The sequence below is a fragment of the Paroedura picta genome, chromosome 3, assembly GCF_049243985.1.
Source record: "Paroedura picta isolate Pp20150507F chromosome 3, Ppicta_v3.0, whole genome shotgun sequence".
NCBI lineage: Eukaryota > Metazoa > Chordata > Lepidosauria > Squamata > Gekkonidae > Paroedura > Paroedura picta.
This window is the reverse complement of record NC_135371.1, coordinates 54,965,495-55,089,787: the sequence shown is the minus strand read 5'-3', so window position 1 is coordinate 55,089,787 and position 124,293 is coordinate 54,965,495. Positions and strand designations below refer to the sequence as shown.

The 124,293-nt window shown below is 42.8% G+C and overlaps 1 protein-coding gene and 1 long non-coding RNA gene across 9 annotated transcripts; one reads left to right on the top strand and one right to left on the bottom strand.

Moving 5' to 3' along the window:
- Window positions 1-9,929: 9,929 nt before the first annotated feature.
- PFKFB4 (6-phosphofructo-2-kinase/fructose-2,6-biphosphatase 4) lies at window positions 9,930-100,268 on the bottom strand. 5 transcript variants are annotated; one of them, XR_013229060.1, is made up of 15 exons: window positions 70,450-70,724; window positions 52,654-52,770; window positions 48,231-48,327; window positions 47,727-47,793; window positions 44,850-44,924; window positions 43,615-43,671; window positions 42,061-42,182; window positions 36,744-36,951; window positions 36,243-36,389; window positions 35,571-35,675; window positions 32,963-33,092; window positions 31,016-31,078; window positions 28,085-28,149; window positions 20,851-20,961; window positions 9,930-13,032 (listed from the first exon to the last, which is right to left on the bottom strand). XR_013229060.1 is itself a non-coding variant. In XM_077325751.1 (15 exons), the coding sequence occupies exons 1-14, from the start codon at window positions 100,020-100,022 to the stop codon at window positions 20,902-20,904; spliced, it is 1,383 nt and encodes a 460-aa protein (XP_077181866.1). In that variant the 5' UTR covers window positions 100,023-100,268; the 3' UTR covers window positions 9,930-13,032; window positions 20,870-20,901. The 5 variants fall into 5 exon arrangements, 4 of the variants coding, with proteins under 4 accessions (XP_077181866.1, XP_077181867.1, XP_077181865.1 ...); XM_077325751.1 differs by lacking the exon at window positions 70,450-70,724 and adding an exon at window positions 99,953-100,268 and having other exon boundaries at window positions 20,870-20,961; XM_077325752.1 differs by having other exon boundaries at window positions 20,870-20,961; window positions 70,450-71,009.
- Window positions 100,269-100,379: 111 nt separating this feature from the next.
- On the top strand, window positions 100,380-120,171 carry LOC143832024 (uncharacterized). Of its 4 annotated transcripts, none has more exons than XR_013229064.1 (4): window positions 100,380-100,807; window positions 101,352-101,403; window positions 114,738-114,872; window positions 119,296-120,171. It is a non-coding gene; the product is annotated as an uncharacterized LOC143832024 (long non-coding RNA). The 4 variants fall into 4 exon arrangements; XR_013229062.1 differs by having other exon boundaries at window positions 112,711-114,872; XR_013229063.1 differs by having other exon boundaries at window positions 100,380-101,403.
- The last annotated feature ends 4,122 nt before the right edge of the window (window positions 120,172-124,293 follow it).

Sequence of the window (124,293 nt, the reverse complement as noted above, 5' to 3'; positions counted from 1 at the left end):
GCTGGCCATGCCTTCAATTCACTGCAAGACATCTTCATGTGCCAAGTATCATGGGTTACTCAAAATATTTATTCTCTACAGTTTGGCTGGGAACTCTAGAGACAACTCTACACTTAGAGGTGTTACGTTTTGAGGCTGCAGCACACTTGCCATTGTTACTATATATGTTCACAAATTGCCTTTATTTATTTATTTATCATACTTCTATACCGCCCTCCCCGGAGGCTCAGGGCGGTTTACATTATAACAGAGAACCTTACATAAAACAGTCTGTAGAACATGTACATTGATAACCAACAATTGCAACCAACACAACACAGTATAACAGTAAACAGTTGTGATACAAACAGGTCCAGTGTTTGTTGATGGGATTCTGAGGGGAGTGGCTTATTGATTGAATTCTGAGGGGGGGGTGGGGGGGGAGCAGGGGCCCTTGGTCGCTGCAGATTACGTCTGGTCTCGGCCAAATGCCTGGTGGAGGAGCTCCTTTTTGCAGGCCCTGCGGAACTGTTAGCTCCGTCAGGGCCCTGATCTCCTCTGGGAGCTTGTTCCTTTTTATTGTTAGAAAATAGTGAAGCCACTGCCAGTTCTGCCCCACCGCTTCCCAGGAATGCATGGAGGTAGGAATCCCCCAGCGCACGTGGACTGCCCCGATATTGTGCGTGCACACACACACCAGGGTTGGAAGGGTCTGCAGTCCAGCGGTAGCAGGGGGCATGGGAGCCCCACCACACGCTGGCAGGATAGTGGCATGCTGCCATTCTTTCATCATGGGGGTTTACACCCTGTTATTTCTGCATTCATCTAATACTCTGCTAGAAAGAACCCTTCTATGTGGATCAGCTAGATGTTTTCAGGGGATCCACTAAGTGGTGGCTGTTGTTACCAGATTCATTCCAGGGGAGTTTCCCAGCTAGGAAAGGCACCCTTTACCCTCTTCAATCACATTCCCCAAATGCCCAATATTTATTTGTTTATTTGTTTATTTAGACTAGCCAACACTGCCTTCCCAAAATGCTTAGTCACTGGTTTGGTGAAAACCTACAGTAGTAGTCTTTAAAAGTGAGATTTCAAACTTCTATGTTAAATTATTCTTTGTAATTATGAGTATGTGCATATTCATTAAAATCAAGTCATCTCCAATTTAAAAATATCTTCCTGGGATAAAAATTATGCCCGATTTCCCTTGAATGCAGAGAAATGTGCTGTAGCAAATCTTTCAAAGTTAACATATTGCAAAATATTTCCTGAACTCATAAGACTTTACTTTAAAGGAGTTTTTGCATCTCATTTTAATCCTGCACAAGAGCACTGATGATGAGAGAAAGAACAATTGTTACCAACAGGCAGTTTATGCAATTCAATGATTTTCCTTTTTTGATTCCATTTGCATTGAAAGCAGAGTTCCCTTTGATCTACATTTTAGCAGGAGGGGTTGCTTGTCTTTATAATCTACCAGGTATAATCCAGTAAGGATAAGTGCAGAGTTCCACTTCTAGGTCACAAAAATGAGAAACATGCATACTGGATGAGCGATACATTGCTGGGCAACAGTGTGTGCTAACGAGATCTTGGGGCACTTGTGGACTGAAGGCTAAATATGAGCAGACAGTGTGATGCGGCGGTAAAGAAAGCAAATGCAGTCTTGGGCTGTATCAACAGAGGCATCACATCGAAATCACAAAATGGCATAATCCTGCTGTATACCACATTGGTAAGACCCCACCTGGAGTACTGTGTCCAGTTCTGGAGGCATCAAAAAAGATGTGGACAAAATTGAGAAGGTGCAGAGGAGAGTGGCGAGGATGATCCAGAGCCTGGGGACCAGCCCTGAAACCATTTCTGCATTAGAGACATAACCTTGGTTTAGCCTTGCTTTGGATTTCCACTTGATGCTGTAAGTTGATGCTAGGCTTTTCACATTTGGGCGCCCCCCCCCCTTGTTGCCCAGGCTCAAATCCACCATATTTTCCGCATCTGGTTCAAAAGGAGGCAGTTTTCCATTATGCTTTACTCCCTTCCTCTTTTCCAATAAGTTGTTTTAGTTTCTCTGCCTGCTTGCGCTATTCATTGTGCTCTCCCCTGCCATTTTGTGCTCTCCCATAGACGTGATTTCATTCTTGACCACCACCTCCCCTCTTTCCCCCTCTTTCTTTTTCTCTTTACTGAATGTGAATATTTCTTTGAAAATCTAGTTTATTATGTTACAATGTTACGTTACAATCAAGACTGATTTGCTGCCATTAATTCCCCACTCAGGGCTAACATGGTAGTATGGTACTATTTACTTCATTCCTTCCCCTCCCCCCCAAAAAAAACACAGCATGCAGAAGATATGAATGATTGCTGAGCAGATTGTATGGATAATCTTATGTGCAGTAACTGCATGAACAAACACAACATTAGATATATTTTGTGATGTTACGGTGGCTGCCTACAAAAGAAAAAGGTGACAGGGATGTTAAAAAATGTACCATCACAGTGACAAGTTTCCCATTTTTCCTGAACTAATGAAACAGGCAAAATTGTTTAGGAAGAACTTAGAACATCATCAGCATGCATCCCCTTTGAAAGTGAAACAGGAGCTCTTTTTAATGCTTAGAGACATTGTTATAATGCTGTCACCACATTTTTAAAAAATTGGATGTCTCCAGAGGGAGGGAGGATGGAGGGTGACAGACAAAACGGCAGCTGGGGGGGATACCCAAATACAAGGAATTCCCCATTAGACTGCCCCAAATTAGAACCCAACTTAAAAATGAAATCACTGTAACTGGAGAGTCATTAACTGCAGGGTAAGTCATTGTGTAATGCAGGACTGCAGCTGGAAAAGCAAAATTAGGTATGGAAAGGAACAGAAAGTTCACATTAAAATGTCAAAAGCAAAGGATATCACTAGTTTGAAAATGGTCTAAGGAAAGGCTGAAGGACTTGGGAATATTCAGCGTGGAGAAGAAGAGGTTCAAAGGGGGCATAATTACTAAGTATTTGGAAGGGTGTCACTTGGTTCCTGTTGACAGCAGAGGATAGAACTGGCAATAATTGGTTTAAACTTTGTGTAGAATGGTACCGGATAGATATCAGGAAAAGAAATCAGAGTCGTTCAGCACTGGAATCGCATGCCTAAGGACGTAATGGCTGTCTAAGTAGTGACTGGGCTAATATTTATGAATAGAATAGATTGATCCTGCATTGAGCAGGAGGTTGGACTAGATGGCCTCTATGGCCCCTTCCAACTCTATGATTCTATGATTCTATTCTGTTCTAGGTTTTTGCATTTGAAAAAGGGTATGGCAGACAGAGGCATGAACTTTATCACAGTTTTTCACATCTTGTTTAGTTGGAATGTGCATGTATTTCTCTATTCCCTGACAGTCTTGCCTGCCAGTTTATACACGAACACAGCATTATTCTCAGTCACCTGCAAGCAAGCATGGCTAGAAGATGTAAGGGAGGGGAGATCCACCTCCTTGTACCTCTCTTCTCCCCATTCCCACTGCCAATATTGGTGTTCCTGTGTCTGCCAGCATTTCCTGCTAAACTGTGATAGTGTATGATAAATATTATGTCACTTATGGTGACCCTGTAGGATTTTCAAGGAATGACACATTCAGAAGTGGTTTGCTATTGCTTGCCTCTGTGCTATGCCCCTTGGAGGCCTCTTATCCAAACATTACCTGGGGTCAACAATGCTTCTCTTCTGAGATCTGACAAGATTGGGCTAGTCTGTACTATCTAGATCAGGGCTAAGCTCCAGACTGCAATATGGCAAGGCTCACTTTGTGCAGAAGTTAAGGAGTGGCAGCCACAGCTTACGATTTATGTATAAGTGAAAATTAGTGACACTTCTCTTACAATAAAGATTAATTTTTTAAATCTTGAAAATCTTTATAGCTTTTTTTGTTTCTCTATATTTTAGGTACTTGCAATCTGACTTCTGTAGCATTCTCCCTATGAGGCTTAAAGTATTTTTCTTTTATCAGCATTGCACACTGTGTGATCAGTTTGTTATCTAAACAGAAGAGCTATTTTGCAAATACAGTATGCTAAAGGCCAAGAGAAATCCCTTGACATGTTGGAAAAATGAAACAATCCTGCGTTGTGATGTGTCTTGACAAAAGACTGCTACAGTAGTCTGCTCAAAGTAAAGAAATTCAATCCATACATTGATTTCCACAAGGCATTCTGTTTATAACTCCTTCCAAGTTAAAACAAAAACAGCTTGTGAATATACCCTGAAAATTATAGGAACTACTGTGCTGTATACAGCAAAGGAACAATTATTACCTTCCTGGAACATCTTGTGTTTAAAACCAAACATTGGCCAGGTATGGACATAACTCAGTTACAAGGTCAGTAAAAATCCTTGAAGATGGCAATCACTTATGACTTGTTTTCCACTAAGCTGACTGCATGCTGCTGCTGAGGAACATATTTGGCCATCACCAGGTGTATTTGACAGTGAACCGATTTTGGACTAGAAACTTGCTTCCCACCCACTTGCCTTTTATTAATAAAGATTAATAAAGAGTTTTCAGCAGCACTGAGCTTGGAGGATAAGTACAGATGTGCATGATTGTCCCCTTCTTTAGGGGCCAAAAACTTATTTTTTAAAAACACCATATGCATTGCATAACTATTTGTAAAACAGAAAAAATTTTAGAACGCAAAATTTTGGGAAGGATATGATGAAAAGCTAAGATAAAGATAAGATAGTAATTGAATTTTATATACCAAGCTGGAGGGAATCCACAATGCTTTTCAGAATTTAGGGTCTCATCATCATTTATTTTCCTGCATGTACCCAGTCATTCTGTGAAAGCTCATTTGCATAAACCTGACCTATGTGATCATATTTTTGCACTTTTCTGTCAACCATTACTAGGATCTTAAGATTTCTAGACACAAGACAGAGCTCTACTGCCAGGCTTTTGGTTGAGGCCAAAGCTATCTACCTACTTATTTATGGCCCCACCCGCTCATCTGTCCACCTATGCATAGCTCTACCCCAAATCATCCTGAATTTTGGGGAGAATTCCACACCTTATAGACATTCTACAATATTGTTGCTGTTTTAATCTGTCCGTTTTTAAATTAATTTTAAGTGTAATTTTTATCTATTGTAATCTATATTTTATATTTTGTTGTATGCCACCCCTCACTGGGAGGATGGTCTAAAAAGGTAAAGGTATTCCCTGTGCAAGCACCGGGTCATGTCTGACCCTTGGGGTGACGCCCTTTAGCGTTTTCATGGCAGACTCTACGGGGTGGTTTGCCAGTGCCTTCCCCAGTCATTACCGTTTACCCCCCAGCAAGCTGGGTGCTCATTTTACTGACCTCGGAAGGATGGAAGGCTGAGTCAACCTTGAGCCGGCTGCTGGGATCGAACTTCCAGCCTCATGGGCAGAGCTTTCAGACTGCATTTCTGCTGCCTTACCACTCTGCGTCACAAAACCTAATAAAACTAAACTGAAACGAAGCTGGGAATGAACTGAGCAAACTTGTGTGAGCAAACTTGTTTAGCATTGCTACCTAAGTATACTATCAATACAGTGAGCTCATTCCCAAATTGTGTAAGACAAATTCTGGCTAACTGAAAAGATTGGAAGATACAAGGTCAACAAAAATGTAAGGGTGGTATCATTTTGCTTCTCTTTTTTCTCCTACTTTTGCAAAATAGTTCATTCTACACATAAAATGCACCATTTCAGAATAGGAAAGCCTCATTTTCTTACAGCAACTGAATACTTCATGTGTTATAACTGATGTAAAGTAAACCCTGCAAATATTCCTGAAGAGACTGCTTACAGGCTAGGGAGATTTGTATGATTATGTCTTTTGGTATACTTACTTTGCGATCTGGTATGCAATCTCGATTCCTAGACTAGGACCAGTGGTGCAAACAATTGATGCAGCCTCCACCCCCACACCAAGTGCAAAGAATGTCAGTTCAGTTCTGCTTTTACACTGGGTTCTGTTCTAGTGCCACCTAGTGGAATTTACAACAAACTACAGTGCTTAATGAACTGGGGTAGCTAAAGTTGAAATGATTGCCCATTCCAGTTCCTATTATGAGGGAAAATTTGCACTATATCAATCCAAGGAAACTACCTTAAAGAACAGAAATTACACCTCCATACACACCCTCATTAAACATTAATCATTAAACCCCCACATTAAACATGTTGCCACCTTTACAGAAGATGATATTCAATCCACATTTTTATCATTCAAAAGTATGAATGCCCTAAAAATATGCCAGATATTAAATGCTTAATATTACATATAAAATGTATTAAAGCTGTGTAAAATCCTGTAAAACAAATGCCTACTGTGGCTTGTATATTTTATTCAAATCTGAGAAAGTGTGGGGGTAAGAGATGGGGGGGTTATCTGAGAAGGGCAGGGGGACATTCAAGAGGAGGGATTGAAGGCGGGTGAGGGCAGAAAGAGAGAAGGGGAATACTGATAAAGAAGAAGGGGTGAGTGGGAGGGAAGCAAAAGTAGGGTGATGGTCCCTCCACACAAATTTCTTATGAGTCCCCGATGGATGGCACATTCCAATAGCCAAATCAGCCAAGTCCAGTAACTTGAGCTGCAACAGACAAAGCAGATCTTTCTACAAGGCTGAAAAAATGCCCCAGGTTTGCAGAAAATCCTGAAATCTAACAAACACAACATGGAGGATAAAAAACCCAAAATGATAAAACGAATGCTTGTAGCTTTAAAAAGTGGACAACAGCTGCTCGTCAACTGCAGCATTCTAGGCTTGATTGCTGTCAGTAAAAGGCAGGGGGCTGGTCCTTTGCAGCCTTTGAGGGAGGACATTTCAGGGCTAGGCCTGGCAGCAACCACTGGGTGAGTTGATACCCCCTAACTACATGACTCACCTGGCCCTGGTTGTTTGCTACTTATTTAACAGCAGCCACTGTTAAAGCCAGCCCAATTTAGTAGTCAGAACTTCACAACAGTCTGGAAACCTGTGTCACTAGTCTGCTATGGAAGCTCACAAGGGGATATTGTGTTACATGCTTTCAGCCTAACCTTTGGATCCTACTGTTGATAAAAGTAGGATACAAATGAAATTAACAGATAATATAGCTCAACATGGGAGGCAAAGACAGACTAGTGAATCAATGAGAAGAGAATGAAGCAAGGGAAGGGAAGAAGATATGGAGGTTGCCAGGAGGAGGGAAAGGGGAAATGTTGCAAGGAGCATACTGGGCAAAGCTGTGTGCTCCCCACAAGACTGCAAGTGGGTCTGGTATAGTGGCTGGCACCAAAAATGGGGCTATAGTTGCTCTAAGCAGAGGCTGATGGAGATGGAAGCTGACGACGGAATGACAGATAATGGTGGGTGGGCTGTTTGGTGGGAATGAAAAAAGGAAGCAGAAAAAGGGAAGACGCTATGGGTGCTTTTGACAAAGGGGAAAAAAGAAAATGGGAGAAGAGGAAATGAAATACCTCATGCAAGTTCCTGTTTGCACTTTTATAATCCTGCATCATCTCTTTGCTAAACTGCGGAGTTCCAGATTTTCTCACATGAGAGGCTCCAATCCCTTAGTCATCATTGTAAGCTTTTTTTCCCACCTCCGCAATGTTCTTATTGAGATGCGGTGACCAGACTGCACATAGTATTCCAAATGAAGCCACCCCAAAGCTCTGTACAGTGGATTATTCAAACAATTCCCAACACAAAGTTTGCTTCCCCCCCCCCCACTGCAGCACACATTGTTAGCAAGCTATTCACCAGATTCTCTAAGGACACTGGAAGGTTTGCAGTTCTCTTTGCAGAAGCTGCTCTCTAGTCCTCTGGTACAGTGGCTGATTTGAATAACAAGATACATATAAGTGTTAGTAGATCAACAATTTCACGTTGGAATTCTTTATAAATCCTCTGCTGTATGCCATGAAGACATGGAGACTTATGGTTCTTAAATAGATTAAGCCAGCTTCTTCATCCTGCGAAGCTTTGGAGACTTTAGGCTACATCCTACACCTTGCCTCAGGTACCCTGTGCTACCGAGGTCGAAACACTCTGGGCTGAATAAGGGTGAAGGGCCTCCAGATAGTCCCTAGAGGGATAGGGAGGTCTTGCTTTTAGGGCCCTGAGCCTTTCCATCATAGGAATTCAAGGATGAAGTCCTCCCAGTTGCCCTCGTCTTCCCAGGGGCCTGGGAGTTGGCGGGGTGTTGCCCCAGGTGGCTGGAGGGTCTGTAAGGGGGCTGTGCTGGTTGCCAGGCACCCCATTACCCTGGGTCTCAACTCCTGGTCTCCCAGCCTGGAGCCGGAAAAAGTTGGGTGCCATGTTTTTATGCCACATGGGTGGTGCCATCCCGGCCCTGCCAGCTGAGCCAGGTCCAGCCCAGTGGTATTCCCTGCAGCCCCAGAGTCCTGAGGGTGGGCAGTGGAGGGAAGCGAAGGGCCACTGTCAGCACTGTGCAAAGGGGGCTCACCAGTGGGGTGCGCCAGCCCCTTGAGACTCCCGCAGCAAGGCAAAAAACTCAGTGCCCGGCAAAATAGCAAGGAAGACGAAGAAAGGCAACTGCATTGCAGTGGGAATGAATCCCTAAAAGCTTCCGTCTTCCTCCCTGTAGGCACAAAAATGATATAAAAATCCCTTTTTCTTTTTTCTTTTTGCCAAGTCTTCAGTGTTGCCAAAGAGAAGGCATCCTACCTGAGCAGTTGGGCAAACAACACTGGAGAGGTCACTCAATGGTCACTCAAGGAGGCTTAGCAATCAATTTGCATTTCAATTTTCCCTTCTTGAGCAAACAGAGGAAGACCAGCTGGATGACTTCGGCCCCACTGAAGGAGAATAGTATGGCAGAGGAAGAAGAGCTATTTTTTCCCCACCTCCTTTGGCTGCAGATCAGTGAGGACTGGGGAAAGGCATCACAGAGCAGTGGAGCTGAGCACCAACTGGCTTTGCTTTTTCAAAAAACAATCATGAGGGGCATTGTTAGAGCAAAAGGAAAAGGGGGCACCACTGTCATCACACTTCTGAACAACCACAGAGGTGGGAAATCAGTGTCGGACTATATAGGGAAGGCAACCTCCCTTTGTAAAGTGAAGAAAGGTCATGGGAAGACAAAGAGCAACCCCTGGAAGTTTTGGAAATAGCAGCTCTGTCAGGTCTTCCCCTCAGTGCTGCCACATCTGTGGAAAATGCAGGAGGGATGAGAACTAGGAATGGGGAGTCATCTGGGAGAGCCAGGTTCAGACCCCCCTCCCTCCTGAGCCAGGATCCTGTCATCTGGATTATCCAGGCCTGGTCACTCAAGCCTAGACCACCTCAGAGGTTTGTTGTTGGTGGAGGGAGATGGAATTGTGGAATGGATCCAGTGATCCTCCTTGAGCTCCTCAGGGGTAAAACAGGAGAAAACAAGAAACAAGAGAGTGAAAGACAGATTGTAGCCATGCTCTGCTGCTGACTCTGGGAGTATGGAGTGCAGTGCTGAAAAACTACCTTACTTACTTGCATGGAAGATTACTCATATTCTAAAAGTGCTATATACACACATTTGTATGGAAATATGAGAGTCACCTCCTTTTGTGGTATCTCTTCAGAAAAATTATACATTTTTATCTCAATGTGGGTTCCCCAGATTTTGTGGGTTCCCCAGTAAATCAATTGCTTCCACTGATTGGAATCAGTTGCTTTTGATTATATATTGAGTAAACATTAATATTGTTAATTAGGTTTCCCTGTTTTCTTTATAAAGTTTATATCTCCGGTACCTGGCGTTACATTGTATGGCACTAATGCAAGAGCCTAACAAAGTGACATTTATGTAAGATCTGGCTCTCATAACACATGAGATTGACACCTCTGACCTAGAGCGCATTTGTGTTGTCGAGACTTTCAAAGGAACTACAAGTTACAAAAAAAAGAAACACAAATTGAAAGAAGTAAAATAGCACACTCCTAACATTTAAAATGGAACCTTTATTACTTTGGAATAAATGTTACATTACATTTGTACTTTTCAAATATTGTTGAATGCCAAATATTTCAAGGACTCTATTATAACTAAGTAAATCAATTAACAGTCAAATATGAATTAAAATCTTTCAAAACATTTGGGTTTCCCACACTAGTTGTGACAGGCTTTTGTTAACATTTCCCCAACTACCCACTACTTGCCAAGATCCATTTCGAACATTATAAAGAGGGAAGCCAGGCCCCATTCCCCACACACATGATAATGCACTTTCATTGTGCTTTGGCAGCTGGATTTTCCTGTGTGGAACAGGATAATCTACTTCGAAAGTGCATTGAAAGTGCATTATCTATTGTGTGCAGAATAGGCCCAGGTCTGCCCAGAATTTCCTCAACAAGAAACTGTAGCCATTCACAACTCCTTTATAAATGTGCCAGTACAATGGACACTTTTAAAAATACATATTTCCTGCAATCATCTTTCCATCTTAAAATATGTGAAACAGCCCTGAGGAGACAACAAATGTATAGTTCTCTTGATTTTTGATGGAAATGATAGCAAAGGAACCTTTAAAAAACCCTTCCTAAACTTATTTACTTGGAAGCAAGTTCAATTGATTTCAAAAGAAACTTCAAAAGAAACTTTCAAAAAAAATTTCCACATTAGCTTGCTTGAGATCACAGCTTAAATTGAATTAGAACCCACAGCGACTTAAGTTTTTCATTTTCAAGTATTAGCATAAAATTATATTTACATTGCATACAATGATTTTCCTCAATTGTACATCCATCCTGTGTTCAAGAAGCCACAGTTACTACAGTATATTTAAATGTTGCCTATAAAAATATCTACTATACATAAAATATTTAGCCACAAAATTTTACAGCACGTTGAAAAACATGAAGAACAGGAAGTAGAGAAAACAAAATACTTTTTTTGTTACAGTAATGTTTTACACACATCAATGGACTGGCTTTTGACTTAGAGATTATTTGTGTGTTTTATAAGAACCACGATTATCATACGTGGTTCAAAGGTTACTCCTACACATTTTCCTTCTAGCAGAACTTTGACTTTCTCACAACCTCCCTAACTAGCAAACTTCTTTATGCTCTGTGGTCATGACTAGTTTGTCAATAGGATTCATCAATAAATTAATTCAGAAAACAGTTACAGAGTGGGACAAACCCTCAACTTGTATCATTTAGCTGCGTTTCAACAGCAATGCCTTTTCAATGTCATCCCTTCCACAAAGTGGAAACTACCTGAATAAATACACAACCACACAAATGCATACGTTCTTATTGAATGGAATACAGATAAAGCACTTTTGACAAGTGCTTGGTCTATAGGCCATTGATAGTTTAACAACATATTCTTTATTTTTCTGAACTATATCTCACCTTATGGCTTATCTCCAGAGCACTGAATATATTGCTAGAACTAGCTTACTGAAAAAATTCACAACACAGCTGCAGATTATATTATAGCACCCAGCTCCATATAAACTAAAATGAATTTACCCCCTCCACCTTGCAAAGATACCCTAGTACACTGTACAGTACTTAACATTATTAACAACAACAAAGAACTAGAAAGATTCAGTAAAGTACCGCTACAAGGATCAAGACAGCAAACATTCTAGCTGCAGAAGACAAAAGCTTTCTTCATCTCAAGAGCTCACAGACATCTAATCTGTTTCTTGCCGAGTTCTATGATTTAAAGTAGTTTATATAGTCTAGAGAATGTCCTTGAGTAACAAATATAGTAGACTAACATGCAGAAGCTATCCTTTAGCAGGAATGTATCCTGCACAAGTTCCATTCCAGGACTGTGTAGGACAAATACATTTCACGTATTCACACACAAGACTTAGCAGGAAGGTGTTTGAAAATCCTCTGGGAGGACCCCATTTCTCCCTCATGCCTTGTTTCCCTTTAGTCTCCAAAAGTTTGTAATTCAGCAAGGCTCCGAGAAAATGTGAAGAACTACAGCATATGACATCCATGCTCTCCTTTTTTGTGAAACTGCACATTTCCCACAGGAATGTGTAAAAATCTGTCAAGAGCCATGGATAAAACTGGGATACTAAAGAATCCTTTTCATACTATACATCCAATGTACTTTAATTTTCAAACAACCTCTATGCCACACGTTAGTGCTAATCCTTAATCAAACTCAATCAGGTAATCAACTCTAGATGAAGAAAAACTCAACAGAAGGGGGGGGGGGGCGTGTGAATGAACATAAGGCCAGTAATTCACATGGACCTCTTAACAGGCTTGTCATTTGTTGTATGTCCTGCTCTACTAATCCTTTATCAATTTCTGGGAAATTGACACCAAGTACCTACTATATACTACTGCCTTATTGTGCATCCCTATGTATAACAGGAACCTGAGTTTGGGGAGAGTGGGGACTGTATAAGCCTTTACTAGTAACACAAAATAAAACAATGTTTTTGTGGCTTTCAAAAGATCAAAAAATCATGCTGACTCTAACAAACATGATTGTAAAAAATGAGTGAGGGGGGTTGGAACATTTATAAAAGGTAGGAGTGCACTGGTAAAAACCTGCCCCGGCTTTCCATGAGGCACTGTACAGCACCAAGGGGAGCTTTTAATGTATTAAAATGCATAAGTTTAAAACAGGGAAGTTTGAAGCTAGGTGGCCTCTCACATTAAGAACAGCTTCCAAAAATATCCTAGAAGAATACTGACATTTAAAAAGCTAAGACTTGAACATTAAAAGTGACAACAGAATTTTATAACCTTCTTGACATCCACGGCTAAAGAAAAACACAGTAAAAACCACATACATTAATTTAAACATAATTTCATTCCCTGTTTCCTTAATACTTGGTACATTTTAATCTCTAATACCAAGCCCACCTTCTCCCAGGACAGGGAAGCACATTCAAAGAGAGGAGTGCATGATTTTTCACGCTGCCGATCAGCTTCCTTGTAGGCTGTTTGTTTTCGTGTCCCTGAGTTGTTTCTGTTTGGGATGGTGGTGTTGGTCAAGGGAGCTACAAATGGTTAGGTACTGTCTTCAAGGCTTCCTCTCGTGAGCGGTTGATGCACACATTCTGAAAAGCAAACAAGACATTTCAGCATGCTGAGCCACAACTTCTCCATCTCAAAGAGCTATACTCAAGGGCCAACTTGATCATGACTCTTTCTGCAATCAGCATTCCTTATTAATGCTAGATCACAAAATACATAGGAAAAATTAGACTACAATCCTTTGCACACTTTCCTGGGAGTAAGTTTCTCTGACATCAGTGGTGCTGATCTAGCCAAGGAAACATGGGCAGGATTGGGCTGAATTAAAGGAGCAGCTTTGTTCTGTGCATTTGTTCCAGTGCTGATCTGTGTCGGCCTGCAACATATTCCTTTATCGTATATACACTTCTCAATTGTGCCCTGGACATCGGATAAATTATGCTGTAAACCAGTTTATCAGAGATTACAACTTGATCTCTTGGTTTTGAGCTCACAGAACTGCACTATGATAGCACAAGGACCAAGAACAATTTTTAAGGTTCATTTGGAATTACTAACATGAGCCGAGTAGTACGTACAAAGTATTCTGTTGGCTACCCAAGCCAACAATATAAATGGCAAGAGTTTCCATATCTACCAGGTAAAAAATAATACAAGCAAAGGAGTTACAAGAAAATCAGAGAGGAAGGGTAATTTCAGTAGCAGCTACACCCAACTCACTCACAGGTCTGCCCCCTTCCCTTGATCTGCCTGCCTGCTATTGTTGCTGCTCCGCTTGCCCATCTCAGCAGTGTTATGAGACAGTGGCAGGTCCCAAGCTTCCTCCTCCTTCCCACCCACCTGCAGTGTCACCTTGGCAGCAGGGGAAGGGGAGGCAATGGCAGCTCCCAAGGAAATCCAGTTCTTTCCTGTATTGCATGGTGACAGCAGCTCAGGCTCCAGCATTTCCATTCCCCTCCCCCTCAAGAGGCCTGCAAGACGTTCAAAGGGAGGAGGAATCTCACTTGGCCAGCCCTTCCCCACCACTCAGCAGGATGTGATGGGGGTGGCAGAAGCCGTAACTCTCTCCACAGCCCCCCCCCTGCCCCACCTGCAGTTTAGGTTGTAGGTTGGGAAATACCTGAAGACTTGGGGGTAAAGCCAGGAGTGGGCAGGATTTGGGGAGGGGAGGGACCTAAGTTTTATATCATGCTATGGAGTCTACCCTCTAAAGTAGCCATTTTCTCCAGGGGAACCGATCTCTTTAGTCTGGAGCTGACCTGTAATTCTGGGGGGTTTCCAGATCCCACCTGAGGACTGGCATCCATACTGCAGCCCCATCAATTTTTCTTCCTATATAATTCAGGTTGGGGTATAAGCTCTCCTCCAGACATGTTCACTGAAGCCCCCTTCATTTAAAAAGTTTTCAGATTTTTCTGCCAATCTGGGGGCTCTTAAATTTGCAGAACTATTTGTTAGTCAGACAGAGTACCTTTACTGGCATAAAGAAATATCTGTTTTCTCACTGCATAGTATCAATCCACAGAATTAAGTATCTGCAGATGGGACCATGGAAGAGTTAGACATAATCGTGTGAACCATTTAAGGAGGAGTGGGAGGGGGGAAATAGAGGCCAGGAACACTCCTGGGATAAAATCTCAAAACTTACAAGGCTGAATTTACATTTCCTACATATTTCATCTCTTTTTCTTTACTTCAAGTGCTCTTTGTCAAGCACAAAACTATGAGAAACTGCTGCTTCTCCTCACAAATAAGATACGTCATGATCCCCCTTGGGATATCGAGCTAGCTAGTCATACCATAAACACAGTTGTAAACCTCTAACAAAAGAGTTTCAGAATATTATACATTCCCTCAGAAAGACAGGATGAACTACAGGCATATGCAACACATTTCAGTTCTTAGACACGTGTATTTTCAGATTACTCTTGCCAAAAGCAAATTGCTTTCTGCTGAGTTACTGCTTTGAAATATTCTGCACATGAAAGCATACAATACTTAATTTCTGTTTATCTGTATTTACAGCCTACTACCTGTCAGCATAAGCCAGCCTTTTCCAACCTTTTGACCATGAAGGAGCCCTTGAAATGATTTTTCAGGCTTTGAGGAGCCCCGGAAGTGATATCAGCTGGCCTTGCCTCCCTGCTGTGCCCCAGAAGTGACATCACCACCCGTGCTAACAGGCAGGTTCAAGGAGGACTGGAGGGGGGTGGAGCCAGGAGCCAGTTTAAGGTGAGAGTAGGTGTACAGGCTCTGCCCCCTCCCAGGCACAGAAACCTCAAGAGACCTCACTCGTGCTTGGGAGGCAGGAAGGGGGGAGCAATGAAAGTGGCTGGTTCCTTAGCTTGTAGCCAAGTCCATTAAGGCAAGAGGGGAAAGGCCATGGACCCCCTTCTGGAGCTCCCACAGATCCTGGGCTCCACTGGATCCTGGTTGGGAATCCCTGGCATAAGCCCATTAATCAGCTTGTTTTTTTAAAGTTTCTAGGGGGGGGGGTTACAAAAAAAATTACATTTCAGTAGTGCAGCAGGGCTCCCTCCCCCCATCAAGTCTCAGACTTATGACAACCGCGTAGGGTTTTTCAAGGCAAGAGATGTTCAGAGGTAGTTTGCCACTGCCTGCCTCTGTACAGTGGCCCTGGACTTCCTTGGTGGACTCCCATCCAAATACTGGACCAGGGCTGGCTCTGCTTAGCTTCTAAGAACGGATGAGACTGGGTTAGTGCAGTCAAGGCAGTATTCCAGTACTTTTACAGAACTAAGACCATTTATTAAAATCAAACATTAACGATAGCGCCTGTTGATCAATACGAAGTCAGGATTTGCTTCTACCAGGCCAAAGGGCTCTGATCTGCAAAAGTAGAGGATGACAAGATGGATGGTAGAAGGGAAGATCTCCACTATCACTGCAGCTACCATTTTTGCCTTTATACATCATTCTGGCATCTAGATTACAAGAGGAGGAAGCAAGCAGGATTCCCTGGAGGGGGCAAGACCTGGCCCAGGAATCTTCAGGGGCTTTTCCCTATGCTAAAAGGAAGCACAAAGGTTGCTATGTGTTCTAGGACCAGTCAATGGCCCCTTAGATGGCTGCTGGTAGATGAGACTACAACCCCACAGGCTATGAGAACTACATGGTTCAAAAAGCAAGCCACACCACACAAATAATTTTCCTCTTTCACTCACACCAAAGCTATTTGAAATCAATGCCTCTGACGTACTTCCCAAACAAACAAACACAACTGAAAACTACTCTTGGAACTTCTATAAACTGTTCCAATCAGCTTTGGGGTCCACAAACATTTTCACCTTTTAAGTCAAATCCTTCAGAAATGTATCCCAAACTAACCTACCTAGTTCACCAAAGACCATCAACTAAACAAACTTAGTTATATTTCAAAAGACTGACCCACCAATCCTCTGTACCAGAAATGATAGAGGCTTTTAATACTGTATCATACAAAAAGTTTTCTGCTTATACATGGTCCTAGCAAGCCTTCCAGTTTATGAACTGTTTTTCATATGTGTGCAATAGCTAAAAGGAAAGTCATGTACTTCCCAATGCTGCTGACATGCTAAGGTAAGGTATCCCTTTCTTTACAGAGGAAATGTACAAGTCTTTCTTCTGCTCAAGTTTCAACCTGACCATAAGTCTGTATTCCACATCAGAACAGAACTACTGAAGACTTCCTCAGAATTCCAGCGTCAGTGTGATCAGTGTGGCGATCAGCTGAAGCCGATTCTATGTTGGTCTGCAGGATTAAATACAGCATTAACACAGGGCAGGGGCCTGGAAGGAATAAAAGATCTTGGAAAAGGGACCCCCCACCCCCCCGCAAAGAGAGGGAGGAACAGAGAAAGAGTCCACCTTTCTGCTTGCTTTGAGCACAGCATGAAAAGGCTGGGGGCTGTCTTCCCTGTGCTATGTGCAGCTTCAAGAGGCCAAGCATTGCCCTTCTTGCCCACTGGCCATGGCCCAGCCCAGAATAGGCCAACAGGCCCCAGGAAAAGTCTGGCCATGTTGGAACATACTGCTATACAGAAGTCTAAGGACCTAAAATTAAATACTTCAGAGCAAAACAAAAAGCAGCTGGAAGAATTTAGCAGATTTTGAGGCATACAACCCAAAAGTCTCCCTATGAAAAAGCCATATCTAACAAGCAGTCAGTGAACACGTGAAGTTGCCTGACAGTGAACTAGACCATCAGTCCAACAAGGCCCATTGCCTTTTCAGACTGGCAGCAGCTCTCCAAGGTCTCCAGTTCAGGTCACTTCACTTATAACCCAATTCTTTTTTTTTTTAAGTGGAGATTCTGGGGACTGAATATTGCACCGTCTCCATGCCAAGCAGATGCCCTAACTATGGCACTTCACCCTACCTCTGAACACTTGGCCATGGTGATTCATGCAATAGTCACCTCCAGAACTGATTTCTGTAACTCGCTCTACGTGGAAACTCTATCTGGAAATTGCAGCTGGTGCAGAATGCAGCTGCTAGAGTCCTCACAGGGACATCTTGGAGGGCCCATATCCAGCCTGAGCTGAGGCAGCTGCATTGGTTGCCAGTTGCTGCCCGGATCAAGGTACTAGTTTTGACCTTCATGGTCTGGGACCCACATATCTGAGGGTCCTTCTTTCATCCTATGCCCCCCCCCACAAAACTCTATGCTCTGTGGGTACTTATCTATTGGTTGTCCCCGGCTCCAGGAAGGCACGCCTGGCCTCAACCAGGGCCAGGGCCTTTTCGGTCCAGGCTCCCACCTGGTTGAATGAGCTCCCAGGTGAGCTGCGGGCCTGCAAGACAGAGCTTTTCTGCCAGGTCTATGGTTGAGGCCGGCATGGCAGGGAAGATCTGCTGGGCCCTCTGGTGCTAAGAGAGTGAGCAATAGCATGACCATCTATGCTCCCTCTTCCCATTCCTCTACATAGATATTTTTGAGAGATAGGGGGTTGAAGTCTGCCATGGTTTTTAGGAACCTGATTTTATTGTATGTTATGTCCAAATTATTTTATTGGGTTTTAATGGGGTTATTGGGATTTTATACAGACAAGTTGTAACCTGCCATGAGCTGGCTTGGGAGTGATGGGTAATAAGCCTAATATAGTAATAATAATGGAATAATGAAATAAGGAAGGCCGAGCGTCAAAGAATTGAGGCTTTTGAACTCTGGTGCTGGAGAAGACTCTTGCGAGTCTCTTGGACTGCAAGGCAAACAAACCAGTCAGTCTTAGAGGAGATCAGCCCTGCCTGCTCCTTAGAAGGCCAGATCCTGAAGATGAAACTCAAATACTTTGGCCACCTCATGAGAAGGAAGGGCTCCCTGGAGAAGAGCCTAATGCTGGGAGCGATTGAGGGCAAAAGAAGAAGGGAAGGACAGAGAATGAGGTGGCTGGATGGAGTCACTGAAGCAGTTGGTGCGAGCTTAAATGGACTCTGGGGAATGGTAGAGGAAAGGAAGGCCTGGAGGATCACTGTCCATGGGGTCGCGATGGGTAGGACATGAGATCGCACCTAACAACAACAACAATAATATACCAATGATACATAACAGTGGAGGAAAGTGTGATAATGTTCAATCATCACCATAAAATTATAAAAGAAGAGAGAATATGACAATTGTATTTACAGATCCATCTAAGTTCAGTGTTTTGTCTTCTCTAAGAGCCAGCCAGGTATCTCCAGGACCTCCATGAATAGGGCAATGTAGCAACACCAGTGCATGCCCACAGAACCCAGTGATCAAAGATATACATAGCAACTGCGGCTGATGGACACCAATGAAATGTTCTGACTTTTCCTGAAGTAGGATTTTACATAAAGACAAATTTGTTTCAGAGACATAGTCGGCACATGAAACTGAACAAATTGTGAATTCAGTGGTAAAACAACCTACTACACTTAAAAATAAACTCTATGTAAATAGAAAATCAGCAGACCAGGAAGCACGGCTGAACTAGAACCTCTCCCTTTGACCGTTTATGCACTGGAGGGTTCATGCTGGGCTGCAGGCTGGAGGTTTAGTCATGGCAGGTTGCCCCACCTCTTCCTGCACCCACACGGGGGAGCATTTGGCCCAGTGCACCTCATCTGCCCACCATTTGTGCTCCTGCACGAGAACCAGAGCAGTGAAATGCCCAGTGCATAAACGGTCTTTGAGATGCAAATTTGGTATCTACAACCAATTGTTTTAGATGGGGGGAGCATTAAAAATAGCCTCTTCCATATGAAATCTGAAGTGCTATAGCATACTCAATCACATCCAGTTTCTACCACTTAATTCTGCTGCCCAGAAGGACCAAACAAACATAAACCTGTCCAAGCTACCGTCATCAGCATCCCATGCAGAAAGCCATGACAGCTATGACTGTGCCATTATTGCCTTTGAAGAGTTTGAATAGTTCCACCACCACCTCCAATATCTTGGGATGCTTCACTATAATTTAGTAAATAAACAGTAGCCATGAATTATTAAAGCAACTTATTGACCCCCCTTGAAATGTGAGTCAGTTAAACCTCATATTTACAATTGTGGAATTCTGGGCCCATCTAGAAGTATAAGTAACTACCAAGTTGTACTCTATATTTTTCCTAAGTTTTCTTTTTAATATGTCATCAAGTTTTTACTATCAAAATTTAAATTGTTTCCTGTAGATGGACTCCAGTTTATGCCAGGGACAGAACACATTTGATAAGCTAAATATAATCCTACCCCCTCTCCCATTCCAGCTAATGCAGTTCAAGAAAAAAGAATTTAGAGCAGCAAACCAGCAAGAAAGGAAATAGTTCTTTAACTCTTTCACCAACTGTCATTTCTTCATATTGCTTCCAGTAGCTTTTTCTCCTGGAAGAATTCGAAATAATGTTTGTTCTTATATTAATAACTAGCTGCAAAGCCCGTTCATAAGAATGGGCTTTGAAAGGGTCCTCCCTGTCAGCGCTGAGGGCAAGGAGGTGTGGGGGAGAGGGATTGCCTCCTGGGGGCCTGGCAAGCAGAACCGGTGGCTCTTTGGGTTAACGCTCCCCCCCCCCCCCACACACACACACACACAGGCAGGCCTCTTACCTGGGGCCCTGCAAATGGAGCGGCAAAGTCACAGACTGGCTGGCTCTAACAGCCAGGCAGTCTGTGATGCAAGGGTGAGGACTTGGTGAGGGAGGGCGGGAACTGTAGGGGCAGGGCCAATCAGGGTGCAGCTGGCTGCACCCTGATTAGCCCTGGAGAGGCCGGATAGTTCGTCCCCCAAAGCTGTTTCACAATTATTAAGAGGCACCAAATGGATAAGATATGTAGTTAATATTAGTAAGCAAAATGCTGCTTTTTTGCAGCATTTTTTAAAATGGAGTTATTGGGTTTTTATACAGACAAGTTGCCAAAGCAAAAAAAAAATGGTTTCTAAGCTTTTATCTTATGAATTATGCTCCTAAAAGATTAGAAATAACGCAAAGAACAAAGTAAGCTCACAATACCCTATCAAATATCAATTAGCTAGCTTTTGTGTTTAATACTAGGTATAACCAGAAAGACCTGTAGGGGGTTAATCAAGTTTTCATAAATAAAACAGTCCAATCACTCCAAAGAGAAGAAAAAAATAACACTTTTTGGAAAATCAAAAAGGACTGCAGTTATTCTGCATGTATCTTCTAACACACTTTCAGTGTTCGGAGTACTTAAAGCAAGTCTTAGTAAACAAAACACATCAACTTTAACATTAATGTCCACCTATGGCAATCACAAAGCCTTAAATTAGATCACTCAGCCAATTAGGTTTATTTTGTGGACAGAACTTATTTGTCTCACAGGGTTTAATTATTCTTTCAAAGCCCACGTGCAGCACAAAGGCAGATTATTTGTGGCTGATTCAAAAGTGATTGGAATGATTGAAAGGAAACAAATTTAGTACAGTATGATGAAAACAGCACCACAGGTTTCATAGCTGATCAGGACACTGGATTCACTGGTGAGCAGGGACAGTTACAAGGGCTTCCTCGGGAGGTCTTGAAATGTCTACATTCTGTGTGATAATAAAAATACAGAGGAGAATATCATGTAGCATTACCATCCAAGTTTGCTGCAAAAGTACACAGTTACACCTGCAAAATTAACATATGCTAGCCACTCTTTTATAGCACACTTACTACTTTTAACAGGCTAGCGAGTATGGAGAGCTAGATCTCATTCCTTGCAGAGATAAAATCATAGTTTTGGGGACCAGAGAGAGAGAGAAACAAAACTCAAACCAGAGGAATTATGTTTGCTTTATAGAACTTGTAGTATATAACTATGTTCAATATAGTTAGTGCTTTGAAAGGAAAGGAGAAACAAGTGGTTTACCATGAATAAAATGTCATGAAAGAATTAAGAGGGTTAATGAAGGAATGTTTCTCTGAGTTGTGCACACAGCAGAAAACTTCAACTGGGGGAGAAAAAGGTTGTTATTCAGAGCTGAGTATGTGCCAGGCCTAACAGACTTTAAAAAAATGTTGCGATTACAATGGTGTATTGTTTCAGCTGCTTAAAATTTAACAAGCAATGTATCCCATGTTTTGCTGTAGATTACAGAGTTCCCCAACCCCCGGAACCCTCGGTACAGGGCCATAGCGGGGGGGGGGGGAGGCATGGGCGCCAGTGGGCGCATCTCCTTCCTCCCCCACGGTGCGGCACTCACTGCATTAGGAGCAATTGGCCACTTCTGCGGCTGATTGCTCCTGGTGCAGCGAGCACCACACTGCGGGGGCAGAGGGGGGAAGTGCGATCAAATGTTGGTTCTCCTTGTCTTTCCTATTGGTCTGAGTCGGCGTGTGCACTTGAAAGGCTACCAATCAGGGCACCACAGGAATTTGAGGTTTCGCCCCCTCTCTGCGCTGCCTTCCAATCAGACGACAGCATCCGCACCATGCAGCCAATGGAAGCAAAAGAGGTGGCACGGTGGCAGCGTGCAGGGGACGAGCCGCAGCTTCTCCCGCCTTTTTCACGCACCTACCGCAGCCAGGACCCTGAGGGAAAGGGCAGTTTAACCGGCAGCCTCGCCTCGCGCTCAACGGCTTCCGCTCCCCTGCCACCATTTTCGCTTGCCCTGACTCACGCAGCATAAAATATTTCCCTGCACAACAGGGAAAGAGGGTGTGCATGAAAACAGAGATAATCAGCGCATGGGCACAATATAAGAGGCAGGGCTGACGCGCAGGTTTTCCGGTTTGGGTTGGCCAAGGGAAAAGCAACCCGAATGGGAGCTGCTTTCTGCGCGTCAAAATGATATTTCTCCGTACACATGTGCCCACGAGAACTTGTTCTGTCCCTGAGCCTCCCTCTTCCCCCAGTCCCCGGTCCAAAAAAGGTTGGGGACCACTGCTGTAGAAGATGCAACAGATGGCTCAACAAATACAAACTGCTCCTAGGAGACTAGCTAGTAACTTGGATCTCTAATGCATATCTAGCTCTTTAAAATAAATCAATAAATCCATTGCATATGCTCTGTAATGGTCTAAGACAGCTTTCAGTTTATTTTTGTACCCAACTGTATCCAACTGTAATAAGCTGGCCATCAGTATAGTACAATGGTGAAAGTGTTGCTTATAACAGGAAGGTCCATCACAAAGTTTTCTGAGCAACCATAGACTAATCATGATGTTTTTTAGCCTGACCTATCTCGCAGCACTGTTACAAAAGTGTAGGAGACTATATCTACTGCCATGAGAACTTTGAAATAATAATGAGATGAAAGCTTTATTAAATAAAACACTACCAAACTTTGGGTAAGATGTTTACTCCGTCAGCTCATGAAGTGACCTGGAAGTTAGTGATTAATTCTTACGCTGCCCTCTATAGAGTTATTTTAATTGCTTGTTTGTTTTTATAATGACAATTTATTACTTTAATTGCAAACTACCTAGCAGGATTCTGAAGAGGAATTATAACAATGTTCTAAATAAAGAGTGAATAAGCTCAGTAAAATTTTTACTGAGCAAAAACTATGGACCTATCAGGAACTTAAACTTTGGAAATTTCCTAGGAATATAATTTATTTAGGGCCGTCATTGTTTTGAGTGTTTTTTGATACATTACACTATCTTTATGTACAACTGTCTGCCACAAAGGTATTTTTATCACATGTGCCAGTGAATTCCATGTTTGGAACTCAGTTTCCAGATGCAAGAGGTTTACATTCTAATAAATTAGAAGACTTCCTTTTTTAATGCTGAATTCTGGCAGGAAAATGTACTAGAACTGAGAAATGCCACATCAAAACACGGAATATAGGAGAATGGGGGTGGCAACACGGATCTTTCGATGAGAAATCCAGTCAGGAACATAGATTCAAATGGGTAGCTGTGTTGATCTGAAGCAACAAAACAAGTAGAGCCACTGGACTCTAAATTTGTTCTAATCATAAATAGTTCAGCACAGATATACCTGTGTTTCCTGACTAATCAGTATACACGGAGAGGCACCATAAAGGCACTCTGGGTTTCACTGAGAAGTACTACCTTCCCTCCTCTTTCAGTTTTACCGGAATCAGAATTGCCCAGTTTTCTCTGCCCTTTTTAAAATTATATTTCAAATAACTGCTGTTTTTTAAAGCCATAGTTTTAAAGAGTTTGATTTTTTTAAAATCTATGTATGCTGGTATAAAGTTTGGTGATCTGTGGATACTTACTTGCAAGGCTGGCTTACATGCCTATTGTAATAAATAATATACCTAAACTTGCTATCATGAACAGAAGCGCATCTTTATAAACTACAATATATTTATGTCTGTGATATCTAAGGCAGTCTTCATTGCATATTTTACTGTTTTTATTGCACTGTTTTATAATTTTATGCTCTAGCCTTTTCATTTTGTGCACTATAGTGTTTCATGGCACTATTCCTCATTCTTGTAATTGGGCTTTGCCTGTAGTATGTTGTAGTTTTCAGTTTATTTTGAATGATGGCTGTGAAACAAGAGGACAAATATAGAGGCCTATAAAGAGGATGCACAAAGCAAGGTACTTTTTGGTATAAATAAGGCTACAGCTTTATGAACCTTCAGCAGGACCGTTGGCACAGCATGGGAAGATCCCATCCTTGCAGTCAGCAAAGAGCAAGCAAACCAGGTTTCCAGTGGTGAACTGGAGCTACTGAGCACACGGACTCACATGGAGCATGGCTCCTCCTGCCAACTGGACTCCCCCAGGAAGGTGCATTCAGTGGGGGGAACCCCACAGACATAGGCATCTAATTGGCTCTCCCTGCCACCTGGAAATGCGAGACTACCTGGCCTCCCCAGCAGGGGTGCTGCCGCCACAACTCAACATTCACACAGCCTTTTGTGGAAGTCCCCATGATGGGAAGTCCATTGTGCAGACTTGGACTCGCCTCAAAAGTATTTACTATGCTTTTATGTTTATATTTACTATATCAGATTTACTATATTTTTATATTTACTATTTACTATATTTACTATATTTACTATATTTTTATATTTACTATTTACTATACTTGTTGTTTACAATACCATTCTTACTATAGTTTCTACTTGGACTATGCCTTGAGCCACAGCCCAAAATAAGGAAAAATAAATTCTAATGTTTTCTGTCATTTCTCTCAGACTGAGAATTTATATGAGGCAAAGTTCAGGCTTCTCAGAATCTGATTTCATTCTATCTAGCATGCAAAAATAGCCATCTACAATAGGAAAAGGGGAAAATTCTGAGCTTCCATCTTGACTTCCATGTTATTTTGTTTTGACTGCCATGGTCAAGGAAAAGGAAACAAGTTCAAGCAAAGCTCAATCCTAAATCTTTACTTGCAACCGCTAGGATGTACATTTCTGTTACACATTATCCAGAGCCCTGGAACCACCACAATTGTTCACAGAAATGGGTGCTAGGTCTGAAAACACAGTTTAATTTCTTCTTTGAGGTTTTTGCTTTGCTTTGCTATGTGAAAGTAATTATGTAGCACAAGGCTAGATCAGAACAAACTTGGATACTATTGTGACAGACCAGTAAAGAGACACACAGTTCAAACTAACACACGGACTCTTTTTGAGACCTTTAACAACAATGTTCCAAAATTCTACAAGTTTACCTAATTCTCATACTCACAGAGTTTAAGCAGGTGCCCATCTACTAAATGGCAATGCACATGCCACTTGTGAAATACTGCATGATCAAAAGGATAATGCAATGCAACTGGAAAGATTCAGTTATAAAAACATGGACTTCAAACCCAAGAGAGTAGCAAAAACATTTCATTATGTAACTGTGCTACCAGCAGCGCAACCGCCACAATGTATCAGCTTTTAGGTCTTCCATCCAACAGCTCATTCATTAACTGTTCAGCGGGAAGGAACCTACTTCGTACATAACACTGCTAAACTTCACAAGGCTGTCACTGTGAAAGCCATAATCTGAGTCATATACTGTGCTCTCAAAAAGTAGTCTCAACTATTTACCAAACACATTCAAATGGCACTCATTTTGCTAAAACTTCACCGTGAAGAGACAAAAACATCCCTCCAAGCACACAAATACCAAAGCCACAAATATGATAAACTATCGATGAATTAAGAGACCTTCCTTTGTAACACAGAGCACGGTCATCAGAGCCTTTAATATCCAATGCATCCTTCCTTTATAAGCAGCTCCTCTACCTCCCATAACTTCCAATTAAGTTAAATACTGTGTGAGTGTGTGTGTGTGTGTGTGGGTTTTTCCTTGGCCATACAAAACAATAATGCTGTAGCAGGCCACTTTTCCCATGACATTTTTTAATGATTTGTAAGATAATTTTCTATATTTCAATAGTGATAAACTTATTAATTTATACAAACCCTGGTCAGCAATATCCTTTAAAAATGGTAAGAAGCTACTATGAAATATTATTGGTTAGATAAAAATGTGGAACATAAAACACTGTATCAGGTTTCCATTTGACCATTATGACTTGGGCTGAAGTTTAGTACATAATGAAACTGATGCAAACATACATTATTGGGCACAAAATCACCCCATTGAGTACCTATTAAACTATTCTCCGGCAATATTGGTTGTTTCATCATTGTATAATCATGGAAAGGCAACGAAAGCTTGTATAAGAAAACAGACATTCCTAGAAGAGTCAGAAGAACATGGTTCAAGTTCCTGCCATGCTAGTATTTGCTAGACAAAGGTATCTTTTTAAAAACTCAAAGCTGCAGCAATATAGAGTAAGAGTTTGCTGATTTCCTTGGAATGTGATAAAGCCCACTCTAAATTTCTCAATCAAATTTGAGTGCAATGCTCTATCCCTGATGATCTTCTGGGATCCAGAAATGATCTTCATGAATTGATTTTTTTTTATGCAGACACATTAATCGACTGCAGTGCAATAACTCAATCTAAAGCAGCACCATTCTTTAAATCATTTAAAAGAGACCATCACAAATCCCCATACCTAGTGACCATAACATCCTTAACACTAAGAAAGACATTTACCCATTTGAGGCTTTATGTCATGCTGACTGCAGTTTGCGCAGTGGCCAATTCCTCCATATTCCTATGTCAGATCATCTTTGTATTTGTGGTATGAAAGTAATTGAGGACCTAATCCTTAACACGGCCGCAGCGCCGCGGACTAAATAAAGCGCTAAGCGCTCTATGGGAAGAGTTAGGGCGGGATTAGTCCGTGATGAGGAAGGGGCCTGATTGGCCCCTTCCTCTGGACAGACCATCGGCCTGCAAGCGCGGCTCGCAGTTGCTTCCTTGCCGGCATCAGGCTGCCGACCCAGGGAGCCCTCGGCAGTCGCGTGGAGCGCGGCTGCCCGGGTCTCCCTAACCTAGCGCCCGCTGTATTAGTTGCAGCGGGCTTGATTACTAGTTCATTATATTCTGGACTGTCCTCTGTATAACCACCCAAGAACCAATTACATTAAGAAATTTTGCCCACAGCTTGGAGCACAGCAAAATCTGAGTATTTAATCCTATTGTTATCAGATACCGATCCACATATCTCCAACAGAGTCGCTCTATTTGCTCTTGCTGCTAAGATGATTAGGTTTAACTATGTACACAAATTGTGTTGTCCTAATAATTTTAACTCTGACTCTGTATCTATTAGCTAATTTTAGTTTTGTGATTTTAGAATTTAACTTATATTTTATCTTAGGTTTTTTTATACTTTGTAGATCTGACAGTACTGTGATGGCCAATGGCTAATACAATAAAACTTATCTAGTGCTATGAAATACGGTCTTATTGGGGCACTCTAATCTCTATTCCACAGCGATGCAGACTACTCAATCAACAAGTTAGGCCTCTTTAGCTAATACATGGGAACATCAGCCATATTTTTAGGTGTGGGTTTTTTTGTATTTTAAAAATATATTGAATGTTAAAAGCTCATTTTAATGTTTTTGATTATTCACCACCCTGAGGACCCTAAACTGAGTAGAAATGCAGCATAAAAATGTTTTAAAGAAACAAAAGTATACTAGGGAAACATCACATGGATGTCTTTCCAAAATGAAGAGCTAGATAAGTATTTCAGAAAACAAAGAAAAAATTGACCCCTCCCCCCAGTTATCAAACTGAATTCAAAACTACTTGAATCCAGTTTGATAAGTAGATAACTTTTCTGAGACACAATATGGTTGGCAGCAGCCAGGCTACTGGCAGTAATGTCTCAAGTGGGTAAGAAACAAGATGATGTGGAAATATGGGCAAGAGAAAGTGATGAAAGCAAAAGGCGAAAGACTGGAAACTGACACAGCCAAAATAAGCAGCAAGACGCTTACATGGGAAGGTCAAAAGGTACCTTATATACAACCCAGTTTAAATTCTTAACATCTATACAGAAAATATAAAACTATTCTATTCTTTTCATTTTAAAAAACCCTTAGAGTACTTTAATGTCCCTACATTTTGTTGTTTTCTGCAACCTACTTTAAGGATCATAAAAGTTTTTTTGCATGTATGCATAAATTGGAACATCATTCCCCCCCCCCGCAAAAAACAAAACAAAACACCAAAAGAAGCTTTGGAAGAAGGTAACAGGAAATGGAGAAGCAGAGGTGATGGGGGGGACTTAGCCTTCCCCCCAATCTGTTTTTGCCTTCTAATCCTCTCCACTCCTGGTTTCTCAAATAAATGTTTGCAAGGGAAAGGCAGTCCTACCCGTGGTTTGTCTCTGTGCGTGTTTACAGCTTCAACATTCAGAAATATAGATTCCACCTTGCAACCTGTAGACAGAAATCAACATTTTAGTTATTTCATTTCAACAGACCAATGCTATTAAGACTGGAGATACTCCGGACAAGTAGTAATTAATGCACTCCAGATAAATCAGGATCTTTGCAACAACATGGTAATTTAATCATCTAAAGGCCACATGTATGTTACCTTAGCAGCATAGGTGTTATAGTAGGGCATCTTTCTCATTCTATTTCAGGATCAACAAAAGAGACAAGTAGTGTGGGACAATGGGATTTCTTCCCAAATAACCCTGAGACATGAGAAGGGATCATGCTAAAGTAGCTTCCATGCCACTGTACCAACACTCAAAAGGGTCCAATAGCTGAGCTCATAACATTGTCCTTTCACATTTGATAGGTCACAAGCAGCTCCTAAGATACTGGATGTATAGTTAATGTTCAGTTCTGATCACCATATCTCAAAAAGGACTCACAGAGCTGGAAAAAATACAGAGGAGGGCAACCAAGATGATTAAGGGCTTGGAATAGCTTCCTCCTGAGGAAAGGCTAAATAGTCTGGGACTTTTCAGTTTAGAAAAGAGCTAAAGGGGGACATGATAGAGGTTTATCAAATTATATACACGATGGAGAGAGTTAACAAAGAAAAAGATTTCTCCCTCTTCCAAATTACTAGAACTTGAGGGCATCCAATGTCGCTGCTGGGCAGTAGGTTCAGGGCAGACAAAAGGAAATACTACTTTATTCAGAGAGTGATTAAAATGTGGAATTTGCTGGTGGAGGAAGTAATGATGTCTGAATGCATGGGCATGCTGGGGACCCTATGCTAATCTATGTATATGTTGATAGTTTGTGATATGTAAATGGACAATCAACACACAGTAGAAAGTTTGGATTAAGAATAAATATTATTTTACAAGTTCAAGACTTTACCTTTAATACCTTTATGGACCTTTGATACTAATATCATCATCATCCTCATCATCCTCATCATTTATATCCCGCCTCCCCCCGGAGGCTCGAGGCAGGTTACATAAAACAATCCCATTAAAACAATATCATAAAAGCATGAACCCACAACTAATCCTTAACAACATAATTATAGCAAGCCAAGAGTGGCAGCAAGGTTCAATAACTAACCTGATCTCTACCCCCCCCCCCAAATTATATGGCTTAAAATATAAAGTATAAGGTATATAAAATATAAGAATTAGGTAGTGAGTTGAAGGCTTTGTTTGTATCCCTGAAAAAAAACAATTAAGAAATAAGTTTACTGAGGAAGTAAAATACGAAAACGAGGTTTTATACCTAGGAACTTGTTCTGAATAAAGCTTTTTGCCATGGCCAGCTTGGAAATTTCTTTCTGTTTATTAATCTTTGTTGTACAGTGTTTTTTTTTTAATGCTTAAACGCTGGTTTTATTGGAAGTACTGGTAAATATAAGTTTAATTTTATCAATAACTAGCTTCAAAGCCCGTTCACAAGAATGGGTCTTGAAAGGGCCCCCCTCCCCTGGCCAGGCAGCTTAAGGTGGCTTTGGGCAGCAGCTCGCAGCCAGATCAAGTAGGGCAGGTGGGGCTGGGCAGCTCGTTATCAGGGCTGGGACAGAGATCCTTAGCAGGCAGCAGGCAGTCAGCAGGCCGGGAGGCCCTCATCAGCAGGCCCAGCCTAGCAGGCCAAGAGGCCCTTGTTAGGAGGCCCTCCACCACGACCCTTTGCCCAGGGCCTCTCCCCTTACCTGTTGCTGGCTCCAGGCACTGAGGCGTCTGAAAGCAAAAAGGCTAGAGTCCAGGGATGGAGGGCGGAAGCTGCAGGGGCAGGTCCAATCACTGCAAAGCTGGCTGCACCCTGATTGGCCCTATTCTAACTTGGACAGCCAGACATGTCCCAATCCCCAGGCTGTTTCATAAATATATAGAGGAGCAACAATGGATAAGAATTTACATTTTTATTCTTGTAAGTGGTTGTGTAGGTAGGGCCCCAATCAGCTGCTTTGCCTGGGGGCCTATAATGCTATTAAGACACCCTGGGTTAAACAGATTCATTTTAGCCATGGTGGCTGAGGGGAATCTCTAAATTCTGAGGCATTAATCCTCTGAATCCCAGAACCAGGAGGCAACATAAAGAAAAGGTCTTCGCATGAGCTACCGTCAATAGAAGACTGGCTGAGCAAATTGGCAGATCTCGCCAAGATGGCTAAATTGACATTAATGGTTAGTGGAGAATCAGAAGAAGCTTTCCAGGAACAATGAGGTCCTTATCTGAACTATCTAAAAAAGTAAATCAGAAGGGAAAGGAGCGGGTTCTAATATGCTTAGATTCTAAACAATTGCTTCCCTAATGTTTATTATATGTATCTATGTTATTTCTATCTTTTTGGAAAAATAAAACATTATAAAAAAAGAAAAGAAAAGGTCTTGATCTCTTTGCCTCTTTTTGGCCCTTCAGAGGCCCTCCATCTAGTCCAGCATCCAAGCAAATTTCAGTCCACAGATGTGATTAAATAAATCTGTGGGCTGAATTAGACTAAATCATGCATTATGGCAATGTTTATTATGACATGGCTGATAATACCCTGAAGTAGCTAGGAAATATGAACTATATTTTTATTAATTCAAATGCTTAGCATGACCCATCCTAAATGCTATAGGAGAGCACAAATTCAATATTGTGGGTGGGAAAAACAAATACTACATATGACATGGACATAACTGATTCCACCTTAATTTTTATAAGCAATCAACACTATCACATGGTTTACAGGTAACGTTTTCCTCAATGAAGTAACATTCAAATAGAGGTGCAAATAACAGCAACAGACAGCTTGCCTATCTCACATTAGAAGTCAATGAAAGAGATCTGAGTATTGTTAGAGAGTAAATTTTGAATAGCTTACCATAAGCCACTGGGGTTAGCTTTAAGACAGTATGCAGTGGGCACTTGAGATAAGGCAGTTGTTCTAAAAGGGAAAGTGAAATTGTGAGTTAACGACACAAATGAACCTCTTCTGCCACGTAACAGTAATTAAAAAGTGTATTGTCCCCAAAGAATCAAAAGCTGTGTATATTCAAACTCTAAACCATTTTCTTATAATACAGCTCTAACCTGTATAAAAAAGCTCTTCTGATTAATTCACTTCTGCATAATTTGCACAAAGCCAAGAGAGTGGCAACCTCCCTAACTTTGTCAGACAGACCACTCCATAAGGTGGGGACCAACAAAAAGGATGTACTTGTATGGGCAATTGTTGATTTTACCCAATTGCAGGACGATACCTGCAGAAGGCCCTACAAAGTTATAATGGCATAGCATAGAGAGGGAGATAGTCCTACAGATATGAGAAACCAAGGTCAGAAAGAGCTTTGTATATGATAGCCACCACCTTGAATTAAGCCCAATAACTAATGGACAGCCAGTGTACTGTGAGAGCCAATAAGAGCCAACTTGGTGTAGTGTTTAGGAGCACAGACTTCTAATCTGGCAAGCTGGGTTTGATTCCTCATTCCGCCCCCTCATGCAGCCAGCTGGGTGACCTTGGATTCTCCACAGCACTGATAAAGCTGTTCTGACCAAGCAGTAATATCAGGGCTCTCTCAGCCTCACCCACCTCACAGGGTGTCTGTTGTGGGGAGAGGAAAGGAAAAGCGAATGTAAGCCACTTTGACCCATTATGCACGGGCCAGAACGCTTGCACTGGTGGCGGCAGGGCTTCGGGGAAAATCCCCGATAATGCTCACCGCTGCCAGCGCGGGTGTGTCCCAGCCCAGCGCTACAGAAGGCCTTCATTAAGCAAACGCAGGAACTTTCGCAGTTTCCTGGTTACGCCGGGCGGCGGCAGGGGCTGGGGCGGGCCTGCACTGTGCATAATTGACAGCGCTGGGCCTTTCAGCCTGCCCGACCCTGACCTACGGTGTCCCTGTAGGGACACCATATGCCCCTCCCCTGCCAGAGGGCAGAGGACCCAACATGCCCACCTCCCCTCCCCCCCTGTCCGCTGTTGCTTACTTGGCCGGCAGCATCCCGGGCCTCATGGCCCCGGCTCAAAACGTGCATGCATGCCCCACCCCCGTGCGTACACAGGAAATGGTGGGGTATCATGCCCCACCACAATGGCATGGCGGCAGCGCAGAGTAGCTGCCGCCATGCACAAAGGGACTTTGAGATTCCTTCAGGTAGAGAAAAGCAGCATTTAAGAGCCAACTTTTCTTCTTCTTCTGCATAATGGGAGTAATATGTGTGTTGTATCCAGCTCCTGATATGAGGTGAGGCTACGTAGAGTGCATTGCAGTAGCATAGTCTTGATGTTATCATGGCATGGATCCATGTGGCCAAACTGGCCATATCAAAGTAGGGAGGCCATCTTTGTGGCTGCTGTATTAATTTTCTTCCCCAGCAGCAATGCTGGCTCCCGTATAACCCCAAGGTTCTTAACTGAGTCAGCAAGGGTTAAGCAGAACTACATCGAAAGCAAGAAACACAATGCTTCAAAATCTCTGCCTTCCTGTCCAGAATCATTGCTAGCTTGTCTGGGTTCAGTTCAGTTTGTTTCAACCATTTAATCACAGCAGTCAGGCAGTTGCTCAAGACCTCTACTGCATCAGCAGGGATACAAAGAGAGACATTAAGAGTTGGGCATCATGTGCACATCAGTAACATCCAATTCCAAAGCTCCTAAAGGCTTTAAACAGAGGTTGAATAACATGGGGCATAAGACCGTGCCTTGTGGAACCCCAATTTGTAAATTTCAAGTGATGGCTCACTAGGTAGAATTCATCATCTGCACGGAAACTGCTGATGGGCAAAGGTGAAATATTTCCATTACAGTCTGTACAAGGGTTCCTACCTGCAGGCTTGTCCAGAAAGTAAGCGAGCAGACAGCGCATAACAGCTTGGTGACAGATTACAAGCACATTTTCCTGCCTTTCCAATTCCATAATTACTGGTTCCAATCTTTGAACAAGATCTTCATAGGACTGGAAAAATCAACACCACACACAGGAAGAAACTCGAATCAATCATCGAAATCTATTCAATTGTAACCTCTTCGAGGTAAGACAGGGCTTAATGGATAATTTTTTAAAGAAAAATCCTTCTAACATTTGCTTGTGGGCTAAGCGGGGATCGCTGATGTGTTATCTAAACATCTGTGGACAATGCACAACAGGGATTTCTTGCTTCCGCTTTCTTCTGCACCCCATTGAGATCCCTGAAATTTTGTTTGTGAGGTTAGGAGACCCTCAGGAACAGCATGGGTAACAAAAAATGTTCTGGGTCTGCAATGGGAGGGCAGAAATCACCACCTTTGCTTCCTTAACAGAAATGCTGTTCCACTGAAGGAATTGTATGGTAGGATACATGCCATTAAGGGATATAGAGCAGGATACGATCTTACATACAGGATAATAATACACATACGACAATCATCCTCCCCCTTTCTCACAAACAGAGGGCACTTTGCTTGTACACACTCAGAGAGAAACAGGATTTGTGTGCAAACTTTCTATACCACCCCAAGGCATGGGATGCAGAACATAGCTTGGCTGAGCAGAACTGCTCTGGGGAGTACTACAAACCAGGCTTTCAACAAGGGCTTTGCAATGTCCCCGGAACATTTCACCACCAGTCATAAAAGTCCTTGCTGGCCATGGTCCATTGTACGTGGTAGTGACTGGAGTCCAGAGGGGTAAGTTCCATATATACTTGTGTATAAGCCAAGTTTTTCAGCACCGTTTTTAACACTGAAAAAGGCCTCCTCTGCTTATATGCGGGTAATTGAAATAACAGCCTACCCCCAGCCAGCCAATCGTAGCATTGCCTTTTGCAAAGGCAAGCTGAGCTTGTTGCTCCCAGCCAGCCTACCGTAGCACTGTCTTCAGTCTTGAAAGCTGAGCTTGCTCTGGCAACTTGTAGGACTGAGGGATGCTGATTCCCCCCCCCCCTTCTTTTCCTAGTCACTTCTTCCAAACTATTCTTTTGGTTTCTGTGGGTGGGGTGGGTTTTGGGGGTGCTTTGGGATTTACTGATTCTTTCTCCTTGTGTTTCTTTCTTCTTTTAGCTGAGGGGCAGAATTGTTTGCCTTTTCTTCTTGGGATTGTGTTTATTTTAAAAGTTGATTTTTATAGTTCTTTCTTTTAGTGTTCAGTTTTACAGTTCTTTATTTCAGTGTTTTGTTCTGGGGGGCACTGTAGTTGTAGTTATAGTCCATTCTCCCAGTCTGGTAGCTTGTTGTAGTAGGTTGCCAATTTTGGGTACTGTTGTTCTGCTCTGGTTTGCTGGCCTGGGAGATACTTTTTGGTTCTTCTGCCAGAGCTGTTTTCACAGAGCAGTTCTGTCAGTGCTCTCAGAGGGTCTGGCATCAAGAGAGGAAGGGAAGGCGATTGTAAGCCACTTTGAGACTCCTTTGGTTAGTGAAAAGCAGAGTACAAAAACCAGCAGCTATTCATCTTCTTGACTTTTCTGTATTTGTTGGGGGGGGGGGAGGCTGAATGGGAGAGCCTGTGGTGATGGAGCATGTATTAAGTGCTTAGGTCACCCTGTAAATTTACCAATAGCTACTGCATTTCCCACCCTTGGCTTATATGTGAGTCAATAAGTTTGGCCAGATCTTGCGGTAAAATTAGGTGCCTTGGTTTATATGAGGGTCAGCTTATATGCGAATATATAGGGTATTCTAATTTTAACTGCATTTATGAGGGTGGCAGGGGAATGATGGAATAGCTGATGCCTGCCCCAGTCCTATTCCCAACCCAGCAGAGTAGGCCACTGGGTTGTTTCTGGAGTTGGGGGCAATGCAACACAATGTCACATCTGATAGGAGTAGCTGCGTGATGTCATTTCTGGTGACATGTGACTTCTGTGGGCGTGGCAAGGAGGTGTGGCCTGCTGATATCACTTCCAGGGTTTCTCAAAGCCTGAAGACTGACTCAGGTAATTCTCAATGGTAAGACAAGTTGAAAAAAGATGCTATAAACTGAGCTGTATATGTATCTTTGTTGTTCTTAGGAACATGTGAATTGTACATCAACAAAATCACCTCATCAGTTGGGAAACAAGCCGAAAGCACACATCAGAAAAGACCCACTGAAAGGTTAGCAAACATGGTTAGAATGTTTTCCACATTACCAGGCAGCTGTTAGGACAGGGCTTGCTCATGTGCACAATAATTAGCAGCCATCTGTATTCCAGCACTGTTCTCAGCATGATGTCCACGTGGCCAACTCAAGGTAGGAAGAACACTCAGCCAACAGCAAGGTGTGCACAGTATATGCATATCGTAACAGATGTTTTAATCAGTGCTTATTATTAACACTTGAATTATAATACTAGGACACAAAGGTCAGGCCATCTGCCTAATAAATGACTGCAGTAAATACTTTTTTACCTAGTATCCCATTTACTAATCAGGATTTATACGTTCTTAGCTTACATGAAGAAAAATATAACACACATACTTCTCCTTTAGGATATCTATATCTGTATTTATCCTGGTCCCTCAAAGCAAATTCTAATGGATAATTTTCTTGAATTTCTTCATATGTCATTTCTTCACAGACTCCCTAAAAAAAAAAAAAACCATAAGAGAGCTAGTGAAGCTAAGAAAACCAGGACATCCCCCCACCTTTCCAATGCAACAATACTACGTTACTTCAAGACTTGGGCTAATAAATATTTTCCCTTAAGTTTGCTTCTGGAAACTGGAATCATTCATTCATTCAATGAGGTCATGCCAGACCCAGGTCACCCTGCAGGCTTCATGCAGAAGAGTGAAGAATCATTGGCAATCCAGAGCACAGACTTTCTCTCTTAACCACTATGCTGGCTGTAGCTTTTTTGGCAATCTCTTCCTGCTTATTTGCCACAACATGCAAGTGAACACAGAATTGTTGTTTCATAGAAGTGGCCAACATCCTCAAGCAAGCACCTACCAGCTTGAACATGATACTATTATTTATTATTTTCTAGCATTTGTTGTAGCGTGAGGGCAACTATACAACTATACAAATGAAAAAGACAGAAGACAAACTTTGCAGTCTAAATAAATTCCTCTGACTGCCTTCTCCATCCACCATAAAAAACAACAGACATTTAGATGGGATTCAAGGGTGAATACTGGAACATCTTACCGCATCTATTTCATTCAAGACTTTCCATTGCTCATAAGGCACTCCCAAAGCCTCTGCAGTCTGAATGGTCCTTTTCATCTGGCTCGTCCATACTTTCAGGTCTTTGATGTTTTGTTCATTAATAAACTGTGCAAGACTCTTGGCAAACTGCAAAACACATTAAAATTTCATGAGGGAAATAACAGCTAATGAACCACACACAAGTTAGATATGCCAACAGGCCCTGATCTTCCACTGTAAGATAATGAGGCTACTCACAAAGAATGAGTGTATGATTTCAACAAAACAATTCCGGTGGCATTTGAAATGAGAATCACACATGAGAGACTTTATATTGCAACTCCAGCTTCTCACCGACAAAGAATGTGCTATCTTCATTCTCATGGGTAAGCAAAAGCAATACAAATACACATTTAAGCATTAAAAGTTTAACCTGAAGTCTAGTTGCAGCATTATTGAAGAAAGGAAAAAGGATAGCTACATTAGCTAAACACTACATACCTCTTTTCCTCTACGGGACAACCCTGTGTCTCCTCCTATCCTTCCCTTCAGATTTAGTTCACTTTCTCCATGCCGACAGAGGTAGATGGAACGAGGAGTTACGTGGATATTCATGAGGTAGTAAACAATCCGACTTTGGATGTGGTCCATTACTCGGTTCACAAGGTAACTCCTTCCAACATCCATGATTTTAATATAAGAAAGATCCCTGATGAAAAGAGAACAATTAACTTATAAAAATTATATTCAATCTTGGGTTCATTTTACAAATAGTAAGCAATACATCTCTCTACTGCTCTTGTTCTCTCTTTTTTTTCCTTCACTACCTGAAGCTTATGAGCCTCTTGTGGCGCAGAGTGGTAAGGCAGCCGCCTGAAAGCTTTGCTCATGAGGTTGGGAGTTCGATCCCAGCAGCCGGCTCAAGGTTGACTCAGCCTTCCATCCTTCCGAGGTCGGTAAAATGAGTACCCAGCTTGCTGCTGGGGGGTAAACGGTCATGACTGGGAAGGCACTGGCAAACCACCCCGTATTGAGTCTGCCATGAAAACGCTAGAGGGCGTCACCCCAAGGGTCAGACATGACTCGGTGCTTGCACAGGGGATACCTTTACCTTTACCTTTTTACCTGAAGCTTAGATTGCACAAGGGCTTTGTGTGCACTCAGGGAATAAACATAGTTGCACTTACCTGTAACTGATATTTGTCAAGTGGGATTCTATGCAGACACACATGGCGACTGTGCATGCATAGGCCAGCGTCAGAAATGATTTTCACAAGTTTTTAGAGTTGTAGATGTAGAGAATGCTCCCCCTCCCCTCCGGAGACAGCTATTCCCATTCAAAATGGCATGTGATCAGGAATGGGGAAACGGTTTCCTCTATCTTCCTATTGCCACTTTGAGTACTGAGAGCTACACTGAGCAGCCCACAGATGGGAAAAGAGAGAGGGATGTGAACCTGTACAGAAGCCTATTCGACAAACATCAGTTACAGATAAGTGCAACTATGTTTTCGTCTCTGTGGCTTCTGTGCAGTCCCACATGGGAGAGTAGAAGCTGACTTACTGAGGATGTGAGTGTGGGCTTATCAATAGAACAGTAACTGCAGCACTGCTCTTCCCACAGACATTTCCCTATTCGAGTCCACATTGATCACATGATGCTTCAAGAATGTGGAAAGGATGGACCAGGTTGCTGCCTTGTGGATGTCTGACATGGAGATATTGCCAATGAAGGTCACTGACTGAGTGCCCTGGTTGAGTGTGCCTTGAGTGGAAGAGGGCAGGATACCTGATGGCTGAAACTGCCCATCAAGCTGATGCTGCCCTTCACTTATTGTGTTCCCAAAACTAAATAAAGACCTATCTATGCAGAAATCTTTGGCGTGTTCCAAATAAAACAAAAGATACCTCCTAACAACCAGGGTGTGCAAAGCTTGTTCTGCAGGGGATGACAGGGAGAGAACATAATACAGGTAAGACAATGTGCTGGGTAACATGGAACTGAGATACAACTTTGGCCAGGAAGAAAAGACTAGGTCTAAGGACCACTTTATCATTATAAAATTTGGTAAATGGGGGATCAACCCCAAGGGCCTCCAGCTTGCTAATTCTATGAACTGACATGATCCTGACTAGAAACAGCTCTTGGTACAACACCAGCATGATGTCAGCCATCACCAAAGGTTCAAACAAATTCCCCGTTGATTAAAAAAGACAAACTCCATGATGATGATGATGATGTAATTTGTTCAGTCGTGTCTGACCCTCGGCGATTCTATAGGAAAGTCTTTGCCATGCGCCCCTGTCTCTGACTGCCTCTTTTAGTTGGTTCATGGTCATCCCTGTATCGGCTTTGATCCTTTGGCGACCACGTTTCCTTTTGCCGCTGACCATGCCAAGCGTTAATGATTTTTCTAGCGAGTTTGATCGGATGATGTGTCCAAAGTAAGTGAGCTTTAGCCATAATATTGTCCCTTCTAATGAAATAGTTGGTTTGCTCCTCTCTAAAACTGTCTTGTTGGTAACTCTGGCTGTCCATGGTATTTGTCTCCAACACCATAATTCAAAAGCATCTATTCTCCTCCTGTCTTCCTTCTTCAGGGTCCAGCTTTCGCATCTGTCTGTTGCTATAGGGAAGATAACGGTGTTGACTAGCTGGAACTTTGTATTAAGGCTGATATCCTTGCTCTTCCATATTCAATTCATGCCTAACATTGTGTTATTCGCTGTTTGATTTCATGGCTGCATCTAGCACTTTGATTGATCATAGAGCCAAACTCCATTATGGGGTAGCATTATTGGAAGGAGGGAATAGATTGAAAGACTTTTTAATGTACATCATGGATTGGGGGACAGAGGAAAAAAGCATAGCCATCCACCTTATTGTGGTAGGAAGAGATATGCCTAATAAGAAGCATATTCCAAAACCTCTGATCATGCAGACCTCAAACACTTTGGAATTATCTGACAAGAGACCACTTTATTTTGTAATCCCTCTGTACAGGTTCAAGAAAACTCATTAACATCACTTACATAAAAAATAAGGTTGTACACCTTTAGGCACTTGGAAGCAAGTTCTACTGAAAAAAGTGGGAGCTTGCTTCCAAGTAGACATCAAGGACTGGGCTGTAAGTGAGGAACATTCCACAAGCAAGGTGTTTTGTACTACATTACCTGTGGTGCCATCCTAAGCAGAGACACCTTAAACAAAATCAATACTCTCATAAACTCAATGAATACCACTGACATAAATGCAATTCTGTCAAGGATAGTACTGTTAGTAACTCTTTCTGTATGAACTGGAAAGTAAACGTCCACTCAATTTTGTCAGCAGAGAAACAGCTAAGCAATAAATTGAGAACACACTACAGAGCTCAGGTAGTTAGAGAGCACAAAGGGAATACAAGATCATCCATGTGGTGTCAATGGATTATCCTAGCAAGACACCATCTGGCACTCAATGATTGATATCGCTTATAATGCTTAACTCAAGAATCCATTTTCCTAATGACTAACCCACCCCCCCACAACAATGCGCACATAGAAAGATATATTTTAACTTTGTCTGCTCAACAAATTATCATAATTCAGCTTTAAGAGTTCATGGACAGACAAGCCTGTTTGAATTACTGTCACAATTAACTTTATCAATGAAGACAGTAATTTATGTTTTAAAACTTCACATACTCAGAATTAAACAGAATTAGTTTTGATCCACTCCTAAATATACTGTAATAAAGGCCATTTCAGAGCTGAAGTCAGCATTTAATGCCATCACTTATATTTGTTGGTGCCCAACTCAAATTTTCCAAACTTTACAGAAGCAGATATACAAACATGGTACCTGTGTGGTCCATAAAGAACTGGACAGTTGATTGTACAGTGTGACACTCAAAAACAGGAAGTGTGAGTTGGAAACTACACTGACAGTCACAACAAATAAACTGAGATATACATATTTGAGATGCACATATTGTGAGAAGTACATATTTTGCTGAGAACCACTGTTTTAGCCATAGCTCAATGCACACATCTCACTTCCTGCTTAAAGAGATAACTGTACATCCTCCTAGACACAGTTATGGAGAATTTCATTTCACAAATAATTATCTGTGCAGATAATGATAACTGAAGTTTTTTTCCGGTTTCAGCATAACACAGCATAAGAGGAATGTTATACAACATTTAGCTTTATTTCACAGGCATGAACTAATACTGAACTGTTAATTTAGCTGTTTTTTTCATATGTGTATTTGTGTGCATGTGTACAAAACCAGAGATTGCTTCTACTAAGATAGAGACATCCAACAGTAAAGCAACATGGAATAAAGACACTTTCTTGGTTGCCTCTGGTGAACAAGCAATAGCAGACTACAAGCTGAGAAGCTTTTGTAAATTGGAAGAGTGCCAGAGATTGTATTCTATTTCTCGACATCAATGTGCCACTATTCACCCAATTAGGAAAATGCCCTAGTAACTTGTATTGACCTACTTGCCTGGCTGCTGAATAGTACAGTGGCAACAGTCTAATTTTTAAGGGGGAGATCAGTGTTTGGAGCACAGACTTCCAGATCGGGGGGGAGGGGGATTTCATAGAAAACACATTCAGAAAATGCTACACACAGAAAAACAGCATATCAATGATAAAGCTAAGATAAACTTTACTTCAATATCTAGGCCACATTCAAGCATCAATCAAATCATTAATATTTCAAGAATGAGATTTGGAAATCCATGGATTTGTACTCTCCATCTTCCCATGCACAGCTCAGATATTAAAGAATTCCTCTCTCCCAACATGGGATGTATCGAACCATCCATGGACCTTGCAGCAAGCACTTTTCCACTTCCCCCAGTCTGCTGCCACAACCCACCCCCACCCCCAAAAAAACATCCCTTTTTCTCCCTGGATGGATCAATAGAATATGTACATAAACTTAGGGGGTTTAACCAAAACTGCCACACAGGCACACACAGCTTTATATTTATGGAACAGCACCGTTGGATACATGCTGTTGGGATGTGACACTTGACTTGAACAAATACAATAAATGAAACTTGTTCAAAATTCTGGATTACAAACCACAGGAGCCCACAAATCCAAGGACTTAGAAGGCTTCTTCCTGTAAAAATTAAACATAGACCCATTATGCACGGCAGCAGCCATGCCAGGGCAGTATGCCCCGGTGCTTCCCGTGTACTCATGGGGGAGGGAATCTCCCGGAGTATGTGGGCTGCCCCAGCGTAGCGCACGTGCAAAATGCCGGTGCTGGAAAGCCCAGCATGCCGCCTGGAGGCGGTAGCATCGGGGGGGAGTGGAGGGAATGGGACCCTCACCACTCTCCCACTAAGGGAGTGGGTGGGAATCTGTGGCCAGCTCTGCAGAGCTGACAGGTGCGTGCGGTGCCCCCTGCAGGGACACTGTAGGTCAGGGGAATGGCCGGGCTGATTATGCATGGCGCAAGCCCAACCCAGCCCCCGCTGGTGCCCACAGCATCCCAGGGAATGTGGAAAATACCATGTACCCTTGCTGCGGGTCTTCCAGGGCACTGCGCCGGGCCAGGGCTGGGATGGCGGTAGCGTCGTGCACAATCGGGGCTACCCTGCTGCCATCATCCCAGCTTCCTGCCCCATGTATTATGTCATTATGTATGAGTACAGGGAATTATTTTACATATAACGTCCAACTGCATGATGTCCCACCACCACCTGCAACAAATTTACCTTCCCAGTGAGAACTAAGCCAACATTTCTTACATAGCACTGAGAATTTGAGGATAAACAAAGTATGTAACATCCAGTTTTATGTGGACACTCACTTGTCTAAAGTTTCATCCAGCGTCTCATATGAATTCTTGTAACACTCAATTCTTTTCATGAAGTCTTCTGTAGCTTCATCACTACTGCAGTCAACATAATCAGGACTGCCCAGTTTCACTTGCTAAGGGAGGAAGGGGAGGAGGAGAAAACAGGAATACTTAAATATATATATCCTTTACCTGAACTATATAAACAAGAAGCCAGTTAATGCATCCTTGGATGGGCAAATGTATTCGATTTGACACCTCCAAGGAAACATGAGCTAAATACGCTTTCTGTTTAAAGACTATGAATCACGAATACCACTGAAGAGCCTATACTTTAAAACAGGCTTTTCTGAAAACTGAACAGTAGGAAGAACCTGGAAGGTAAATTATTATCCTTGTTTGCTCGTAAGTGTAACAGGAACCTCTTCTTCCGGTTTCAATATGATGGCGCCCACACCAACATTTTTGTTAATTTTATTTCAGTAACACAGAAATAGTCTTCAGATAAGTCTCTTACAATTCCTCTGACAAGGGTTTTCCTATTACAGAGTTGTATAATTTTCTCCCGAAATATTTTCCTAAATATTTCACAGTGTGCTGTATATTAAAGAATAATGAGGGTCTTGAAATAAAGTAATGAATTACCTATGTTATTCCCTAAGAGCCTCTTGTGGCGCAGAGTGGTAAGGCAGCCGCCTGAAAGCTTTGCCCATGAGGTTGGGAGTTCAATCCCAGCAGCCGGCTCAAGGTTGACTCAGCCTTCCATCCTTCTGAGGTCGGTAAAATGAGCACCCAGCTTGCTGGGGGGTAAACGGTCATGACTGGGGAAGGCACTGGCAAACCACCCCGTATTGAGTCTGCCATGAAAACGCTGGAGGGCGTCACCCCAAGGGTCAGACATGACTCGGTGCTTGCACAGGGGATACCTTTACCTTTACCTATGTTATTCCCACCTGGTGTTGAATGGCTCTTCAGAAGACCAACTACGCACAGTTAGTTTTCCAGACAACACAGTCTTAAGTGACTTAGTTCAAAATAAAAAAGACTGTTCAAGGGGAGCCAAGTGGCATCTAGACTTGAAGCTCAAGACACTGTGGGGCTGCCAGATTACAGTCTGGGTCCCGCTCAAAAAAATTTAGGTGTTAAAATTTTACCTAAGAGGTTTATTTATTTTAAATATTTACTGGCCACCTTTCGACCTTACAGGAACTCAAGGCAGATGACAGTGGCTGGGTGAATGAGTACAAAGGTGCCATGTTGTAAATCTGCCTTCAAAAGAAGAAACTGAGGCAGGGCTATGTGAGACTTTAGTGGGGCACAACTTTGTTCCTCCTGTCAATATATAAGGTCTATCGACAAAAAAAAAACAGGAAGTGGAGCATTGGATATGATGTGAACTGCACATGAAAAACAGCTAGTGTCCGCCCAAGTCAAACAAAGATAAAGAAGAGATAAAAAGGAGCCAATGCTGAGGCAGAAGGAAGAAAAGGGACTGCATGACTAGTTTGTAAGCTACATTTGCAAGACAAACTTTTTTGTTAAAAAAAAAAAGAAGTCACTACTTACCACAATATTTGCAGCGATGACTTCTGGATCAACACATACCGACTCAACAAAAAAAGTCTTTGAACGGGACAGGAATTACATTTATGGATAACAGGGTGGGGTGAGGGGTAGAGAAAAGAGACGAGAGTTTATCTGCTACTACTCCAAACACAAACCCACAATTCTGCATATATATACATGACAAAATTTGTAACCCACTAACAGCATGGACTGTCCCTTCAGGGAAGTATATATTTCCCTTCTAATTTGCAAGGGACACAATTTTAGTTAATTAAATAGTTGATAACAAAATACAACCATCTCAAGGGAGCCAGAAAGTTATAAAGACTGCATACAGTCTTGATATGGTCACTGATCAAAATGCATAGCTTCATAGCTGGCATTAGAAAGAAGTGCAAGAGATACACACAACTCCCCATCTCTTCTTCTGTGAAGTCTGCTCTGATGAAGCAGTAGCAACAATAACAAAAACTGAATTATTAGGTGCAGGAGATTTCTGATATGACAAAGAGGTGTATACAAATTGACTACTCTCATTTATAATTAAACATCAGGATTTTTGTCACCTGAGAATTGCTTTCAACTGTTTAGTGTGGTGCTTTTTGGAAGATGCATAAAATTATGCCCCAAGACTTCTTCCGCTCAACACAGCAGCCATATAAACAAAACAGTACAATGTCATAACTGCCTATACATTACCCAAATTGGGTAATTAATGAAAATATAAATTCTGCAAGAGAGCAGTTAAGACAACAGAGCATTTCCTTGGTCAGAGACTGCAAGAGTTATGGCTAACTGTTATTACGAGAAACATTAGCAAATGGAGCTAGCTACTAATTAACTTCACAATATTAAATTAATAGCTAACAAAACTCTGGCAAAGCTCACATCAAAGGTACATGGAAGACCGGATGAAGGATTCCGAGAGCAGTGGTGCTACTACTTGGACTAACTTTCAAAGTAAGACCAGAAAAATGAAGAAAAGACTCGAGGGAGGGAGAAGGGAAGGAAATATTGTAGGAGAAATGTTCTGTTTCTCTTTTCTTACACTCTTCAGACCTATCTAAAATTAAAAGATTTATTTTTTAAAATAGCTAACAAAATTCCATGGAGGGGACACTTTTCCAAGATGGCTATGGGCACAGACAGTGCTAACATGGGACCCAAGTACTGCAAATAAAAGCACTGGCATATCCCACCTCCATGTAATTCTATTATTTTTGCTCTTAACTCACCTTGTACCCATTTTCTTCCCCAAATTTATAGATGGTTTCTCTGCGTTCTCTTGTAGTATTTGTGGCATCAAAAACCTGGAAGATAAAAAAGGGAGCAGGGCTGCATTAAAGAAAAAAGCACAGCTGCAGCATGGAAGTGTGCCACAGGATATAATAGAAAAGCTTTGTTGCATTTTACATTTTGACAGTTATGTGGCAAATATTTGCAAACTGTAGATGTATGTTCTTGGATCTGTACAGCAAGCAGAAACATTTATGTTTTTCATACACATAAAAAGTGGTCCACACAAGAAGATGCACATTTATTTGAATATGACGACAGGGCTTTGTCCAAAGCGTTGGGAGAACTGCAGCAAATTTTTCATTGATGAAACAACATACAGTTGGTATAAATATACGAGACTGTGCTAGGCCTACATCAGTTGTTCTCAACCTTCCTAATGCCGCAATCCTTTAATACAGTTCATCATGTTGTGGTGACCCCCAACCATAAAATTATGCAAGTATTAGCTTCAAAGCCCGTTCCTAAGAACGGGCCTTGAAAGGGCCCCCTCCCCTGGCCCCTAGCCAGGAAGCTTAAGATGGCTTTGGGCTGCAGCTCGCAGCCAGATCAAGTGGGGCGGGAGGGGGTTGGGCAGCTCGTTAGGAGGCCTGGGACAGAGCTCCTTAGCAGGCAGTCAGCAGGCCCAGCCTAGCAGGCCGGGAGGCCCTCTTTGGCATGCCCTCCACCATAACTTTGCCCAGGGCCTCTCCCCTTACCTGCTGCTGGCTCCATACACTGAGGCATCTGAGAGCAAAGAGGCTAGAGTCCAGGGATGGAGGGCGGGAGCTGCAGGGGCAGGGCCAATCAGGGCAAAGCTGGCTGTACCCTGATTGGCCCTATTCTAACTTGGACAGCCGGACACGTCCCACCCCCTAGGCTGTTTCATAAATATATGGAGGAACAACAATGGATAAAGATTCTTTCACAGAAATTAAACCAAAACTGACCAATGGTGTGAAGATCCATTGTTCAAGATTGTATATAAATTGTATATAAATTGGCGGGCACCTTCAGAAGAAGTGGCAACAGTGGCAGCGCCTCCCCCCGCCAAGCTGTTCACCGTGCCGCGACCCCTGTGAAAGGGTCATTTGACCCCCAAAGAGGTCCCAGCCCCCAGGTTGAGAACCACTGGCCTAGATAAAGAAATCACAGAACAATTGATATAGCTATGGTTCTAAGTGTCTCAAAAAAAAAGATGATCTCTGTAAACTACTGCTATTGGCTTTTTCATAATTTAAAATTAGATCCTTAGCTCTGCAGGCAACTGTGCTGTGGGATATACTTCTCTAAAATAAAATAATTTTCTGGTTACATAAAAATAAAGCAACGATTAGCCCAAATACCTTGCGTTAGAAAAGTTTAGGAAGTTTGTAATCCTGTACAGTTACTCCAATCTAAACTCATGTATTTCAAGAGCCCAGGCTATATTTGCATAGGTTACACTGCAAGAGACTCAAACTGAATAAGAAGGAACTTATTGTTACTACAGCACATAGCGGAAAATTATTGTTACATATCTCGCTCCAGTACTGAACAAAGCCCAATGCTTCACAAACCTATTGTCACAGCTGGAGGCATTCCCATGCCTATTTTCTAACATCTGCTCAAGCCATATGTCAAGGGAATCTGGTTTATAAACTCACTGAACTTGTTTGACACAGCCATGAGGACTGCATTTAACTTGCGGGGGGATGCTACAATAAAGGTGGACTGGAATTTGTCATGTCTGAGCAACAAACAGTAAGTATGCAATCTGTAAAAATCCTGTCCTGCTTGCTTGCTATGCCAGACCCTTTCTCACACATTCAATAGATTCATTCCCTCTTAACCTTTTGTGAAAATGTAGAAAAGGAGAAGTAATAGAGCACTTTCCTGAAAGCATTCTCAACAAAAGGAAAAGTTTGTAAGCTAGAAAACAGACAATTTCAAAAGTAAAAACATGAAACAGCAACATATAGAGTAGCCATCAATGGAAGAGTAAAACTGAATTAATTTCTTAGTTAACACTGTTTTCTGTTCCTAAAGACATCACTCAAAGCTGCAGGCATGCCTCACTGGAAATCAAGGAGCTTAAGAAGAGGAAAAATTTACAGCACTGGCTGTTGAATACAGTGTTCCAAAACAGATCTTAGTTCCAAAGTAGAATTGACTTCCCCAACAGCTTTTTCCCTATTTCTCTCAGACAGAATTCTTAAACATGTTGTCAAACTATAAAATCTGGACTGATGCAAATGGTGGCATACTTAATGTAGAAGAATTCACTGTAGGTAGTTAATCACCACAAGGAAAGTTCCCCTACGCTTAAAACTCCCTGAAAACAGAAACAAACAGAACAAGCAAAGAGAGTTTAAATATTTTTCTCCCTCCTGAGCTAGATCTCTATTGAATCACAAGATCATTCAAAGCTGCAAGGCACTACCTATGGTCTGAACTAATGCAGACAATTCTAACTTCATCTCAGGGCCATGTCACCTTATTCTCCTGCACGCATGAATCAAGCTTAAGAATACAGTCCACATCAGCTGTTAGTTAACAGTGGCACAAGGTTCATTTGTTTGAATACAATTTCCCCATAACTCTTTGCAAGACTTTTCAGAATTAAAAGGAACATTTCTTGTAAGCTTAAGAAATAACAACAGACAGGATCTGGATATTGCAGAATTATCTCAGCTGAAGATATTCCTACAATCACTGGTGTTGCAACATTATTTTGCAATAACACCACTAATTCGAACCTGGCATGCCAGATTAGAAGTCCGCACTCCTAACCACTACACCAAACTGGCTCTTTCAGACTTTTTCAGAAAAGAAAGGGGAGAGGGGAAGAAACTTACTGCCACATGCCCTTTTTCTTCACTGAGATACCGACGAACATCATTCAGTGCTGCTAAGGCACATGTTCTTAAAGAAAAAAATACAGCAGTTATATTATTGAATACAATATGTTGTTAATATATAGCAGTTATTTTGTTCCTAAGATGCTTAAAGTACAACATAACCCTCAGGAATCCAGATATCTTACAAAGATGTGTAAGAATCCAACTCCATAAATGCAGAAATAGTTTAAGAGTGTTCCATAATATACAGCTGGAATGACAGTATCGAGATTTTAATCACTGTATTATCTCTTGTGAAAGAGCTTATATATTAGGAAAGAATGTTGTTTTCAGAAGTGATGAATTATTTCACTGGAAAAGTTGCCTTACTTCGTCTTCCACTGCAAACAAGAACTAGCTAAGAACAAGAACTAACAGCTACTCCTAATGGTTAGAAAAATCAGAGCATTTTTAGGTTGTAAGCAACAATGTCAAGCAAAAGGGAAAAACAAATAAACTTACTTTCGGATTTTCAGGCCTTCTTCATTATCTGGCAGGAAAAACTCAAAGGACTTGTACGTTTTTACCAAGTCTCGGCGATACTGGCCAACATTAAATTCTGTTTAAGAAATCAACAAAGAATATCAAATTATGTTGGCCCACAGTGCTGGTTAATAGCTGTGATCATCCATACTCCTAAAGCTGCCATGTGTAGACAATCCCAGAATTGTGGCATAAACCCATTTTCATAGTTTAGGACAAGTCCGCACACGTGGATCTCCTGCGCATACGCAGACTCGCCGCGCATGCACGTTTGCGCTCTTGGTGGGGCCGCAAACACCTGCGCATGGCAGGTCCGTGAATGTGCGAAACTGCCGCGCACGTGTGTTTGCGGACCCACTGGGCACAAAAGTGCATGCTCGGACCTGCCGAGCATGCGCATTTGCATGGCAGGCATGCCGGAGGCCACGCTTCCCCCCCCCCCCCCGCAGAAAGAAGCTTGCCAGGCTGCAAGCTAATCAGCTGCTTTGGCAGCCGATTTGCTTGCAGCCTGGGAAGTTTCTCGCTGCGGGGGGGGGGGGGGTCAGGAAGAGGGAGCCGCAGCCTGCTGCCAAGGCCTTCGTGGCCCGGCACCGGGCCGCAGCCTGGTAGTTGGGGACCACTGGTTTAGGATACTCAGATTGTCCAGTTCACAGCTTCCAATATCTACTCCTAATGGAAACACTACACATGCAGATTCTGGTACGTAAATATTATTGGGTCGATTCTACACCAGCGGCACCACTCCAGGCTGCTGCCAGTGCATTGCTGCTAAGCTGCATTTCAGTGCTGGATCATGTGCCCTTGTGTTCTGCTGAAATGTATTCCCCCTGGATACACAGTGGTGGCAGAAAGATTCCACCACACAGGGGAGGGGGCGTTATTTTGTAGAAATTGTGTGGAACGCAATCCTACCTTCCTACAAAAAAAAAAAAAAAATTAAGCCCTGGTCTGCCCCACAGTGCCATGAAGAACCACAAAGCTGTCCAGGGCATTTTCTTGCCTCCTGCCTCCCTCCAAAGGATTGGGAGGAGCTGAACCTGGAAGGTGGGCCTGCCATGGTGAAGAGCTTCTGGAGCCTGATTTGTGCCAGGTCCAGGAAGTCAGCATCATGCCAGCAGTGTCATATGGACTTGGGGATTAGCCCTGGGTCCATATTAATGACACCCCGGCCTTTTTTGCCTGTGGGCCACAGTGGCTCAATCAGTCTCTGTGGAAGTTCTTAAATCAGTGTTTAAATGCTGGTTTGGAATACGTGTGCCTTATTTCATGTTACAAAATTGCTTTAACTTTTATTATAAATACAACAAAGTTTCACAACACAGACCTATTCAAAAATACAAATATAGTTCAAATTTTCCATTTATATACCCATACACAGCAGAAGAACTCACATCCATCCTAAATGTTCCATAAGGTTCAAAACATTTTGGAGCCATTCCAGTAATGCTGGAACAATATCTGAATAAACCAACACCAGTAGCAATGAGAAGATTTTTTATGCCAATAAAAGGTTACTGACTGAGCAATTAGAAGATTTAATATCAGCATATTTATGGAAGGCTATGATAACTACACAAATTACTGAAATCAGTTTGCTATCAAAACTGTTATATGTTATAGTAACTCCACCAGAGATATAAAACAAAATATTCAGGGGGAAAACACTTCAACATTTAAAACCACTTGTATTATACATTCTATTCAGTCTTGCTGGAGTGAAGTACCAACATAAAAGGACTCCCTTCCCTGTACAAATAAGAGAAGAAAGCTTGATATTACATACTTTCTTCCACACATTATCCAAAATAGGGAGACAAAGATGAATTTCCTATTAAAATTTTATCTATTATCATAATCCACCTGTATTATGAGGGGTCTTCAAAATGTTTCTGCACTTTTATATTTTCGTTGGAAACAGTGAGGGCGGGAGTGGAGTCATGTCTGAGAGTGTCATGTGACTAGTCTGTCTGGCAAGCCAGCTGACCTTACAGTTTAGTATTCGAGTTGTCACGCTGCGCTGAAGTTTCCTCTCAGAGTTGTCTATGAGTAGATGGAAATGTTCAAAAATGGCCCTACTTGTGTGAATGGATGCAGAGTACTCCAGACATCCAGCTACAGCCACAACCTCGAACGTCCCTGAAGATGGTCAACATCAACTTTCCTGCTGATGGTTGCGCCTTTAATTTCTCTACTACAGCTCAGCACATATGAGTATAAAGATACCATCCTTCTCCCAATCCAGTTTAAGCTTAGGATTTTAAATACTAGCTCTAAAGCAGTGGTCCCCAACCTTTATTAGGCTGGGGACCGGCAGGGCATTGGGTCGCGCCCGCAGGGACCGCGCCCGCGCGGGCCACGCCCATGCTTCGGGCCGCGCCCGCGAGCCGCACCCACGGGTCGGGCCGCGCCCACGAGCCGCGCCCGGCCGCGCCCGTGGGCCGCACCCGCGAGCCGCGCCCGGCCGCGCCCGCGGATCGGGCCGAGCGGGCGCGGCCTGCACGGGCGCGGCCCGGCCCTGATTCCCTCCCCGCCCTCCCGCAGTAAGTAGCTTCCCGGGCCGCAAGCTTGCGGCCTGGGAAGTTTTTTACTGCGGGGGGGGGGGGCGGGGAGAGGAAGCCGCGGCCCGGCGCCATGGCCTTCGCGGCCCGGCCCCGGGCCGCGGCCCGCAGGTTGGGGACCACTGCTCTAAAGGGAATATAGTGAAGGGCAACCAAAATTCTGTCCCATGCTCTAAGCAGGTTGCACAATGGTTTTATCCCTAAGTAGCAGATTGTGTAATGTCTGCTCACCAATAGCAAGCCAACAACTCCTTAACTTCAGCCATTTTCTTTGATTCCTATAAAGATGCTGTGCTTACTGACCTGAACTTAGCTGCAGGTCATGTAAATCTAAGATCAAACCAAAGTTTGAGTACAATGGCACCTTTATGAGCAATGAAGTTTTATTCAAGTATAAGCAAGGTATTTATTCATATGCAAGCACACTACTTCAGCTGTTTTGGATCCAATTTAAATGTGCTTGCACATGAAAGCTTATACCTTGAATAAAACCTCATTCGTCTTAAAGGTGCTGCTCATACTTTGTTCTGTTGCTTCAGACCAACGCTGCCACTCACCTGAATAAGATCAAACCAGTCGCAATTAAGCTTCACAATAAATAAAACAATGGGCCAATATGAAATGTTACGTCAGACAATGAAGTCATATTGAACTAAGTTTACTTCCAAACAAGTATGCATAGGATTGGGCTAAACAAAAAGCTTAAAACATAATAGGGGCGGGAAGCATGAAGGTGTTTAAAGGAGTTTTCTTTTGTTTGTGCTTGACTAGTTTCCTCCCTAGTTTTGCATGTTATAGACTGCTTCTTTACATGTATGTTTGTGCACATACACACAAATGTATACTTTAAAAAACCTGTTATATGTATACTAGCTTCAAAGCCTGTTCCTAAGGATGGGCCTTAAAATTGTCCCCTCCCCTGGCCAGGAAGCTTAAGGTGGCTTTGGGCTTTGCCCAGGGCCCTCCTCCCTTACCTGCTGCTGGCTCCAGGCAGTGAGGCACGTCTGAGAACAAAGAGGCTAGAGTCCAGGGACAGAGGGCGGAAGCTGCAGGGGCAGGGCCAATCAGGGTGCAGCCAGCTTTGCTTTCATACTTTACACGTGAAGTATGCAGTGTGTTGGAGCTTTGCTGGCTGCACCATGATAGGCCCTATTCCAGCTTGGACAGCCGGACACATTCCATACCCCAGACTGTTTCACAAATATATAGAGGAACCATGGATAAGGATATAATTATGTGAAAAACAACAATTATTTCACCTTTTTTCCATTATTGTAATATTAACCATGTTACTACTACTAGTACTAAAAGCCACTCCAAACTATTGTAACAAGACTAGAGCCCTCCTCTCCAGCTTATCCTGCCCAGAGCTATTCCTGATAGCATCTCCACAGTAACAGAGCTTTCTTATCCTGTACATTTGGAATGTCATCTGGCTGCATTCTGCTATGTTTAAGAGGATGTGCTCACACACAATCTAATATCAGATAAGGAGGAGGGAAAACTGGATTTAAAACAGGCAGAAATCTGTGGAGTTCTGGTGAGCTGGTACAATGTATTGCTTAGAATGCTGGATTATGACAAGGAGACACAGGTTCAAATCCCCATCCCCGCTCATTAATAAAGCTCACTGGATGATTTTGAGATAGTAGCTATCATTCTCAGTCACAACTCAAAAAGTTTTTGTAAGGGAAAAACATGTCATTTTCTGGAAGAACAGCACAATGCAAACAGAACAGAGATATATCTCTTCTAACCATATTGCATTGTTATCTCTGTTACATGGAAGCAAAATTAACACATGTACTCTTCCACGTGGGTTTACAATAAGAAAAATCAGTCACCTTTTGTAGGCACCCCGATCCAATTTAAGTAGCGTGTCAACTTTTTCGAGATGTACGTTTTCCCTCTTGCTGGGAGGCCAACCATAACAATTAGCGTGGGACAATTGGTCATGCATACTACAAAAAAGAGAAAGGAAAAAACTTGTAGTTAGCATCTATGCCAACCAAAACCTAACATGAACTACCATTGAGATTTGCAACAACTCTGATTTTCCAAGCTGGAGATATACACATACTGTTTTTCCATTTCAATATTATACTTTCATTGCATTTATCTTTTCCCAACACGAATCCTGACCAACTGGAAGAAGTGGTTTAAACAACATTTTGAGTTACAACATCAATATTTAAAGCACTACACATTTACTTTTTTCACTCTCTTCAGAAATGTTCTCATTTCAGCATCTTTATAATAAAGGGAATGTTCCTTCTTAAATTATCTTTTAATTTTTTTCAAACAACCATAACTTTGGAGCTGGATAGCTTTCAGAAGGTTATCTAATCCCAATACCTGCCCTAGGTCAGGATACACCTGATTCCTGAAAAGGCAACTCCGACAGCTGCTTGTCTACCTTTCCTTTAAAATGTAAGTGCTCCCGGATATTATTCTGTTAATCTTAACAAAATACATCTCTTTTTGCTTCCACTTGGAAAATGTATTTCCCTTTGTGCAGCCATACAGAAAGCAAGATAATACACCAGTTAGTAAGAAGGGCTTGCAAAATTCATTTCAAGTTTCCAAAGTTATTTCACAGTAAGCTTTGCTAAGGCCCCATAAGACAGGTCAGCGTTACCCATACAAGTGGCCTGTGACAAACAAAGGCAGGATAAAAATACAAGGGGACAAAATAAGTAAACATTGCTGATGTGACGGAAGAGAAGAGGCGGCAGCTTGCCAAAGGTCACCTCTTATTCTTCAAAATATTTATATCCCAGTGGAGAAGAAAACTTAGAGCCAGGACTGTTAAAAACAAGACCATATAAAATTGCTAGATTTTTGTTAAAGAATCTCAATTGAGGAATCTCAATTCATCCAATTCTAGTACAAACACCAGAAAAAGCACCTTCAGTTATCAGAAACTAAAAAGATTAAACTTGAGAGTTTCAAAGTCTGAGGATAGTAAAAAAAAAATTAATAATAAACCTGGGTTGAATCCTAAGTAGGCCCCGGCTGGCATGCAGGCGGTGCAAACGTGTATGCGCAGACCTGCCACGCGTGCACGTTTGTGCCTGGCGGGGGCGCAAGCATGCACGTGCGGCAGTTTCATGCACGAACGCATGCACAGAACCTCTGTGCATGCGCGTTTGCACCCTCACCAGGCCCAAACGCGCATGAGCTTTTGCACAGGGCTGTTGCGCATGTTCGGGGGCCCGGGTTGCCATCCCCCCCACACCCCTTGGCAATGGGCCACAACCTCAAAAAGGTTGCGCACCACTGCTCTAAAGCCTACAGTTCTTAGCCTCTATTCTGTAGTATTTTCATTGTCTGTTTGACTGTACAAACAACCACAATGGTTGTTTGGGACCTGGTATTTTTAGGAATTGGCAGTAAAGCAATATAAAACCCTATAACAACATTCCAAGATTCATTAGCAAACACCAGACTCTGGTGTTTGAAAAATTCATAACTGACAAATCTGTCGAATAGCTTCCAAATAGCCCCATGAGATTCTATGTTTAACTTAATTATATTACATCTTGACATTATTCCAGTAAATTTCCCCTACTTACTGATAAACCAATACTGATTCAAGTATATTTGACGTATCAAAATGAAGTACCTATGCTAAACACGAGATTTTAAAAAGCAGCATTGTGTTTAATTCGCACATGGAAGCAAACAGCTTTCTGATTAATTTGGAGATTATTTGCACAATGAACAGTTCTCAAATAGCTCATTAATACATTCTATTTTCAACTGTTGTGTCATCCAAACAATCAATGGTGTAAACTGTGTAAAAAAAAAACCCAAACACACTTGCATGTGCATTGTTCCTTCATCAGAAACACAGAGCATGCCGAAAGTCCGACCAGGCCTTCATATTCTCTCTGTCGCTTAATATAACAGATGCCCATCTATTACTGGCATATTTGGGAAAGTGCTGGTTCTTGAATCTCACTGGAATACTCTGAAGACTTGCGGGACTCCAAGAGGCAGCAGATGAAAATCAATGGAAGGGACAATGTTTAAGCACCTGCTCTAGTCTCAACCACCTCTCAGTAACTGAAAAGAACTATTGCCTAGAACAGCAACACCTAGCATTGTGTTTATGAGCACTATAGTGCCTGAAAATGTGTTTCATCCCCAAAGCAGGGCACTAGCACTATCATTCTTCCACCCAAAGGGGCAGGCACTGCCCCACAAGAACCCAGGAAGTAGCACTTTTGTGTCTTCAGGGAGCACCAGTTCAGACATAGCTTCTTCCATGTAAGGAAGATGCTCAGCTTGCAGCCTTCCAATGTCATATGAATGGCCCCAGCAGCAAGTTTGCGGTGGTGTTCACTAACTGTTCTCAACATTTCAAAAGCTCTCACAGGCTCACATTAGGGACCCTTGTCCTAAAAGAAGCAGCCATTATGATTTTGTCGCATCATTATATATGTACTAGAATTAGAGCCCGTAGCAGTGTTAAATGCAACAGGTTCTAGCATGGGGGGAGGGAGGTGTGCTGGGGGAAGCTCCCAGGGTCCCCCCTCCCAGGCAGCTCTCCTCAGCGGTGTTTTTGGGATGGTGAGGAGGGATGGAGTCCCCTCCAGCACTCCGCCTGGCCCCAAAAATGCCGACCGAGGCTGGAGGCAGGCCTTTTCAGGGCCAGGCGGAGCACTGGAGGGAACACCATTCCCCCCTTCCCGGCAGGCCTCCCACCAGCACTCCCCCCTCCTCCAAAAAGGCCCTTTGTAGCCTATCCAAGCCTCATCGGGTCTTTTTGGGCCAAGGGGGAGCATTGGCGGGGAATTCCTCACCTCCAGTAATGGTAACCTCCTGTTCCAGTGGTGGTCAGGGGCAGACTGGTTGCAATAGCGCCAGAGTTCCCCTGGCCAGGTTTACGGGGATAGGTGCACGTGGTACATGGGCCAATCAGGACATGCACATCCTGACTGACCCATGAACCGGAAGCAGAGGCTGGACACTCTCCACCCAGGAAGCCTCTGTTCAAATATTAAAGGTAGTTAAGTATTACAGATAAGTGCTGAATCTGAATTCGTCAAGAGGTTTAACTATCCCTTACTCCACCTCAAATAAGAATCTGGGATTCTTCACTCACTATGGGTTCTGATTTCTCAGCAGGGTTCCTCCCTTTACAAATGTTAATTCATCCAAACCTTTATACACTCACCATACTACCCTATCAAATCTTATTTATTGCTTAGCATTTCTCACACTATATTCTGCATAATAAGATTTTTTTTGTTAATCTTATTTTGTCCTAACCGATATTGAAAGGTAATGATTACCTACTCTGAATGGTGTGTTTTAACAGGTCCTTGTTTCACAAGGCCTCTCCCTGTAACTTATCTTTACTCTACCCCTTTCTGTTACTTAAACTCTTAACGATAAATTATGCTGTTTTCAATAAACACCCTATGCACCTGCTCAGGATAATAAAAGCCAATGCCAGAATAAATGTTATTAGTTTTTAAAGCACTGCTTAACTGCTGTTTAATGTTATGTTACAGCTATATCACCCATAACACACCAAACTTCAAAAATAGGCTCTTAGTGAAAATGTTCCATAACTATTTTAGTCAGAAACACCTATCCAGTAAAAGCTGAGCAAAACACAATCAGAGAATACTGATACTTGACTTTAAAAATGACACAAGTTAAAAAAAATAAACATATCCCTAACTAACAATAGCATAATTCTAACAAGATCTACTTTTTACATAGACTACTTTTGCTGTTGGTGGCGTAAACAATACCACTGCTGTGATAGCATTACCTTGGTCCTTTAGAGATTAATGGAATTTAAAATTCAAAGCCAGCACACCATGTTCCTAGTGAATCATAAAAGAATGATGATAAGGGTAACTGGAAATAAGAGTTGTTGATTCAGGGTAACCCAACTACCTAAAGAAAACATGGTCATCTCTAATCAAGTTAACAAGTCCATTACCAAAGAAGCATTCGGCTAATGTATAAGCCAATGAACAATTACCAAACATACCTTATGCAATGTTGCATCTACATTCCAATGTGTATTTCAGGAACAGAATGAAGTGTTGCACAACATTATAATTTTATCAGAAAATGCTAAGCATTATTTAGCTGAATACCTCTCTTCTTCAGCTACAGTCAGATATACTGTTCCTAGGCAAGGAGGATACTCAAGAATGACATTAGGAAAAAACTGCTAACATCACACTAACCCCTCATTATCAGAATTTTGTGTTAAATTTTGTCAGATTTTTAAAACTGTATATTTCACAATCATGCAACAGAAAGGACAATCTATCTGGAAAGAAAGCCAAAGAATATCACAAAATCAAACCATTAAATAGCTATTCTTGCAATATAACTAGGTCAGTGTTTCCCAACTGGGGTTATACATAACCTTAGGGTTATGCAAAAGTCCCAGTAGGGTTACAACAGATGGAGAGAGATTTAATTTTAAAAAATTAAACATACCCAGGGTGGTTTTGTCCTTATTTTGGCAGGTCAACCCAACACCTTCCCAAAAGGCCAATGATGGGCCTAGAGGGGGGTAGGAGAGGGAGGAGGCCTGGCCATACAAACCTTTGCTGGATGAGGTTTCTCATGCATGATCAACTTGTAGGTGGTGACTGGAGTGCAACAAGCTGAGCCCTCTTGGGGTTGGTTGGAAGGGGGAGTATTTTGTTGCTATTTTTACTCTGGGTGGGTGGGCATGAGTGGGAGAGGTGGGACCTACCGTAGCCACACGTTTGGCCCAGCTGGGCAGCATTGGTGCTTGGGGTCGGGGAACAGGTGCCTAGCTCCCACATGCTGCCACTGCAGCCTGAATTTTGGTCTTGGCAGCAGGTGGAGTAGGTCACTGTGCAACATCAGGGCTTGGGGTAGATGGAGACAGAAGGGGTGACATGTTACTTCCAGGGGTGTGGCATGAAAGGTGTGGACAGCTGACATTACTTCAGAATTACCTCAAAGCCTTTATAATTTTCCAGGGATTGACTTGTCAAAAAGTGAATTGTACTGCCATCTCCCAGTCTGGACTTTATTTTCTCTCCAGTGTTGTGTAATATGCAACATCTGTAGTGTGCATGATTCAACAGCATGAGAAGAATAGCCTACAGGGAGCATCAAAGAAGATATGTAGGATATTTAAATTAGAAACTTCCTGATGTTTTCCAAATATGCTCCTCCTGTTTTCTGATTGGCTCAGTTGGAGACTCCCTGCTCCTTTGAGTACACTTCCTCCCTGTTCCTCCAGAACTGACAGAATGAACGCAGAATAAAAAATTCATACAGTTAGGTCTCTCTCTCTCCCCCCTCTTTCTATACAAAGTTTGTTTCTCTTAATAAAACTATTTTATTATTTTAAGCAGTCTGGAGTTTCATCCCTCTTTGCATATTCAAACACTGCCAACAGTCTCCTGGAGAGATCTCAAGGAGGACTCAGGCTTGTGTATTGCCTACTTGCCCCCCTCCTCATAGTAATTAGTATATAATCAACAAAAGGTCCTACAGTTATTTGAATGCAGACTCTTCCGGCCTCTGGAAGCTTGTGACTTCTTGGGCTTTCAATCAGGAGAGATGTTACACTTAAACCATCATCTGATCTCTAGAGTCATTCATGCCCATTTTTGACAAAAAACACAGAAGATGGTTACAGGAAAAATCGAATAAACTCAAGAATAATTGATGATCTCAAGAAGGGTGGGGCAGCGGAGAGTGCAAAAGGATTTGGCATGGTGCAGTGTGGAAATTACATATTTTAATCACACAGAGGTCTGTAATTTCTTCACATGACTGAAGCCTGCACAACTTGCCATGTGACTTGAGCCAAACACAGCTCATCAGCAAAAAGAAAAGAAAAGATAGACAGTAAAGAATAAAGGAGTTTCTCAAGCACTTGGCAGGCCACATATAGAGCTAAAGGTTCTATAGGTCTCACATTAAATAGAACCCCTTATTTAATTAAAACATTTCAAAACAGTAATTATCCACATAGTTTCTGCTTATCATTTAACTTTTTCTGGAAATGTACACATCTTTATTGTGAGGGTGGAGGTTCACTTTCACCTGTAACTGAAGATTCTCCCCACTGCTCTCATATTTTTACCCATTATTCTAATCACAAAGAAAACTGAAACATGCTTAACCATGAAATAACTGGTTCACAGGATACACACAGGCCTGGATTAGAAGCACAAATGTACCCTCCCCCCCAAAAAAAACTCCCATGGTTTAAATCTATAATTTTGCTCGCACTTCTGATGTACCCTGTACACTGCAGGGACAATCCTCTGTTATAGTGCACATTCCTCTTGGTCCAAGTACTTTTTGGCTCCTTGAGAGTCACCTGCATGGAGTGGAAGTACTGGTGACAGAGGAATGCATACATCGGAGATGAATGGCAGTAGTTAAACTGCAGGAAGTAAAGAGGAAGAATCAATGGACAGTTCTCACAATGGAGAAAAATAAGCAGCAGGTTTCTAACTATTTAATTTTTTCATATATTATCTGGAGCCAGGGGAGTAAGTATTTTAGTGGAATATTGTGTAGAGTTCTGGTCACCATATTCAAAAAGGACATTGCAGAGATAGAAAAAGTACAGAAGAGGGCAACCAAGATGATCAGGGGGTTGGAGCACCTTCCCTATGAGGAAAGGCTGAAGAGCCTGAGACTTTTCATTTTAGAAAAGAGATGACTAAGTGGGGCAGGGGTGGACATGACAGAGGTTTATAAAGTTATGCCTGGGGTGGAGAGAGTTGACAGAATACTAGAACTCAAGGGTATCCAATGAAACTGACAGGCAATAGGTTCAGAATCAACAAAAGGAAATATTGCTTTGTGCAAGGTGATTAAAATGTGGACTTTGCTGCCAGAGGATGCAGTGTTGGCCACAGGGAATAAAGAGAGAGAATATTCCGGGAAGGCAGGTCTGTCAGTGGCACTGGTGACTAACCATGTTGACTGAGGAGAACCTCCACATTCAGAGGCACTAAGCTTCTGAATCCTAGGAGGCAACATCAGGAGAAGGTCTTCTTGGCCTTCTTTTTCTTCTGCTATGCCTCATTGTTAGCCATCCAGAGGAATTGCCTGGTCACTGTGTGAGGCAGGATACTAGACCAGATGGCCTCTTGGTCTGATCTAACAGGGCTCTTATGTTCTTAAATCCTCACAGTTTGTTTCAGGATTTTTCTGCCACTTTTCTCCAATAATAAGAGACTGGCTCGGAAGACAAGCTGTGCTGAACTTAAAATTATATGATCATGCAGCAGCACTTACATATATAGCAGATTGGACACGGAAACCATAATAAAGAGAAATGGCTTTTGAAAAAGAGACAATAGAAAATAGCATTCATGAAAGACTGTGGTAATCAGGAAAACAAAAACAAAAGGCGATTAAAAACTCTTGGATTGTCGGACTACTGAATGTGTGGGCAAAGTATAGAAGAAGGCTATAACCAGCACCATCAATGTTAAAATCGCCAATTGGAATATATTTTAGCAAAGCTTAACAAAAAGACTGTCTTGCCTTCAATATAAAGATTTGATATCAAAATCCAGAGTGTTCAAAAGAAGACATGTGTTAGAAGGAGCAGATATCCAATGGCTGGAATATAATCTACTTTTATCAAGGTTTAAAGTGGAGTTTCATCACCCTGTAGACTTGGGGGCTTCAATACCGGAATTTGAAAACTTACTGATCCAAGAGAAATCTCACTTACAAGGGCAAATATATAAAATGCTATTGAATTATGAAACTGAAATGGAATGGGTTAAACCATGTATGATCAAATGGATGAAGAATTTAGAGATGAATGTAACAATAGAACAATGGGAATATGTATAGAATACCAAAGTTGACTAATAAATACTCAGAGAAAATTGCCAAAAATTGGTATAAAATGTTTTATAGGTGGGTATGTAACACCAAAGGTAATAGCCAAAATTGCAAAAAACTGTGATAACAAATGCTGGAAGTGTGTAGAAAAAGTAGGTTCTTTTTATCACATGTGGTGGAAATGTGAAAAAGTATATAAATATTGGGCTAAAGTTTACACTATAATTCAGAAAATGTGGGGTTTAAGATTTCCATTGAAACCTGAAAATATGCTATTAAGTATACCACTGCAGTGCCTCCCAACGCAAAGTAGAAGCTTATTCTTCCATGCGACGACAGCGGCAAGGCTAGTCTTGGCTAGAAAATGGAAGGTGCAAGATCTACCTTCAATAGAGGACTGGCTGACCAAGCTGGCAGACCTGGCTAAAATGGCTAAACTGATATTGTTAGTCAATGGAAAGACAGAAGAAGATTTTCAAGAACAATGGGGCCCCTACTCAAACTCAAACTATCTGAGAAGATAAACTAAACGGGGATAGAATTTCTCTTGTAATAAAGAGCATAATTTGTATTATTTATTTATTTAGATTTCTATACCACGTATTTCTTTGCAGCTCTGAGCGGTTTACACTGAATATTATATAACTTACATGTATAACAACTTATTCTTTATATATAAACTCTGTTTCTTCTATAAATGAAAAATAAAAATCTATATATATAAAAAAAGAGACTGGCTAAGGACACTTATACAAATACTGAGTCGTTCATAGCTTGAAACAAAATAGACCTTTGGTATAATCCAACAAAGATATTTTAATGTTCTTACAGATCTTATACCTCATAACCATCTCTGCTATTAAGAAAAAAATATTTAAGCTTAATAAAAGTACTGGCATGAGTTAATATCTGAAGGCTGACCCTATGAAGTCTGTGTCATGAACCCCGCTTCATGCCAGTTAAGTTTCGTTTCCTTGCAAGCCTCCTTGCTTCTCACCAGCCTGGCCAAACCAAGGCCATAAACCAATAAATCTGCCCACAACCTCCTAGCCTCCCTTCCATTTCCCAGCGGGAGTTTTCTATTGCTGATACATCCATCTCACTATAAGTGTCCTTGCAGAGACAACCCAAGTCTCAACAATGTGTAAAACAACTTAGATAAGATTCCGGGCCATCTGGTCGCTTGGGAATCAGCTCACCTTTGCTGGCCTTTCGCTCTCCCACCAAAATGCTTATGTACCCCCTCCCTTATGTGATGGGCTCTATATCTGTCCTGGGTTTCCTATCGCTCTTTGTTATTATCAAGATCTTTGCTTAGAATCATAGAATTGGAAGGGCCATACAGGGCATCTAGTCCAACCCCCAGCTCAACGCAGGATCAGCCCTAAGCATCCTAAAGCAGGAAGATCTTGGCTTGCCTTAGCATTCTGTGGACTCTGTCTAATAAAGCTCTCTTTGGATTTACAACTGGCTGTTGGATCTTGGATGTGCCTTTATCACGGACTCTGCAGGCTAGGCTCAGCCTGGTTCCTGACAGTCTATAAACCTTTGGCTTACAGTCATTCATTTAATGTTTTGGTCTATCATTGATGTCAATCAATCAATATTTATTTATGGTCAATATTTATTTACGGTCATTCAGACCAAAATTAACTTCCATCAATGACTAACAATATAACTGCCAGATGGGTATAATCCCACAGAAAATTCCCACTAATTAAAAAGGGGGTAATTTTTCCAAGTCCCCACTCTCGTTGCAGATCTCTATTTATTTATTTAGATTTATTTATTTGGATTTTTATACCAGCCATTCTTTATGGCTCGGGGCAGTTTACATGGAACATTATAACTATCTATAACATTATACAATTTTCAATAGAATATTGCAACAATCTATTGGCAACAATTACAACACAACAAGAACAACAACACTGGGGAGATCAAATTGTTCAGTCATGGAAGGGTGTCTTTGGGGAGGGGGGTGACCAGCAGATGTTCCAAGCTGGTTGGCCTCAAGCGAATGCCTGGTAGAGGAGCTCCCTTTTGCAAGCCCTGTGGAACTGTGGAAGTTCGGGCAGGTCTCTGATCTCCTCAGGGAGCTCATTCCACCAGGTGGGGGCAAGGACCAAGAAGGCTCTGGCCCTTGTTGAGGTCCAAAGCCCTTCTCTGGGGCCAGGGATCCGCAGCCAGTTGGAGGTGGTGGAGCGTAAGACTCTTTTGGGGATATAGGCAGGGAAGTGTTGATTGGACAGGCAAGTATATAAGGTCTGTGGATTTAAAATTCTTGTTCCCTTCTTTGACAAATTGTGTCCAAATGTAATTCTTGTTCTCAAAAAAATTAAATACTTTAATTATTCATTGAACATCTTGTTGTATCTTTTTACTATGAACTTCAGATATACAATTAAAAGTGAACAAATTTAGATAGGAACTAGAAATACCATGACTCTGATACACAGTGAAGTATCACTCATCCTTATATAGACTTAAAGATTTCTAGACCTGAACATATCCTTATCCATGGTTCCTCTATATATTTGTGAAACAGCCTTGGGGGTGGAACAAGTCCGGCTGTCCAAGTTGGAATAGGGCCTATCAGGGTGTAGCCAGCAACACTGGCTGCACGATGATTGGCCCTGCCCCTACAGCTCCCGCTTTCCCTCCCTGGATGCTAGTCACGTTCCTCTCAGAGGTGCCAGAGACAGAGAGACACACACAGAGCCCTTCCAGACCCAACACGATCCCTCATTCCCTCCAATCGCTCCTGCTCCAAGGGAGGCAGAGAGAGACATAGAGAGAGCTGCCCCAAGCTGCTGACAGAGACACAGAGAGAGCCACCCCTGCTACGACCGAAGGAAAGACAGACAGAGAGCTGCCCCAAACTGCATACCAGCCCTCCTTCCCTTCTAAGAACGAGCCCTAATTACCTGCTACACCTCCTGCTGCGAGGCACACTGAGACATGCAGGGAGAGGGAGACAGAGAGAGATCTGCACCTCCCGGTGTCCCCTGAGTCCTAGCCCCCATTGCATTCCTGCTTGCAATGGGCTTTCTTGCTAGACAAGCATAACCCCAAATAACTTAATATCACCATTTTTATTTTGAATGACTTACTTATTGGAAATGGAGGTATCAGCACTGAATGCTGGAATTACATCTTATCCCCAGATCTCTATTCACTCTCTTAACCTACAACTGACTACAGAGTGCAAAAAACTTAAGTCACTTCTGGTTTATTGCATGTCACTTTGTTGTCACTTGACTGTTTCATTCCTGTAATGTATCTTTCAATTCAGCTAAGAACTCTGTGTAGGAGTAACCAAATATGAAGATTACAGAGTCTATCTCCACAATACTAGCATCAGTGCAATTCACAAGCAACTTGTATTCCTATATTGCTGTAGTCTTCAAATAAAGAATACAGAGTAAGCTTTTAATGAAATTCTAGATTGTATTGTACATCCTTTACAACTCTTGAAAGCCCTTCAGATAAAATTGACAGGAAAAAATGAAATCCACAGAATAGATTGCAAAAAATCATACATTTTCAGCATGTGAGTATTTTCCACACACTTTTTCCCCAGACAAATGTGTGTTTAAAGGCCTACAGTCCATTAGATGTAAACAATCAAAAATGTGTTGTGTCACATTTTTGATGGAGTGAAATCAAAGTCCGAAATTAATCTCCTGTTTGACAAACAGAAATATATAATAGAGTGACAGCAAGTAAATATCTTATGCAAATAAAGGGAATACCTAAAAGTGTTCTAAGCATAATCCTTGATAGACACCTCTGACGTGTGTGTGTGTACTAGGAGCAAAGCCCATTTTTAAAATGGGCCAAAGAAAGGCAGAGCAGCCCAACTAGCAAAGTGAGGAAGTTGGGGAGCAGCACACATCACAGTAGAGCAAGTGCAATCACCTCCACCACCCTTCTGGAAGCCAGGAGGAAGGGGAATACTGCATGCCACAGCAGAGCATGCCAGCTGCCCTCCATGGCCATTCAGCATCCAAAAAGTGAGGAGTGTGATGGGCATGCAAAGGAGCATGCCCAGATGACCTTCCTCATTCTCCCCCACCTCTATGGTTCACCTCCTGCTGACTCTTCTATGAAGAGATTGGAGAAGATACCCTATATTCCTGGCCATCTCCTTCTGATGGTTTAACCCTAGTTACAGAGCAGTGTTATATCTACCCTGACCTTCCCTTCAGCACATACAATCACACTTTTCATAACCTGGGGTAAAGTTATGACATCAGAATATTAATCAGTGTAGAGTTGCTAAACTGCAATAATCCAACAGCAGAATTGACAGTAACATTTCAAAGTTCATTAACTTGTGCGGCACAAGAGGAGGAGAAAACAGCACCAAGGACAATAAAATGCTAGTCTTTCACAGTTTCATAAACTGCAAAGTCATTAGTTTCTTATTAACTCCAACCATCTACATGAAAGTGCACTCCTCTGTCTTTGAATCTTTCTTTCATGCTCACAGGAGAAGTCAGCCTCTTGAATAGTGACTAGAGAAGTGACATCGCTTTTGTTCTAGGAGGCAGAAATCACATACCTTATGTATGCATCTTTAAACCGCACGCAGCGCGGTATGCCGTGGACTTAATAATGCAGTAAGGGCTGTGTGGGAGTTAGGGTGGGCTCTGTCCAGGATAAAAACTTGGAGGAGCGAATCAGGAGCCGCAAAGCGAGTGGCAATCCAGGGCCAAGTGTCCAATTGTCTAGGACCAAGTGTGCAATGGGGGCTTCGCGCGCCTCCCTATTGGACACTTGGCCCGTCTTGACGGCCCGCCGCTAAGTCCACACTCCGCCCGACCCGTCATCCTTGCTGGATGGCTGCCAGGCAGGAGCCTTACCCACGGCCCAGGACTTCGGGGGAAAACCTTCCCCTCCGCCCACCGCATGCCCTACCCCACCTACGGGCCTCCAACCGCTACCCCAGCGCTTCCCACCCCCACCCCAAACGTCCGTCCCCGCCCACCACAGCCCCCACCCTTCCCACACCGTTCGACTAACCACACCCCCAGCCCACGACGGGCACGCCCTTGCCACCCCCACTCCCCCACTTGCCGCTCCTCGGTTCGCCGCCTTTCTCCGGTTCCTCACTGCCGCCGACGTCCCCAACCTTCCGCCGCCTCCCCGCTTCCGACGCCCTTCGCCGCCACCGGCCACACAACATTCCACCCACCCAAAATGCCGATGTGGACTTTGAGCACGCCGCCGAGCTGCTACGCCATCCGCGCTACGCCGCCGCCCACAACATGGCTGCCCGCCTCAGGCCCGGCCACACTACGACGTCCACGAACCTCCTGTCGGATGAGGAGCCGCCGCCGCCAGCCTCGCTGGGCCGCGCCACGCTGTCCAGGCCTACCCTCGGCCAGTGCGCGGCCGGACGCCACTGCCATCTAGCGCTCATTTTATCTCCAGTAAAATGGGCTTTAAATCTAGTCTGAATGAATAATAGTGCATGTGCCCAGAATAAAACTTAAAGTTCTTAAAGGTGTCACTGGACTCAAACTTTGTCTTGTTGCTTCAGGAGAAAACAGATATCAACCTGAATACATTATTTCAGAAATTATTATAATTATTATTATTATAAAACTATAAATCAGGTTATTTTTATTATGCACATATTGCATATCTAGGCAGAAACAGAGTGGAGAAGGCTCTGCATTCTTTTTGTTAAAGAGTTTTTGCTAGAAGTTACACTAGATAGAGAGAGCAAGCCTAAGCAAATCTACTCAGAATAAGTTCTATTATTCTGATCCGGCGAAGGGAGATTGTGGGCCTGTGGACATCATGCCGCTCCATGCTCTCAACGCCTCTAGTTGGGATGGGGAAGTAGGTTGGGAGATCATCCGCCATGTTATGGGTTTTTAAGTCTTTTAATGGGGGTGTTTTAATTTAAGACCATGTTACCTCCCCCCAGTCCATTGGGGAGTGGTGGGATACAAATAGAAGAAATAAATAAATAAATAATTATTAAGTTCCAAGGTGAAAGAAGCCACTGTCACAAAAATAAATGCTATCGAAACACCACTAAGCAGTGATCAAAATTCTATATAAGCTGCTGTAATGTACAAACTGCATAAATCAGTAAACAATTTGAAATATTAACTTGAAAAGCAGCTTTGGTTTTGACCCAATTATAAGTAGCAACCAGGTACAAATCATCTTCAGAATAGATTACTGTTGTGAATATTAAACTTATGTATTTCATAGAAGCACTTATTATTATTAGTTATATATTTCTGGTAAAACCCACCAGATTTTATAGATATGAAGGCAGATCACTGGAGCCTAAGCTGACCCCTAAATTTTGTCTTTTAGAACATCACTAAAAATCCTGAGACACTGCCCTTTAGTTCAGGTAAGGATTGTGAAAATATTGACAGTAGTTTACAAAGTTATAAGTAAAAAAGGAAGGAATCCCATTTCAAAATTGGAATAAGTTAAGTGTTATTTTGAACTATTCTGCCTAGACTCATATATTAAGAACCCATAGGTGTTCAAGAAAAAGAAGAAAAGATATTGTGCATTTTAACAAAAACTTTTTAAAAAGTATGTGATTAAAAAAATTGAATTCATATACCACATATTGGCCACAATGCAATTCAGAATAAACTCTGGAATAAAGTGTCATCCCAGTTGCAGTTTTTTAAACAAAATCTATACAGAAGTACACAAGAGCCTCTTGTGGCGCAGAGTGGTAAGGCAGCCGTCTGAAAGCTTTGCCCATGAGGCTGGGAGTTCAATCCCAGCAGCCAACTCAAGGTTGACTCAGCCTTCCATCCTTCCGAGGTCGGTAAAATGAGTACCCAGCTTGCTGGGGGGTAAAATGGTAATGACTGGGGAAGGCACTGGCAAACCACCCCGTATTCAGTCTGCCATGAAAACGCTAGAGGGCGTCACCCCAAGGGTCAGACATGACTCGGTGCTTGCACAGAGGATACCTTTACCTTTACCTTTTTATACAGAAGTAGTTCAACAACTTTGTTGCTGTAGACAGTTACCCATATACCCCTAAAGTACCACTATTTATCATTTAGTGTGTTCTTTTTGTTAAGAGAAAAACACGGCTTAACAAAAGCTGAAAAAAATCAACTGATTTTGGTTCTTTGTTGACCCAGCCAATACAATATACAGGAATTTAAGAAAGATATCCTGTTAGTTTTTACAAAGAGAAACTGATCGAGGGAGCTCCAATGTATTATTGATGCCAAGAGGCTGGCACAAACAATGGTATTCACAGAAGAACATACACCACAGAAATATATGTTGCCAGAAAAATAATCCCACAAATATCAAAAATGTTGGTGATTACAAATGACAGATGTTTGAAACAGGCTCTGAGTGTTGTGAAAGACACTGACCTCTGTTGCTACAAACACAGGAATTCAGATCCTAATTTACTATTTTGTTGGGCAGAGGAGAAGAGATTTTTGCTCACTCCAGACTTCTGCTGCATACTTCTAATTTGCTCCCCACCCTGTTCCTTCAGGTCCCTAAACCCACAAAACTATTTTGGGAAGCAAAGAAGTTTTCACTGGAAGGGTGGAGGTGAGAAAGTTGCAAACTCTACTCATACTGGTCAGGATCAAAGAGAGGAGTATGTGGGTGGCCGTAAATGTTACTATCTTACAATACTCTGGAAACAAAATGGAACGAGAATCATGAGAGTACAAATTTATAGAAAAAAAGTAATTTAGTAGCAAATTAATAAACATAGTATCCAAATTATCCCATATTATGCCACATGATAATTCTTTGCTAAAAGAATTGGAGAAATAAAACTGTCCATGTTAGTAACTAATAGCAGACACTTTCCCAGTTGTGAAAATAAATAATTAAGAGAGTAGCTGCTTGCCCCACCCCTCTCCACCCAAGTGTGGAAGCATCCCTGCAAATGACAAGCTGTGCTGGCAAGTTATCTTGTCCTGAGACCAGAGTTAGATTCTGAATTACACTACATACTACTTACATCACATTACAGTCACAGGGTCTCAAATAAAATAAAAAGAAGGGATTGTAAGGAATGTGGATATAAGAGTTGAATGAGGTTGGCATGCATAATGAGATTTAAAAAACCTATGTCCTTGTCACTTTGACCCTCGGCTTGGATTATGATCACATTCTGATTCTTCGACCATATCCCAGCTCTTCAACTTTCAGCTTGGCTACTGACTCCACTCTGGAATCCACTCTGAATCCAGTCTGTGTTTTGACTCTCCCCATGGCTTTCAACCCCTGCTTGGCTTGACTCCATTTCCCTTCTGGTTTGCTGTGAACTCTTGTCTACTTTTGCTCCTGACCTCCTGTACAGAATTCAGGCTAGCCTTGGCATGACCACTTGGCCAAATAGGTGCAGCCCAGCAGGGCAGCATGCACACACACACATATCCTTGAAAATGTGTAGTGCACAAGGTCAGAGATGCAAATAATTAGAGCGGGGGTGGGTTAATCTGGAAATTACCATTCCATTAAATTTCCATCCCCACATTTCGCTGTTTTTTTGAGAAAGCTGATTGATTCCTGACTTTCACTTTTTTCTTTTTAACTAATGTTAAAAATTCTATATTCTGGTGTATTTTCAGGCCTCATCAATTTTGTAATGGTTGTTCAGTTTACCAAGCTATATTGTATTCATGTTTAAGGACGGTCCTAAGTAGGTAGAGCTCCCTACTTTGTGGGTGGCCCACTGTGCAGCTTCAGTTATCCAGTCAGTTTACTATTCCATATTGTGAAAAAAATGCAGTAATTATCATGATCTAATGCTGCAGTTTCTTCCAGGCAATAGTTCATATGTCAGTTCCTAGAAAGCATTCTAAGAGAGTAAAACCGCGTATTAAAAAAGGCATTGTGTTCATTCAGAAAGAGAACAAAGAATGACTTGACTGGTGGTGGGATACTGATGTGACATATTAGACCACAAGCTGACTTTTTTCCAAGCTGATTTACCAAACCAGGTCAGGATAACACAGAAATAAGAGACGGACAGTCATAAGTTTCAAAGGGAACTTTGTTAGGGGGGAGCATCCTTGCAGTATACACTCTTAGGTGAATGGAAATGTGATGCTACAGAATCAAACAGTAATTTTAGGTCCAGAGAGGGGGGGCACCTAAAATTGGCCCCCATCTGTTCACACACCTAATGGCCCTGACAGCCAAGCAACACTGAAATCCCACTGCAAGGGATATAAAAATGATAGCTCTTTCTCAGGCTGTTTCCCACATTCCCAACTGTTTGATATTTACTTCCCCTCCGGGCATATCAGCCAAAGGTGGCACAGAGGTCTTGCTACCATCATGTTACTTCATAGCGTTTCTATCGCATTTCATTTTTTAAAAACTCTATTCCTGTTGCAAGTGTAAACGCTGGTAATACTGAGCAAACAATAAAGGGCACTCAAAGGAAATCGCTTCAATCCCCTGGACCAGTTCCGTGTCAGGATCCTGCTGGATATCCGTCTTAGAAGAATTCTGATACCCAAGTAAGAAAGCAACTCCCACCAGCACTGCGGCCATCCCATTACCCCGCCTCTCCTTGGAAGACGCCGGTCCCGAAGAGCGCTCTTCTGGCTTCAAAACTGTGACGCTCCTGCGGGTTGCCCAGTTGCCCCGGAGAACTCTTCGCCTCCTTCCCCACCGCGGGTCTTTGCCTCTACCCCTGGGTCTAGTCTCCTCATTGTCCGGAACCTTCCCGTCGGCGACGCAACTCCGCCACATCGCGGTGGTCCCCCTCCCCAGCCATTAGCTCTCCGCTCGCCCTGACCACCGGCCCCTGCACTCACCCCCGCGTTGCGCGCTGTGCTTTGCCGGGAGCCCGTTGTTGTAAGGCACCCAGATCTTCTGCAGCGGGTTCTGCGTGAGCTCTCGCGCCGGGGACGCCGCCATGCCCGCATCCGATCTCGAGCCTCCCCGCAGTCCTGTCTGCTGAGACAGCAGAAGCCGCGCCTGGCAAGAAGCACAAGGCGCCCCGCCCGCCAGCCGCCGCCGCCGCCGCCGGCTTCTCTCCGGGCTTCTCTCGGCGACTAAAAGAGGCAGGCTGGCTGGCTGGCGGGCAGGCAGGCAGGGCCTCCGGAAGGCGGAGCCTACGGCTAAGCTCCGCCTCCTCAGGCCAGCAGCGGGAACAAGTTGCGGCGCCCGAAGCCGGCAAGACTCGCCCCCAGCGCGGAGCAACGTGCGAGAGGTGCCGCCTCGGCTCCGCCCCCTGAGTGGCGGCGGAGACAAAGGGAAGCCCCGGCAAGAAACATCGCGGCTGCCAATGCCGGCTGCTGAAAGGAAAAGCCTCCGCAAAAAATAAATAAAAATGGAGGGGGGCGCCTCGACTACTTTAAAGGCATATTCTAGTCTGCTTTCTTACTAATCCATGACAAGAATCGCATCCGATCCTATTGATATTTACTAAAAGGTAAGCTCCACTGTATGCAATAGCGCTTACCATGCAACAGAATTATCGAATTGTCAAGGAGGACTCTTCTCTGGAATGTATATTCTAAAAAACCACACATCATCAGAAAATAGACTGTGTAATTCGAAAAGGTATGGTCCTGTTTTAGAGTAACTTCGAAAATGCACATACAGAATGTGTTTTGTAAGATAATTAATACTAAGTGCACACACAGTCACATGCATTATACCCATTAAGTTACCCTAATGGGTACTGAGCACTGTTAATAAATTTCTATTACATATACAAATGCAAATAAGCATGACTTGCCACTGTTTGTTAAGCAAAGACCAGCAGCCTATGTACTGAACACACTGTAATGCATGTGGGTTTCAGTCTTCTGAAGGGCCAGACTAGCACAGGAGATACCCTGCAGATCAGGGTGTCAGCACTTTCTCATCAGAGGATCATTTCCCCACACTCCAAAACTGAGTGATTATCATCAGTATCATTAAAAAGGTCAGGTCACCTTAAAAACTAACAAATGTATTGTGGCATGAGCTCTGAAAGGCAAAATACTGTGTCATTAGACACATGAAGAGACTAGTAAAGATATACCATGAATGCACATGCATACAAAGGTCTGATTGGGGGGGGGGGATTGTTATACAAGGCAAGATCAAAAGATTAGGGGAACATTCTGAAAACAGAAGTTGAACACATGAACTAAGAGTAACATAGATCATGGTTCAACAAAATTCAATCAGTACAGTAAAGAACATAAGATAGTCATACCAATTTCACATTTCCTCTGACAAAAAGTTCCCAACTGTGGCTGTCTTATTTCTGGTACATCCCTAGGGTCTTTAGCTGGAACACATATCTATAAATACTATTAATGTACATAAATTACTTTGAACATTTATGGGAAAAGCTCCATAAATTTTGGCTAGCCATGGCAGCAAAGCTGTGACGGTGATCCTGAACCTCCTTGGTAAGCGAGAAATCTTGTATGTGACATCACCCTGAGGAGCACAACTATAGAGACAGGCTTCCCTCCAGCTCCCCAAAGCTACAATGAGCCTTGAGGCCTAGCTATACATTCTATTGTTCCCATGCTGTTCTATCTGTGCCTCTAATGTTCAATAGCCACTACATTTCTTCACACTGGTGAAGAGGACTGACCTCCATCCTAGTTTTAAAATGCACTTACCAAAAACAAGCTGGTGAACAAGCTTATGGGGCCCTGCCCGTGGGGTTTCTAGAATAGAAGACTCATCTAGAATAGAAGACTTTTCCTTCATATTAGTAGACTACAGCTGCTTTCAAATTATTGTACCAAACTCTAAATGGAGATTTGTCAGTATAATTAATGAACACAGCTTGATCACTGTACCTACGCATTCCCCTCATTCTTCCTCATGGCACAAAGTTTGATTAACACTTCCACGTTGAACTGAAGTCTGGTTCAGCATGTTACCTGAAAACAGGTTCTCTTACAAACTGAAGTTCCTCTTTCACCTCAAGCTCTGGTTCTAAAAGAGCAATCCTAAAGAGAATTATAATCTTCTATAAGTTCATTGACTTCAATGGAGTTAAAATTGTTTAAACCTGTTTAGGATTGCATGGTAAACCTCTGAAACCTTAGTTATAAAATTCTGTCTTGTGGGAGGAAAGAAGCTCTTATTTGCCATTGCAGCTACATTCATAATCCTTGTGATCAAATAGCAAAATGCTCAATCACACTCTGTGCTAGAGGAGAAAGGAAGTGGGAGACACAAGGGGAGTGCAGGAACCCAGCAAACTACGTGTGTTCATACAGAATGCTGATAAACCTGTTAAATTGGTTTGTTGTGAGGTCAGAATGTAACTTGGGTCCATGTCCAAAAGGACCTATTTCGTGAAGCTTCCAAACTCCTGTTTCACCCTATTAATGCCATTGCCATTGTCTACTTCTCTCCCTACATGTATAGTGATTTAACACTGTTCCACCTTCTCTGCATTGGTTGGGTGATGAATGTTGTGAAGATAGCATTCTATCAAGATGCAATACTGAGTTAGCATTAGTTTTGTTTTCTTCTGCAAGTGACCTCAGTTTTTCCAACAAAAGTAGAGTCCAATAGCACCTTTAAGACCAACAAAGATTTATTCAAGGCATGCACTTTTGTGTGCAGGCACACTTCCTCAGACAAAATGGAATAAGAATCATAAGAGTACAAATATATATATAAGGTAAATCCGTGGCAAATTAGTAAACTGTGTCATAGTATCCAAATTATGCCATTTGATAGTTCTTTGATAAACCTGATAATTCTTAGGTTTTTCAGTAAATGATGAAGTAAAACCATACATTATTCAACTAATTCATATAGATGTTTTAAAATTCTTCTGTAAAACTGATACGATACCAGCAGCACTGAAACAAACAAGATGCAGAAGGACAAAGGAAAAAACAAAGAACAACTGATGCTACGTAAAACTAGTTTGGGGTCCTTCTTTACAGAAAGACTCTGCAAATTACAAGCAGAGCTTGCTTTTTGGGAATGGGCGGTATCTAAATTAAACTATAAATAAATACAATTTCTCTTCATAAAACTAGAATTTCTTCGATGAAGAAACTACACTAGCCAATGGCATATATCGAACCATCTGTATGTGGTTCAAATTCCTACTTTTGTAGGTACAAATTCCTACATTTCACTCCATATCTGCAATACATACTGAACTGCAGAAAAAAATTACTAAGGTCCTGGGATCCATGCAGAGGAACAGTAGTGTGGGGTGGAGTGTGCAAGAGAGAAGAGGATGGCATTGCCCGGCCTCCTAAGTAGAACCATTCTTATGGAAGAAGAGTGATTTGACTCCCTAGCCGTCATACTTGTTTGGCTCTTCTTCCACACTGGTCCTGCAACCAGGAAACGATCTGTCCAGAGGCTGGAAGAAGACATAGAAACAGAAAGGAATGCAAGAGAACACATTCAGCCTGGAGAAAAGGAGGTTGAGAGGGGACATGATAGCCCTATTTAAGTATTTGAAAGGTTGTCACTTGGAGGAGGGCAGGATGCTGTTCCCATTGGCTGCAGAGGAAAGGATGCGCAGTAATGGGTTTAAACTAAAAGTACAACGATATAGGCTAGATATCAGGGGGGAAATTTCACAGTCAGAGTAGTTCAGCAGTGGAATAGGCTGCCTTAAGGAGGTGGTGAGCTCCCCCTCACTGGCAGTCTTCAAGCAAAGGTTGGATACACACTTTTCTTGGATGCTTTAGGATGCTTAAGGCTGATCCTGCGTAGAGCAGGGGGTTGGACTAGATGGCCTGTATGGCCCCTTCCAACTCCATGATTCTATGATTCTACATTGCATGGACAAAAAAGGCCACTATGTCTGTGGTATAGGACTCAAAATACAACATTGTTGTTCTGAGAGTAGTAATAAAATTTTGTTTCAATTGTAGCTGTCTGTAGTACAAAGCTGACTTCTGTCCAGACAGACAAACCCTCCACAGGCTTTAGTAAGTTGTGCTTTAAATGTCTTGTAATCCTGTAATACCTAAAGTACCTTAAAGCACAATGCATAATTAAGCTCTCTATTATAATAATTGGATGATCAGCCATTCCTGCGTGACCCATGGAATGGAATACATCTTGTGCCCATATGAATCTGTGGAGAAACAATGTCGGACTGAGCTGACCTGGGATGACACTGGGCACACCACTGGCTCTTAGGCTAAGTTTCTCACAAAGTTACTATAATAACTATGGCTCTCTGGAATAGTAAACTAGAATGTCTGAATAGTACTAGGGAGTAAGGAAACTGACTCGTGAACTAATCTAACTCAAACAGTTGGTGAGAGGGTAAAAATAAACGAGAACCATGCATACTACACTAAACTCTTTTAAGGAAGAATGATAATGATGTTGGGACTACAGGAGACTTGCTTGCTTATACCCTGCTTTCACCTCAGTGGGAAACCAAAGCAGTTTACAATGCTGTTCTCCCTCTCTCAATTTATCTTTACAAAAGCAATCCCATGAGGTAGGTCAAGCTGAGAGCAAGTGACAGGCCCAAGATTGTGCAGCCAGCTTCCATGGTACAACTCCAATTCTCCCAGAATTATAGTCAACAAAGTCTTAACCAGTACACAATGCTGGTTCTCCACAGCAATTTTGTTGTTTCATCACTCATCCCATGGCAACTCTACAAGCCAGATGGCCACTTTATCAGATGCAAGGGGAAGAGCACATGGTAGTTGTTCAGCTGCAGGGCAATCAGAACACACTTCTATAGACCCAGCATAAATGTGTTTTGACTTGCAATGCAGTTCTTAATTTTCCTAAAATTAAAATTAATGTGTGGTATACAGAATGGAGCATCACCTCTGATTCAGATTCTATTTTGCCTGGATCCTCTTTTCTACTTTTGTCCTTACAGGTTATACACAATTACATAAAGAAAGTCTGTACTTACTTGTGTATTTAGTATCTTGGAAGATAAACAGGGAAGAGAAAACATAATTCCAAGTACTGTTATAGAAGTTTCATTTCTGTTTTAACTGAAGCACATGTAAACTTGCTGAAAACTTCATCTAAGTCAGCAAAAACACCTTAAAGTCTTTACAACCATATATAGAGAATGAATTAGAGTAATATATAGCATCCTTGGACAATATGTGACCCCAAAGGGTAGCAAATCCTGACATCAAGGAATAATAAACTCATTTGTATTACTAAAGAATTATTAGGTAGCTTCTCCTTTAAGCATAATTGCATTAACCTGATCTGTTTGACTGAAAGGGTGTTGTTCCAGTGCAAATAGGTTAAGACCACAGTGCTAAAACACAAGAAGTGCACAAGTAACAGAAGCTTAAGTGAGTATCCATCTTAATTTTTAAGGTAAGATTCTGCCTATCCAAAGAAGTCAAGGGCATGTTAGGTAATCATTGCGTCCTAAGTTTAATGGCTTACTTTAAGTAACAGTGAGATATTTATTTATTTTATTAATAGGCTTTTAAAATATTAAGGACTGCTCAGAAGATTCATTATCCAACTTATGTTGCAACTGATGTTCTGTCAACCCTGAGCCTGTCTCTAAACTGTTAAGAAATCAAAACTGTATTTTATGCTCCTTCCTGACAGGCTCAGCAAATTTCTTCCTCCTGCCTTAGCCAAAATTAAACTTTAAAATATTGTATAACAATGAGACTGGTTCCATGGTTAAAGGACTGAAAGGAAAAGATTTATTTTTGGGAGGGAGAATTCAGTTACAGAAATCTATTCTGGAGGTGACTGTCGCATGGATCACTGTGGCCAGGTGATCGGATGACAGGTAGGGCGCTGGTAGCCGAGCTTGGCGCAGATGGAAAAAAGCCTGGCCGGCTACCTTCTTGACCTGAGCCTCAAGTGTTAAGTTGATCAATAGTCACCCCCAAATTCCTGGCCTGAGGCGCAATTTTAAGTTGCATCCCTGCCAGGGAGGATAAATGTACTTCCTCTCTTGGTCCCCTACGACCCAATCACAGGACCTCCGTCTTGGAGGGGTTGAGTTTCAGGCGACTCTGCTCGAGCCATTCAGCTACTGCTTTCAAACATCTGGCAAATGGATCTGGGGGGGGGCGGTCTTGGTGGACATCCATGAGGAGCTAGAGCTGGGTGTCATCAGCATGCTGATGGCATCCCAGCCCATAACTCCTTACCAGCTGGGCCAGAGGCTGCATGAAGATGTTAAACAATGTGGGGGAGACCACCAAGACACACGGGAGTCGATAAGGGCCCGATAGCAGCTCTTCTTCTCCTAATTTGGGATGGTAGATTTCTCAAGTCTGCACAGCCAATCACATCAAATCAAAGAAGAGGATACTATTGCCTCCACCCTTGAAAGGAGATGGATAGAATGTAAGATGATCTCAGTTAATTACTCTCAGCATTCCAGCTTTAAGAAGTCCTGACCCAATCTGCCCAGTCTCCAATTTTAGTATATTTATTTCCTTCACTATCTTCACTCTCCCTCCCCAGTCCCAGAATTAAACCTAAACAAATGGTGACTATATAAACTAAGCTTGTTATTCCAGGTTGGTCCTTGCCTCTGTTCAATTCCTTTATTATGCTGTTTGCTGATTTGCTGCTCACCCTCTATGTACAAACTGTTAATTTCCAATTCAATGTATCTTCAATGTATCTGAAGAAGCGTGCGTGCACATAAGAACTTATAATTTCAACTAGCTTCAAAGCCCGTTCATAAGAACAGGCCTTGAAAGTGTCCCCTCCCCTGGCCCCCGGCCAGGCAGCTTAAGGTGGCTTTAGGCTGCAGCTCACAGCTGGATCAAGTGGGGCAGGCAGGGGCTGGCCATCTTGTTAGTAGACCTGGGACAGAGCTCCTTAGCAGGCAGTCAGCAGGCCCAGCCTAGCAGGCCAAGAAAGCCTTGTTAACAGGGCCAGCCTAGCAGGCCAAGAGGCCCTCATTCGCAGGCCCTCCACCATGACTCTTTGCCCAGGGCCCTCTCCCTTTACCTGCTGCTGGCTCCAGGCACTGAGGTGTATCTGAGAGCAAAGAGGCTCGAGTCCAGGGACAGAGGGTGGGAGCTATAGGGGCAGGGCCAATCAGGGTGCAGCCAGCAAAGCTGGGTTTTTATACTCCACTTTTCTCTACCTTAAGGAATCTCAAAGCCATTTACAATCACATTCTCTTTCCCTCCCCATCACAGGCACCTTGTGAAGTAAGTGTGGCTGCGAGAGTATTGAGACAATTGGGACTGGCCTAAGGTCACCCAGCAGGCGTCATGTGGAGTAGGGAATCACACCTGGTTCTCCAGATTAGAGTCTGCCACTCTTAATCACTATATCACACTGGCTCTTTAAGGCTATATCCTATTGCTTTGGCAAAACAGGATGATCAATCACCTTATTTCATTCATTCCTAACACTCAGCTATCATATTTATTAAATGACATCAAAGATATAGGTTAATATTGAAATTTCATTTTCTGCATAAATTCAATTAGAGCTTTCAGGAGTGAAGGGGGCTCTGAGCCACTTAATGTCACAGGACCATATTCAGATACAAACAGATGTTGCAATTGTAAATACAATTCAACAAAAGTTGACAACACATTTCTGCTATATATATTTATGCTTATACTTGCATAAGATTGATCAGAGGCATGAAGAACAAATAAAGAACAAGCCAGCGGTAGAGTTTGGTGAGAGATGAAAGACTTCAACATGAGCCAAAGGGATTTAGGTCCCTGGACATTATCCTGTCACTCTGTGTGAGCTATGACAAGATAACCTGCAGCAGCCCAGAATCACCTTATATATTAAGCCCGTTTCAAGGTATACTGAAAACTATTAGGTTGTATCTTTTCAATTTTTTCCCAGTAAAAGATGATGTACATAAAACAGCTCACTGTGAAAAAATATAGAAAGAGCCAAGTATGTATCTAAGTTTTATATATTGTAACTCCTTTCATAACACAATATGTAATTAGATTTATGTGCTATAGCAAATGTTTTAATATGTAAAACTTTGTACAAAAACCTGAATATGGCAAATACATTATGTTTTTTTTTTACAAGCAAAAGCCATCACTGCCAGTAGATGGCACTTCTGCTGCATAGCTATACAGGAAAAAAATGTATATGAAAATATATACTGATAGTAAGCCAGTCTAAATAAGCCAGTGTCCATTTTCTTAAATTAAAAGCAGAAAGTTCTGAATAAGAAACAGGTCTCCCTCACCTATTTGTTTTTACCCAAGGAGACAACAGAAGTTGCAGGACTTAAATACATCACTGTGTTCTATCCAAAGAAAGGCTGCAACTCATCCTACCTATATTTCCCCAAGGAGGAAATTTCAGCATCTAGAAGACGGAACAACCAGTTATAGGCAGGCCATACCTAAGTGGTTAAATACATCAATTGCACATATAAGGTCCCAATCCCAGAAACACATTTTGGAGAAGACCATTCTCATGTGCCCAATTACTTTAAACTTCATATTTCACTCCTGGTTACCCATCAAGAATTTCATTATGTTGATACTCTATAAATAGGTGTTTGCCACTCATATCAGGTAAACTGTGCTGTGAACCAGGAGGCTCCTGGTTCAAATCTTATCTATCATTACCTTCAATGTATGACTCTCTCAGTATGGAGTAGTGGTTAAGAATATCGGACTATCATCTTTGGAGAGCCAAGCTGGAATCATAGCTTGTGCCATGGAAACTCACCAGGTGACCTTGAGCCAGTCATACTCTCTGAGCCTACCTCACAAGGTTGATGTAAGGATAACATAGAGGTGAAGAGAAAGATGTATGCCACTTTTGGTCCCCACAGTGGTTAAGAATGGTGGACTCTAATCTGGAGGAGTGTGTTTGATTCTCCACATAAAGCCTGGTGAGTGACCTCAGAACTCTCTCAGCCCCACTACCCTCACAAGGTGCCTGTTGTGGGCTGAAGAGGGGAAGGCAGTTGTAAGCCACTTTGAGATTTCTTGCGTAGAGAAAAGAGGGGCATAAAAACCAACTCCTTCATAAATCAATAAATGGAATGAATAAATCTATGGCTGTAGCCCAACCTTAAAGATTTATTGAAGATTTTCACATTACTGATGTTCTTTGTTGTTGGACTGATTTCAAGTAAAGCGATAAAGGGATAGGTGTTTCATACAGGATATTTTCTTCCATTTCTGAAGCACATGGTCAGTGTCACTGCCCGCCCCCCAAGCATCCTTTATTAAAGTCTGATCTTCCTCTGAGTTTTTTTTAAACATTCTAAGTTTAGGCAGTGCTCAACTTAGTTTAAAAAACCTCAGAGGAAAATTGTGCAGCAAAAAAGGGCAGGGGAGATTTGAATTGTCATTGCTTGTTCCAATGCCAAAGTGCAATGAAGGGTTAGAAAATGGAAGAAAGTAGTTTCATCAAAAGCAGTTCAGCCACACTTTGCTGACCTGATGCAGGGTTTGTATTAAAAGGTAAATAAATTCTGCTAGCAGGCAGTTACTAAAATAGGTCTGTCTGAAATGACATAAAAATTCATTAGCAACCAGTTACTAAAACAGAATACAGAGGCAGTTTGAAAATGGCCATTGTAAGAAATACTAAGATATCTTATGTGAACACTCTAAAATGCTACATGTTTTTTAAAATTTTGCATATTTGTACACCCTACTTTTCTCTCAACATATTCAGGGCATAATGTCGGTAACAAAAATAAGTAAAATAAAAAAAGAAATTAATTAAAACACATTGTTTGCAGCAAGAGATTAAAATATAACTGAAAGAGATTATGATGATGGTGATGATGATGATGATGATGATTATCCTTTAATTTATATCCCGTCTCCCCCCAGAGGCTCGAGGTGGGTCACATAAAATCAATCCCCTAAAAACAGTAACAAGAACAATAAAACACAGTACACCAATCACAACAAGGCAAGACAAGAATGGCGGCCAGGTTCATGCAACTAACCAAATTGAAATAACCCCACTAAATGGAAGAAAAAATAGGGGGGCTGATGGCACACGCAACCACCACATTTGTGTGTGTTGGGGGGTGGATCTCCCTTGCTGCCTGGCCTCAACCAAAAGCCTGGCAGAAGATTATTAAAGAATTAATGTAGAGTCAACTAAAGTTTCCCCATAAGCTCTGTCTTACAACCTTGCCAGAAAGCTTCAAGGGTAGGTGCCTGCCTCACCCTCTGAGAAGCTATTCTGTAATGGTAAGGGAGTGACAGAAATGATCCCAGCTATCCCATACCATGTCTCAGATGGTGGTTTAAGTGCAGAGACAAGGATCTGTAAGACCTGGGTTCAAATCCCTACTTGCTTGCTGGGTGGCCTAGGGCCAGTTCATACATTTTGTTCTACCTCATAGGCTCATTATGCACGGGCCAGAACATCTGCGCTGGCGGTGGCAGGGCTTCAGGGAAAATCCCCGATAACGCTCGCCAGCGCGTGTCCTGGCCCAGGGCTACGGAAGGCCCGCGTTAAGCAAACGCGGGAACTTCCCCAGCTTCCTGGTTACACTGGGTGACCCCTTGCCCCGCAGCCCTGCATGCTCCGCCCCCGTGCATACACAGGGAACAGTAGGGCATCCTGCTCCACTGCAACAGCACGGCGGCAGCGTGGAGTAACTGCCGCTGTGCATAAAGGGTCATAGGTAGTTATGAGGATGAAACAGATGAGAGACAAAAGTGAGTATAAATGAAGTAAATGGATCCTCAAGAGCAGTGATCCCCAACCTTTTTATCACCGGGGACCACTCAACGCCTTTTACTGAGGCCCGGTGGGGGGGGGGGTAGTTTACTCCTCTACTCTCAACCACTGCCCTAGTGCTCTCTGATAGTTATGGTAATGTTTAGACATCCCTTCAAAATAAGATACAGACATGCCACAACAATGAAGTGTGTTGTAAAGGGCTGGGGGGATGAAGTAAAGGGCCGGGGGGGGGGGGAGAAGGCGTCCTTCAGGGCTCACCTCCAATTAGTCGAAGGACCACATGTGGTCCACGGCGCACAGGTTGGGGATCGCTACTCAAGAGCAAGGGGAATTAAAGAACATAGACATTAATATTATTTTACATATTACATTTAAAATATAAAACTGTATATATCTCATGAATCTTTCAATACTGTGTATCTAAAATATTTTGCAATCATTGATTTACCTAATCTCCTCCTATAAACTAGTTCTATGGCTGTCATATGCCTTAAACATGTATGTGTTCACTTGATGGTATCTAAAACTCATACAGGAATACAAGTATATGTGTGCAGAGTTAGGGATCTAGATGATGCTGACTGAAGCCTTTACACAACTTATGGATAAAAATACTCTACTTAGGGCAAAAAAACTAGTTTTATGCCTGGATCTTAGCTGATCCAGAAAAGTCACTCTCCCAAGATTGACAAATCATGCTGGCATGGAAGATAAAATAGTCCAAAAAAATGAACATTCTGTCATAATAGTAGAGTGCACTTCAGCACAGGTGGATATCAAAGGAGAGTTTTCTGTGATTTCTTACTTCTCACATCCTCCCCTGCACACAATCGGCAAAGCCCTTCCAAAAGTCCAAGATGAAAAGCAATGCCCAATTACAGATTACAAAAAGATCCAGATTACAAAAACAAGGCTGCTTGGAAGGGACTCTTTGACATTATACTCTACTGAGGTCTCTCCCCAGGATTTACCCCAAATCTCCAGGAATTTTTCAACCCAAAGCTTATACAGGAAGAAATCAGTAAGTGGACATGGAACAGGGCTATGAAGAACTGGTTTTATATCCTGCTTTTCACTACCCGAAGGAGTCTCAAAGTGTCTTATAATCACCTTCCATTCCTCTTTCTACAACAGTACCTAGTGGGGTGGGTGGGGCTCAGAGAGCTTTGAGAGAACTGTGACTGTCCCAAGGTCACTCAACTGGCTGCATGTGGAGGAATGGGGAATCAAATCTCACTATTAGAGGGTGCCACACTTAACCACTACACCAAGCTGGCTCTGTCACATGACTAAAACATTGGAAATGCAACTACTGAAGTCTTGCCTTGCCCCATTTAACAGGACAACAGCTAACTGAATTTCATTTCAGAACAGCTATAAAAAACATCACCTTTATTAATGCAATATATTGATTATTTTTAAAAGGAATGACATCCAAATCATCAGAAAGAATAAAAGTCTAGCTCTGAAATGATGACCATTTTAAAAATTCTGAGTCTAATAAAATGAAACTTGACAAGCTTGTCCAGTTAATGTATGGATGAAAGCAAGAGTGTCAGATTACACACGGCTAAATGTGTAACATTTTGTCTTTCAGTGTATTTAGTTGCTGTAAATTTCTTGGGATATTTACCAACAGAAAATGTGACATACAGCAAAGTAAAAAGCAAAACAAAATTCCTTTCACCCTTTCAGTCTGTGCCTCTCTCTCAGATGTGAACGAATGAGGATGGGGACAAAATTGAGAGTTCAGAGAAAACCAGTGAGGATGATCTGGGGAGACCAAGCCCTACGATGAAAGCCTGAAGGACTTGGGAATGTTCAGCTTGGAGAAGAGAAGGTTGCAAGGGGACATGGTTGCTCTTTTTAAAAATTTGAAAGCTGGTCACTTGAAGAAGGGCAGGGAGCGATTCCTGTTGGCAGCAGAGGATAGGATGCACAGTAATGGGTTTAAACTGCATGTAGAATGGGACTGGCTATATATCGGGGGGGGGGGGGATTCACAGAGTAGTTCAGCAGTGGAATCAGCTGCCAAAGGAGGCAGTGTCCGCCCGCTCACTGGCAGTCTTCAAGCAGTGCCTGTATAGATACTTATCCTGGATGCTTTAGGCTGATCCTGTATTGAGCAGATGTCTGGATTAGATGGCCCCTTCCAAGTCTATGATTCTGTGAGTCTATATTTTTCCAGGCCCACCCTTACTACCTTTCCATCCCTAGCTTCTTCTTCCCCATTCCCTCTAACTAGTTTGCACACTCTCCTATACACACTTTCAAACCCAGTAATTTCTTCTTTCCTAGCCAGTCCTCCGTCTCACACAAACTCTCCAATATCAGTTCCTTATCATTCCACATTAAACTAACATAGCAAAATGGAACAATAGTCCAATGGTAACTTAAAGAGTGAAAAATTAATTCTGGCTTGAGCTTTTGTGAGTCAATTTGCCTGAGGAAGTAAACTCTGACTCATGAAAGTTCACAAAGGAATAATTTTCTTAGTCTACAAGATGCCACTGGACTCCTATATTATTTCCCTATAACAGAGCCAGGGAAACCAGAGGTATTTACAGACTTCCCTATATGACACATTCTGGAACACAGCACCTCAAGTGTTCTAATGCTACTTACATCAGGAAAATAAAAATATCCCACTGTGAAAAGTAAGAGCAAGAATCCAGTAGCACCTTTAAGATTAACAAAATTTGTGTCATGGCATGAGCCTTTCTGAATCACTGCTTACTTTAGGTACCTGAAGAAGTGAGCGGAGACTCACAAAAACTCATATTCTGACATAAATTGTGTTAGTCTTTAAAATGCTACTGTTGTTTTTTTCTACTGCCACAGACTAACCTTGCTACCCATCTTGATCTATGTACTAGAAATGGCAGCTATTTGAAATGTGGAAACACTATGATAATACACTGCAATTATACGAAGCATAGATATGGAGAGCATTTCTCTTACAGCATTGAGTAAAGTGATTTAAGACCATTTCTGAACTTTTTGCCAATACAAATTCATCCAGTTTATTATTTCATCAGATTTACTCAACATTTACCCAAAATAATATTTTTAAATGACAGGCTAAAACAGTTATTTATCTCTTACAGTTAAAAACTAGTATCATAGGGTTTATTCACCATGCTAAGCCATTATGTTTTTCAGGTCAAACAAAGGGTAAATTCCTGAAGTTTCAACCAGGTTCAGAATTAGGTCAGGGTGCATGCTGTGTATTTCTTCAGTCCACAGTCCTAGTAGTGATAATGTATATTAGTAAAAACAAATTCACAATCATTAATTGAATAAACTGTCAAGTCAAATAACCTTTTCAGTCTAATATCCAAGCACTGCAAAATTTCTTGTGATATGATTCACTAATTATTCAAAGAGGAACATAAAAGTGTGCAAAAGAATGACAGCAAGGCGGGAGGCAAATGACAGATAGGTGATGCAGAAGACATTAAAGACCAAATGATAAAAGCAAATTAAAAGGTTGTTAAGGAAGAAGATCCTGAATATTTTCATAGTTCCATGGCTTCCAGAAAATCAGTTTCTTTTACAACTTGCCTTAAAAAAAAATTATACTGTCATGATGCTTTATAAGCAAAACTAAATGCATCAGTATTATTTTGATAACTGATCGTTGAACAAATTCTAAAAAAATATTTTGCAATTAATTCATCTTGTTTGAAAATTAGTGAGGTAATATCTTAGTTGAGAAATACAAGGTAGATCCCAAGGGATGCAAGAGGAGGAAATAGTGACTCTAAAAGGCAGAATTTCCCTTGCATCTGACAACCCGTATGTACCTCTGCACAACCTAGGAAGAAAAGTACCATCCCATAAACTGAAAAATTTCTGAGAATCAGATTGTCACAGATTATGTGGAAACATAATGTGGAAACACGTAATCTGCAACAATCTGATTCTTAAGGAATGCACGGAAGACTGGCAGCAGCTGGGCAGGGCCGGCACTAAGCCCCGCTTGCTGTGCGGCTGCCGCCTCTACGTCTGTGTTCCGTGCCCAGCCCCACACTCCTGGAGGCGCGATTAGCCATGGAAGATGGATGGTGGTAGTGCAGCAAGTGGAGCTCAGCACCAGGCCTGACCAGCCACCAACTCTGACAGCTGTCTTCCATGGTCTGAAGAGCCCCGCTTGCACCGCCACTGCCCATCTTCACATCTACTGGCTCACTCCCTGGGGAAGGGACAATGGACATTACACTTGTAGTCATTTCCATATATGGGCGCATGCCAGTAGACATGTTTCCACATTAATAATATAAAAACAGATATATTTCTATTATGAGCCTCTTGTGGCGCAGAGTGGTAAGGCAGTGACATGCTGTCTGAAGCTGTCTGCCCATGAGGTTGGGAGTTCGATCCCAGCAGCCGGCTCAAGGTTGACTCAGCCTTCCATCCTTCCGAGGTCGGTAAAATGAGTACCCAGCTTGCTGGGGGGTAAACGGTAATGACTGGGGAAGGCACAGGCAAACCTCCCCGTATTGAGTCTGCCATGAAAACACTAGAGGGCGTCACCCCAAGGGTCAGACATGACTCGGTGCTTGCACAGGGGATACCTTTACCTTTTTATATTTCTATTTCCTGGCTCTTCCTGGGAGCCTAATAAAATTTTTGTTTAGACTAGACATTGCATCATAGAATAGCCAACTGCTTTAAGTTAAAGTTATTGCCACAGATTATACTCTTTTAAGTGAATGAAATACGAAATAGTAAATCCCTGTAAGGTTTTCAAGATAAGAGAACAGAGGTTGCCATTGCCTGCCTCTTCATAGCAACCCTTAAACATCTTTTTTCCCAATGAAGTACTAACCAGGGCTAACCCTGCTTAGCTTCCAAGATCTGAAAAGACTGGGCTAAGATAGGCCATCCTGCTCAAACTGAATTCTACAGTTAAGAATGACAGTTGAGAGTGGCAGTTAGAACCACTGAGGGCAGTTAAGAAGAATGAAGGATCAAGAGAGTATCCTGAATGTAAGAAGTGGGATGAGTAGTCCTTCTCTGAAGGAAATAGCTTCTAATAAAAGGGGGTGGTCCAAATCAAGAGTTCAAAAAGAAAAACTGGAACTTCTGTGTGTTCCCATTTTCAAAGACTTAAGTAATTCTGAGACAAAGCATATACCTGTTCGTTTAAGCAATGAATGTTAAGAGATCTCTCTCCACAGTGTTAAAAAACGCAGCAACCAGGATCTTCACAGCAACACCGTGGAGGTCCCACATCCGGCCCATTCTCCACCAACTGCAGTGGCTGCCAGTTGAATTCCGGATCAGATTAAAGGTTCTGGTAAATACTTTCAAGGCCATTCGCAGTCAGGGCCCAGTGTACCTGAGGGACCATCTCCCTGCCTATGCCCCCAAATGCCCCCAAAAGAGCTCTGCGCTCCACCGCCACCAACCGGCTAATGGTCCCTGGCCCTAAAGAAGTCCGCCTGGTCTCGACCAGGGACAGAGCATTCTCTGTCCTAGCCCCCATCTGGTGGAAGAGATCAGGGCCCTGACAGAGCTTAAACAGTTCCGCAGGGCCTGCAAAAAGGAGCTCTTCCGCCAGGCATTTGGTTGAGACCAGGCACAACCAACAGCGAATGAAGGGCCCCCACTCTCCCCCCTTCCTCCCAGAACTCCACCAGAGCGCTCTGGACCTGTTGTGCCATTGCACTGTTGCATTGTTGTACTGTTATATTATATTGTTATACTGTTATATTATACTGTTATAACCACTGTTATTAATTATTGTATGATTATTAACGAAGACTGTTTCATGTATTGTTCATAAGTTCAATGTAAACCTCCCTGAGCCTCCGGGGAGGCCGGTATATAAATATAATAAATAAAAATAAAATAAATAAAATAAAGAACTTTCTGTATAACAAAATAGCTACTTGATTGTGACAAACTATCAATTATTTATAATACAAAGTTACCTAATTTCCTATAGCCTGTTCACCATCTAAGTTCCAAACCTGACACTAACCCAAATATTTCCCCATAGACGTTGAATAAAGCAGTATATTTGTTTTGAATAACTATCAGCCTCTGTTGTGCCATAACCTGACAGACACAAATGAAGAATTTTATGCATCCTCAAATGGGTGACCATATATCTATACATTTAAATCACAGGATGTAACAGAAAAGGAAAAAATCTGCTCAACTAATCAGAACCTTTAAAATGTTATCAATACATCTTTCATGCATTTCAATATCTCTTCCTTAATTTAGACTCCTAGATAAGACATATTCCAAAATGTAATAAATGAAAACCAAGTTTGTTTAAATACATTTTTCATAATTCCTAATCTTATCTACCAATAGAAATTCATAGATGGTTATCCTGTTCATAAGCATAATTTGCCAGTCTCTATCTAAGCAGCCTTTTACATTACATATATAGGCGATTGTTTACATAGTTCTGCCACTGACAGCCTTCCTGCAATATCTTTGTATCTTACTAAGGCTATGGGAGTGTTTATTAACCAACGATATATCTCCTAGTAAAGACATTTGCAAAGTTAAATCAAAAGTATATCCAACAAGTTTCAAAAATGTCTCAGCCCACATTTTCCTGTTATTTTTATGCACTGCATTTCCAAAAAGACATTTGGTGGGAATGACGGAGGGAAACTGAAAGGACAACTTATTCTTCTTTCTTCCCCTTCAAAATATTTTGGATATTTGTAAGCGTTGGGTGTTCTGATTTGGGACAAAAAATTCAAAGCACTGAAGTAATTGGCAATGGAAACATATCTTAATTCCCAAAATGGCACAGAATATTCTGACACTATTCATGTCACACCCACAGTCTAAACAGAGATTGCAAAATGCAGTACATGCTATCACTGTAGCAACAACATTGATTACTCCCACAGCAAGGCATGAAGGAGAGTCCTCATAACACTGTCCTGTTAGGGAAGAACAAGTGATTAAAATTACAGCAATGCATCCTTCGACACAACAGAGTTTTCCTTCCTTGAGATTTCACCATCTTTCTTACAAAAATATATCCTAGTAAAAAAAAACATAAATAAAAGGATACAGATGACACTAAATTTCCAATTTTTTTTTGCCTTGTAATTACGGCAGGCAGTAAATTAGCCTAACCTACACAACATACTGAAAACATTTAAAATCATTAAAAATCTTAAAATGTACAAACATCAAATTTCTGAGTGTTTTAATACTTTTTTGAAGTTCCTCTTCCTCAGCCTTCCTGCAATTTGTATTTATTTACCATCCATCTTTCTTGGTAGTACTCAAGGCATATCATCATACAATATAAACAGACAGCATAAGACATCTAGGAAACAATGCAGTAGGACAATTAGAAAAATGCAAAAAAGAAAAAGTATCCAAAATCACAAACAATGCCATAAATGTAATTATTTAACCTGTTCTATATTAAATCATATAAAATTAAAAGGCACTTGAACTGAAAAATATGTACTCTGAATTTTGGCGTTTGAAGCAGCCATTTGCGCCCGAAGCAGCCAGCGGCACGGGGGGTAGGGGAGGTGTGGGCGGAGGTGTGCCAGCAGGCGCACACACACAGGCACACGCTCCCTGCACTGCGGCACTGGCTACTTCGGGTGCGAATGGCTGCTTCAGACGCCAAAGCACCCAACCCTGCTCTGAAACCCCCAGAACTATGATCCACAGGCACAAGCTATGTAATATAAACTCTTAACCATCTGGAGTAAAATTCCTCCTTAGGTCATGGGAGGGATGGGGGGGGGGGCTGACACCTCATGAGTTTTTGCAGAACACACTGATCCAATGAAGTAGTATCAAATGTTCTGAAAAGGTACAATACATTCCTGACTTTGAAGAACTGGTGTGAGTTACTAAATATGCAAATAGAGGAATCTAAACAAAACAAATGACCATTATTGTCAGCTGTGGAAAACCTGCTTCCAGTAGCCCCACCTTCTGAAATTAGGCAAGTGGCATCCCCAAAGAGTACCTTCTCAGTTGTGGCCCCAGAACTCTGAAACTCTCTTCCCAGGGAGATTAGCCTGTTCACTTCTGTTGCCATCTTCCATCCATGAGTGAAGACTATTTTGTTTTGTCTGACAGTCCCTCTGTGATCCCTCCTTCCTGCCAAATGTTAACTGTTGCTGTCATGTTTTTGTATGTATTTTAGCTCTGATTTTAACTATTTTAATGATCTGTTGGTGTTCTGGTTTATTAGTTTTAAAATGTTGTTTTATTATCAAACCGCCAACTACTTACTTGTGGAGTTCCACAAGGGGCGGTCCTCTCCCCTATCCTATTTAACATCTTCATGTGCCCTCTTGCACAACTGGTACAGAAGTTTTTGGCTGGGATGTCATCAATACGCAGATGACACTCAGTTCTTTCTCCTGATGGATGGCCTCCCTGACTCTCCCCCATAAGCATTAGCCAGCTGCCTGGAAGCAGTAACGAGATGGCTCAAGCAGAGTCGTCTGAAACTCAATCCTTCAAAGACAGAGGTTCTGTTGCTGGGTAAGAAGGGCTCAAGTGAGGAAGCGCACCTGCCCACCCTGGATGTTGTAGAGCTCTACGGCTCACTCCGCTAGGAAGCTGAGCATGATCCTGGATGCTTCCCTCACAATGGAAGCCCAGGTCACGAAGGAAGCTCGGCTGGCATTTTACCATCTCTGCCAAGCCAAGCTACTAGCGCCCTCCCTGGCCTCGGAACACCTAGCCACTGTGATCCATGCAACGGTCACCTCTAGACTAAAAGGTAAAGGTATCCCCTGTGCAAGCACTGGGTCATGTCTGACCCTTGGGTTGACGCCCTCTAGCGTTTTCATGGCAGATTCAATACGGGGTGGTTTGCCATTCCCTTCCCCAGTCATTACCGTTTACCCACCAGCAAGCTAGACTTTTGTAATTCGCTCTATGCAGGCCTACCCTTATTCTTGACGCGGAAAATACAGCTGGTCCAAAACGCAGCGGTCAGGATCCTCACAGCAACACTGTGGAGATCCCACATCCAGCCCATCCTCCATCAACTGCAGTGGTTGCAATGGTTGCTAGTTGAATTCTGATCAGGCTAAAGGTTCTGGTAATTACCTTCAAGGCCATATGCGGTCAGGGCCCAGTGTACCTGAGGGATCGCCTCCCTGCCTATGCCCCCAAAAGAGCTCTATGCTCTGCCGCCACCAACCGGCTAATGGTCCCTGGCCCTAAAGAAGTCTGCCTGGCCTCGACCTGGGCCAGAGCCTTCTCTCTCCTGGCCCTCACCTGGTAGAATGAGCTCCTAGAAGACATCAGGGCCCTGACAGAACTAAAGCAGTTCCGCAGGGCCTGCAAAAGCTTCTCCACCAGGCATTTGGCTGAGGCCAGGCACAATCAATCAACAACATCAGCGGGGCCCCTGCCCCCCCTCTCCCTCTCCCTCCACCCAGAAATCCACCCAGACTCCTGGACCTGTTTGTATTATTATTGTTTAATGTTATATGGTTACTCTGTTATTAACAGTTAATAATATTAATGTTATAGTTAGTTATATGTAATGTTTCCTGTACAGTTTTCAGTTCTATGTGAACCATCCTGAGCCTTTGGGGAGGGCAGTATATAAACAAACAAACAAACAAACCAATAAATAAATAAGTTTGTTAGCTGGCTTAGCAGCCCTTATAAGGGTAAAAAGGCACAGAATTTTGTACAATAAATAGAGAAAATCTGCCTCTCATGAATACATCTATCAAGGCTCTAATTTTTTAAAAGAGGTTTGGGACTTGTGATATACTCTGACTTTAGCCACCAGAGTCCCAAATGCTCTGTGGGTGCTATGACACACACCAACACTTTTTCTGGTACCTGCCAAGGGTATTTTGAAAGTGGGTGGGACCATGTGGTGCTTTGGCCCAGCAATGCTTCTGATTGGCCACTGGAGATCTGATTGACTGAAGTGATTTTTTAAACACTGCTTAAATAGAAGCTGTAACCATAACAGAAGATAATTTACCATTTGACTGAAAGTAATTCTAGCAGCCATTTTGTGGCTGACTCACCCTCCTGCAGCAGCTATTTTGTGTCAGAATTGCAAATGTACCCAGGGGATAAAAAAAGATGGGGACCCCTGATTTGGACCATTGATCTATCAAGGTCAGTAATGTTTGCTTTGACTGGAAATAGCTCAACAGGGTTTCAGTAACTCTGTTCAAGAGTATTTCTGTTGTGCTGTGACCCCTATAATGGATAAGTAAATTGACCTCCTCCAACAGACAATTGTCATGAACTGCCTTATCCTGTTTCATGTTGCTTTTTGTGGCCCACTTTCAAGTCGATCATAGTTGAGATAGCAACTTCTGGAATCACTGGAAGTAAAAACAGATCTGGATTCCTATAGCATACCGATAACATGAGACTTGAGGCTTACACATTATTTCCCCTAGCAGACTTATCCACATTTGTTTGTAGGTGCTCAGTAGGACAATTCACCTGCTGTTAAACAGCTAAGTAGGAACCCACTGGAATGCCAACTTCCAGACATCTCAGCAGATACAATCAATATTAAAACCTTCTCAAAGCTCAAACACCATTAAAGAGCATGACTTATCCTTTACCTATTTGTTTGCATAGTTTGCTGCAGTCATCATAATGGAGCTTACAGAAGCTAGGCTACCAGAAGACTTGTAGTTGGTAGTGTTTCATTAAATTATTCAGCCACACCATTATCTAGTGAACATCAGTGATGATCAAGAATGTCAACAATCTTGCCTCTGCATTCTGGACTGCCCATCATTTTCAGAGCACCTTCATAGAGCACATTACAGTCTTCTAGACAGGAGGTAACTGCCGCATGAATCACTGTGGCTATCACAATGGGAAAGATATGGAGACAGTTGGCACAAACAGAAAACCACTGTACTTACCACTGCTGAAACTTGCTTGTTCAAGAAGGAATCAAGACAGACGAAGACTTTAAGAGTCCACTAATTAAAGTTGGACCCTATAAAAAGTTGGGAGCTTAAGGCCTTTCAGCAATTCAGACCTCCCCATCCCCTGCAAAATAAATGCAACCCCACCCTCCTGCAAAATTTTTCATACACACACACCACATGGCTAATCCACTGCTGTTTTGTTTCCCAGTGTCCCGCTGAAATTTGTCCCGTGTGGACAAAGACTGCTGCGGAGTTGCAATGCGGTGGTGGCAGCCTAACACTGCCACCACCATGTAGAATCGTCCAGCGAGAGGAGACAGAGAAGTTCTACTGCCTCAATGAAAATACATCTCCCAACCTAGAGTTTATATCAAAACTGTGAAAGAGTAATCATGAAACAAAGAGCTGGGGGTTGAAACCTATGGTTCCAGATCTGAATTCAGCTCAGTATGACACCCACTATGTCTCTTAAAAAAAGAAAAAGCTGCCATGCATTAGAGACAGTTCCTCCATGCTGATTCAAAACAAATTTCTGATACATAGTCTTGTGAACAGATTTTTATTTTTCCTAGTTTGTGCAAGAATTAACTCACTAGCAAACTACCAGAACACAAAGGAAAAAAAACAGTAACACTTAAAGCCACCACTGTTTTTAAAATCATTCAAAATAATCTATTATTACTAACAATGAAATCTGCAGATGCATCAAAACACTAATCCAATGCTTCCCAGCCTTTTTTCTCTTTTAAACTGATAGAAGCTACCTTTAAAAGCAATATGAAATTCAATAGCTGTCATGGTGGCAAAAATAGCTTAAGTATCTGAAGATGGCTGTGTCAAGAAGACAATTGAATACAGGAATAAAAAACAATTTCTTAAAAATAAACCAACTACATCACATTTTGTTGTATTAATAAAAGTTAAAAGTGAACTCTAAAGCAATCTGAAATACTGAAAGCTTTTCATAACAGCCAACCAATGAATACTCTTGACTATGTCACATTTGTTGAAGTACAACACAAAGTAGAGATATAAAACTCAGGCCACAATCCAACCTACATGAAGTACTACAGACTACCATCCTAAAGACACTTCCTTGGGAGTGTTGCAATTAATAATACAGGACTTGCTGATGAATAGAGCCGATTAGGATCTTTTTAAAAAAAAATTGCTATCAAGTTTTATCAGGCTTATGGAGACCCTGTAGAGCAGGGGTAGTCAACCTGTGTTCCTTCAGATGTCCATGGTCTACAATTCCCATGAGCCCCTGCCAGCGTTCGCTGGCAGGGGCTCATGGGAATTGTAGTCCATGAACATCTGGAGAACTACAGGTTGACTACCCCAGCTGTAGAGTTTTCAAGACAAGAGATGTTCAGAAGGTGGTTTGCCATTGCCTGCCTCTGTGTAGCAACCCTAGTATTCCTTCATGATCTCTCATCTGAATACAGACCGGGGCTGACCCTGCTGAGATCTGGTGAGTTTGGTCTAGCTAGGTAAGGACCTGTTCAGGATAGCTCTCTTTAATCCCAAACTACCGCTGAGATGATGAAGAACTGGTTCTTATATGCTGCTTTTCTCTACCCAAAGGAGTCTCAAAGCGGCTTACAGTCACCTTTCCCTTCCTCTCCCCACAACAGACACCCTGTGAGGTGGGTGAGGCTGACAGAGCCCTGATATTACTGCTGGGTCATAACAGTTTTATTAGTGCCGTGGCGAGCCCAAGGTCACCCAGCTGGCTGCATGTGGGGGAACGCAGAATTGAACCCGGCTCGCCAGATTAGAAGTCCGCACTCCTAACCACTACACCAAACTGACTCTGGTAAACACATTCAGATGGCAGGAAAGTTCACATGACTGAATGTTCCTTTATACAAAGAAAGTCCACTTACAGGTCAGATACGAAATTAGCCTTCTCGCTTGCTATGCTTGCTAGGAAGTTTTTCCCCACAGGAAAGATACAGTCTTGTAAGTTCCCATCTGCAGTCCAAAGTGGTATTGTCAACTTCACTGATTGCAGTGGGAACATTAAGCATGTGTTTAAGACTGTACTCCAAAGCAGTGGTCCCCAACCTTTTTATCACCGGGGCCCACTCAACGCTTGACAATTTTACTGAGGCCCAGTGGAGGGGGGGGATATTTTACTCCTCTACTCTCAACCACTGCCCTAACGCTCTCTGATCACTATGGTAATGTTTAAACATCCCTTCAAAATAAGATACAGACACGCCACAACAATGAACATAAGGAACATTTTATTTTCATGGAAATTTTAACTCATGACAATGACAAATCAATGGGAACCCTGAGCTTGTTTCTCTGCAACGAGATAGTCCCATCTGGGAGTGATGGGAGACAATGACACCTGAAGCATGTTGTAAAGGGCCGGGGGGGATGAAGTAAAGGGCCGGGGGGGGGGGAGAAGGCGTCCTTCGCGGCCCACCTCCAATTAGTCGACGGACCACATGTGGTCCGTGGCCCACAGGTTGGGGATCGCTACTCCAAAGCACAATATCGAAAATTACCCCATTGAACTCAATGGGATTTATATGAAACATGTTTAGATTTCTACTGTACATTGATTTTGACCGTATCTTTATGCAAAACGACTAATTTATCTAGTAATCTTTACATGCATGACAGAAATATATACACAAATATTTTTTAAATAGCCTTAATTTTACTTTTCTTGAAAGATGTCAACTTTTCTTCAATTATAACATAAGCCGCAATGTTCATCTAGGATAACACATGTGGAATGAAACAACTGTAAGCACAAAATAAAACATTTCACTAAGAAGCAGGACTAGTTTGGATGGGGATGTATAGGTTTTTGGAGGAGGTTGCAAGTCATGTCATCACAATGCTGTACTTCCAAAGAAATTTAGTCATAACATTCAGGAAGTTTATGAACAGCTGAAAGTTCATGAACTCCACTGTTTTAGGAATTATTTTTAGATTCTTTCTAAACAGGTGCAAGAAAGAAAATACCCTGTAGAATTATTTGGCAGCTTTCTATGAATTTGGAAGATTCCTTTGAATTAAGGAGTCATGAATGCCAACTAAAGATCTACAAAAGCAACTTAAAAGAAATAGGCACACAGGTCCACATTCCACATGAAAATTACACTAATGTTAAGTGGTATATACAGTACTCCCCTTAATGCAACTTAGAGAATTACTGTCCACAATATACCAAGTATGCCATTAACAGTTAGGCTAGACAAGGGGGCAGACAATTTAAAATGAAAATTTCTTGTCAGTACATATTTTAAAATTTTTACTTGAATATACTCATGTGTGCCTTGATAATTTCCTGTCTGAACTACTGTGGTGTGCTATACATTGAGTAAGGTCACTAATCTTTCCATATGATAAAATGTGTACCATACTGGCAGATTATTCACTTCTTAAAATGGGAGGCGATTGGTTCAGAGCCCTGAAGGAAAGATGGGACTTTTGGGGATGATTTCTACAAGAGTTCAAAGGACTGTCTCTTCTGGCAGCTGCTGGGATAACAGCTTCTGGGCCGCCATTTTTCCTCACAAAGGGCAGCTGGCGGCATAGAGAAGATGCTACCTGCTGTATTCAATGGCTGACTGTATGAGGAAGGGAGTGACGGGAGGGTTGATGGGGTTAGCCCTCATGAGGAATGGTGCTGAAGGGCTGATGGGATTAGAAGCAAGCAGAAAAGCCTTTAGAGAAATTAAAAGAAAGACAGGTGGAACATATGCCCACCTAGGTTGTTGTTTAGACAGAGCCTTGAATAGGTGAGTTGAGGGGAGAAAGTAAAAACATTTGACCAACTGAAGCAACTGATAGGTTTCTAACAGTTCAACAGAAAAGTTCCCTCACAATTTAGATGATTCCTGAGGGATACAAAAACTAAAAGCAGTGGTTGAAGCCCCCACTTTATTATATGAGATTGAGAGGAACTTGGGAGGAATCTCTTTTCCCACCTCCCACCAAGAAAAATATAGTTTGGGGCAGCTCAGGGAAAATCAAACCATCGAATGCCAACCCTGCAAGATGGAACTCTCCCAAATAGACAAGTAGGGATAGTATGTTATCACTTTCAGCAAGAGGGATATATAAAGGCTTTTTGTCCGAAATTAGAAAAGTGACAAACCCAAACAATCACCCAAAACTGTCAATATCATAAAAATGGCAAAAATAGCCATTGAAACCACAGTGACAGACACTGAGCCAAGGAACCACAGACAGACGAGCAAAGGTCTCGAGAGGAAAATTTAGGAATATTTAGATCCTGTAACTGTAAATGGTGAATAAGTAACTGGCTGGGGAGTCACTGGGGCTGAAGTGACTTCGGTAAAACCAGGCCTGGTAGATAAAAATGAGTATTTGCTAGGAAGGTCCTACAAAATTAAAGGCCCAGAATTTGAAGCAGAGTAAACCTGGGAGTTCAAATACAAAGGTAATACAGGAAAGCGGACAGTAGGAGTTTGAGGGGAACTAGGTATTTGAACTTTAATAGGCAACGACTTGGCCTTGCAGACAAAAACAGTAACTGCAGTTGCTCGCAGCAGGTTTCATTAAGGCAGACATCACCAGCTAACAGCAGACAGAAATAGCAGAGCACAGTGGCTGTTTAAAAGGGTGAACTGTTTGTGGTGCTTACCCTCCCCTGGCTCCATCCCCAGATCGCCAGGAATTTCCCAACCTGAAATTAGCGTCCTATATTCAGGCAAGGCCATCATGAGCTCACTACTTTTTTAAAGGTTCTGTGATATCCTTTTCAGCATCTGAGCCATCTCAGCTGTCCTATGAGAACAAATCACATGCCTTGCTCTACTCCGTGGGTGAGCAGGCCTCTTCTAGAGAACCAGGTTCAGATCATTAGTTCTGAAGTTGGCTGAGTAGCCTTGGGCCAGTTGCTCTCTCTCTCTCTCTCTCTCAGCCTAGCACATGTAAATGGGGGAGGGAGATATGAGGGACAGTAGAACCATATATCTTTTTCTGAGATCCCTGGAGGAAGGGTGAGATAGAATTGTGTTACATCTTAAATGAAGGATGTCTATAATGTTTATGTGTCAACCTTGCTCCTGAGCATCAAGTTTTCTAGAGCCCATTGTATTTCTTTTGCACAATGAGCTTTATTGGACAATGGCTTCCTATTAAGCTTCTTGCTGGCTCAGAACCTGTCCCCAGTTTGCTAGAACCCATTATATTTTTCCTCATAACGAGTATCATTGCTAGTTTTAATATAACACCCTCATGCTTCAATTGGTACAGAATGCTATAGCCAAGATGTTGACTGGAGTGGGTCACATCACTTATTTTGGCCCATCTACACTGGCTCCCAATTTGTTTCCAGACACAAATCATGGTGCTTGTGTTGATCTTTAAAGCCCTATATGATTTTGGACCCATGTATCTGAAGGATCACCTACTCCCTTAAGAGCCTACCTGACCACTATGGTCATCTTCAGAGTACCTCCTTCAAGTGCCTCCTGTCTTTTGAGGATCAGGCAAGTGTCAACCCAAGAGAGGGCTTTCTTGGTCATGACACCAAAACTCTAGAACTCTCTTCCCGGGGAGACTTGGTTTTCACTTGGGGTTGTAATAATGAAGGTTTTTTTTGTCGTCGTTGGTTTCAAATGTGATTTTATTATGATTATTACTTTCTTAGTAGTCTTGTGAGGTCAGAAAGACAAGATATAAATTTTGTAAAATAAATATATGATTTTGTGATCTGCGAGCGTCAACATATGTTAATTGGTCACAAGGGAGAAACATTAAACAAATGCATGTAGCATAGGAAAATGTTTCCACCAGTGTAAATACGCACACACAAAAACCACTCTATGCCATTAAGATGGAGCTCATTGATATACATATATCTCCAAGACAATACAAGCCCCTTCATATATTGCTGCATCTTCTGCATGTAAACTATATGACTCCTACAAGGAAAATGCAATATAGAGGAGAAGCTGCACTCCACAATGGATTTCCAGTCCAAAGCAGAGCAAGCCACATGAACACAGCACTGCCATTCAATATAACGGAAGTTATTTATGCAGTATCAAATATAGGTAACATGGAAAACAGCTTGGAGCCATGGGTGTATCATACCACTCCCAGATGCTCAACATAACAAAGTATTAGAATGCATTTGCATATGAGTTTCTCCTGCTTCCTCTTTAGCACTTCATTTATAAACTGGAAGTTCTAGACACACACACACCAATCAAAATATTATGCAGCATGAATCAATTCTGCTCTTGGATTTTGCAGGCAGATGACCCTGTACTGACTCCACAGTTGGACTATCAGCAAATCATGCTGCTGAGCAGAAAATTTAACGTGGGCTGAGGGCCTACATCAGAACTACAGGTATTTAGAGGCATATCTGATACCTGGCAAAAAAAATTGTACCTGGCAATAACCTTGTGCAGATTTATCTTTAGCTAAGATGACCATGTCAACCAATAACAAGTCTTGTAGTTTCCATTAAATCCTTAATCTGCTCATCATGAAAACCAAAACATTACAACTACTATCAGAGACAGGATTTGGAAAAGGATAAGCCTGTTCAATTAGACCCAACAGTAGCACAATTAGCTGTGAACTAAAACACCACAGCCTGCTAGATCCATGGCTGTACAAGGATTCAAGCTCTGCACGGGGCATAAAAATAACAGAAAAAGTGGAAACCCTCTCTCACAATACAGTTGTAAAACTAGAGACTGCAGACCAACAGTTAGCATTTTAAGCTATGAAAGCCTTTCCGCTAACTCATCTACTGCTACCTCAAAAGAAAGGTGAAAAATTAGCCCTCCTTCTAATCTATCATAGTAGCAGAAACCTTCCAAACTGTCCCCATCTCTGTAAGGGACATGACTTATTTCTATTAAGGTAGAGTCCAAACCTGTCATTTAAGTTCTGCACTCTGCTTTCAACGTTTTGGGCCATACATTTCTTTAAATTACTTATTTGTTACTTTGTGCTTAAAAAGCCTCAAAGCGTTCGGAAGTAACAGACAGCCATTGCCTCTGAGCATGCGCAAAATTCCGGCTTCCTCTCCTTCCCCAGAAATTTGGTCTCAGGAACAAAGGCCTGTGGCTCACTGTCCGTCAGGTAAGAACCCCTCTGGTTTTTGCCTAATGGCAAAAAGAGTGGCGCGGACGGAACTAAAGACAGTTCCGGACAGCAGACCCTTCCGCGCCTGGAGGCTCATGGCAAGTAAACGAAGAGGAGATGGGCCAAGAGCAATACATGCAATGGGGGGGGGGGGGGAGATCGAGTTCCACTCCCCTCCAGTGGGCTGAGAATACGGCTGAAGGCCCGGGAGAGAGAACTGCGAAGCCTCACCGGGAAAGGGGAGAACGACTCGACCCTCCCCACAAGAAGAGAAGCCCCGCCGACAGAGGGACTTCTCCTTGTGAGCCTGTAAGGGGGAAGAAATGGGGGACGAGCTGCTCTCTTCACGAGGTGGCGGAGCAAGGTTGTAGGCAGAGGAAAGGGCCAAATCTGCACACCCCGGAGGGACAGAAGGACTTCCCTCCAGAGGGACGCCAGGAGACTCGGTCGCCCCCCGAGGAAAGGCAAACAACATGCGGCTTCCTTTGGGCGAGGCCAAGCCTAGAAAGGGAGCTTTCTACCCAAGCAGCAGCAGCAGCAGCAGCGCCAGGACAACCAACATTCCCCAGCGCAGCCTCCAGGAGGCGGGATTCAGCGGCTCCTGCCTCTCGGCAGTGGCTGTGTACGTGAACGCTGCCTGGCCCCCTCCCGGAGGCGCTTGTACTTCATGCACACACGCATACACCAGGCGAAGGTTTACCTTTCCAATCCCGGCCCTGCAAAGGGCGCTTCGCTCTGCCGCCGCCGCCGCAGCACCTGGAGACCGACATCCGTGCCGTTCCTGTGCGCGGGAGCCGTCGCCACCCGGTTTTCAGCCTCGCTACTGGGGTAGCGTCACCCAGCCTCAGTCGCTGTGCTGGGGGGAGAGCCGGGGAGCACCCAGACAGCCCCGCGTCTCTGCTAAGGAGAGGCGCAAGGACCGTACGGAGGGCCAGCCCTGCTAGCTACCCGGCGCTGGGGAAGACGGAGACGGTGCATGAGCGCGGCGCAAGAGCATCCTGCTGAGGGCGCAAAAGCCCCTGGAGAGGGTGCCCCCTCCTCCGTGGGGGGGGGGCGTGTGCGCTCCGGCCGCCAAGGGCTTCAGCCGCTCCCGCCGCTTGTGCGAGCCGGTTGGAGAGACTCGCTGAGAGGGGCGGAGAAAGAGGCGGAGACATTCCCTACAAGCATAACTGGCTCCTTCCGTCGCGAAAGGTCCCAAAGAGCCTCGTGTATGACTAGAGAAGGAAGGGAGTGCTGAGGGGGGCACGGCAAGAGTCTGGCTTCGCCTGGGCTCCGCTGGCCGCCGCCGGGTCTGAACTCGAGTTCCTAAATCCCTGCCGTCTTGCCTTGCTGACACAACTTGTCTGTCTTTGAATTTCTCTCCATGCAGTGGGCAGTGCTCAGCGTTATTTCCAGAAACGAGTGGAGTCCCCCCCCCCCCGCCGCCCAATGGTAGGAGTTACATTCGGCCGCAAAACAACAACCCCCTGTGTTTAGGCTGCAATCCTATGTATGGGGAATAAACCCCATGGAACTGGCCTGCGGTTACCACTTGCATGCTGCAAGTCCGAGACTGGTAGGTTGATGGCAGAGGGCTGCTGGCGAAAAACCTTTCCCCGCCTCTCATTTGTCCCATATGCATGCTAAAGGTCAGTGGCTTTAAATACTTCCCACGCCAGAATCATACTTCCAGCAAAATGTAGGAAGCACTCCCATTTTATGTGTCATTTTATTTATGTGTCATTTTTATAGTTTGAACTACTAGGTAGACAGTCTAGGGAGTCACTGCAAAAATCGTTTGGGGCAGTAATTTGAACATCTGCTTTGGATGCTTTTGTAGGAGAGGTTCTATTGTGCCTCCTCCCATTCTTTTTTATAAACTTCTGTATGGCCCAAAGTACTTCTGGCTCTACAGCAAAACGAATTTGAAACCACTAGACTCATTGGCCTTACCTTAAAAATAGCATGTTACCCTTGAATTTTAATTCCAGAAAGAGTATTTTGAAACTCACATGCTATAGAAAAGTTTTATTGTATTTATTTTATTTATACCTTGCCTTTCTCTCCAGCGTGGACCCATAGCTGTTTACATCATTCTGTCCTCCATTTTATCCTTACAGTGACCCTGCGAGAGGCTGTGACTGGCCCAAGGTCATCCAGCAATCTTATATGGTAAGACTCTTAGTCTGACATTCTAACCGCCACACCACACAAAACTCCTGTTTTTAAAGTGTCAAGCATTTCTCACATCAATATGCTTCATAATTTGTCATATAATGAAACAGAGAGCTGCAAAAGCAAGTTGCAAATTATATCCACTATATTCTGATGCATTAGCACATTTGTTTTTGTTCCCATTGTTGCATCAGGGTTTGTCTATTCTTAGAGAGAAGACTGCATGGCACAAGCAAGCTTTTATTAGCAAGTCTGTCTCAAGCCGAAAGCCTTCCAAGCACTGTGTCTCTACATTAAGATCCATTTGCAATGGTGGCATAGTGCCCACTACTGGATTAGTATTTTCTTCAAGAGAAGCATTTTGTATATATTCCATTCAGGTCCATGTAGTCCTAATAAGATTTTAAAGTATTGTAAAACATCAATGGAGACAACTATGTCTGTGGATGAAACTCACAGTCCTAAGTCTGATTCAACTAATGCATGCATGAAGTTCAGCAGAGAGAAAATATTCCAAATAATCTTTGCTAGTACATTCACTAAATATTAAAGGGAAAACATACAATAACACAAAAGGAAGAACAAAGAAAATGAAGGAGGCAAATAAGCAGAATTGGAAAAAAGTCTATAAAAGACTAGTAAAAAAGCCCACTGCAGTCAAAATGCAGTGGGCGCTAGGAGGGCAGGCCATGAGGGCGGCGGGGCTCTGTGGGCTCGCTTGGCAAGGCCAGTTTTGCGCTGTGGGGCCGGGGGCTCGCGGCATACCTGGAGTGCGGTAGGCTGGCAGGGCGTGGTGGAGGGTGGCGGCACCGGCGCTGGGGGCTCCTTAACGGTGTTGCTGGCAGCGGTGGTCCCGAGGCATCCTCCGGTGGGCGGCAGTGGCTGGGCGAGCCGAGGGGGCGATGTCTCGTTGTGTCGGCGCTTCCGGAGGCGACAGAAGATGCGACGGTGCTCTGACGGGCCGGAGATGGGCGGGCCGAGCGTGGCAATGGTGGCCGCCGCCGCAACCCCAAGAGCTTTTCTAAGCAGCAACGGGCGACCGCGGCCCCGCCCCCTCCGCGCCCTGGCGGCGGCTCAGCCGAGCGTCCTGACTGAGGAGGCGGGTAGGGAGCGAGCATTGAGGCCGCGGCTCGAGGGAACCTCCGGCAGTCGCGCAGAGCGCGGCTGCCGGGGGCTCCCAGCCTGGCGCCCTGATGCCTCCAAAAGCAACAGTCCCTGATCAGAGCCCAGATGTTGAAATCAAGAGGGAACAAACTAAAACTGAATCAAGGCAAGACATATTGATTGGGGAGGCTGATGTTCTAGATCAGGGGTAGTCAAAGTGCGACCCTCCAGATGTCCATGGACTATAATTCCCATGAGCCCCTGCCAGAACGCTGGTAGGGGCTCATGGGGATTGTAGTCCATGGACATCTGGAGGGCCGCACTTTGACTACCCCTGTTCTAGATGTTAAGTTTGTATGGGATGCTCCTGTCACTGGTAGACAAGGGGACGGTTGGAAGTAGATATGGGCCCAGTGTTGTTATTAAAGGAGTAAGGTTGGTTTATTTGTTTATACTTTGATATCTGACTTGAGACAGCCACAACACATAATCAAATTAAAACCATATCTGATCCACTTAATATTTCTGTAAGGGGTTGAAGGAGGAGCTGGTCTCATGGCTTAACTGCCACTCAGCACTTAATACACACTCAGGGCAGCTGTCCCACTTCTGGCTTGTCTGTCTGTTCAGTGGCCAGCCAGTCACCTTCTGTCCCCCACCCCTGACCACCCCCTCCTCCTTCCACTTCCCTCTGAGGCATGGAGGCTGCAGATTCCTGTTGCATGAGAGCTGCCCCTGCCAGTGAGTTCCATAACAGCTGCCTGCAGCCTTCCCAAGTCTTGGGGGGAGGCAGAGGCCATCCACAGAGTTCTTCCACCCCACCCCCTAATCTAGCCCCCATTGTATTCCTGAATGCAATGGGATTTGCCCCTAGTTTAAAATATGATACCAACAATTTAACATTTAACATTTTCACTGTTTCTACAAGCCCATTCTCTCTTCAGTCATTCTGACTGACACTATGATAGACTCCATAGACATGTTGGAAAATCAGCATATGAACAAAGTGCATGGGGGAGCACAGTTGTATCTCAGTTGTTCCAGCCTCAACTGTAGGCCCGGTGGAAGAGTGTTGTTGGCAGTGTAACTAGAAGTGCTCCCTTCCTATACCTACTATAGAGGATTTTCTTTTTAGACTCATCTTAACTACACTGATCAACGTGCCTTACATGAAACTGTCACTGAAGACAACAAAGTGGGCTGCTGGGAACATAAGGGGTTTGGCTAGAGCATCTGTTTGGCATGCAGGGGGTCCCAAATTGAATGTTCAGCAATGCCAGTTTAAAGATCAAGTAGTAGGTGATATAAAAACTTCCATCTGAGACGCTGGAAAGGTTCCAACAGTCTGAGTAGATCTCACTGGCCTTGTTGGGCTACTGATCTGATTCACTATAAAGCAACTTCATATGTTGTTAGGGTTGTGCGTGGCGGCACCCAAATTGGCTGTTCCAGGTCGACACAGCCAGCACCACGCTGCGGGAGGAGGGGAGGCATGGGCACTGGTGTGGCCTGGAACAGCCGATTCAGACGCCGCTGCGCACAACCCTAGAACTTCATATTATATCTCTTTCAAAACAATATACTTGTTCTATAAATTCTGTAGATTAATTTTATGGGGCTGGTTCAGAAGATCTTCCTTGCATCAAATAGAAATAGAAAGACAACATAATTCCTCACTCTTATCAGGCACTGCATGCTTATGGCAAATGCATTAAAAATTTAATCTGGTCACACAAGCAGCCTGACAGGAAGGGCTATGTGCTTGTGTTCCCCTGCTTGTGTTCTCCTGCTTTCACTGAAATGGAAAATTTTGAATCCATACATCGTTAAACTGATCTTAAGCAGTTATCTGAAGAAGTGTGCTTGCACACAAAAGCTTATATTGTGAAAACTTTGTTGGTCTTAAAGGTGCCACTGGATTCAAGCTTTGTTCTGCTTCTTCAGACCAACATGGCTACCCACCTGAAATCCATAGGCAGTCATGTTTGCTTATTTCTAACAGGACTAAGCAGCTCTGAAACGTGTTTGAAATGTGAGATCTGAAACACAAATTCACATCTCTCTTGCCATGAGCATTTTGTTACAGGGGCAGAACTATGGAAATGCTAAAGGGTTAACTTTCCCAAAAGCTATTTTACCTCAGAAAACAACTAATTTCAAACAAACCTGATTGGACAAAGATTCAAAGTTTTTGTTACCATTTTTCCCATGAATGACTGCAAATTTAGTTCTTTCTCAATAAAATATGGCAAAATATTGAGGATATGTCAATTATATAAATAGGGTAGATCCTGATTGTATCTAATTAGATAGCTTTACTTCATTTCAAAGGAAACAGTGTCCTACAAACACAAGATACAAAGCTCAGGCTTCTTTCCTGCAGTAAAGGTAATCTATAAGGAAGGCAGGAAGACAGGGGACATAGAAGAAGAACAAACAATGGAACTGTTTATAGTAGTATTTTGTTGTTGTTAGGTGCGAAGTCGTGTCTGACCCATCAAGACTTTGCACTCTGTAGCCTGTTTTTTTAATACCAGAAAAAAATTAATATTCTAGCATTAAACAAAGATTCAGAAGAGATAAATGGTTACAATAGATTATAGGAGCCCCAAAGTGCTTGAATTACATATGAAATATCTGAACTACAAAGTAAAATAAAGCACAAACTTGTTATCTACTTTTTATTAGTTTTTTAAAATATTCATTTAAAATTAATATATTGTTCATAGTGTTTAACAGTTTGTGCCCACAATCAAACTGTTTCATAGTCCTAGAGAAATTTATATTAATTGAAATAACATTTAATCTATCGTCTCTCTTCAAGAGGGGTGGTAATATGCTCATCTCATTCATTTCCTTTCTCCAAAGAATCAGACTCTGTATCTGCAGGAAGGTTCAGGGTATTACTGTTCCAATGTTTAAAGATAAAATTCAGTGTAATTTAAATGATTGTAGCTGCTTGTTGTAGGCCTATTAATAAGTACTTCGGAGTAAGCAACAAGTATAGTGGGTCATGCATATAGCATGGAAGTACAAATGAGGCAGTTTTGCATGCCTAGATGGGCCACAGAAGAGTCAGTGGAAGATTTCTAGTATGGTGCCATGTCCATATTCAACTAATGAAAAAGTCAGTAGAATGTATCTGTCATTGCCTTAATAAGATTATCCAAGATAGCCTTGTTTTCCATCATGTGAGACTGCAGCAAAACATTTCAGGGTTGCACTCAGATCCTTGCCACAAAGATAACAGCAATTTTCCTGATCTGATCTCAAATAGAGTTTGAATTGTCTACTTTGAAGCATCAGCAATAGGAAAGCCTAACATAAAAATGGTGCTACTGGACTCTGATTTTATAAAAATGGACTATTAGGCTTCTTTCATGTGAAGAAAACCATGTAGACATTTGTATCAAAGTCCCAGCAATTTCAAGCTGAGTCCACTAAAGCAGGGGCAGTCAACCTGTGGTCCTCCAGATGTCCGTGGACTACAATTCCTGTGGTCCTCCAGCAAATGCTGGCAGGGGCTCCTGGGAATTGTAGTCCATGGACATCTGAAGGACCACAGGTTGACTACCCCTGCACTAAAGTATCTAGGAATTTAGGTAATGACTAGTCCTACATCCTTTTATGAAAAAAGTTATTATGATATCCCTTAGGTTTGCAGATACATTTAGGACTGAAGTGTTCATTGGCAGGAAAGAAGAACTTTTTTATTACCACTTATAAAACAAACCAGTAGAAATAAAAGCATAGCAATAACATTAAGATAAAGAATGAAGTAATTTGTAGCCATTAAGACACTTCAAGAACAAACATAGAGGTAGGCATGCTCCTAAATTCATTTAAATATTATGTGAAAAGGGGTACTTTAAATCATGTAAATTCTGATCAGCCACATCTTACCAACGGAACTGGGGCCACTAAAAATGGCTGAATAGGAAGAAATTCTAAAACAAATGTTTTTTTTAATTGTCTTAACGGAGTAGCACAAGTTCTGGAATAAACAAGATTTACTCTTTTAGTCTAAATAACATACCTTTTGAAACTAATATTACCTAGAAATTATTAGTGAAAGTGAGAACAGAGTACATGATCTGGAAAGAAGTCTGGAGTAATGTCCAGACAGAAATGCTGGCAGATCCACTTTGAGGCACAACATCGTAAAATAAAAAAATACCATCACAGGATTACTGGACCTATCAAGTTCTTTTGAAGGAGACAGACCAGAGATATGAACTTAAGCTGTTAGCTAGTATCCTCATTTACCTTTGGATGTACAGTATATATGTAGTATATAAAGATTCTCCATCTCTTCACAGGAATATGGCTTAGCTCCATCCACATCAACATTTGATGTTTTATTTATATTAATAATAATTAGCAGTGAAAAGCTACTTTCACACATTTCTATACCAGGGAATGGCTATCCAACGTTAAGGTATACTCAAATTGAGATAATGCACAAAAGGAAAACATATTTCACTAAATCTTATGACACACTTATAACATAGATATCAAGCAGAAGTGCTTGCACTCGAAAGCTCATGCCTTGAATAAATCTTTGTTAGTCTTAAAGAAACCACTGGACTCTGATTTTGTTTTGTTGTGCTGCTTCAGACCAACACAGCTACCCACTTGAATCCTTCCTTAGAGAGTTAGCATTCAAGCCAAAACAGTTTTGATACATGTGAAGGGGAGGAAGGATTTGAAAAATCTACCTGAAATATGCATTATTTGTGTCTCTTCTGAATAATATCCTTCAGTGCAGCCATTATTCCTCTATCACTGGGTCAACATGGACACATTGATCTCAGAACCACCTGTTTTCAAAGATTTAGAAAGTGACATAACTTTTAGAGACCAGTCAACTAAGAAACTGACTATAATACATACAATATAGATATCTTATTCATCTTAACCCCCGCCCGCGGTGCCCGCGCCGTAAAGGCTTAGGGGGAGGAGTTAGGGTGGGCTCTGTCCGGGATGAGGAAGGGTGCCGATTGGCCCCTTCCTCCAGTTGCTCCCTTGCTGGCGGCCTGACATGGCAAGAGGCGCAAAGTGCCTCCGACGCATCAGGCCACCAGCCACGGAGCAACCGCCAGTCGTGTGCAGCGCGGCTGGTGGGTGCTCCGTGGCCGGCGGCCTGACGCGGCGAGAGGCGGCGGGGCCGCAATCGCCAGGGCCGCAATTTGTCCTGCTTGTGAAGGAGCCGCGATCGGCACTGGCGGCGGGCCCAAGCTCGGTGGTGGCGCGATCGGCGCCGGCAGCCGAGGAGCTGCGATCGACGGCGCCAGCCCTGAGATCGGTGCCGGCCCTGAGATGGGCGGGGGCGGAGGAGGAGCCGCAATCGGCAGCGCCGGCCCCAAGATCCGCGGTGGCGGACGAGGAGCCGCGATCGCCAGCGGTGGCCCCAAGATTGGCGGCGGCGTGATCGGCAACGGTGCCGGAGGAGCCGCGATTGGCAGCGGCGGGCCCGCGATTGGCGCTGGCGCCAGAGCCGTGATCACCCGCAGCGGCGCCACCCCACCCCCACCTTGCCCGCACACAGACTTTGCTGCCTGAGGTAGGCAGCGCCGCCGGCGGGAGGGCCAGGACTAACAGCTAGCACCCGCTGTATTCCTACTACAGCGGACCTATTTTCTAGTTTACTATATTAGGACAAGTTGATAATCCAACCTAACAGGACAAACATGTGTGTGTAAATATTTAAAATCTTTTAACCGCTCCTGCGGAGCAGATTAAATGAAAAGGGTAAGGGCTGTTGGGGAGGAGTTAGGGCGGGCCCTGTCCTGATTGGGCCCTCCGAGTGTCCATCCAGGGCCAAGCCACCAATGGGGAGCCGCGCGAAGCGAAGCGCGGCTCCCCATTGGCAGCTTGGCCCGACCTTGCCTGCCCGGCCGGGGACTCACTTCACAGATTCAACTAGCAGCCTGCGGAGTGAATCCTCCAGCTCGGGTCCTCCTCCATCTTCAGAAAGGAGCAGGGACACCGCGTCACAGATGCTTTGATCAAGGGAGAAGGCCCTGGAATGCTGCGGGGTCGCGGCGTGGCTTCCTGCCTTCTCCCGGGCCCAGGAGCGGCCTTGTCGCGTCTGCAACACAGCGAGGCTGCTCCTGGGGCTGGGAGAAGGCCCCAGGATGCTGCGGGGTGGGCAGCTGCTTTGCTGCCTTCTCCCGGCCCCAGACGCGGCCTCACCACATCGCTGATGTGGCCAGGCCGCTCCTGGGGCCAGGAGAAGGCCCCGGGACACTGTGGGGTGGGCGGCTGCCTTGCTGCCTTCTCCCGGCCCCAGCCGCGGCCTCACCATGTCGCTTACATGGCCAGGCCGCTCCTGGAGCCAGGAAAAAGCCCCGGGACGCTGATGGGTGGGTGGGTGGCGGCTCGCCGCCTTCTCCCGCCCCCAGGAGAACAGCCTGTGGCCAGGAGAGCCCCCCAGAAGGCGGACCACTTGTCCCCGCATCCCAGACCCCCAGGAAACCTTCGCCCTACGAAGGCTTCCCCGGGGACTGGCCCCTAGCGCCCATTTTATTGCTGAATAAAATAGGCTTTATTCCTAGTATATTTATATAGGAGATTCCCATGCTCAGATAATTTTTGTTCCGCATTGCTCCTGTCACTGACCTCAGACAAGCACCACTTTATCGCTGTAAATTCCTTAATAACACTTTAATGGAAACTACTCACCATTTTCCTTGATAAGTTTATTGCACATTGGGAGGCAGTTAATTAGCAGCCGAAGACCATAAATACCATTTTTTATCTTTGCACATATTTAGGCAAGTGACTGTGTAGCCTCAAAACTCCCCAAGGCAAGCCATAAAACACACTCATTACTAGATAGATGTGCTTCCATCTTGCCTTTCAATTCCAATTTTAAGGAACCTGATCATGGTAAGTTCTAAGCACTATTTCCTACTTATTTATTGTAATGTACTACAAAGAATCAAGGCATAATATAAACTGCAGACATAATAGATGCGTGGAAAGCTGTGTTTGACTTAATTTCTTTCCCTAGAAAGGGAGTGGGTGACATATTCTAAAGTCTTGCCCACTGTCAAGACTCTGAACCTTTAACCCATTTTTCACTAACCTTCTCTACCTAGTTCCCTTGAGAAAATACACACACATTTGAAATATGCTTATCAAATGTAGAAACTCAAATGCTAGGGCAGTCGTTCTCAACCAGGGTTACTAGTAACCCCCAGAGTTACTCCAGAGTCTTGGAGGGGTTATTCAAGTTGGGGGGGAGGGAGGGAGGGATGCATGCATGCCTGCAGACAGACAAACAGACAGACCTGGAGATAAGCAGAGTGTTTTTCTGCTCATCTGTCTGGTCTGGTGGCCTTGTTGAATTCACACACAATGGAAAAGGACCGAGATGGAAGAGCTGAATCTGCTGCACTCCCCCCATAGGCTCCTTTCATTTCAGAATTTCTTTGTAGATCCCCACTAACAGAAAATGGCTGGAGGAGGCTGTTGCAAATAAATGGATTCAAATACGGAAGCAGGTGAGAACTGTGTTCAATGCCACAGAGTCTATCTTCCAAAGCAGCCATTTCTCCAGAGAAACTGGAGAAAAGTCTGGAGATGAATTACAACATTACAATGATCTCCAAATCATACAGATCATTTCCCCTGAGGAGAGTTGCTGCTTTACATGGTGGGCTTTATGACAGCTGAGATGAATGCTTCCTTGTTTTGCTCAAGCAAAGGAAACTCACTTCTTATTTATTTATTTATTGTATTTATATACCGCCACTCCCAGGAGTACTAGCTAATGGCTATAAAATGGCTATAAAATGGCTATAAAACAGATAAAACATTCTAATCAATAAAACCCCAATTCTAATTAATCAATAAAAAATTCTAATGTCCAAAGATGATAGTATAATAATACTATCCCATGACGTTTCACTGAGCCTGGTTCTCATAAAGAATGCCGCCTAACAGTGCTACTGATGTAAAAAAAAAAACATAAAATGGCAGGAGAATGTCAAAACAATGTCAAAAACAGGGGTGGGGGGACCAGACTATTAATGGGTGCAGACATAGTTTAATACACAGTTCTGCCACCCAGGGGGAGAGAAGGAGGAGCCTGATCTTATCACCCCAGTCTTTCTACCCAGACTCAACTGAACACATTTGATTTTATTAGTGATGCTATGCACACTATAAACATGTGACTTCTAGGGGTGTGGCAGGGAGGCTTGGCCAGCTGGCATCACTTCTGGGGTTACTTGAAATCTGGAGGATACTTCAGGAGTTACTTCACAGTCAAAGGGTTGAGAAAGGCTGCACTAGGGCAATCCTGTTTTGATAGGGCTTGCCAGTTGCCACCTTAATTCTGGCTGGAGCTAGGAGCAAGAGTCCATGGCAGATTTCCAAGTTGGGTAAGTATTACACTTTGAATGGCAATGCAGAATTTGCAAACACTATAAAGCAACATCCTCAAACTAAAAAAGGTCAATACATAAATTTCCTCTTTTCTTTGTGGTAAAGTTTCCAAACACATCTTGAGGCAATCCATGAGGATTTTTCAAGAGTAATTCCACAACACATTGATCAATCCAACCACATCCCATTACTTTGAAGTGGCCAGACCATGTTGAAGTAGTTCAAGACAACACGTGTTGCGATGACCTGTTATAAGCATTCTCCCCAAAGAGTTATGCAGAAGATAGGAAGCAGTTGTGATAAGCAGCCTTTCATACTTCCAGGTAACAGATGTAGGGTTTCCTTCATGTCTACAAATAATTGTTGATAAAAAAATCAGTAGCAAATAATGAGAGATCCCATATTTCTAAGGGCAAACAGTCAGCAGCTAAATATCTTATTAGAGCCCATGAAATAGTCCTCAGGCAATAAGCAAATTTGGAGTTCCCCAATAAGTCTAGATGTTCACTACCAACGTGTATAATGATTAGAGGGCTGGAACTGAGAAACCCAGGTGCAAATCCTCAGGTTTGTTTTTCGGGGGATGAAGAGTTCTGGGGAACTTGAAGACTATTTGCAATAAGATTAGGCAGCTGTTTTTACAAATAATTTGCTAGACAGTTCAGGGAGCTTGTACTTATTGACATGCATACTATTGTTAAAGATGTCTTTTCAAAATAAACTCTTTCTTAGACAGCCTCTCTCCTCTATTGAGATAAATGAAACGGCAAATCAGAGACAAAGCTTTGCCTCTCAAAGGAGAACTGTCATTGCCGCAGGCATGCCATGCAGTAAAATGTATTAGCTCAATCAGCTTTCTCCTTGGTTCCAAGAAAGAAGTTGCTATTAGCCTGTCACTAGGATTTAGAACTGGTTTTTATTTTATTTTTAATGTACAAAACTAGAATAAGCCTCCAGTTACCAAGGTCCTGTTGTTTGTGCAACTTCAGAAGTGTTAGAGCTGCCTCAAGCCACCTCCTTCAGACAACTGACAACCTCATGTAGCAGAGTCTGAACAGCAGATTTTACCACCCACACAGTTGTTTCTGAAGCTTGAGGATGTATTTCAACATGGAAGCTGAAGGGCTAGTTAGGATTGCCTAATACAAAAGCAGGAAGTGAAGTTCAGACCATCTACAATCCATTTATATACATTCCTGACACAGTGAGACACTCTTCCTGTGCAAAACCTACTCTAGAAATATACACGAACGACCCTCAGAAGGAAACCTTTGGGTTGTGGAAATTTTAAGAGAAAAGAGTTTTATTCAGTTAAGAATATAATGAGATAAAGCTCACAGGTACTAACTCCTTCCCTTCCCCACAAGGTTTTAAAATTAATTGCCCATTGTTTTGCAATATTACAGCTAGAGTAACAATGACTGGCCATTTGCTTCTGGGCACAGCTCAAAGGAATGGTGCTTACCTTTGAGGACCTACATGCCTTCAGACCAGAGCATTCCGGAGACTGCCTCTTTCCATTTCATCCAGCCCACTGGCCAAGATTTTTTTCCCTCTGCTGTAGAGGTGAGGTGGGTGGCAACTGGCGACAAGTGGGGGAATGCCTCACCTATGGGATGCCTTTCCTCTTGAGGCTCCCTTGGTGCCTATGCTAGGCTTTTGATCAAAGCATTTGTTTATTCAGGCTTTTAATTCAGGGTTGTGGTTTTTAAACATGTGTTATGAGCTTTTCAATTACCTATGTTTTTATGGATTTTAACCAACAACTACAGTGTTCTAGGTTTTATTATGTTTTTTTATGAGCAGGTTGTCTGGACAGAATTTTTTCAACTAAATCAACAATGGAATTGTTCTTGGGCTTTTCCTGCCACAGCACTGTTATAATGTGCTGCCAGCCTATAACACAGATAAGTGAACGTTGGTTCTTGTATCAATAATGGAATGGGAGGTATCGATGCTAACTTATCCTGTGCCAGCACAATCACTATCCAAGTGCAATTTGCACCATTACATTGTGTACCTTTATTTTAAATGACCATATCATTTCAGGATTGGAAAGCTGAGAAACACACAAAAAATTCCCAAAGCCCTTTCTACCCAAATAAAAATGATGTTTTGGCAGCCAGCACCAAATTTTGGAATGTTCAATCAATAATATGCTCAAAGGCTTTCACAAAAATTGTTATCTGGCATTTTTTAAATTATAACATAAGGTGATCAGATTTTAACATTGGTAAAGCGGGACACCATTGACCGGGGGGGGGGGGAATTCTTGATTAAAAATTTGGTCTATATGGAGCAACAAAAAGTTTCATAGAATGCATAGAACACAAAAATAGTATATGTGTATATATATATATATATATATGTATGTATGTATGTATGTATGTATGTATGTACACACACACACACACACACACACACACACACACACACACACACACACACACACACACACACACACATATATATATATATATATATATATATATATATATATATATACATATAAATTTCAACATAATTACTATTTGCCAGGTACTCCCAGATGTCCCTCCAAAAGTGGAACAATCTGGTCACCTTCCTATATCATGGTGGTGGTAATTAACTCAGGCCAAATTTATATTTGTTGCTTACAGACCTTTTGAATTGGTTTTATGCCATTGGTACACATGTGCGTATGTGAAACATTCATGGAGGGTTTTATATGCATTCCTGTCAGAGTTATTTTTTAAGACTCAGTGATCATATAGCAATTATGATTAAAAACCCAAATAATATGGACACTGGGCACCATATTATTGCTCTTCTTGCCTGATAACAGACTACATTTTGACTCTGCAATATGCCTGCCACCAGAAGTTTCTATCTACAATATTTATTTCTGAAATTCACTCCACAAAAGGCCTTGCAGATCTCGCTTCATTTATTCAAAGGCTTTATTTAAATTCCTTCCTTCATTTATATTATATATATTAAAAGGTTATTTTCAAACTGTTATATATTAAAAGGTTATTTATAATGGGTTATATATTAAAAGGTTATTTATAATGTCAAATGTGCATGTTCCACTCCCTCCATTTTCAGAAACATCGATGTATTTATAGCACATGATCCAATATAGTACATGTTGCTTCTCCCTCAAATATAAGATACATTCCTAGTCTACCCTAATCTCTTTTGTGTATTCCAGATGCACAGTAGATTGAAAATCCCTGTGGTCAAGGATAAGAGGCTGCATTATTTCAGTGCCTTCCACTTAGGAAGTCTAGAATACAGTGTGAACATACACCCTCATCGGCCATTCTATAGTTTCCACGAAAAAAAGTGGACGATTCCAAAGTTGTAACAAAGAAGAGACGGAATCTGTCCAGAGTCAAAGTCTAAATAAATGAGATAAGAGACTTTTTATCTTCTAATACTTAATTAAGCCAGTGGACAGATTCCGTCCATTCTACAGTGTCCAAGCAGAGATGTCAGACTAGACTAGATTGCCTGTGAGGTACATCAAACAGATGCAATACCATTTTTTACCATTAGCACAGGCTTACTATGTAAATGCTCATACTGTACCAATGGTAAGACTTAAATGAAATGGCACACCGATCCTTAAACACATGCAAGCTGTACTACACTAAACTGTAATGAGTTTTGTTTTAAAAATACTTGTAGGTTGGTTTTTAAGTTTTTAGAATTACTTCAGTCTATCACCTGTTATTTTTAAATAACAAAACTGGTACCGAAAGTTTAAAATATATATGCATATACTTGCCAGTTTCAGTTGTGCTTCCTTTTTTGATTTGACACATTAATGATCTTTTTGCCCTTTTCAGGTGCAGTTCTTTCAGATTTAGGATCGAATGACTATGTATTTGGTAGGGGATATGGCAGGTGCTGAGGAAATGTCAGCTGAAGGGATATTGCTTTGGAACATTCTCTGCACCTCTGATATGAAGGAAGATCCTTTGGTACATGTTTTAATCCATTTATTTTCCCTCAACTTTTGGCATTCTGATTTATTTTTAAGCTGGTGAGCTGAACCTGGCTCTGAAGTTATAGAAGATATAGAAGAACTCACCAATAAGCCTGTGGGAAAAGGATATATTATACTATCTCCAAAGCCCGTTCCTAAGAACAGGCCCTGAATGGATCCCCTACCCTGGCCCATGGCCAGGCAGCTTAAGGTGGCTTTGAGCCACAGCTCGCAGCCAAATCAAGTGGGGCAGGCGGGGGCTGGGCAGCTCATTAGCAGGGCTGAGACAGAGCTCCTTAGCAGGCAGTCAGCAGGCCAGGAGGCTCTCGTTAGCTAGTCCTCCACCATGACCCTTTGCCCAGGGCCCTCTTACCTGCTGCTGGCTCAAGGCACTGAAGCGTCTGAGAGCAAAGAGGCTAGAGTCCAGGGCCGGAGGATGGGAGCCACAGGGGCAGGGCCAATCAGGACAAACCTGGCTGCACCCTAATTGGCCCTATTCTAACTTGGACATCCGGACACGTCCCACCCCCTAGGCTGTTTCAGAAATATATAGAGGAACAACAATGGATAAAGATTGTTAAACAGTTGTCAATTTCAAATCAGTTTTATTCTCATAACTGAAATGATAGTAATCCTTACTTCAGAGCTTGGATTTTAAAGACAGTTTTGTAGGGGTTGAATGTAATAAGGATTCCCTGTCTGAAAACAGAAGCACTCTTCCTCAGGTGAACTATTTAAGGAAGCTGGCATTCACTGAATTAGAGTCATGGTCCATCAAAGTCAGTATTCACATGTCTATTCAGATTGACAGCAAGTCTCCAAAGATGTTTTTATTACCTGTTACCTGATCATTTTAACTGAATATGCCAACATGGGACCATCCCCTACACCAGTGGTACCCAACCTTTTTGAGGCTGGGGACCGGCAGGGCAACTGCCAGCCCGCGCATGGCATGCATGCGTGTCTAGGGCCGCGCATGCGCACATGCGCAATGCGCTACCAAAATCGTGCATGTGCGGCACTTTCGCTCATGCGCGTAAGTGCCACGCATGCACGATTTCGACCGTGCATGGCGTATGTGCGCATGCGCGGCCGTGGCCCTGATTCCCTCTCCCCCCCTCCCGCAGTAAGAAGCTTCCCGGGCCGCAAGCTTGCGGCCTGGGAAGTTTTTTACTGCAGGGGGGGGGCGGGGAGAGGGAGCCGCGGCCCGGCGCCAAGGCCTTCACGGCCCGGCACCAGGCCACAGCCCGCGGGTTGGGGACCACTGCCCTACACTATATTTAATAATAATACTAGTGATACATTCTGAGCTGCCAGTAATAGTATAGTTTCATTTTGAAGTTAGAGCGTGGTTAGCTTGCTATGACAGTCCCATCCATTTCCCTCCCACAGAGGCAAGATTTTTCCTCCATTTTGCTTTCCCTTTACTGACCAAAACATCCTAGTAATGTGTTTTCTTCTTTGCTAAAAACTCTGGCTGTTCCACCCTGTCACAATATGATATTTTGGCTCAGACCAGGATCCTGCTTTACCTTAAATGACTTAAGTGGCACTCAAGGCATTTTGAAATTCAAAAAATTACAAAATATTTTACTTAACATAAAGGGGAAAGGTTAGGTGAGATCAGGGGTTAAAATTTCTGAGCTAAAACCAGTACATGCACAGACTTTAGTTCTTATATTTCAGGCTAGTGAGACTTTCTTAAGCTTGTGACTTAAACCTTTGTGTTGTGAGGCTTTTATTCCAGTTTTACCCCAAAACCCTTCAGTACACTTTTTGGGGGGTATTTTCTAACTCATTTGGTTTCCAGAAGGCTGGTATACTCCTTCCAGTACCCAAACCTCTTCTCTTGAAACACCAGTTTTATATTTTTAGCTAATTCTTATGGTCTCTAAAAGGCCCTTAACCTCACCAAACCAGGGATCTCTACACTCTTCAGAGCTAACTCCCTATTTGACTGGTTAAGGAAATTCTCCTCTCAATAGATCTATCCCTTTTCTTTGGCTCAGAATGGGAGTTTATGTTTAACTACCCTCTCATCCTTGCCAACATTCCCCAGTTTTCCTGCCTTTATTAAAACTACTGTCAATTCTGAAACTGTCAGTACTAAATTCTTCTCAGGTATGTCTGAAACAAGACTGTATACTACTTGGCAGTGAGTTCAGAAGTCTTCCTGTGCTCAACTGATTCTAACCAATCAGTTTGCTTAGTCAGTCAAAGATCCCTATCAGTCAAAGATCTCTGTTTCTGTGAACCCTTCAAAGTCCTTTAGTTGTTTGTACGGCACATATAAGCATAATAAAAGTACAGTCCATCACACATGCCAATTTTGATCAGGGGCTTCCGAGACAATTTTTAGAAGTCTAGCACTAGTAAGATGTTATGGCTAACCTGCCCGATTAAGCACAATAGCAAGTTGGGGAATAAGAGAAACGGATGTACTATATATGTGTTTTTAAAAAAACACAAAGATGGGTGCTGCAAATGAGAACAGCTAGTCCTCCAACAGAAAGTCTAATATAAACAACAGTATGCTGATCAATACCAGCAAAGCTAAATTTATTTTTTATCTACAGCACACCCATCCTGCTAGGGAAGCAATTAATGTATTAATTTACTAAACACAGTTGACACTGGGCACAGGTAAGAGTTAAATTGCATAATTTGTATAGTGATATTCTACAGTATGAGCCTCTTGTGGCGCAGAGTGGTAAGGCAGCAGAAATGCTGTCTGCAGCTGTCTGCCTATGAGGTTGGGAGTTCGATCCCAGCAGCCGGCTCAAGGTTGACTCAGCCTTCCATCCTTCCGAGGTCGGTAAAATGAGTACCCAGCTTGCTGGGGGGTAAACGGTAATGACTGGGGAAGGTACTGGCAAACCACCCCGTATTGAGGCTGCCATGAAAACGCTAGAGGGCATCACCCCAAGAGTCAGACATGACTCGGTGCTTGCACAGGGGATACCTTTACCTTTATTCTACAGTATATTTACTATCTGAGAACAAGGGAAAAGCTGCAGCTTCACAGTTGAGATAGAGTATTTTAAAATGAAATTTTCTTGTAATAGAAGTGACATTTATTTGCATAGTAACCACACATTTATTGCATTACAAATCCCCCTACCCCTACCAGTTCTGAATACTTATGTCAAATGCAGGCAATGTTATATAGTTTAATTCAAAGAACTGCTAATCAAGATCCATCAGTAGATTCTGCTTCTTTCCCTTTGTTACCATTGCTACAAGGAAATCCGTACCTGTTCCATTAGAATGCATCAGAATGTTTCTATCCCTCCTTGTTTCTCAATCAATTCAAAAATCTTCTTTGAAGTTCTCTTGTCTTTCAGATGGTTTAGTGTTGTTGTTAGGTGCGAAGTCATGTCCAACCCATCGTGACCCCGTGGACAATGATCTTCCAGGCCTTCCTGTCCTGTACCATTCCCTGGAGTCCATTTAAGTTTGCACCAACTGCTTCAGTGATCCATCCAGCCACCTCATTCTCTGTCGTCCCCTTCTTCTTTTGCCCTCGATCGCTCCCAGCATTAGGTTCTTCTCCAGGGAGTCCTTCCTTCTCATGAGGTGGCCAAAGTATTTGAGCTTCATCTTCAGGATCTGGCTTTTTAAGGAGCAGTCAGGGCTGATCTCTAGGACTGACTGGTTTGTTCTCCTTGCAGTCCAAGGGACTCACAAGAGACTTCTCCAGCACCAGAGTTCAAAAGCCTCAATTGTTTGACACTCAGCCTTCCTTATGGTCCAACTTTCACAGCCATACATTGCAACTGGGAAGACCATAGCCATGACTAGACACACTTTAGTTGGCAGGATGATGTCTCTGCTTTTTAGGATGCTGTCTTGATTTGCCATAGCTTTCCTCCCCAGGAGCAAGCGTCTTTTAATTTCTTTGCTGCAGTCCCCATCTGCAGTGATCTTGGAGCCCAGGAAAATAAAATCTGACACTACCTCCATTTCTTCCCCATCTATTTGCCAGGAATTGAGAGGGCCAGATGTTTTCTTGATGTTGAGTTTCAAGCCAACTTTTGCACTCTTCTCCTTCAGCCGCATCAACAGGCTCTTTTGTTGCTTTTCGCTTTCTGCCATTAGAGTGGTATCATCTGCATGTCTGAGGTTGTTGATATGTCTATTTAGTGTTACACCAGCTTAAGAAAAGAATATTTTTAGTTCAGGAGTAAGATTGGACTACAATGTAAACCATTACAATCTTGTCTCATACATTTGCCATGAAACCTTAAAATCCAGTCCTATACTTAAAAAAAAATATTAAGTGTTTACGATGCTTAATGCTGTGATTTAGGGGGGGAAACATTTAAAAGAACTTTGCCCACTTTGTGTGGGTTCTCATGGTAGCCAATAATTCATAGAACATTAAAATACTCAAAAACTAAACATTTATGTTAACCCAGGAAAACAGCAGTTCAACTCCACCAGGAACCTGGGAGTGATACTTGATGCCTCCCTCTCAATGGAGGCTCAGATTACGACGGTAGCACGGCTGGCATTCTAGAACCTTCGCCAAGCTAAACTACTAGCACTCTACTTGACCTCGGAACATCTAGCCACAGTGATCCACGCGATGGTCACCTCTAGGCTGGACTTCTGTAACTCGCTCTATGCTGACCTGCCCTTATCCTTGATTTGGAAACTGTAATTGGTCCAGAATGAGGCTGCCAGGGTCCTCACAGCAACATCTTGGAGGTTCCACATCCAGCAGCTGTACTGGCTCCCGGTTGAATTCCAGATCAGGCTTAAGGCCATACATGGTTTGGGCCAAGTATACCTGAGGGATCACCTCTCCACCTACACCCCTCAGAGCCTTGTGCTCTACTACCTCCAACCTCCCGGGCCCCAACGAAGCCCATTTGACCTCAACCAGGGCCAGAGCTTTCTCCATTCTGGCCCCCAGAGGAGATCAAGGCCCTGACAGAACCTCAACAGTTCTGCAGGGCCTGCAAAGGGGAGCTCCTCCGCCAGGCATTTGGTTGAGGCTGACTCAAACCATCGCTTCCAAATGGCCCCCAAACCCCCCTCCTACTACGACTGCTACCAATCTGCCTAACCCACTGGGTCCCAGTAAGAATTGAGCTGAGGCTCATTTACAGTTCCATCATTCTCTAATGTTATTGTTGTTATCATGTTAAGGTTATTGTTGTTATGATGTTATTGCTGTTATCACATGTTGCTATGCTATCTGTATCTTTTTTCCTGTTTCCTGTAAACCGCCCTGAGCCTCTGGGGAGGGTGGTATATAAATAAATAAACAAACAAACAAATAAATAAATATGCCAAAAATAAACATGAATCAGAAGTTGATCATCATAATCATTGTCCAGGCTGAAAGTCATGCTGAAAACTAAGTAATGATTTGGCACTTAAAGACTAGCAAGCAGCAGGACAATCAAACTCCTGGGGTGCAGTTCCAGAAGTTGTGCACAATGACAAGGACTTTGGAGTCCCTCTAGACCCATGGTCCCCAACCCCCAGGCCGCGTACCGGTACCAATCCATGGATCAGTTAGTGCTGCCTCGGGAGCTGCCCTGCCAGTCTGCCGCTGGCTCACCTTTGGTGCTCTCCAGTGGCCGCCCCCTTGGCGTGGCACTGCGCAGCTGCTGCTGGCAGCGCCCCCCAGCGGGCGGCAGGAAGTCAGGGGCACCGGCGGGGAAGCAGGTGGAGCAGGGGCTCAGGAGGGGGTGGTGATGTCCGTCAGCAAATCTTTCCCCTCTCCCTGCAGCCTTCCTTCTCCACGGCAAACCGGCACCTTCGTGCCCACCTCAAGTGGCCTGCTCGCCTGTCCGTCCTGAACTTGTCCCAAGGAAGTGGAATCACGCTTCTTCAGCAGCTGGCTGAGTTGCCCCTGCAGTGGCCAGAAAGTTCTGCAACGAGCGAGCACCTTGCCTGCCCAAACTTTTGCCCACACTGAGCTTGTGGCACCGTTCCGCCATGCTGGCTCTTTTGCCCACTCCCCCTCCCCCTGCCCTTGCAGGGGTCACTTTGTCACTGCAAAAGTGTGTGCACGGCTGCCGCTGCCTGGAGAACGCTCAGTGGGGTCCTCAGCAGATAGGTTCAGGGCCCGAGACAGAGTGCCCTGCCAGGATGTGTGGGATGCAGTGGTAAGCTGCTTGCACCCGGGGGGAGGGGGGGCATAGCTTCTTGGATTTGCCCGGCAGCCTCAAAGTGCTCCAGCACTGTCTTTGGGGCAGAAGTGCATGGTCGCGGCCGTGCTCTGGCATCAGGGTTTGTGCCCTTGTGCTGCAATACAAAGTTGCAGGTCTTCTAAAGATGGGGCATGGGGGGGGGGAGGACTTCTGTATTCCCCTTTTACTGCCCCTAACTATCTGTGTAGTTCTTGGGGGGTGCCTTTCAGAGTCATTATGCAAGGGGGCAACCCTGTTAGTTGCAACCCAAACAAATCCAGTGTGGGTCACTGGAACCAAGTTTGAGTCTGGTGGCACTTTTAAGACCCCAAAAGTTGTATTCAAGGTGTAAGTTTTCTTGTGCAAGCAGGTATCTCAAGAAGTGCGTGTACATCACTTGGTGGCGTTGCTGGTAGTCACTGAGCAATCACGGGAATGGGGGGTAGGGACTCTTCTCACCAGCGGTTAGTGACAGTTTGGCCTCCAGGGCAGCCCTTGGTCTCCAAGCTGTGCAGGCTGGAGTGGTGATTCCAGAACTCCAGGCCGTGTCTGGAGGTTGGCAACCCACTCAGTCAATGGTGTCCTTTACCAATCTTAAAATCTGGTCGCCGTAAGCAAAAGGCAAAATGGGATGTTTATACGTTACCATAGCGACCAGAGTGTTAGGGCAGCAGTCGTGAGGAGAGGACTACTCCCCCCTCGGGCCTCAGTAAAATTGTCCAGCATTGACCGGTCCCCAGTGATAAAAAGGTTGGGGACCACTGCTCTAGACCACTTATGGAAACAAGGAAAAGAAGAAGGCCTCTCCAGTATGGATAGCTCATTTTGAAGAGAGTTTTTGCTTAAGATATCCAGGTTCCAAACAACATAATGGCCAGTTTGTCTTTACAGAGAGCCCTGGGATATTAGTGCTTGACAGAGAGGTAGAAGAAATCAAAGAGACCTCCTTTGCCTTTCATATATACAAAATATAATTTCTAGAATTCTGTGAAGGAAGCAATAGTAATATGAAACCAATGCTCTTAGTAGAAATAGCTTTATGAATACATTCCAGCAGCTCTGAGAAATGAGAAGCTAGTACAACAAACAGGTCCCTACCTGGAGTTGTATAAAAGTAATAACTTAGTAGTTACGATCTCAGTAAACAAAAATAATGAAGTAGTCCAATCTCTGGTCGCTATGGTAACGTATAAACATCCCTTCTTGCCTTTTGCAAAGTCATAGGAGCAACCTTAGTAGCTACATGTGAAACTAACAGCAGGAACTATAGTCCAATCCACCTGCTTACAGTAAATCCAGTTTTAGGACTCCATCCAACGTCATATCAACATAGCATATTTCATTGATTTGTCAGATTAACACAAGCATGCCAGTTACAGTACTAATTCCTATCACTTGGTTTGCAAGTTTATTATTTCTGTAACATGCTGAACAGGCCTTCATACCAAAGCTAACAGAAAACATAGCACAGTATACTGCTATTACCATATCAATGACTTTGAGCAATGGCTATAGTTCCTGCTGTTAGTTTCACATGTAGCTACTAAGGTTGCTCCTATGACTTTAATGACTTCATCGAAGAAACCACCTGAAGGATTCAGATACTACAGAAACACACACTGACTTGCTGTCACATCCTGACCTGCTGTACAAAGTTGTCAATATCATAGTGTAGCAAATTAAAGTTCTTTAAGGCCAATCACTGCAATGGCTTGGGAATTAGGGAATATGTTGCTTGGAAACCAGGTTAGGTTGTAGATGGCCATTATTAACACCAGCTCTGCCTAGAATGACTTTTGTTGGAAGTACAATGAAATTGGAAAATAGAATCATAGAATCATGAACTTGTACTCATGGACTTAAGCAAAATAAGGGCAAGAATGTCTGGGTTCAGGAAATTAGTGGATAACAGAGTTGAACAAGTCAGGACTGGAAAACAAAATAAGGGCACCATCACGTTTTGGAAGGCACCAGCCTCCATTTCATTTTTAACTAGAAATGTTTCTAAATATGGGAACTATATCATATTTCAATTTTTTGAAAAACAGTCAAAATAATTCTTAGGTGGGGCTAATCCATTAACAAGGGGAAGTAGTATACCCCAACTAGGGATGCCAGCCTCCAGGTGCGACTTGGTGATCCTGTGGAATTACAGCTCATATCCAGACTACAGAGATCAGTTCCCCTGGATAAAATGGCTACTTTGGAGGGTGGACTCTATGGCACTTTGCCCCACTGAGGTCCCTGCCCTCCCTATCTTTCATTCCCAAATCTCCAGGAGTTGCCCAACCTGGGTCTGGCAACCCTCCCCTCCCATCCCATCCCCCACCAGTGGCCACTGGCAAATCAATGCCATCTTTGCTTAGCTTTTGCATTCTGTGGGCCATTCCACACAGCGCTAATGTTGCTGAAGTCTAACTGTTGTGTAATACTATTTTTTTAACATTAGGCACGATGTCGTACACAATCCACAACACTCCTGCAACACTCCCGCAACACTCCCGCAAAAAGTGCTTGGATGTAGCGCTTTTCGGGGAATTGTAAAAAGTCGATTCCCCCTTTAAAAACTGCTTCACTCCTGAGAACAACCTGCAACACATCCAGAAAAGACGTGTGCATTCTCAATATAGCGGTAGAAAGAATGTCCCTCCCTAGCTCTCACCCCCGAGCTTCCGGAAACATGATCGCCATTTTTCCCCCTTTAAACTGGCAAAAGCAACGAATAAGCGAGGCTTCTTCAGCTGAAGTCCCTCCACAGAAGTGCTTAACAGTAAAATAAAGCTCCCTTCTGCAATTGTCTTTAAACTTTCCGAGCACAATACAGCCCCCTGTTCGACACTCCCTGTTATTTTAGGCCAGAAATTGTACCCATAGGGGGGATTTTTTTTTACTTGAAGAGCATGTAAACGATTATGCGCCAGCTCCTATGCCAGTGAAAAAGGTCTTTTTGAAACATCAAATGAACAAATATTCGTTGCTACTGTTGTTTTCGGGTTTTTTAAAAAAAAACGTTTTTAAAGGGAAAGGGGCTTTCCGAGAGCATGAACACAACAGTTCATTGACTGTTCTGTTTGATTGATGGCCAGGGGCGGGAAGAAGCATAGTAAACTATTGCCTCCTTTGTTGCGATTCTGGTGAGACCGGAAACTTGTGGGTAATGAAAGCAGCGCTAGTTGGAGAGCCTTTTTTCCGCTAGAAATGGCTGTGTGTGTTGTCAAGACCTGCCGCTATTAATTGTAGCATTTTACAATAGTGCTTAAATTTAGCTAC

Bases quoted from the DNA above. Each gene is read 5' to 3' on its own strand.
- PFKFB4 (XM_077325752.1), bottom strand. From the start codon at position 70,552: ATGGCGGCGTCCCCGGCGCGAGAGCTCACGCAGAACCCGCTGCAGAAG. The intron at 42,183-43,614 runs GTAAGTAGTGAC...TTCCTCCCTTAG, and splicing joins TCATCGCTGCAAATATTGTG to CAAGTGAAACTGGGCAGTCC. The intron at 20,962-28,084 runs GTAGGACTGCCT...ATTATCACACAG, and splicing joins CGCACAGAGACAAACCACGG to AATGTAGACATTTCAAGACC.